Source organism: Macaca fascicularis, chromosome 9 (genome assembly GCF_037993035.2).
Source record: "Macaca fascicularis isolate 582-1 chromosome 9, T2T-MFA8v1.1".
Lineage (NCBI taxonomy): Eukaryota > Metazoa > Chordata > Mammalia > Primates > Cercopithecidae > Macaca > Macaca fascicularis.
In genome coordinates this window covers 131,931,144-132,050,000 of record NC_088383.1, presented here as the reverse complement: position 1 = coordinate 132,050,000, position 118,857 = coordinate 131,931,144, and the positions used below count along the sequence as shown (strand labels likewise).

General features: G+C 41.6%; 4 protein-coding genes across 19 annotated transcripts; 1 reads left to right on the top strand and 3 right to left on the bottom strand.

Moving 5' to 3' along the window:
• Window positions 1-36,254: 36,254 nt before the first annotated feature.
• ACADSB (acyl-CoA dehydrogenase short/branched chain) lies at window positions 36,255-77,909 on the bottom strand. 2 transcript variants are annotated; one of them, XM_065521563.1, is made up of 12 exons: window positions 77,828-77,909; window positions 60,138-60,433; window positions 56,999-57,158; window positions 53,633-53,733; window positions 50,750-50,956; window positions 50,044-50,214; window positions 48,251-48,376; window positions 46,934-47,026; window positions 44,084-44,173; window positions 40,214-40,351; window positions 38,237-38,336; window positions 36,255-37,707 (listed from the first exon to the last, which is right to left on the bottom strand). In XM_065521563.1, exons 3-12 carry the CDS (start codon window positions 57,015-57,017, stop codon window positions 37,637-37,639), a joined length of 1,116 nt encoding a protein of 371 aa, XP_065377635.1. In that variant the 5' UTR covers window positions 57,018-57,158; window positions 60,138-60,433; window positions 77,828-77,909; the 3' UTR covers window positions 36,255-37,636. The 2 variants fall into 2 exon arrangements, with proteins under 2 accessions (XP_065377635.1, XP_005566718.1); XM_005566661.4 differs by lacking the exon at window positions 60,138-60,433.
• On the bottom strand, window positions 75,389-78,875 carry LOC135965203 (uncharacterized). The gene has a single exon (XM_065521568.2). It carries the CDS (start codon window positions 78,048-78,050, stop codon window positions 77,685-77,687), a length of 366 nt encoding a protein of 121 aa, XP_065377640.1. The 5' UTR covers window positions 78,051-78,875; the 3' UTR covers window positions 75,389-77,684.
• Window positions 78,078-96,860, top strand: IKZF5 (IKAROS family zinc finger 5). Of its 13 annotated transcripts, none has more exons than XM_074003010.1 (6): window positions 78,078-78,205; window positions 79,721-79,871; window positions 89,002-89,180; window positions 89,297-89,651; window positions 91,474-91,656; window positions 92,938-96,860. In XM_074003010.1, the coding sequence occupies exons 4-6, from the start codon at window positions 89,567-89,569 to the stop codon at window positions 93,879-93,881; spliced, it is 1,212 nt and encodes a 403-aa protein (XP_073859111.1). In that variant the 5' UTR covers window positions 78,078-78,205; window positions 79,721-79,871; window positions 89,002-89,180; window positions 89,297-89,566; the 3' UTR covers window positions 93,882-96,860. The 13 variants fall into 13 exon arrangements, with proteins under 13 accessions (XP_073859111.1, XP_073859113.1, XP_073859112.1 ...); XM_074003012.1 differs by having other exon boundaries at window positions 89,297-91,082; XM_074003011.1 differs by lacking the exon at window positions 79,721-79,871.
• Window positions 96,861-97,274: 414 nt separating this feature from the next.
• PSTK (phosphoseryl-tRNA kinase) lies at window positions 97,275-107,089 on the bottom strand. 3 transcript variants are annotated; one of them, XM_045361711.3, is made up of 6 exons: window positions 106,812-107,089; window positions 104,422-104,713; window positions 103,977-104,175; window positions 101,295-101,370; window positions 100,714-100,807; window positions 97,275-97,491 (listed from the first exon to the last, which is right to left on the bottom strand). In XM_045361711.3, the coding sequence occupies exons 1-6, from the start codon at window positions 107,025-107,027 to the stop codon at window positions 97,292-97,294; spliced, it is 1,077 nt and encodes a 358-aa protein (XP_045217646.2). In that variant the 5' UTR covers window positions 107,028-107,089; the 3' UTR covers window positions 97,275-97,291. The 3 variants fall into 3 exon arrangements, with proteins under 3 accessions (XP_045217646.2, XP_073859119.1, XP_073859118.1); XM_074003018.1 differs by lacking the exon at window positions 106,812-107,089 and adding an exon at window positions 106,648-106,751; XM_074003017.1 differs by lacking the exon at window positions 100,714-100,807.
• Between the last annotated feature and the right edge of the window lie 11,768 nt (window positions 107,090-118,857).

The window sequence follows — 118,857 nt, the reverse complement described above, 5'->3', positions numbered from 1 at the left end:
ATTGATAGCACTGGTCTAGATGATCATGTCCATTGGTTTGCTGGGCTCTGGGGGTGGTTTGGTGGGGAAAATGAAGTACTGGTGTGCATGAAGGATTCAAGGTGGTTCCGCAAGTGCTGGGGACTTGATGTGAGGATGTCGGGACTGTCTCCACCTCCACTTCCTGCTGCTCGGTGACCACAAGTAAGTCATAGGACTCTCAGAGCACCAATTTCCTCACCAGTAAAATAGTCATAATAATTACAACTTACAAAATTACCATGAGGATAAAGTGTGATTAAAATAACTGCAAGTTATAACAAAATACATTGAACATTTAGTGTTTGCTGGGTAATTGACACAGATGATCCCATTTAATCTTGATGATGACCCTATGACATAATTACTACTGTAATTATCATTATTGCTGTTCCTGTTTTAGAGATGACAGTGATGTCCCCAATCTCCCCCAGCTAGAAGAAGGTGGCAGTGCTGTCCCTCGGGTCTGTGTGCTTTGCCACTATGCCAGATGACCTCAGGAGCAAAAAAACCCTTTAGATGTCAGGAGTGATTAATCACAACAATCATGTCTAGTTGCCATAGTGCCTTTTGTCTTGAGGGAGTTGGGAACCAACTCTGCCATGGGGGAAGGCTGCTGCTTCTGGAGCAGGAGGTCTGGCAATGTCATCCACTGGCCAAGTGCAGCAACCAGGGCAGGAAGCCCCTCAGCAGAACCTCCACCCCAGAGCCCACCCTGTCCATTCCATCTGCCCTCCTGACGGCAGAAGTAACTCTTGCTTTAAGCATCAAGGCTTCTCTTGGTGTGCCCTGGTCATATTCCAACAGCAGCATTTCCCCAGAGTGGCTCCCCAGAGTGTTCAGTAGGATGATGGCCTGTGTCCCCTCATTGTTCCAGAAGTCCCCAGGCCCATCTCATGGCATCTGAAGGGGTCTCTGGTGAGCTGTCTCACTCTCTGAAGAAAAGTTATCTTTATTCACACCAAAGAATAAACAAGTGGCAGATACTGTTGAAAGAAGGTAGAGGGACATGTGCTTCTACGATCTGTCAGTATGCCCACGTGACCACCGCTCCAGTATGACTCTAGATGGCGGGCAGGTGGGCACCCACAGATGGCAAAGATGGCCATGGCCTGTTCTGTGCCCTCCCCTTCTTTAAGGAAAGTGGCCCTGTCAATATGCATATGTATATTTAAACCCAAAACGCCCCTGTCTGAGGCTGAGGATAAATCTGCATGGGCTGAGAATTCCACGGCACATGGAGAAAGAGCCAATCGCGAGTCCCCACTCGGATATTCGAACTGCTTGCAGTGCAGACGCTGAGATCCTGCCTTCTTGCTTGAACAGGGATCAGGCTCAGGTTTAAGGAAGGAGGAGCCATTTGTAGAATTTGTAGTTTAAGATTTTCCAACCAAATCTCCATTGATACTCTCAAACTGTGTTTTTTAAATGCCTCTGGTCAATCATTTTATTTAAGAAATGTGGCCGGGCGCGGTGGCTCACGCCTGTAATCCCAGCACTTTGGGAGGCCGAGGCGGGCGGATCACAAGGTCAGGAGATCGAGACCACGGTGAAACCCCGTCTCTACTAAAAATACAAAAAATTAGCCGGGCGCGGTTGTGGGCGCCTGTAGTCCCAGCTACTCGGGAGGCTGAGGCAGGAGAATGGCGTGAACCCGGGAGGCGGAGCTTGCAGTGAGCCGAGATTGCGCCACTGCACTCCAGCCTGGGCGACAGAGCGAGACTCCGTCTCAAAAAAAAAAAAAAAAAAGAAATGTGGATTGAAGGCTTATGTGATTATTTCTTTTTTCTTTTTTTTTTTTTCCAAGACCCTGGGCAATCTGCTGAAGTTATGTGATTATTTCATAAAAGGGGTTCACCAAAAACATTGGTGGTGGATTTTAAAGAATCTCCCATTATGTGACTGACTAAATTTTACCTTTAAGTGAAATTAAAGAGGCTTGCAGATGCTGGTATCGGCCCCATGACCCACGCATTGGGCTTTCTGAAATATCCATTTTACAGCTCTCCAGTTCCTAACAGCAGAGAAAATAGAGGTGCCAGGTTGTTTGACCTTGGGACCCTGAGGGTAGTGGGGGCCCCCAAACAGCAGCAGGAATGTTAGGTTTGTTTAGGCCCAAGGGCGGGACAGAGTGCCTATGGTGGATGGAGCCATCTGGCTCAGCTGGCAGGCAGCAGTTTTGGGTAAGGAGGCTTCCATTCCTCCGATTCATTCTCCAGGAGAGGCTGGGCCTCTGAGTAGTATATCTGGCCCTTCAGAGTTTGTAAGGCATGTTTACATCTATTATCTCATTTGACTCTCACAGCTTGTATTGCTATTTTCTCCATTTTACGGGTAAGAAAACCAAAGCTCAGGGAGAAAAGAACTCACCCAAGGCCACAGTCCTGGTTAAAAAGCAGAGCCAGAACTCAAACATAGGTTTTCTGACTCCAACCCACTCACGTGCAGTCACAGGAGTTGCATTCTTCCGCTCCTTCTTGGGGACTGACTGAAGAGAAGGGATTGGTTGGATTCTAATAAAGGCAGTTCTGAAGATTCATCTGAAGCTGCTAATTTTGTTGCTTTTATGCAAGGTTTGTATTTTCTTGGTGCAGTTCTGGTTGTGCTGAATTTAATTATTTGTAACAAAGCATCTTCACAGCCCCTAGTAAAAATATGCATAGTTATGATGTATAACGATGTAGGAATCCCCGAAAACCCTCAGCAGCCCCTTCCTGGAGAAGGTGAAACTTCCTGAATGAAGCACCCCACTGCTTTACCAAAACATCCCCCGTAATTAGGGCACATTAAGGATGCAATGCCCGTAAAATTGGATTGTTTAAAAATAATGAAACTTTAAGCAGCAAAAAAAAAAAAAAAGGAATTTTAACAACTAAAGATTTTCAGAGGGTGATTAGCAAAGATTTCCTTCCAGTTTGAACAGATTAAAATGTCACTGAGAGAGTGGAATGCAGAGAAGAAATGAAAGGGACACCTTCCTGCCCCTGAGGTGGGTGGGCCGTGGGAGACCTGGCTCCACCAGAGAGGGGGGCAGCCACGTGTTGCTGAGAATAGGGTCTGCAGGCATCATCGGCTACGATGGGATTATGGGTTAAATAAGGCTCCCATTCTTTGAAAGAAGCCCAAGTCCTTGCCTTTGGTCTTTGATTTGAACACTGTGAGAAACCACTGAACCCCAGTCCCCCAGGTCCATCTCTCCCACCTCCACCTCAGTGACCCTGTCTGGCCCCCAGGCACGGCCATCACCATAACCTGCCCTGTGGTACGACAGCAGCTGATGGGTCTCCCTGGCCCTGGACTTCAGGCTCAAGATCAGAGAGAGGAGGACAGGAACCTCCCTCACTCCTCTGAGCTCCCAGAGGCTCTGTGGAGCTTCTGGAATGCTCTCTAGAGAGCCCTGGAAATCAGCCCTGTGAACGCAGAATGGTGGTGAGTAGGGGTGTGTGGCAGAGGGATGTCTGCACTTTCCTGCTGAGCTGTCATCCTGATTCTGAGGACCCCTCCTTGCCATCTGTGAATATCGGTGTGGGGCTTGAGTGCCCCTCTCATTCACTCATGCACTCATTTATCCATTCGCTCACTCATTCATTCATTTATTCACTGAAGCACTCATTCACCCGTTCACTCACTCACTCACCCACTCACTCACTCACCCGTGCACTCACTCACTCAGTCACGTATTCACTCATTCATCCATCCATTCACTAATTAATCCATTCCCATCCATTCACGAATTAATCCATTCACTCACTCAGTCATTCATCCATTCACTCATTCATCGATCACGCATTAATTCATTCATGCACTCATCCACTCACTCATTCATTTATTCATTCACTGATTAATTCATCCATGCACTCATTCATTCATCCATTCACTCAGTCATTCATTCACTCATTCATTCACTCATTCATTCACTCATTCATTCACTCATTCATTCATCCATTCGCTCATTAATTCATCCATTCCCTCACTCATTCTCCCATTCTCTCATTCATCCATGCATTCATTAATTCATCCATTCATTCACTCATTCATCCATTCACACATTCATTCATCACGCAGTCACTCATTCCTTCATTCACTCATTCATCCATCATGCACTCATTCATCCATTCACTCATCCATTCACTCATTCATGCATCACTCACTCATTTATTCATTCACTCATTCATTCACTCACTCATTCATCCACTCATTTACTCACTCATTCATCCACTCATTTACTCACTCATTCATCCATTCATTCAATATTTCCTGAGTGAGTTCTCTGTGGCAGAGAGGAGGCACTGAAGTCACAGCCTGGTATATCCAAGCACTTAAATTTTTTTTTTTTTTAGATGGAGTCTCGCTCTGTCACCCAGGCTGGAGTGCAGTGGCATGATCTTGGCTCACTGCAACCTCTGCCTTCCAGGTTCCAGTGATTTTCCTGCCTCAGCCTCCCAAGTAGCTGGGACTACGGGCGTGCACCACCATGCCCATCTAATTTTTGTATTTTCAGTAGAGACAGGGTTTCACCATGTTAGCTAGGATGATCTCGATCTCTTGACCTCATGATCTGCCTACCTTGGCCACCCAAAGTGCTGGGATTATAGGCATGAGCCGCCATGCCTGGCCCAGGCACTTAAATTCTTATGAGGAGAGACTGACAATAAATCAGGACAAAATACACAATTTCAGACTGGGTTAGGAGCAGTGAAGAAAGAGTGAGGATGATATCATAGAGGGTGACTTGGCAGTTAGTGAGATCAAGGAGGTGGGTGACTGCGAACCAGAAGAGGACCCCAAAAGGGTGCGCTGCCAGGCAGCACAGGTGTGTCTGCAGGAAGAGTTCCCTGCACCTGGTTGCAACAACTGCATGTTTTCTGGCCAGGACCCACTCCCGGACTTGGGGTGAGGGCTTCTGAGCAGCCTGCTCCCCTGAGCGGGTGGCATCTGGATGCTCCTCTCAAACATGAGGCCTCCCCATCTCCTGGCAAACCCACCCAGATGTACACGTTCCTTACCCCCAGTCCCACTTCCACTTTCCCTTTCTTTCTCAGTGACTTGGCCCCCATCACTGCTGCCCATTGCTGTGGGTGAAACCAGGGGCAATGACCTCTGGGATCACTGCTGGAGGACACCTTCCAGGTGCACACTGGGGCTCCCTGGCTATGGCTCATTCAAGAAGGCCCAGGCCTTTTGGAGGGAAAATGCCATTTCCTTTCTTTCCTCTTGCCTCAGCTACATCTCTCAGTTGTTAGGGCCTTTCCAGGCCAGTGTTCCTGAGGTCTCCATGTTTATCATCAGATTGGGTGCAACAAATGGGAACATCGAGGCGAACACCCATGATCTGGGCTGCTCAAACTCTCAGATAGCAAGGCCAAAGGTCATGATATTCTGCTGCGTGTGGGGCAACGCTGCGGTTCCCAGGCCTGGCTAGAGTGCTGTGGGTGCCCCTTGACCCAGGTGCATATGCGGGCAGGCCAGGATTGGCTGTCACAATGGCAACGATACATTATGCAATGGGAGTGCAGGGGAGGAAACTGAGATCGGAGAAAGCATAAAGTGCCTGGAACTATCAGGTGTCAGAGCTCCACCTGGATCCCTGGCCCGCCTCTCTGCATGAGCTTCCTGTGCTGCTGTAACAAATGACCAGGAATGTGGTGGCTTAAAACAGGATTATTCTCTCACCATTACCAAGGCCAGAAGTTTGAAATCAGTATCAAATCAAGGTGTGGGTAAGGCCTTGTTCCCTCGGAGACCCTGGGGAGAAGTCTTCCTTGCCATTCCCAGCTTCTTGTAGCTGCCGGCTTTCCTTGGTTTGTGGCTGCATCACACTATCTTCAAGGCCAGCATCTTCAAATCTCTTGGCTCTGTCTTCCCAGTGCCTTCTCCTCTGTGTGTATAAAATTTTCATCTCTCTCCCTTCTATAAGGATACATGTGATTGCATTTAGGGCCTACTGCCAGAATCCAGGATAATCTCGCATGTCAAGATCACCTATGCAAAGATTCTTTCTCTGTATGTGAACATTTTATAGGTTCCGGAGATTAGGGCCTGATATTTTTGAGGGGCTATGATTCAGCCTACCACATTCTCCCACACCACAGAGGCTGCAATGTCAGCTGAGAGTTTCTGAAACATCTTCCAGCTGGCCGTGGCTTTGAGTTGAGTGGTTTCCCCCAGCAGCCATCTACTGGGTGAGATCTGGGAAGCTCCTAGGGTGGAAAGCTAGCAAGCCAAGGGTGTTGGAGAGGAGCAGACAACCCTGAACTCACACACATATCTGTTGACTCTGCCCGCCACAAACATGTGGGAGACACATGGTTGCCACTGGGGAGACCCCAGGGAAGGAGCTGGATATTCTAAGCTGGGAGCTGCCTTTAAGTTTGCACTAAAGCAAAGCAAAGGGTATAAGTGCCCAGCTTCTCCTGGGAGACAGGAGTGGAGCAGGGCACAGCCAGGAAAGGCTGCCATGGCACTCCCATGAGGACAACGGTTGGTAATGAGGCAAGAACTCTGGCGTCCTGGTGCCTCCAGCAAGCACGTTCTGTCTCCTACTAGCCACCTGGACTCCTCAAAGCACCACCATGCTCTAAACACTCAGACACATTCCCACTCCCAGAACTGTGCCGGGCTCTTTGCTTTCCTGGTATATCAGTTTGCTAGGGCAGCTGTAAAACATAACCGCCAACTAGGTGTCCTAAATGACAGAAATCTATTTCCTCACAGTTCTGGAGGCTGGAACTCCGAGATCACGGTGTCTGCAGGGTTGTTCCCTCTGAGGCCTCCCTCCTTGGCTTGTAGGTGGCCGTCTTCTCTGGGTCTTCACAAGGTCTTTCCTATGTACCCATCTGTGTTCTAATCTCCTGTTTTGATAAGGACATCAGTCAGATTGACTTGGGGCCCACGCTAATGACCTCATTTTAATTTTATCGTCTCTTGAAAGACGATATCTCCCAATACAGTCATATTCTGAGGTTCTGGGGGCAAGGGCTTCAACACATGAATTTTGAGGGGACACAGCCTGTGGCACCTGACATGCTGTTTCCTTTCCCATATGGGATTTTCCCACGTTCCTTTCAAGCTTAGTTCTTTTGAGACACCTCCTCTGTGTTGCCTTCCTAGAATTCCTTTCCTGTGGTAGAGATCTTCATGGCAGAATGGTGTCGACACTACTGACAGAGTTCTCACAGTGCATCTCACAATTAGTGACATATTTGCCTGTCCTCCACCTGAAGCTCACTGGGGTCACTTCACTGTGTCCCCACTCTGGTGCTCCTGGTCTGGGGTCTGGCTTGGGGGACATACTCACCAGACATTTGATAAGCTGAATTGAATGGCAGAATCCTCTCTTTTAGACTCCGGCTCTGAAGTCTCCCTTCTTTCTTGCCTGTAGTTCTGAGCTCTGTACAGCTCCCAGTCTGTGTTGCACCCCTAAGACCCATGACTTTAATTGAGTCATGGAGAATCTAAGGACTAACAGAGGGCAGAATATATAGGAGAACTTACCATCCCGTCTATTGTCTGCTTTCTTATTGTGACATTCTGGCTTGTTGATGATTCTGCTTAACTGAGAATCAGTTACCATGAGTATTTCTATCTGATTGTCTTTTCTGAAGGATGAAACACAGTGAAATTTACTCCTCTATTTGGAATAAAGCACCACATCCTAATAATGTGATGATTCTGAAGGTTGTTTCCGACCTGACAGCCCTGCAGAGCTACCACAGTGCTCCCTGCTTGTCACTGAAGTGAGGACAAGTTAACTTTCACGCTAACACACATTCCTGGTGGGTAGAAAGCTGGCTACGTTTCATTTCTTTGCAGCCCTTGGACTTCCTACCGACTGCTTTCTTTCCCTTTCTTCTTCCTACATTTAGTGGACAGTGACCTGGTTCTGCTCCTACATGCAGAGTGACCTCAGACTAGCCTGACCTCTCTGTGCCCCGTATATCTTCCAAATGGAGATAATCAAATTTGCTCTGAGTCTCTCCTGGGCTTCTTGTCAGGGCCAAATGAGCTAACGGATGCAAAAGAACTTTGAAAAGAGTTGCTTAAATATATGATTAAAAATCATCACAATCACTGAAAAGGCCGACAGAGCAGGAGCCACTTCATTGAGAAAGTGGACTGGGATGGTCTGCACCAAAACCCCAAAGGCCTGTGGACTGTCGGGGAGAATCAGGGGCCCAAGCTGCAGGAAGACACACTTCCGGCTTCCAATCCCCCTGGCCAGTTTGCTCAGGCAGTCCATCTCGAGACAGCAAGAGCCAGCTGGGCAAGCTGGGGGACTGTCACTTGCCCACAGGCCTGGAGCCAAGCTCCCGGGGAACGGCATCTGCATGCAAGCCGGAGGACAGATGAGACATTTAAATTTTACCAGCTCTCAGTTATGGGTTTGACAAAGAGAAATGACTGCAATTCTTTTTATCAGCTGAGAGAACAGGCATTAAATGACAAAATATTAGCCAGGGCCTAGATTCACAAGATCTACAAGTTCTGAGTGTCTTCATGAAATCTAAACTTCAGGAGAAGCCGGAGGAAGACTGGGCTGGGCTCTGATTTCCAGGCCAGCTCTGGGAGCTCCGTGTCCACTTTTATATTTATTGTTTCACCCAATCACTTTATTCATCTGTCTGTTCATCTCTGTCAACCGATTTTTTTAAATTTTTAATTCTTATTTATAGACTGACCTTAATAAACTCTCCTCAAGTACTGCAGGTTTGTCATTGTCACAGATGCAAACGTTATTAATGGCAGCCTGGCTGACCAGGGATGATGGCTGCCCTTTAAACTCCTCTGCAGCTGCCTGGACAGCAGAACCTGGCTAGGGAGAGGGGCGGCGGTCGATGAGGTCGAGGGTCAGCCGCAGTGGCCCATTACTAACGCGCTTCCCGTCATCGTGGCTAGCCACACCCGCAGGTGGAGCGTTCTGCTCTCGCACTCATGAATTGTCCCCAGGTCTCAAATGCATGGAAAAATCCATAGCAGAGACCCTGGCCTATTTATTTAAAATAAAGACAAATCAACGGGAGAGGGAAGGAAGAGGCTCTGGGGTCGCCGCTGGGGGAGAACTGGCAAACACTGTGTGCTAAGTTGGGGAAGTGGGATGCCTTTTGACTGAGCCCCTCCATGAGGTGCCCCGGCCAGATTGTCCCGGCCTTGAAATAAACTCCCCAGGAAAGATTGGAAACTTGGACCCTGCAGCACAGGTCAGGACGGCCATAGCCATCAGGCACAGCAGGCACAGTGCCTACGGCCCACAGAAACGTTTTTATTTTCATTTCTTTTAAAATCAGAAAGAAAAAATAAATAGAATAGAATAGTAATGTCTATATAAGAAGAAGTCCAGCCTAGATCATATCTATCTTTTTGTTTTATTTTTATTTTTATATTTTTCATTTTTTCTGTTCTCCCACTTGGAAAAGTATCTCGTTTTTAAACAGTAATTTTATTTTTTTAAAGAGACATGGTCTGGCTATGTTGTCCAGACTGGTTTCAAACTCTCGACTTCAGGTGATCCTCCTGCCTTGACCTCCCAAATTGCTGGGATTATATGCATGAGCCACCATGCCCAGCTGATTATATTTGTCTTGATACCTGAGAAGTTGTAAAAATACATATATTTTTTCTTATGGAGCAAGGGGCCCACACAAGCAAAAGTGCCTAGGACCCATTAACCTCCTAGGGCAGCCGCTAGTCCAGGCTCCCAGGCTGGCTTAAACTACATTCCGTATTCTTCCTAGATGGCGAATCCATAATCTCACTACAAGATTCAACCTGGCTTTGTGGCTGTCTTGTTACCTAAAATAATAAACATTCCAAAGACACAGGCTTGGCAGGGTAGAAAAACATTGTGTCAAACTGTAAGTCAGAGCTGTTCCCATTAGCTTTAAAATGAGACATTTCTGCATTAAGTCTTGGGCGCATTCTTAACAGACAGTAGTCACCAGTCTAACCGGGAAACAAGTTATGAATCTGGTTTGTTGGTGGAAGACTAACCTGCTTGAAATTTGCAGTTTTCCCTTCGTGACTTGAAACAAGCTTAGCAATTATTTGGCAGAGAATCTCAAGTACCTCTTATTTTCATCTCTGGAAAGACCTGCCATGGTCAGTGACAGAGTTTGGGTACTGAAGGCAGAGTGGAAGGGCAGAGGTGGCCAGGGCTTCCCTTCGCATGTGGCCACGTGGCCGAAGGAGTCCTCGCTCACCACCGAACCCAGATCCCGAGAGGTAAATCACGCTACGTCCCCATTAACGCCTCATGTTGTTGCACGGTGGTAATTTTGACAGCAAAATAAGCCACAAAACTGCATATGCTATTGGGTGACACGTAATTTTAACTTCATTCGGGAGCAGGACTTTTGAGACATTGTTACCTGCGGGAGCAGGCAATAAAACAAGGATGTACAGGAATGTGTCAAATAGAGGGCCTTCCTAAATTACGCCGGGAGGCACAGATTAATACATTTAATATATTCTGGTCATGAGTGAGGTGCTCATAGCAGAACAACTGCTCCTTCAGCGATATCATTCATGGGAATGAACTACAGTCACACTGACAGGCTGGAAAAATGCCCCCACTTTTCAAACTGTACAAATGGTGGTTGGACACAGTAACTCAAAACTGGACACTTCATTTCAAGTTTAAAGCTAGTGGCCCAGCCACAAACTATTACTCCATCTTCTTTATTTGTGGTCCATGGTTTTGTACTCTTTAAGAATCAAATAAATACTGGTGTAATGGTTAGCAACTGCCAGTTCAACGAAAAATACTGCTAAATTCACCAATAAGTCTTTTTTCCACACACACAAATTTATGCCCGAAGAACAGAGCCCATTCCTGCCACAGGGTCTGGATAGTTTTTTAATGTAGAAGGAGACTCACTTTAGTGATAAGAGTTTAAACCTGAACTCCTTTTTCCTTTCTCCTTGCTCATAGATCTAGCGTGGGGAACAGAGGGAGGTAAACGATCAATACATGTAAGTGGAGGCACATTAGCTCGAGTCATTCACCGCTGGCAGGATCCACACAGGGCTCTTCCCCCAGCTCCCTACCCCATGGTTCTAGCTGGACTTGGCTTCTGGAATTCCAGCCGATGCTGGGAATCTTCCAGGTTGCTAGTGGCCAAGGGGCCTCCTGGGCGACATATTGTTGATATTGTTGCCATGGACACAAACATCTCCCATTTTTAAACTTTTATTATTTATTTATTTATTTATTTATTTATTTGAGACAGGCTCTTGCTCTGTTGTCCAGGCTGGAGTGCAGTGGTGTGACCATGGCTCAATGCAGCCTCCGCCTCCTGGGCTCTAGTGATCCTCCCACCTCAGCCTCCCAAGTACCTGAGACTGCAGGTGTGCACCACCACACCAGGCTAATTTTCATATTCTCTATAGAGACGGGGTTTCACCATGTTGCCCAGGCTGTCTCAAACTCCTGGGCTCAAGCAGTCTGTCCACCTCGGCCTTCCTAAAGTGTTGGGATTAGAGTGGTGAGCCACCATGCCAGGAGTTTTTCATTTCTAAAAACTGCTTTATTGACTGGGCTCACACCTGTAATCCCAGCACTTTGGGGGGCCGAGGAGGGTGGATCACTTGAGGTCAGGAGTTCAAGACCATCCTGGCCAACATGATGAAATCCTGTCTCTGCTAAAAATACAAAAATTAGCCCGATGTTGTGGGTGCATCTGTAGTCCCAGCTACTCGGGAAGCTGAGGCACGAGAATTGCTTGAACCCAGGAGGCGGAGATCACGGTGAGCCAGGATCGTACCACTGCACTCCAGCCTGGGCAACAGAGCAAGACTCTGTCCCAAAAAAAAAAAAAAAAAAAACTTTATTGAGCTCTAATTCCCATACCATACAATTCACCTATGCAAGGTGTACAATTGGTTTTAATATATTTGTGGATATGTGCAGTCAATTTCAGAATATTTTTATCACTCCAAAAAGAAACCCTGTACCCATTAATAATCACTCTCCATTTCCCCTCCATCCCACAACTGACTCTAAGCAAGCACTAATCTACTTTCTGACTTTCTGTCTCTATAGATTTGCCCATTCTGGACATTTCATCTAAATGGAATCAAACAATATGTGCTCCTTCATGACTGACTCCTTTCACTTACCATGCTGTTTTCAAGGTTCATCTTTGTGTAGCATGAATCAGTGCTTTATTCCTCTTTATGGCCAAATAATATACCATTGCATGGATGTGCCGCATTTTATGTATCCATTCATCAGTCAGTTGACAGACCAGAGGACCTGCTCTCCCCCCATATCTTCATAGCAGGCCTACTACGTGCCACATATGCAGAGTGCAATAACCCATGTATTTATCCATGGCTTCAAGGTCTTCTTCTATACGCTGAACACTACACCAGGTACTATCAGTTTCTGGTAGGTGACAACTAGGGCATCAAGGCAGAAAGGAAAGCAAGTGGCATACGCTGCCTCACATGACACAGTAGCTCAGGATCTCTGCTCAAGGATTTTTCTCCCCAACAGTAGCCCCAGATAGTGAGCTGGGAACTTCAACTCCATCTAATGAGGGAAGGAAGGGCCTGGACTGTGTATCCTTTAGAAAGGTGATCACAGGGCTCCAAGGAGGTTAAATTACCCTGGCAAAGATCATACAGGGTACCCGTATGACACAGAGATCATACAAGCTGTACCATGCACAGACTAGGGGCTCAACAGGTCTCCTCTCCATAGGGTGAGGAGTTGGTGGTGCCTTAGTCACCGTACTAAGGGAAGAAATTCTCTAGGAATTTGGGTGAGACCAGGAGGCACTTGTTCCAACAAGGAAGGCAAGGCAGCACTTCAGGCACCGCGGCCCCTGCTCCTCTGTGTGCTGTGCAGAGGGGTTGAGAAATTGAGCCCTGGGCTAAGGCTGTGAGCTCCTGCCTGACAACCATTCTCCCCTTCTTCCTCACTGACTGAATGTTGATTGTTCCAGGCACCAATATACCCAGCTCAAAGACTTCCCTTCCCAGCCTCCCATTCTGCAAGGGAATGAGAAGAAAGTAAATGTTGTTGGGCATTTTATGCGTAATCTGTCCTTTAAAAAACAAGAACAGGCTGGGCGAGGTGGCTCATCCCTGTAATCCCAGCACTTTGGGAGGCTGAGGTGGGCGGATCACCTGAGGACAGGAGTTTAAGACCAGCCTGACCAATATGGCGAAACCCCGTCTCTACTAAAAATACAAAAATTAGCTGGTTGTAGTGGCATGCACCTGTAATCCCAGCTACTCGGGAGGCTGAGGTGGGAGAACTGCTTGAACCCGGGAGGCGGAGGTTGCAGTGAGCTGAGATGGCACCACTGCACTCCAGATTGGGCGACAGAGCAAGACTCTGTCTCAAAACATAAATAAATTAAATAAATAAATAAAATAATTTTTAAAAAGAACAAAACGAAAACTTTTTTTTTTTTTTTAAGAGTTGGAGTCTTCTTTTGTCTCCTAGGCTGGAGTGCAGTGGTGCGATTATAGCTCACTGTAACTTCAAGTTCCTGGGCTCAAGCGATCCTCCCACCTTGGCCTCTCAAAGTGCAGGGATTACAGATGTGAGCCACTGTGCCCAGCTCAAAACTTTCTATTAGAGAATGTTTGGGAGGCTGAGGGGGGTGGATTGCCTGAGGTCAGGAGTTCGAGACCAGCCTGGCTAACATGGCAAAACCCTATCTCTACTAAAAAAAATACAAAAATTAGCCAGGCGTGGTGGTGGACGTCTGTAATCCCAGCTACTCCGGAGGCTGAGGAAGGAGGATCACTTGAACCAGGCGGCAGAGGTTTCAGTGAGCCGAGATCGCACCAGTGCACTCCAGCCTGGACAACAGAGTGAGATTACATCTCAAAAAACAAAGCAAAACAAAACAAAAAACCCACAAAGACAATTTTCGAACATAAAGAAAGGTCCAGAGACAAGGATAATGGGCATCATATATACCCCTCATCCAGATTTAATAGTTGTTAACATTTTGCCATATTTGCCTCCTTTTTCTCCTGAAAATTATTAAAAATACATTCACAGACATCATGATATCTTATCTTTAAATATTTTAGGATGCATCGCCAAAAAGGTAGGACATTTTCTCATAAATCCATAATACCTTTTACATCTAACAAAATAAACGATAATTTCTTATTATTATCAAAGAACAAATCTAGCACAAACCCATATTTAGTAGAGGAAATCTCTTACAGAGAGCTGACTCAGATGGGAGAGAGGTGTCCTTTCGTCCCTGCTCCTTTTATCCTTCTGCTTTCCTAAATCACAAGCATGAAGGCTGGCGCTCCAGCAGCCATCTTGTGACTCTGAGGTCACAGTTATACCGATGATAAAAGCCAGGGATGATTATGGCCCAGTGAAAAGAGGGAATGGTAGGTTGCCAGATTAGTAAAAACTAAGCAAAGAAACAAGCTTTAAAAATAAGATACAAAAAACAAATATGCAAATAAACAAATAAAAACACCAAAAACATGAGTTTGAGTTTTAGAACACAATGAATAATTTTTTAATAAATATGTCCTGTGCAATATTTGGGACACAGTTGTTCATTGTTGGTTGGATGCGGTGGCTCATGCCTGAATCCTAGCATTTTGGGTTGCTGAGGCGGGTGGATCACTTGAGCCCAGGAGTTCCAGACCAGTCTGGGCAACATGGTGAAACCCTGTCTTTACAAAAAAATACAAAAATTAGCCAGGAGTGGTGGCACATGCCTGTAGTCCCAGCTACTTGGGGGACTGAGGTGGGAGGATCGCTTGAACCTGGGAGGTAGAGGCTGCGGTGAGCCAAGATTGCACCACTGCAGTCCAGCCTGGGTGACAAAGCGAGACCCTGTCTCAGATAAATAAATAACAAAAACGTATTACTTGTCTGAAATTCTAGTTTAACTGAGCATCCTGCCTTTCTTATAGCAACCCTTTAAGAGGCCCATCTGCTCATCACACCTGCTCACCACATCTGCTTATCTCACTTCTTCCTCCCATTCATTAATTCATTCAGCAAACCTTGCTTAAGCACCTGCCATGCTGTGGGGTCTGTGATGGTTGTGGAGCTGCCATACAGGCCCTGTAGTGTCCACCTTTTTGTCCTCCTACCTTATCCAATTAATCCATTTAAGGATCACTTATTAAGCGCCTACTATGTGCTAGGTCACAGGCAAAGTCCTGTGAATAGTCAGTGGGCTTATGGGACTCACAGTCCAATGAATAATACAGATATTAAGGCAAATACCCAAGTACCTGTGAGATGAGGAACGAAATGGGGCATTAGGGTGCCCCCATGTTCATCAGTGCTGATTACTCCCAGGTCCCTGGACACTGGGCTGCTTCCTTCCACTGGCCTTTGCCTACACTGCCCCTCCCCCTGGAGTGTCATCCCCCATGCCTCCTCATGTCACTTCTTCCTCTCATTCGGTAACTCATTCAGCAAACCTTGATTAAGCACCTGCTATGCCAAGTGCTGGGGAACAGAAAGCCCTGCCTCCGGGGTTTACGGACTCATTGTCATTCGTGAGGCCTTCCAAGTGCCACTGTAAAGGAATGGCCTGTGTGACGATGGTGGTTCAGGCAGGGAGAGGTAGGCCTCATTATTCCTGGGGGTGGGCAAGGGGACAGCAGGGAAAAAAGAGTGGAGTCTTGAGGGACAAACAGGAGCTCCCTGAGCACTCAAGGTGTGAATGCAGCCGTGGATGGATGGACAAGTAGAAGAAATTAAGCAATGAGACTGCCCCTTCCTTGGCCTGCCTCAGCCATGGTCCCCCTTCTCCTCCCCATAGGGAGAGGGTCAGATGTTGGGAGCCTTCAGAGTCCCCACAGGGTGGACAGAGCTGCCTGGGAGCCAGATGGCATTTCCTGGCCTCTGGTCAGGCTGCAGTCACGCCCCCACTGTGACAGCCCCGAGTTGCTGGGCATTTGAATCACGTGGTCCAGTTTCTTTGGTCCAAAACTTACCACTCTGCACAACAAGGCTGGAAAGCCCCTGAGTTGGCACATTCTCCAGTCCCTTCCAGCATTTTTGGAGTCCTCTGGAAGGTCAGGGCTGGGAAGTTTCGTAGCCACTATCTGGTACAACCACCCATTTAACTGATGAATAAACTGAGTTTCGAATTCTAGAAAGAAGTCCAGCCCAGCTCTGTTTGAGCCCTGACCTTCCTGGCCCACCATGGGGCCTTTCTGTGCAATCTACAATAAAAAACTATACCCAGTAGATTTATAAAGAGCACCTTGCAACCAATTGTTTGGGGCACCCAGCAGCGGTCAAATGTCCTTTCGCACAGACCCCAGTCCTGTTCAGGATTGGAGCCGCAGGTGGCTCAGCTTGCATTGTCCACAAACTCCAGCCACCTTGCAGGATAGAGGCCATGGCTCCAGGAGTCAGCTGATGTCAGAAGGTGCCCTCTGGAAGACAGGGGACATCCTAGGGACCCTGCCTCCTCTCAGCCTTATCTCCCTTTCCTTCCCCTGGAGATTCTGTCCTCCAACTCAGACCTCTGCTGTGGCCAGAAGCAAATACAGGTAAGAAGCCAGCCTCACTTTCTCCCACTGAGTGAACGGGGGAAGCTGCTGAAACTAAGCCAGAGAATGCAGCCAAGGGCAGGGGAGCTGGGTCAGAGCCTGTGGGAGGCCAGTGGGGAGTTGATGGAGTCGTGGCTGGTTTTCCAGGACTGGGAGAAGTTGAGGACTGGGTTAAAAAAGGCTTCTTGGGAAGGCAGCCCTGGACTTAGGGCTCAGAAGACCTCTCAGACCTGCCAAGGTGACCCCTGATTTACTGATGAGGCCAGAGAGGACAAGCAACCAGCCCAAGTCCCCCACAAACGGTGCATGGAACCAGCAGAGGTCAGGGCTCCTCCCTCGACCCCTTGCTCTTTGTGGAGTCCACCTGTTTCCTGGGCCTCAGACACAGATGTGGCCTGCATGGGCCCGTGGAGGACATTCCAGAGTCCCACGACGTGGCCGTCACAGGGGAGTGCATCTACTCAGGAGTGTTTGGGGCATTACCCTTCATGGACTCAAAGGTTAGGTGCCGATTCCACCTTGCCGCTGGTAATGAGGAGCACAGAAGACAGATGGAGGCGGCTCCCATGCACAGTATGCTAATTCCCTGACCAGTGGACCAGGAAATGGCCAGTCATTTGTGAGGCCATCGAGACTCAGAGATGCTGCCTTAAAGCTGTCTTGTCTGTAATGCCGTGTCCCCATTGAGGCTCCTTAGAGCGATCACAGCAGCCATTTCCCAGAGTTCCAGGCAGCATGAGGAATGGGACGAGTGATGGATGTGTAGGGCTTTCCAGGGGGTGCTTTGAGGAGCCCTCCACCTGTGCTAAGGCTGCCCTGGTTCTCAGCACGCACTAGGTACCCTTGGGCTGGTCCCAGCACCTCCACTTCTGCTTCTGAGAAATCGAGATTGCTGTGCTCCAGGGCCTCCTCCAGGGTTGTGGCCGGGACCAGGTGGCAGGTACACAGCTTCGAGGGCCAGAAGGCTCCTGGAAGAGAACAGCAACATTTCTGGACTCTCTGCTGACTCTCAGCCCCATCACTCTATGACTCACGGGGCAGTGGGCGAGGGTGGTATTTGCGGAGTTTGGTCTTCATACTCTGTGATGTGCTCCTGGCCCCTTTCCTTCTGACCACCAGTCATAGAGTCCTTTGCTATGGGAAAGCCACCTGAACTGGGAAAGCCCTCCCTACCATGATAACACAGGCCTGGAGAGCCTGACTTCGCCTGGAATCTGCAGGTGAAGAGTGTGTGTGTGTGTGTGTGTGTGTGTGTGTGTGTGTGTGTGTGAGTGTGTGTGTGTGTGTGTGTCCTGCTCACACTGACCAAAGTATGTAAGGGACAGAGCTCTGCAGCATTGAGGCCTTAATGTAAAAGGGTGTGCACTGTCTCCTGTGGCTCCCAAGATATCGCCTACAGTACATGAGGTCCTTGCTGAACTAGCAAATTGGTGCAGGAAAAATTCCACTTTAAACAAATCTCTTTAAAATAGGGACCCGCTCCTAATAAATGGTGGAAACAAAAGAGGTTTGATGTAGAGTTTGATTCGAAACTTATAATTTGCCTTAAAATTTATGAAAATGGATATATCTCATTTTTAGATTAAGGCTATAATTGCACCTGTAATCTTAGACTGAACAAAGAATGAATTGAATGTTAATTTTGGGGAGGTATACGTTTTTCAGTACAAAATTGTATGATGGCTCACTCTGTGGGCCATTCTTTGTGGTTGATTTTCACAGCATGGTCTTAGAGTGTCATTTTTGCAAAATTATCCAAAGGCTTCATGCATTTTCACAAGGGCATATCTTCATCCACGGCACTCAAATCATTCTCTTTTGCGTGTCGACTGTGTCATCCCTCTTGCCCATTTTTTTCTTTAACTCAAGAATGGCCAGATCCTCATTTGTCAATGGCTTTTCATAGAATTCTAATGGCTCTCCAGCGTCATTTTCACAACTCCATGAACTCCTGCAACTGTGGCACAATTTGCAGTTTCATTTTGCCATCAATTTACATGGGCTTTGCAAAGTATTGTTGGAACATCTGACAATTAGTGAGACAGACAGTAAAGATGATCAGGGTTGAGGAAAGACAGCTAGAGTTCAGCAGAAGGGGACATTCCAGTGGGTGCAACTTTCATAGGTACTCAGTTCTTTAGTGAGCACAGCTTTATGATGGCTTTCACAGCCCTAAGGAAATGATCTGGATGCAGGCAATGAATCCTAAGATAATTAGGAGCCAGGAGTGTGGTGGTTCTCTTTTTATGTATCCAGAGCCTCCTTCCTATGAGAAAGAGCAGTGCCGGTAGCCTGCTTCATTTGGTGTTTGCTCTGCTGATTCTCTCTGGACCATATCCGGCAGGAGCCTCTGAAAAGAATCAAGTCACTTCTAATGTAGTAGAACTTTACCAAACAGCTCCAGACCTAACTGTGACCTCCTTAATTTGGGTTCTGGCACCCTTCCCATTACTGGATAGGCATAAGGTTCAATCCAAGATGACACTTCCCTTGCCATTTCCCCAGGACTCAAGGAGACAGTGGGCAGTCCTTTGGGAAATTCATTTCATCAAGCACCAGTGGTCTTCCAGGTCTTAAATAATAAGAGTAACAAGTAAAACTGATTGAATACTTACTTCCTTGAATACTTCCTATGTACCGGGTATTGTTGGAAGCATTTTACAAGTATGCTTTTATTTATTTCTCACTGTCCTTTTGGTGTTAATTTCATTTTAAAGTTGAGGAAATATGATCAAATTAACATGGGAACAGAAAACTGAACACCACATGTTTTCACTTACAAGTGGGAGCTAAATATTAGGTAAACATGGAGGTAAAGGTGATAACAATAGGCCGGGTGCAGTGACTCACACCTGTAATCCCAGCACTTTGGGAGGCTGAGGTGGGTGGATCATCAGGTCAGGAGTTCAAGACCAGCCTGGCCAGTATGGTGAAACCCCATCTCTACTGAAAATTAGCCAGGTGCGGTGGCTCACACCTGTAGTCCCAGCTACTCGGGAGGCTGAGGCAGAAGAATTGCTTGAACCTGGAAGGCAGAGGTTGCGCTGAGCCAAGATTGTATCACTGCACTCCAGCCTGAGCGACAGAGCAAGACTCCGTCTCAAAAAAAGAAGAAGAAAAAAAGATGATAACAATAGAAACTGAGGACTACTAGAGGGGAATGGGGGCAATGGAGCAAGGGCTGAAAAGCTAACTCTTGGATACTCTGCTCACTTCCTGGGTAACGGAATCAGTTGTACCCCAAATCTCAGCATCACACAACATACCCATGTAACAAACCTGCATATGTACGCCACGAATCTAACAAAAAGTTGAGATACATATAAATATATCCAAACTATAAAGCAAATACCAAAAATAAATAAATAAATAAAGTCGAGGAAATACAGACATAGAAAGATGATCGTCTTCCAGGTCACACAGGAAGTAAATTGTGAACTGAGATTGGAACCCAGGCAGTCTGACTCTAGACCTCATCCTCATAACTAATACTGTATTGGGGACTAAGTTGGCTTTTTCCTTCTGGGTTTGAATAATGCTGGGGTAGAATGGAGACACTGTGGTAGTCGCACATTCAGGATCGTCTCGCTTCCCTCTCACACTGGGTAAGCGAAAGAAATGAAGACCCCAGGAGATGGTGCCCACCTTGCCTAATAACTTGCTCAATGCAGTCTCCCAAATGAATAGCAAGGCGCAATTAAAACCCAGGGTCTCCTAAAACTTTAACAAGCATACTTGCTGTTTAATCATGAACCCATTTTAAAAATTCTATTCCTAAGTCAAAAAACTGTCTTTTAGGAAAGGGCATCCCAGAAAAGCTGTTGCCACTGTCTTAACAGGCACAGGTATTTTCTCAGAGACGCCTCATTTCTTGAAACTAATAAAATAATTGGGTTGAACAGGCTCAATGCCGACTTTCCCCTACCAGTGAGCTCTTTTATAGCCACTAAAAAGTCACTTTTTGGGGGGCTCATTATCCCTCAAGATCTTGTGCTGCTCATTTGCATATGAAAGAGGAAGTTCATAAAAGCCCTTTCTTATTTTCTAACACGGGTTCAAATCAGGGGCCATTATCATCCTATAGAAAGACCCAAATGGCATATGGATCATTCTGAAGAAGGGGCGAGCGCCTTTTAAGAGAATTGTTTTAGTTTTTGCAGGAAATTAATCAGAGGGATGGGCTTTGTGGAGCGGGGAGCAAATCTAATCTGTCCTTTGTTCGAATTTGCCTTGCTCCAATTCCTAGCAATTGTAGACAACATGCTCTTTTGTTTGGGAGACACTTGTTACATGCATAATTAGAGACTGCAGTAGCTGTGTTTAAAGAAAAACTGTTTTCCAATGTAATGTGTGATCTTGATAATAGTATTTTCATCAAAGGTAGCAATTACATTCATTAAGCTGGGACTGGCGTGGCGGCAAGGAAATTAAGTGGAAAGTGAATAAAAAGCTCCCCTCCCCCCCTTTATCTCCTTCTCTTTATAAGTTGAAATGCACCATGGTGAGCTGTAACTGGGAAATACATAGTGAATATAAAAAAATAAAGTCCTCCTTAACCTTTCTGAATAATGACCCTGCAGATATCCTAGGGATGGCAACTATAGATGCACTTTTCAAATTAAAGGGCTTTATTCTACCTTAATTTCCTATGCAAGTTTTAAACGAGCTCAACATATGATTCAGGTCTTTAAAGGCTGCAGGGCTCTTTAGGATTAATTCACTGTTCTTTTCACACATAAATTAATAGTTTTGTGTTCTCAAAAAAAAAAAAAAAAAAAAAAAAAACCACAACAAGGCATAAATCAACCAGTTTAGGAGAGAAACAAGGACAGTTGCCTATTTTTAATTATCCCTTTCACTATTCATTTAGGTTTCTTTATGCTTTAATTTTGAGGATTTTATAAATGAAGTTCACACATTGAGATGAAAAAATAGCCCAGGAAAAGAGTACCCACAGATTCCTAACTGTCACTGTGTTGCTGTGAGAAACTTATTCTGGAAAGACAAACCTATATGAATATGTATGCATATGTATGCATGTGTGTATGTGTGTGTGTGTATACGTGTGTGTGTACGTGTGTGTATGTGTATATGCGTGTGTGTGTATGTGTATGTATGCATGTATGTGTGTGTATGTGTGTTTGTGTGTGTGTATGTGTGTGTGTGTGTGTGTGTGTATCTCCTCCAGGCAGATGCTCTCTGCTTATTCTCCCAGATTAAAAGTCCTGCTTTAAAATGTCCTTGTAATTCCTCAAATGGCTTGATGATTCCAATTTTATTCCACAGAGCACAATGAGAGCCAGACATTCCTGGGCAAAAGTAGGTGGAGACACACCACCTCCTCTCAGCACCCTAGCTTCACCATTGACCTGAAATGCTTTCTGAGAAAATGAAACCAGTTCACAAAAATCAATTGGGAACCCTTATTTTTTTGGTGATTGGACACACACAGCTCTGAAGCAGGAATCATTACCTCTAGATTGATTGACTCAAATGTCATGCAGATCATCTTGGAGTGGAAGCCAAAATGCTTGGACAGTTTTGTGTTTTCTGCTGGCTGCACAGCTAGACACGGCAGTGGCCTTGATGGCAAACCTCTAACTAAGTGGGTCAGGGTATTTTACCCTTGGCTAAAGAAGCTGCTGTAATTTGAGAAAAAGTGGGACTTCAGAAGTTTTACAACTTTACTTTCTGATCTGCTCATTAGCAGTTGCTTTGACTTTATTACGAGACAGGAACATTGAATGAGGAGCTAGGGCAGCCAGCCTGTAGTCCCAGCTGGTAATTTATGGAATGGCTCAATAGTCTGCTGAGGCTCATACACACTGTGTAACTTATGCCTTACAGCAGCCTTTCAAAGTGGGCATTAGTGTCATAATCATGCCCTGTTCACCCTTAAGAAAAAAAACCTTAGAGAGGTCAAGTAACCACAACCTTGGTCATAATGTTTGTGTCCCCCCTCTCCCAAATCCATATGTTGAAACCTAATTCCCAAAGTGGTGGTAGTAAGAGGTGAGGCCTCAGTGAAGAATCCACCCTCATCAATGTGATTAGTATCTTTAGAAAAGAAGCCTGAGGGAGCTTGTGTGCCCCTTAGCCGTGGGAGGATGCAGTGAAAAGGTAGCATCTATGAAGAGGAGTGAGTCCCCACCGGATAGATTCTTGTCTCCCCGCACCTCGCACTTCCCAGCCTCTGTGACCAATACGTTTCTGTTGCTTGTAAGTTGCCCAGTATGAGATACTTGGTTATGGCAGCCATGAGACACCCACTGCAGGTTGGACACTTACGTGGTGGAGCAGGCAGCCAAACTCCAGCAGTCTGATGTCAGTGCCTACGCTCTCAGTCATCTGCTGTGGGAACTTGGGAGCAAGGACATTTGCCTCTCTGGGCTCAGATTCCTGCTACACAAAATAAGGGGCTAGCAAGCAAATCTTAAGGACAACAGGCTGGGACATCCAGGGATGCTAAGACTTATGGCCATCTGATCCATAAGCAGCTCTGGACTCTAGCTCTAGTTCTGTGAAAGAGTAAAAATCACACCCTACATCCTTTTACACCCTCAATCAGTGTGGCACCAATGCTGAGCCCTCGGCCCAATAATTCCATGGAGTATCTAACTCTGTGAGGGCTCTTTTCCCCAGCAGTTCTATCTGGGTTCTGGGGTCTTGCCCAGGGCCATGGTGTAAAGGAGCCTCTTAAGCCCCCATCACCTCCTGTGCTCCTTATCTCCTTGAGGGAGAGGTCCCTCCTCCTAGCTCAGGTGCTTCCCTCAGGCCAGCTTCTCTGCTTTCTTTGGGATGTGCCTGAGGTCCAGCATCTTTCGCGAGACTGGAGAGATCTGCCTAGGACCCAGCTTCCTGCTGTCCCCCATGCCATTCCCTCTTGATGCACTTCCTTGGGGTGCTAGTCTAGGCTACTTATGGGACGTGATCATCTCTCTCTCTCTTTCCCCAACCTAGGGAAATTTCTCTTTAATTTGGGGAAAATTCTTCTCTCCTCGAGCCTCATCCTTCACATTGGACTTAATTTCCCCCTTTCCTTTCAAACCTTGTCCTTCTCTATGGATTTAGACTTTTAGACAAAAGTCAGGGGATGCTGCCACCAACCTCGATGGAGGCAAGAATCGTAGGAGCCTGCTTGAATAGGGAGAAGAGAAAAGAGGAAAAAAAGTAATAGCTCCCCAAATTAAGCTTGCCATACTCCTTCAGAGCCCAAAGTTCTTAGAGACCATACAGTTTGCTTGGTCAAGAGCTCTGGGCACCACTTGCTACTCTGAGGGAGAAACTGCCGCATCTTCAAGAGCAGTACAGACGGACAGAACTTTCAGGTAAAACAAAAGTGTTAGATGTCTGTGCTGCCCAACGTGGTCGCCACTGGCCACATGTAACTAATGAGCACTTGAAACATGGCTAATATAATCAAGGAAATGGTTGCTCATTTTTTAAAATTATAACTCATTTAAATTTAGATAGATATTTGAAATCATAAAAATATAATTTCTCAAATCATTTTATAAAGAAATACAACACAAAACCAACATCTGATTAAAAGCATAAAGAACAATAGATGACTCTCATTATGAATATATATGCAATAATCCTCCAAATAAAATAGCAAAAGACCAAAAAAAAACGTAGATAGCCACACATGGCTGGCTAGTGGCCATCATATTGAACAGCACATTTCTAGAGAAATCATGGAAGAGGAGTGTAATCCAACTTACCTTTGAAAGAATGTCTCAGGCTGTTAGATAGAAAGTGGATCGAACACTGGGAATAGTGAAAGCTGGAAGCCAGTTAAGAGGCTTACTGTGCTGCTCTGAGTGAGAAATCATACCTTAGATTAGACTATGGTGTTAGTGGAGAAGAGACACTGGACAGATTTAAAAATTACTCTGGAGGTGGAACCAGTGGTGGTGGCCCACTGGTGACTGGGACCCAGGTGCTACACTCCACTCTGAAACCACATTTGCAGTCAAACAGATTCACCCTCCTTATGAATCGTTTTGGACCATTCATTGATCTTCAAGGATGCCCTTGATGGAGGACATGTCTTCTTCCAGTGTGGACACCGTTTCAAGCCACGCGAGGTACCTGAGACAAGGATGGCACCTCCTCTATCCAAGTGGTTTATCAAACTGCAAATCCACTAATATGAGCTGGCAAATACCAAAGGTTGATTTTCCAAATGATGTTTTAATATCCCCAAGCAAATCTTAGCTGCCCCCACTCGAATAAAGACAATGAGGAAACAAAGACAGAAATAGTTACTAAGCAGCTACTCTTTAAAGAAAAAGCACTAACCAAACAATGCTTCCTATCTGGCCACCCGTCTTACAGATATGTTTTCTCAATCCCCACTCTCAGCCTTTTTGGAGGCTGTTCCAGAAAGGGGCTGGGGGAAAGAGAAGTTTCTTTCTATTTTACCCCAAATTAGGTAATTCCACACCAAAGCTCTTCAGGGTTTTGGCTTCTCTTCCCGCCTTCTGTCTCTTTGTGTTCCAATAGTTAGTTTCAGAAGTTCCACGAATTGGCTTGTCTTTCTAACAGTTTCACATGGTACCTGAGCAACATTTGCAATATTAGTAATTCACAATTCCTCCTACCTTATATTAACTACATAGGTCTAGTTGTAACTTGCATGGCATATGATTGTAATTCTCCATATTAGCTGATGGACACTGAATGTAGAATTGTGAATAGTCTTATTTTTTACAAAAAACGTTTAATAACATTTAATTAAAATTTCAACTAGCCCATTGGTTAAGTGAAAGTTTGTTTCAGTCTCAAAATGCTCTTTATTACAAAATACACTTAAAATGCACTGAGTAACAATCAATAAGCATATCCTTAGCCTTTGTCTACTTGGAAAAATCAATAGGGTTGGTACAATGGAGTATTAATGCGTAAAGGAACTGTATGTACATTTTATAGTGATGGGTTTCTGTTATAGACAGAATATAAAATAAGGTAGGGCTCGAAGAACTGTCCACTCAGTCAGATGCTCTCCCTTCCTACTTCCTGACCCTCTAAAGGCACCAAAACTTACAACCCTGCTATGACTTCATCATTAGTTTCCATATTCAAAAGGAAAAAAAAATCCATTTCTAAGAGAAATTTTCAAAACACCGCACCTAAGGTGATTTATCTTATCAGCAGTTTCTTCATTAACTCTTGAACTAATAAAGTAAAATCTCATTAAAGCAAGTCCCACGGAGGCTCCTTTTTTGGGGTGGAGAATTGTGAACACATTGCCCTAAATTGCCTTTGGTTCCACTGAACTCGGAGAACAGTTGGTGCGTGGCTTCTCTGCCTCACACTGGGAGAGTGAATGGGGATCCGCAAGGACCTCTGACCTCAGGAGGACAGGGGGAAGGGGCCCGCCTGCTCCCCTTCTGCTTCTTCGCTAAGTAGGTGGGTCTCTAGGGAGCTTGGGGTTTACCTCGTTGGTCCTGTTGGACTGGGGTGCTGGGGAGAAGTTGGAAAGGAGCACGGACTTTGGGGATGGAATCATTTTGAGCAACTACTCAAGTCTTAATGTGCGATGAAAATCCCTTGGCAGGTTACTAAACATGCCGATTCCCAGGCCCCAGCCCCAAAGTTAAGACTCATAGGTCAGGAAATGTGCCTTTTTACAGACATCCCACGTGATCCAGGGGCAGAAAGCCCAGGAGATGGCCAGTCCTTCCTGAGTATTTCATCTGACTTTCATACCACCAGACTTATGTAAGACTTCCCGATCTCTGTCTCCTACTCTCATCCCTCACCTGCATTTTAGACATAAATTTCCAAAGCCGGCCAGGTGCAGTGGCTCACGCCTGTAATCTCAGCACTTTGGGAAGCTGAGGCGGGTGGATCACGAGGTCAGGAGTTCGAGACCATCCTGACCAACATGGTGAAACTCCATCTCTACTAAAAATACAAAAATTAGCCAGGTGTGGTGGCAGGCACCTGCAATCCCAGTGACTCAGAAGGCTGAGGCAGGATAACTGCTTGAACCTGGGAGGTGGAGGTTGCAGTGAGTCGAGATCGTGTCATTGCACTCCAGCCTGGGCGACAGAGTGAGACTCCGTCTCAAAAATAAATAAATGAAATGAAATAAAATAAAAATAAATTTCCAAAGCCTGCTGGACAGATCTAAAAATAAACACTATATCCAATGACTGGTACACTCTGGGAATGGCATTCCACAGTTTGCACTTTGAGGTCTCTTGGAGTTATTCTAAAAGTACAGTGAGGTTTAGAACCAATTGTACAGAGAATGAAGAGGCACAATAGCAGAGTCTTGATAAAAAAATTTCCATATAAGGCCAAAGAAGCCAAGGAAGAGTCAGTGAAAAAGAGGAGGTGCTTTGTCAGAGGAGCAAAGAGGCTTTAGGAAGATGAGGGGTGTCTGAAACTATATAAATTGGGACAAATATAATAGGTCACCAATTACAGGTAAAAAGATGGCTTTTGAGAACATTGTTTAAACTCACTGACAAAATGAACACCAGGTAAAAAGGGATCGAGGAGTAATGAGGATGAAGAACTGCTGTAGAGTGACCACTATCCATCTTTTCAGCACTGTGGAGCAGTGGCTCACAGAAAATTGATTTTTTAAGGGTGGGAAGACATGAACATATGGTTGTCCCCCCTTTATCCATTCATTGGTGATATGTTCCAAGATCCCCAGTGTATGCCTGACACTGCAGTTAGAGCTGAACCTTATATACACTGCATTTTTTTACTGTACATATGATAAAGTTTAATTTATAAGTTAGACACAGAAGGAGATTAACAATAATAATAAAATAGAGCAATCATAACAACACACTGTGAGAAAAGTTACATGAATGTGGTCTCTCACTGTCTCATTGTCGTACTCACCCTCCTTGTGATGGTGTGAGATGATAAAATGCATGTGGGATAGGATGAAGTTGTGTGAATGGCATAGGCACCGTGATGCAGCATTCGGCTACTATCGACCTTCCGACAACGTCTGAGAAGGTGGAGCCTCTGCTTTGTGCGATCCTAGATCACCAAGCATGACAATGAAGACGGCGGGATGTCAAGAGCAGACAATGTTGATGACCAAGAGGTGGGTAGGGCAGACAGCGTGGATACACTGGACAAAGGGATGATTCACGTTCTTGTTGAGACAGAGCAGAATTGTGCAAGATTTCATCATGCTAGTCAGAATGACGTGCAATTTAAAACTTATCTGTTGTTTATTTCTGGAGTTTTTTGCTTAATATTTTCGAATCACAGTTGATGCAGGTAACGGAAACTGTGGGTAAGGGAAGACAATCGTGTTTGTAGGTTGTAGGAGGGAGCCTATAGGGTTAGAAAGTCAACAAAGGAAATCAAGAGAGAATAATGGCTCAGGTTGCTAGGGGAAGTCTTCTCTCTTTCTCTTCTTTCGGTATGACATCAAGACAGATTGACCAACCTTTTCATTCAAAATTTGTTTCAGAGGCAATCGTTTAATCAGGGGTTGGCAAACTTTTTCCTAAAGGTGCCAGAGAGTACACATTTTAGGCTTTCTAGGCAAGAGGCAAAATTGAGGATACTGTACATACCTATATAACATTTAAAACATAAAAACACATTCTTAGCTTGTAGGCCATAACAAAAATAGGCAGTGGCTTGGATTTGGCCCTTGGGCCATACTTTGTCCATCCAATTTAAACACAGGACCTGTGCCCTTTGACTTGAGTAGAAGTTTTGAATTTTTCCTTTTTCCTTAATACAAATGTTTCGTGTTCAAGGAAATATTACATTTGAATACCCTGGGTCAAATCATAGAAAATCAAATCACAACTAAAGACAAGATCCTAATCCCAAGGCCAGTACACATGGCCCAATTTGTACCTGAGAACAAAAAGCCCTCTCTGTGAAGTTCTGCTTGGCAAAGCACGCCATACATTCCTTTGCTTAGGACAAGCATTTAAACCTGAACAGTGCTATTTACCTAGGGAGGTCAAACCTTCATAGGTTTCAGATCTCTTTTCTGTGCTCTCTGTGTCAGAGTCTGGTCTCCCATGAGGCTAAACAGAGCTGCCTATTTCACTGTGGCTATTTGAGAAAAGCAGAAAAATCAGTTAAAGGGAGAATGATGCACAAAAGTAAAAGATGTCAGTAGCCCACTATTACACAAGTAATATAAGAATATAGTCCTAATATAAAAATTCAAATAGTATAGATGATGCTAATGACCTCCAGTGCCAGCACAGGCCCCCAGAGTTAAATGCGGTTATTGGTGTGGCAGTATACTTTCTACTTTTTTCTTTATATTATTTTATTTTAAGAGATGGGGTCTCACTCTGTTGCCCAGGCTAGAGTGTAGTGTCATGATCATAGCTCACTGTAGCTTTGAATTCCTTGGCTCAAGTGATCCTCCCGCCTTAGCCTCTGGAGTAGCTAGGACTGCAGGTGTGCACCACTGTGCCTGGCTAATTTCCAGGTTTTTTTTTTTCTAAGAATTTATACACGTTTGTATTTACAGAAATATATGTAGCTTTGTATTGTTCTGCACAAATACTACGTGACTTACTATCTCCTTAAACAATATGACTTGATTTCATCTCCATACATGGATCTTCCTTTTTTTTTAAAACTACTTTTGTGTGCATTTTCGATGATTTACCTATTTATTCTCCTACTCAGCCATTTCTAACTTTTTGCTACTACAAACCATGCTGCCTTGGATGTCCCTGACATGCCTTCTTGTACTGCCTCCCCGAAGCTCTGAAGATTCGAGAACTGGGTTTGTCATATCATTGTTAACGTTCGTTTTTTGCTTTTTTTTTTTTTGCTCTTTCACTCAGGCTGGAGTGCAGTGGTGTGATCTCAACTCACTGCAACGTTGCCTCCTGGGTTCAAGCGGTCCTCCCGCCTCAGACTCCTGAGGAGCTTGGATTACTGGTGCGAGCCACCACACCTAATTTTTGTATTTTTAGTAGAGGCAGGGTTTCGCCACGTTGGCCAGGCTGGTCTCAAACTCATGACCTCAAATGATCCACCTGCGTTGGCCTCCCAAAGTGCTTGGATTACAGGCGTGAGCCACAGTGCTGGGACAACAATTTGTAATTTATATTTCTATTTATTAATTAATCCAGGTTATTTAAAGTCTAGGGTTAGTTTTTTGCTTGTTTTTGAGATGGACCCTCATTCAGTCGCCCAAGCTGGAATGCAGTGGCGCGATCTCGGCTCACTGGAACCTCTGCCTCCGGGTTCTCCTGCCTCAGCCTCCTGAGTAACTGGTGGGATTACAGGGGCGTGCCACCACGCCCAGCTACTTTTTGTATTTTTAGTAGAGACGGGGTTTCACAATGTTGATCAAGCTGGTCTCAAACTCCTGACGTCAGGCGATCCGCCTGCCTCTGCCTCCCTAAGTGCTGGGATTACAGGCATGAGCCACCATGCCCGGCATGGTTAGCTTTTCTATATTCTACCTTTTTTGTTTATATATTTACTTATCATTGTGTATAGTGAGTGCTGCCTGTAAAGTTTATCTTTTTGGAATTTGTGGAAATTTTCTTTGAGACAAAATTCTAATGATCGTTCATTTGCATTTGAAAGGAAACAAAAAGGTTCTCGCTCTTTATCAAACCTGTTAATTACGCCACCCAAATCCTCTACATCTGTTCTTACCTTCTATTTGACTTGGTGATTTCTAAGTCAGCAACTATGATAATGGCTTTGTCAATTTTTTTCATTCTATTTCTATTTGCTTTGCTCTATGTAGTTTCCAGTTATGTTGTTAGGGACATAAAGTTTGTGACTACTGGACTTTTTTGGTGAACTCTTCCTTTTTATGAGATATCCTTTAAAATTATTTTTGCCTTTAATTCCATTTTGTTAGATATCAACATTGCTATTCCTGCTTTCCTTTTTGTAGCATTTGTATGGTCTTTTTCCATCTCTTTATTTCAACTTTTCTGTGCTGTTTTGTTTTAGGTGTTTCTAACTTTATGTAGCTGGGATTTAAATTTTTCGTTTGCACCATCTGAACATCTGAGTTTAACCCATTTGCAACTACAAATACTACTATGTTGGCCTATCTTCCCGTCTTATTTTCCACTTACCATGATTTATGTTAAAAAATAAGGGTTTTTTCCTTATATTGTGAGCTGTCTGTACAAATAATTACGTGTCAGACACTGTAGCCACCACTCAGATTTTTATCATGGATTTTGTCATTCTCCCCACTCTCGGGTAACTTTGAGTCTTTACTTTTTTCTTTCTTTCTTTTTCTTTTTTTCTTGAGACAGGATCTCACTCTGTCCCCCAGGCTGGAGTGCAATTACAGCTAAATGTAACCTCAACTTCCCAGACTCAGGCAATCCTCTCACCTCAGCCTCCAAGTAGCTAGGGCTACACGTATGTGCTACCACGCCTGGCTAATTTTTGTGTTTTTGTGTAGAAAAGAGGCCTCGCCATGTTGCCCAGGCTGGTCTCAAACCTCCTGGGCTCAATAAATTACTTATTATTTTTTTTTTTTAAGATCAGGAGTCAAACATGGCACATAGCAAATCCCAGGCAAAATTCTAGAGTGAGATTATTTGCTCTTTCCTTAATTTTCTTTTCAGTGCTTTTCTCATCCTTCTAATTGCATCTTCCCATTGCTTTACCTACTCTCCCAGGCCTTCTCCCCAAACACACGTTTCCACCACACCCGTTTGTCTCAAAGGCTCCATTCTCAGCTAGTTTCTCTGCCTCAAAGTATCTGAAACTCATTCATGAAGAATTATTAATGAATAAAGGGCTAGTTGTTGGTAGTATTTTACTGGAAGGCTCCTGAAGATAAACAAGGCTTAGATGCAAAAGAATAAATCTAGGAGGGCCTTCATCAGCAAGACTGCTGGCGTTTGCGTTTCATTTCCGCCATCTACTAATAAGCATCTTCTCGAACCCCTCTACGCCTCAGTCTCTTGCCTATAAAATGAGATAACCAAGAGCACGTCCCTCATAGAGCTGTTGTGAGTTAATATGTGTCAAGAGTCTAGAATCATGGCTAGCACATGGTATCAGCACTTACTGTTATCATTCTAATGGATGTAAAGAAATATTTCTGCATAAGGGTGACCTTGGTAGCTTTCTACTCAATCTTTCTGTGATGAATAGAAAAGACACCTGAATGGGCACACATTTAAACAAGGAGCTAGTCTTATTCATCTTTGCATGGTGGCTCAGAGTCCACAGCACCTTGGACATAGCAACCACTCACTACATGTTGCTGAATGACAAAAAAAGGGGGGGGACTAATATGTAGATTTCTAAAATGATGTAGAGAATAATGGGGAGAAAATAAGTTGAAATTTCCTATAGCCTTAGGCTACAGTGTATCACTGAGTAAAAAGTGCAATAATATACATTTTCTAAAAGTAATACTATAAAGCACAGGTGTACATATCAGCCAGATAATATCTGTACAGCAAAGGTGTGCTCAAAAGAGGTGAACTCTCTACTGAAGAGCTGCTTATTTTGCCATTTAAAAAAAGGGGTCCTCTGGCAAAATTCTCTTTAGCATCATGAATTTAAACTTGGTCTACATTATAAGACCTCTTCTCTGAAAACAAACAAAATTGGCTTATATGAGAGGCAAGCTATTGGTTTGGTAAACAAAGATGTATCTATCTTACAGAAAGATTACATTATTTTCTTATTTCATCTGTATGTATAACAAACAATTTTGCTTTATAAGAGTACCAAAAATCTCGTTAATTTAGTCCTTTATTTTTTTCATTCTCCATAGAATATTGGTTTTGTAACATCGAATATAATCCAATATATACCATTAAAACAAAACTTCTGCTTTATGAAAGATCAGCAAAAATACAGAAACAAGGATATGACTAGTACATTTAAAAAATACATCATAACAATGAAACCAAAGGATCCCCCATTTGACATGCTGGTTACAGCTGAGGAGAGCTTGCTAAATGCCAGTGTCTTTGGCAAGTGATTCATATTGTAAGCAATGACACTGATTAGTCCTAACACTTCTGAAATGTTCATTCTTTATCAGTTAAACCTAAAATAAATCAACAAGAGTACTGAAATATAACAAGAATGAAATCCAAAATTTGTTGAAAGCGGCAATGTTTAATACTAGGAAGAACACTGAATTTGGGGACTAATTCTTGTCCCCAAGTACATTTGGATTCTTGTCTTTGTTCCTGGATGATCTTAGGCAAGTAATCTGTGCTATGAATCCTTCACTTTTAAAATGAGAGAGTTGGGTGGCTGGTTCTCTAAGGTCTTTCTAGGTTTAACTTTCCATAACTTAAAAATGTTTGACACGGGCTTATTTTTGTGTTGTAAAATGAAATCTCTAACAATACTAACTTGGCAGTTGGGTGGAATCCAGCGCTGCCCACACACATCTGCTCAAACAGTTCTTTACCTTCTGAGCCCCAAGACAGCCCAATCCTCAAATTAACCACAATGGCAGGCTTCAGAAGGCTAATGGCTAGTTCTCCACCAGACACAAACGCAAGATAGATAGTTTTAAAGCTCCTGAAGTCATGGTTATCAGAAGAAAAGCTATAATGCAAGAACTACAGGGAAAACCTACAACATTCTCTTTGGAAAAATGATAAAATAACACATTTTACCATTTACTGATTCACTAACGGAAGAAGGTAGGTGCATATATTAACTATAATACATAATTAATTTTAACTGTTATTTGTGAATATGCACAAAATATACATACAAATTAGAACTTGATCAATAAATATAAATTCAAGGTCCAGATGCAAATGGGAAGCTCTCTGATGCTGGTAATTGGAACAAGAGGTTTATTGTACTTTCACATGTTTCTAATTCTACAGGAAGAAGTTGGGATTCTTTTTACTAATGTTGGCTTCTGCTCCATTATCTGTAAAGTCCACCTCTTTCACGTAATCACAGAAATTAAAGATGTCCAAGGCCTCTGTAGGGCATTTCATCCATCTCCTACTCTTATCAGATTACGGTCTTTTTGTTCCGAAAGACTGAATGAGTGGGTTTTCATCATCTCTCCATTTGAAAGTCAAGTAGGCTTTATCTCTTTGGATTCAAGGTCTAAATTTGTCCTTGTTTCTTCCTAATATTTTAATATAATTCCTATGTCAATTGTATTTACACAATTTTTAATATTTAACTCTGATTTGCATTATAGAAATTAGTCCACGTCAATAAACATGAATGTGCAAAGCAAAATTACTCTGGAAATGTCAGGTTTTTTAAATAAACATTATCCTCTCATTAAAGTACTAAAATGTTTCTCATTTAACAGTAATGATTATTCTAAGCAACTGCATGAGCCTGGGAACATTTTTCATCTCTAACGCATGTTTCTCTTTCAGAAAATATCAAAACTCTCATTTCTCTGTTGTCCACCTTCCTCCTGAGGGGACTCAGGAAGTGTACCACAGACGGGGTCTCTTCTGACTGAGAATCCCTAATACTGAAGAAGTGGCGTCACCAGTGATATGGTTTGGCTGTGTCTGCACTGAAATTGCAACTTGAATTTATCTCCTGGAATTCCCACAGGTTGTGGGAGGGGCCCAGGGGGAGGTAACTGAATCATGGGGGCCAGTCTTTCCTGTGCTATTCTCGTGATAGTAAGTCTCATGATATCTGATGGGTTTATCAGGGGTTTCCACTTTTGCTGCTTCTTCATTTTCTCTTGCCACCACCATGTAAGAAGTGCTTTTCACCTCCCGCCATGATTCTGAGGCCTCCCTAGCAATGTGGAACTGTAAGTCCAATTAACCTCTTTTCCTTCCCAATCTTGGGGAATGTCTTTATCAGCAGTGTGAAAACAGACTAATACAGTAAACTGCTAACAGTAGAGTGGGGCATTGCTGAAAAGACAGCCAAAAATATGAAAGCAACTTTGGAACTGGGTAACAGGCAGAGGTTGGAACAGTTTGAAGGGCTCCGAAGAAGACAGGAAAATGTGGGAAAGTTTGGAACTTCCTAGATACTTGTTGAATGGCTTTGCCCAAAATGCTGATAGCGATATTGTCAATAAAATTCAGGCGAGATGGTCTCAGATGGAGATGAAAAATTTGTTGGGAACTGGAGCAAAGGTGACTCTTGTTATGTTGTAGCAAAGAGACTGGCAGCATTTTGCCCCTGCCTTAGAGATTTGTGGAACTTCGAACTTGAGAGAGATGATTTAGGGTATCTGGCAGAAGAAATGTTGAAGCAGCAAAGCATTCCAGAGACAACTTGGATGCTGTTAAAGGCATTCAGTTTTATAAGGGAAGCAGAGCATAAAAGTTTGGAAAATTTGCAGCCTGACTATGCAATAGAAAAGAAAAATCCATTTTCTGGGGAGAAATTCAAGCTGGTTGCAGAAATTTGCATAAGTAGCAAGGAGCCTAATGTTAATTCCCAAGACCCTGGGGAAAATGTCTCCAGGCTATGTCAGAGAACTTCCTGGCAGGCCTTCCCATCACAGGCCTGGGAGCTCAGGAGGAAAAAGTGGTTTTAAGGGCTGGGCCCAGGGTTCCCATGCTGTGTGCAGACTAGGGACTTGGTGCCCTGTGTCCCAGCTGCTCCAGCTGTGGCTGAAAGGGGCCAACGTACAGCTTGGGCTGTGGCTTCATGGGGCAGAAGCCTCAAGTCTTGACAGCTTCCACATGGTGTTGAGCATGTGGGTGCACAGAAAGCAAGAACTGGAGTTTAGGAACCTCTGCCTAGATTGCAGAAGATTTATGGAAATGCCTGGATGCTCAGGCAGAAGTTAGGTGCAGGGGCAGGTCCCTCATGGAGAACCTCTTCTACGGCAGTGTGGAAGGGAAATATGGGGTTGGAGCCCCCACACAGAGTCCCTACTGGGGCACCACCTAGTGGAGCTGTGAGAAGAGGGCCACTGTCCTCCAGACCCCAGGATGGTAGATCCACAGACAACTTGCACTGTGCGCCTGAAAAAGCCGCAGACACTCCACGCCAGCCCATGAAAGCAGCCAGGAGAGAGGCTGTACCCTGCAAAGTCACAGGGGCAGAGCTGCCCAAGACCATGGGAACCTACCTCTTGCATCAGCGTAATCTGGATGTGAGACATGGAGTCAAAGGTGATCATTTTGGAGCTTTAAAATTTGACTGCCCCACTGGACTTCAGACTTGCATGGGCCCTGTTCCCCTTTTGTTTCGGCCAATTTCTCCCATTTGGAATGGCTGTATTTACTCAATACCTGTACCCCCATTGTATCTAGGAAGTAACTAGTTTACTTTTGATCTTACAGGTTCATAAGTGGAAGGGACTTGCCTTGTCTCAGATGAAACTTTGGTCTGTGGACTTTTGGGTTAATGCTGAAATGAATTAAGACTTTGGGGACTGTTGGGAAGGCATGATTGGTTTTGAAACGTGAGGACATGAGATTTGGAGGGGCCACGGGTAGAATGATACGGGTTAGCTGTGTCCCCACTGAAATTTCAACTTAAATGGCATCTCTCAGAATTCCCACATGTTGTGGGAGGCACCCGGGGGAGGTAATTGAATCACGGGAGCCGGTCTTTCCCGTGCTATTCTTGTGATAGTAAATAAGCACGAGATCTGATGGGTTTATTAGGGGTTTCCACTTTTGCTTCTTTCTCATTTTCTCTTGCCGCCACCGTGTAAGAAGTGCTTTTCACCTCCCACCATGATTCTGAGGCCTCCCCACCCATGTGGAACTCTAAGTCCAATTAAACCTCTGTTTCTTCCTGGTCTTGGGCATGTCTTTATCAGCAGCATGAAAACAGACTAATACAACCAGGTATATATTTTATTGATTTTGCCTGTTTATAACCTGTATAGCAAAACAATAGATTCATTTTTGCCTTCCCAAATATAAAATTATTTTAATATTGAATATACTTTTTCAAACTCTACAGCCCTCTTCTTTCCCTCATTTCTTATGAGATTTTGATACACTTCTTAATGGAGATCTTTCTCAAGAGATCTTTCTCTTGAGAATCACTGAACCAAAACCCAATTTCTGAATTATTATTCAGGATAAAGTGCAATAACCATGACTGAAGAAACTGTATTCAATTAAAATACAGAAATTGTCAATGGAAAAATAGTGCATGACAGAATATTCCAACACTGTATTGAATATTTTCTGATTATTCAATCAAATTACTTAAACCTTATACTTGAAAATTAATGCACATTGGTTTTTAAAATGACCTACTGAAACCACCATGAAATGTATCTTTTATACAGGTTAATTATAGTAACAAATCATATTGCTTTACATTGTTAAAATAATATTTTCTTCAATTATATGACCTACAAAATTATACCCTTATTTTCCACTGATTCTCATATTTAAAACCAGAATTTTTAGATTTTTCTAAATAAATTTTCATGAGTTTTGACCTCACTTGCAACTTAGAGTTGAATCTATAAAGTATTGGATAAAAATTGCCTACTACATAACAAATATTCCTCTGATGCCACAAGATTAAGGAGTACAAAGTAACTATTTCTATAAGTAATGTTGTACTTCAGATATCTTTATTTTTCAAAATGATGGGATGAAATTTCTGTATACTCTGAAACTAGAATGATAATACAAATATCCGGCAAAGCACGGTGGCTCATCCCTGTAATCCCAGCACTTTGGGAGGCCAAAGTGGGTGATCCCTTGAAGCCAGGAGTTCGAGACCAGCCTGGGCAATATGGCAAAACCCCATCTCTACTAAAAACACAAAAATTAGTGACACATGGTGGTGCACACCTGTAGTTCCAGCTACCTGGGAGGATGAGGCATGAGAATCACTGGAACCCAGGAGGTCGAGATTGCAGTGAGCTGAGATCATGCCACTGCACTCTTGCCTGGGTGACAGAGTGAGACTCCGTCTCAAATTAAAAAATATATATATGTATAGAGCTTTAAAAACAGTTTTGGAAAAAAATACAGGTGCTTATTTCCCAAGTTTAAAAGTGGATCTCCTGTGCCTAAGTTAAACAGCCTGAAAAGAGAAAACCAAAAAGGCCAACCCCCAGGACCCTAAGGGCTTCAGTAAAATATTTGAATGCTGTGGAAGTTTATTCCCATGCAAGGCACTTACTCCTAACAAGACACAACAGTTTAAAATTTTACAGCAGTGACACCAGGGAGGGGTCCCACTCCTACAGACGTCAGTATTCTGCATCGATATGCTTTGCAATGGTGTTCAACTGGATGTTGGAAGCTCCTTCATATATCGTACCTTAAGCAAAAGGAAGCAGAAGGAACAATGAGGAGTTGGCACACAGTTAAGACAAGAAATAGCTCTATAAACATCACCTCTGCACTTGCTATAAAACAGTTACTAGTCACATCACTTGATGTCCCCTGAATATAGTACTATTTCACAGAGTAATTTTGACTAAGAGATGACAATTTTCCATTTGGTTTTTTGATGTCCAGGATCAGGATTAAACTGACTAAAGTTTAATCAAAAGTTGAAGATTTTGATTCTTCAACAATTGATGCATAAGCTCAGACTGTTACTTGTGGCAGTTTTACTAAATAACCTGTTGAGACATTTAAAAAGGCAATTTGATATCTAAAAAAAAAAAAGAACAATTTTTTTTGAAGGACAAGGTAAGAAAAAAATCCAGCCACATAAAGACAGCCAATAAACATATACTGAAGAAATTAAAATTGCCTTTGCCTAGGATAAAATTGACAAATAAAGCAGCCAAAATACCTACAGAGGCAAATAAAACAAAATAAAAATAAAAATAAATATTTACCAATCTTTGCATCTCGGAAGTATTTCTCCACAGGGTAATCTTTGGTGTAGCCTACTCCCCCCATCCACTCGATACATTTACTGGTTGTTTGTCCTGCAATCTACCAAAAGCAAGTGCAATTACACACTGAAATCACGTAACTTCTACATAATAAACACTTCTGGATAACATTTTCGGCAACATGGATTCACTGTTAGTGGCATTGGAAGGAATGAAGTTATCTTTTAAACTAGCACTGTCTCTTCAGTCCCATTCTCCATACCATTTCACTAAATCCCCATTTTCTTAAGAAATTAGAGCATTGTTCACGTGAATCTACCTGCTGAGGGATATCATTTATTCAGGAAATGTTTACTGGGGGCGTAACGGATGAGCTAGGGGACATTTCAAGCTGAGGCCCAACATGTGGAAAGCCTCCAAGGGGAGAATGAACTCTTCAATTTCCAGCCCCTGAGACAACCAGTGGGCTGGGACTGGGGTGAAGTGTGAACAGAGAATGGAGGAGCGAGAGACCCTGCAGAATGGCCCCTCAAGGACGTTCACATCCTATCCCTCAGAGCTGTGAATATGCTGCCTTCCATGGCAATAGGGACTCTGCAGATGTGGGTAGGGACATGAGGTGGAGAGATTACCCTGAATTATCTGGGTGGCTGTAATATAATCATAGGAGTCCTTATAAGGAAAAGGAGGAGGCAGGAGAGTTAGTCATGGAAGGTGACATGACCACGGAGGCAGGAAGCAGAGTCAGAGAGAGATCTGAACACGCCACATTGTTGGCTTTGAAGATGGAGGAAGGGGTTACAAGTCAAGGAATGTCAGCAGCCCCTAGAAGCTGGAAACAACTGTCCCCTAGAACCGCAGAAAGGCAGCCCCTGTATTCCAGTGAGACCCATTTCAGATTTCTGACCTCTAGAAGTGAGCGAAAATGAAATTGCGTTGTTTTAGGTCCCTGACTTTTTGGTAATTTGTTATAGCAGCAATTGAAATCTAGTACGGATAGAGTTCCATTTGTTGTGAGAAGCCACTGAAGGGTTTCAAGCAGGAAGGTGACATGGCCTCGCTGCCACTTTGAAAAACGAGAGAGGCTGGATGGGAGGAAGCACCAGGGACCAGGAGAGCAGCAAGGTGACTGCAGTACAGATGTGGCAGTGGAGAGGGAGACAAATACACCATTCAAGGAATCTTTTGGGGGTAGAATTCATCTGGGGGGTAGAATTCACAAGAGATGATGCTGGACTCAATGTGTGGGGTGAGGGAAAGCAGGGAGTCAAGATGACGCTCAGGTTCTGATGGTAAAGCAGAAGTTGGACATGTTAGTCTGGAATTCCGAAAGAAGTTGAGGCAGGAGATTTAAATTTATGGGCTGGAGAGGTTAAATGAGAATTTAAAGCCATGGAATGAGTAAGATACCGCTGAGGCTGCGAAACAGCTGCCCAATGATTTGGCTAAATTCTCTAGCGACAGTCTAATGTGTTAGCTATAGAAAGCCAACGTATGAGTACAAAGTTTTGGACAATCTTTTCTTGGTGTTTTAAATCTGATTTGTTCATATGATGGACCCATCATCTTCCACGGCAGTCACTTTGCCTGAACTTGACACCATAGGCATGACACCCTCATTCAGAGGAGGCTCAGCCATGGATTTGAGATGGGTGGTCTAGCTGAGCTGGGCTACTCACGAAACATTGAGACCTCACAGAACTGAAGGTTTTCCTACGGCAGTTTGAGATGGGTGGTCTAGCTGAGCTGGGCTACTCAACGAATCATTGAGACCTCACAGAATTCAAGCGTTTTCCTACAGCAGTTTTCCTTTTTTGCTTTTCTATTATAAGAAATAAGAGGCCATGTTATCTTAACTTGAAAAACAACCAAAGTACAATCAACAATCCCAAGAGAAAATGTTAATAAGTATATATCTGGAAAAAAAAAAAAAAGAAGGCTAAATTACTTTTTCTTTTCCTTTTTTTTTTTTCTTACCTCTGATGCATAGTATTTGGCCATTGATGCTTCTTTTATGAATGGCTTTCCAGCTTCTAAAAGCCTAGCAGCGTTGTATGTTAGTAATCTTGCAGCTTCCAGCTGGGTGGCCATGTGAGCCACTTGGTGTTGGAGGCCCTGTAACAGTCAGGCCCAAGTTAGAGAATTATGATTTTAAAAAAGCACCTCAACCTGAAAGTCCTGCCTAGATACACAACACTGACAGACTCAAAATATACCCCAAAGGAAATTCACATTCATGTCTTTTAAACACTTTAAAATTTGTAATCTAAAATGAAATGTGACATTATAAGTAACGTTAAATCCTCTTTTCCTAGAAAAACTTCAAATTCTTCATGATTATCAAGATTTAAATAGTAAAGTATCATAAAGTTAGGTTTAGACACTTGACTGTTACATTTAATAATTATTTCAACTCTCTTTTGATCAAAATTGAGCTTAAATTAAATCCTGGCACAGCAAAACTTTGAATATATTCTTTATTTGCTTGAATTAAGAAAATTTTGATTTTGCATATGGCTTCCAGGCATTAAAAGATGTTAGCTACAAAGCAATGAAGAATATATGAAGCACCAATTACTACCACCCTGAAATTTTAGAGGGTGATTAGGTCCACACTAAATGTTTGCCAATGAAAGAAACAACAGTTAACTTAGTGAGCCAGAATATAAACATTAACATTTGTAAACAATTTCCTGGAAATAACAGGCACAGATGTTTATTACGAACTGAAATGTTTCTCATGCCTAACCTATCCATCCACCCAGATAGTTACTGGGCACCTCTGAGATGGCAGGCACCGCCCTGAGTGTGACGGAGGCAGTGCACTGAACAGTACAGCCAGAGTTCCTTGTTCTCATGATTTATAATATATAGTCCAGCAGGGAGAACAGACAATTAAATAATTATAATAATGTGTGGTGAATATTAAGACAGTGAACCTTGATTAAGGCAATCACACACGAATCCCAGGAATGGCCTTTCCTAAACAAAAGGGAGGGACAAACTGGAGAAAAACAGCACTGTTCGTTAATACCCTACAGATTCTTCTTTCTCTTCCTGAAATATGTGATACACATGACAATTTCATATGTACAAAAAAAGACGATGTTCCATATATGTAGGCTATGAAGGATAATAGTAAGTTAAACACCCACAAACCTATGTGCAGAGTCAGTATCTTCTCCCCTGTGATTTATCTTTTCACTTTATAGCATCTTTCCAGGAAAAAAATTTACCAATCTTACCACCCATCTTATCTTTAGGATTAGTCCTTTTTGTGTCTGTTTACAAAAACCTTTACTACTATGAGGTTATAAAAATATTCTCTGTTTTCTCCTAAAATCTTTAAAGTTTTGCTTTTAACATTATGTCTTTACATGTGACATCTATTTTCGGTGTATGGTGTGAGGTAGGAATACAGTTTCATTATTTTCTCACACAGAAGGAATATTCCCACTCGGTGATCTGTAATGCCATCTCTATCATACATCAAATCTGCATATATGCATGGGTCTATTTCCGGCTTTTCTGTTTTGTTCCATCAGTGAATTTGTCTGTTTCTATACAAGTATCACTGTTCTAGGAGTTTGGCTTTTTATGTGGAACTCAGAGATTCTGATTATTTTTGCAAAATACATTCAGTTCAATTAAACTGACAGTCACCATCCATGCTGTCTATTCCATTTGCCACATTAAGTACTGAGAGAGGCAGGAAAGTGACTGAGGCATGTCTCCTGCTCTACAAGAACTCACCATTGCTGAATACTCGTTCCCTAACTACATTGTGAACACAAGGCCTGGCATGGAGAACATGCTAAATAAATTTATACTGAATAAACAATTGAAATTAATAAAGATGAATAGGCTGGTCTCTACCCTCAAGGACCATGTAGTCTCGAGGTCAGAAAGATATGAACAAATGCATGCAAAACAAACATGAGATGATGTGTTAGAAAAAACTCTACGAACTTTAATCAAAGCATTATACAGCTATAATAATGTTGCTTTTTAAGATCAAAATGTCTTCTCCTTGATGTGCTTATTTCACATAGCATGTCTCTATCAAAACATCTCATGTACCCCATAAATGTTTGTGGGTACCTGTGTACCCACAAAATTTTTAAAAACTAAATTAGCCTGGGCGTGGTGGCTCATGCCTGTAATCCCAGCACTTTGGGAGGCCGAGGCAGGCAGATCACAAGGTCAGGAGATCGAGACCACGGTGAAACCCCATCTCTACTAAAAATACAAAAAATTAGCCAGGCACAGTGGCAGGCGCCTGTAGTCCCAGCTACTCGGGAGGCTAAGGCAGGAGAATGGTGTGAACCCGGGAGGCGGAGCTTGCAGTGAGCCGAGATCACGCCACCGCATTCCAGCCTGGGTGACACAGCGAGACTCTGTCTCAAAAAAATAAAATAAAATAAAATAAATTAATTAATGAATTTAAAAAATCTAAGTGTTCTTTTAACTACCCCTACTAGGCATCTCTAAAGATGTCATTATGATTATACCTGTTAGTATACCTGACCCCTTCCATCTATCAATCTGTCTATCTATATGCACAAGAACACAGTTTCCTGTGCATAAAGAAGATCAAAAGCCTCCCTTCAAAACAACCTTTACATTCTGTCTCTTTCACTGCAATCTTTGTGGTAGCTGGCTCTGAGAAAGTGCTCTAGTATAATAAAAATTCGACTAGAGGCCAAGACCAAAAAATACCTCTACTTTTGGCACCATATTAGCTTTATGACCTTGGGAACTCAGCTTCCATGTGCTTCGGGTTCCTAGGCATAAGATGGGAATGACAGCATGGGCTGCGGTAGGCACTGGCCGGGCCTGCCATGCTCAGTCCTTCTGGGTCTTGAAATGACTGTGCATGTCCACAGCCTCGTATCTCTACACATGTGCAACCTGAGTGTGCTCATATGAGGCCTAGTCATTATTATAAACCTGAAGACAATACAATGTGACAGCTAGCAGTGCAATCAGAAATTGTACTTGGAGCCTAGAGCTGCTTAAGGGAGGTTTTGCTACCATGTAGAGTAATTATTCTGGAATTTTAGGTGACATGCCTTCAGGTTGCCTAAAAGGTTTGGTAAGCTGCCACTCCAGGCTGCCCCCACCCTGGCAAGACCTCAAGGAGGGCAGAAAGAATACCACTGCCACCAAGGAATCCCCAGGTTGCCTGGGGAACTCTGAGAAGCCACGGCACTGGACCAAACCAGTATTACCCAAGTGCTTGACTGAGAGCACCTCATTTGTATTTAATGCAGCAAACTGTGTCTTCCATGAGACGTAGGTGTCAAAGTACAGTCCTCTGAGGATTACCATATGGTTCTGGTCTGAATGGGGGCCCATAACAAGTGTTACCATTTACTGAGCACTTGTTATACCCATGCAATGTGTGAAACACTTTACACATACCTCATTTAAAACTGGGTAAGTAAGTAGTTTTATCGTTATTTTATAGATGAGGCAGTTTAAGACTAGAATGAGGTCACTTGCCTAAGGCCTAAAGCTAGTAAGTGAAAGAACCAGGATTTGAATCCAGGAAGTCTGACTCCAGACCCCTGCCCTGAGCTTCTGAAGCAGTGAGGAGACAGCTTCATAGTGCTCACCAGGATATCCTGAATCGCACCACAGCCTGGCCTCAAGGACTACTCCTCTGCCCTTGGCAAAGATCAAGGTATTCACAAGTACACTCCCTGAGACCTATTCCTTCCTCCCCTACCCATCTCCCATTAAAATCCCCCTGAGGGGATTCCCTCAATGGCTTTCAACACAGCCCTTCATTAACAGGAAGCTGGGGAAGTCCAGCGCAGCAGAAAGACCTTAATAATTATACACCTGAAAATCAAACAGTCGTTTGCCAAATTGCATCCTTTCTTTAATATATGGAATTGTATAGTCAAAACATCCTTGTGCCAGTCCCAGCATCTGTTAATAGATAAAAAAAGAAAGAAAGAAAAAGATCAGAATTTCTTACTTTGTTACAAGTTTAATTATCCAAGTTGTGAATTCCTTCTAAACATAAATGGAATGATTGGGGTAGGGGAAGAACTGGAGATGCTGAGGTGGTGAGGTGTGTGTTCATAACACATCTTCGCCCACTGCATTTGTAGAACTGAACTTCCAATAATTGGGAGAAAAGTCTGAGTGATTTCATGTGAACATGAGCATATTTAATTCTAGCAGAGGTAAATCTCCCAGCAAGGCTGTGTCCACACAACCTCACAACCTTTTCAGGTTAAGATTACTTTTTAGGAATCTTCTTTAAGCTTTGATTCTCCAGGTATAAAATGAGCCATACCAGTTTTGCTCAGAACTGGCCTTGAAGACTGTAGAGGAACTCCCTCCAGTTCTTCTAGAAGTGAAATGTGGAAGATCACGTCTTAACTTTGTACCTTCCCGTCTATTTTGTATATGATTAGGATTAATGAGAGCTTCAATGGGAAGGACATTAGAACATAAGAGAGCAGTGGTTCTGAACCCGAGCTGCACCACAGAATCATTTGGGGAACCTGATTTAAAACAATACTGACACCCAGGCCTAATGACTGGATCCAAATCTTGGGAGTAGAGTAGGTGGAGGAGTGACCTAAAGCTCAACTTTATAAAACTCCTTAGTGACTTAATATACAGCTAGGGTTGAAAGCAATGCATAGAAAGCATCTAGTAAAAAACATTAATTTACACAGGACATGGTGACAATTTTAGTTGAACTGTCTCACTGCTAACCAACTTTGATATCTATTATATGATTCAAGCTTAGAAATGGTTTCTAAGTGTCAACATTAGGTAGCCATTAAATCACTATCTAATTATGTCAAATTATGGTTTTAGAAAATCAACAGCAAAAGCTTTTGGGGGAAATGCCCAGCAAACTTATCAATTTATTTCATTAGTATTCATTCACATTTTCTTTTAGTCTTTTATTTTGAACTCCCTAGAAAACAGAATAATATGTTAAAAATTAAAGGCACAAGAAAACCACAAACCCCAAATTCACATGACGCAGCAGACTCACTGCACTCTTGGCTGTGAGATACGATGATGTCACTATACCCTTACAGCTAAAATTTGTACATAAATAATACCCTATATTGAAATGAAGGCTGAAATGATCAGTTATCCATCAAAATGGGCTTTTCTACCTTAGTAAAATGTTTCTACTACAAACACTTAAAAACTGAATTCTCTTTGCCTGCAAGGTTTCGAGGACAGATGCCTTCAGTTCACTGTTACACTCCATGTGCCTCTTCCTCTCAAAGGCATCCACTGACATAGTAACTACCTGACCTTAACTTTTAATTAGGTTATTAGATAACTTGGAGTAATTAGACTGAAGCCCAGGCCGTGTATTTTATTGCCAGAACATCTATATTATTCATATGTCTGAAAAAAATGAGATCTAGTATTGTAGTTTTTAATGTCATCTCTAACTAAGTTGAATCACAGAAAAACTTTTAAGAGAACTGATAAAACAATATTCTTTAGTGACGCACTGTCTAGCATTGTAGGAAAACTGGACTAAGTTATGGTCTAAAAATAGTTAGCAAAGTAACAGCAGCAGAAAAAAATCTAGAGTAATAATCTAATATTTATTCCAATAGCTAATATATATGTAACATCTTCAAAATTGAAAAGCTCTAAGTTCTTGAGTTTTGTATAATCACTGATTAAAAATATACTCTACAAAGGCCGGGTGCAGTGGCTCACACCTGCAATCCCAGCACTTTGGGAGGCAGAGGCAGGTGGATCACGAGGTCAGGAGATCGAGGCCATCCTGGCTAACACGATGAAACCCCATCTCTACTAAAAATACAAAAAATTAGCCGGGCCTGGTGGCGGGCACCTGTAGTCCCAGCTACTCCGGAGGCTGAGGCAGGAGAATGGCGTGAGCCCGGGAGGCAGAGCTTGCAGTGAGCCGAGATCGTGCCACTGCACTCCAGCCTGGGCAACAGAGCGAGACTCAGTCTCAAAAAAAAAAAAAAATTTTATATATATATGTGTGTATATATATACACACACACACACACACATACTCTACAAAAATGACACAATCTATAGTTAAGCCAAAGACCTTATTAATTTTGTTAATCTGGAAAATAACTAATATCACTTAATAGAAAAACACAATATGCATTATAAAAGCCAAATTTGGTAAAAAAATTTTTGAATAGTTCTCATTTTATATATCTATTTAACTGTGGCTATTTTATTTCATGTGCTGCCAAAAACATTGCCCAGTTTTCACATGCAAAACAGTAAGCAACAAATCTTTTATTAACTATAGATAAGAGATCTTTACTACACAGTGGAATGAATATTATTTATCCCTAATGTAAAACATTCCTTCCAGAATGAATTTCATGCTTTGAAAAGTAGATTTTTTTAAGTGCCATATTTAATTTACAATACATTTTAAAAGTTATTGGTTCAGGTATTAGATAATACTTTAATGTTCTCAAAGCAGAAACACTGTTACCACCAGGCCATTGTTTGGTTCTATAGACACTGACATAATTGACCAAAAGGGAATTTGAAAGAAATAATCAGAAGCCATTCTATGCCTCATGTAAGGGAATGATGCCATCTTGTGTCCACAAGCTTCCAAATTTTCACTGGTCTCATTGCATTTTTTTCTTTTCACATTTTAATTGACTAGCATCAAGGAAGAGTTTACATTGGACTTACCTGTGCAGCGATTCCTATTCTACCTTCATTAAGACTCCCTATGGCATACTTATAGCCATGCCCAACTTGTCCCAAGATCTTGGCTTCTGGAACCTGAAAATACAAATGTGCACTTATTTCTCAGTTTCATTTTACACGATTCATTTTGATTATGTATTTGTAAGTAGGCATAGCCTCCCAATTCGTGTGCCAGCTGTCTCACAGAACTTGCTGGCCTCTCTGTCTCCCTCTACACTGTTTTCCACAGCTCTCTGAGGAAAAGGACTCACGTTCGTGCTGTTCATGACCGCATCCTCCAGAGCCTTGCACAGGTATTGAATGGATGAGTGAATCCAGAGTAAGGGAATCTCATAGAATTCATCAATAACATAAATTAATACTCCCCCCCAATTCTTATCTGTAGGCTACAGTGTAAGATAACAGATTAGGAACTACAAAAATCTGCAAATACTTGCAAAAACAAGTGTAGTAAGCCTTTCTGCTGTTGAGACCATTCATCCTCATAAAAATCAACTGTGGGGCATGTGTGTGTGTGCGTGTGTACACAGGTGTATGCACAAGAAAGAGAAAGAGGAAGAGAGAAGAAACAGATGAAAATGCTTATTCACAGTCCAAAAAAAACACAAAGAATTAGGAATAATAAAAAACTATACTTAGTTTTACAAACATGGGTAGTTGGGGGAGTGAGCAGGGAAGAATGGAGAAAGAAATGGGAAAGTAAGAATGAGGAAAACAGTTGGGGTGAAGTAGTGAAGCCCGAATGACATCTGTAAAGACATCCTCCCCCTCGCTCCCCATAGCTATGCAAAAAAAAGATTAGGCTCTGTGATGAGTGGTGGAAAAGCCGACACCACCCGCCCCACCTACAGAGAGTTCTACAGCACCAGCACTAACATCCGCGATCTTCTGCTGCTCACGTTTAATAGCCTGGCTGTTTCCGCTCTCACTGAACAACACCCCCATCTTGTGGCCTTTAGTGCACTGACACCAGACTTCCTTCTCTGCAGCCCCGTTTGGTTCACAAGTCTCAAGCTCATCAAGTACACATGGTCAGAGTACGTAAGTTATGAAACATAAATGGGATGAATTCTTGACACTTGCTTCCCAGGACAGCTTCTGGGCAGAAAGGTTTCCACTTTTGTGAAAAGTACATTTGTCTGGTCATGACTAAAGAGCACTGTTCAGGGTTTTACAACATACTCTCCTGCGTGTGCTTATAGCCACTTAATATTTTGACACCTGTGTTGCACACCTCCTGTGGTTCCATGCAAGGCTTATTTCACATCAGTCTTTTACTGATTAGTCTAAGACACCCACCTTGACATTTTCGAATGTTAATGGGCAGGTGGAAGAAGCTCTGAGCCCCAATTTGTTTTCAGGTTTCCCGATATGAAGGCCCGGAGTATCACGATCTACTATGAAGGTGGTAATTCCCTTATATCCCTAAAAAGAAGATTTAAAACGCTATTACCACTTGGATTTATAAAACGCCTTGTTTCTAAAGAGTTTAAGTAAAAAGAAAACTACAAATGGACTTTAGTAATAAATACTAACGGACTCAGAATTGCAACATGGGCATTATGAAACGAGGGCAACTAGAGGACATGAGATCCAAGAACCTTACCATTTCTTTCACTTTTTCAGAGGCCATTATAAATATTAAAATTATTATTACACGATTATATAATCATGAGAATGCCATGTTCTCAATTTAATTTTACTATGTAAAGTTTTAGGCCGGGCATGGTGGCTCATGCCTATAACCCCAGCACTTTGGGAGGCCGAGTTGAGCGGATCACCTGAAGTGAGGGGTTTGAGACCAGTCTGGCCAACATGGTGAAACAACGTCTCTACTAAAAATACAAAAATTAGCTGGGCGTGGTGTCAGGTGCTTGTCAGGAGGCTGAAGCAGGAGAATGGCTTGAACCCAGGAGGCGGAGATTGCAGTGAGCCGGGATCATGGCCTTGCACTCCAGCCTGGGTGACAGAGAGAAATTCCGTCTCAAAAAAAAAAAAAGAAAAAAAGTTTTAACAATTTAATTCAATTGTTACATTAGTGAAAATACTGTAATTACCGATGAAAAAATGTATTTATCATTTTGCTATATGTCTATTTTCCAACTGAATAAAGTATTCTTAAAAATAAATGTACTAAATAGGTACTTAAATTCTTCATTACTAAACGGAAAATTGGAAATTCAACAAAATTAAAGATTAGGGCCGGGTGCAGTGGTTCACGCCTATAATCCCAGCAATTTGGGAGGCCGAGGCAGACAGATCACCCAATGTCAGGAGTTCGAGACCAACCTGGCCAACATGGAGAAACCCTGTCTCTACAAAAAATGCAAAAATTAGCTGTGCGTGGTGGTGCGCACCTGTAGTCTCACATACTTGGGAGGCTGAGGCAGCAGAATCTCATGAACTCAGGAGGAGGAGGTTGCAGTGAGGTGAGATCACACCACTGCACTCCCGCCTGGGGGATACAGCGAGACTCCACATCAAAAAAAAATAGGAAAAGAAAAAAAGATTAGCCTACTATATAACACATTGGGAGATAAGTAACAACTGGTCCTCCACAAACAGTCATCCCTCCATATCTGTGGGGGAGTGGTTCCAGGACCCCCCATGGATACCAAAATCTGACAGTGCTCAAGTACCTTATATAAAATGGTGTAATATTTGCATATAACCTATGCACATGCTCCGGTAGACTCTAAATCATCTCTAGATTATTTGATACCTAATATAATGCATGCACATCACTTTATTCACATGAATTCAACATGGTACTTGGCACAAAGCAAATTCAAGTTTTACTTTTTGGAACTTTGCAGAATTTTTTTTTTTTTTTACCAAATATTTTCAATCCGGAGTTGGCTGAATCCATGGATATGGTGGGCCGACTCTAATTAATAATTTTGTCAACAATATTTACTTTAGGAGATTAATAAATAAAGCAAAAAAAGGTCAGCTCAAGTCTGACATTTTCAGTACTGAGAAGACTAAAGAGTTCAAGATGAAGTCATAAAAAGGAAACAGAAGGAGGAAAAGATAAAGAAAGAGAAAAGAAGGGGTTTGGAAAAAGAAAGAAATTTCGTTTTCAAACTTACAATGGTAGGGTCTACATTCGCCATCACCAGAAAGAGCCCCGCGTACTCAGCACTGCTGACCCACATCTTTGATCCATTGAGAACATAATAATCTCCCTCTTTATCAGCTCTGGTCTTCAAAGCAAATGAGTCACTACCTGCTCCAGCCTCTGAGAGGCAGAAACTTCCTACCTACATATGGGATAAAAAAATGTCCAAATTAATAACTGTATTTATACTCTGTATAACAAATACTTATGGAAAAATGGACATTTGTAAATCAAATCTTTAGCTGCTTTTTTAAAAAGCCTATATTTATGAAAATAGCAATGGTGTTCTGAAAGTATTATTTTCCAAAAATATACCCTGTTTGTCCAAGACAAACTTAAAGACGTACGAACACATACTCATTGAAATTGATTTTAATAATCACAGTAGAAACACATCACAATGTAAATGAAACCATCAACAAAGGTATTAGAAAATATAATTAGGACAAAAAGAAATAATTTTATTATCTGATGATTATTTTCTAAATTTCCAAGTGGCAAATAAGAGGTAGAGTGTACTTTTCCAGCAGCATTAATTTATTGAGCATTGCTTGAATTAATGATACTGCACTGTGGTCTTGGATAGTAAGGTCAACATTGCAGCTACTTTTTTCCTGAAAATATTGTAAACTTATTAAAGATTAGATCCATTAGATCAACACTTTATCTCAACTCACTTTTTCTGTAGTGAGCTGAGGCAAATAGGTGGCCTTTTGTTCTTCTGTTCCATGTTTTCTAATCATTGTGTTAATGAGTGTGTTCTGGACCTCACAAAAGACAGCCACAGATGCATCAACTTTGGCTAATTCCTCTATCACGATCACAGTGGATAAAAATGAAGCTCCTGTACCTCCATATTTTGGGTCAACTTCAATACCCATCAACTAAAGAAAAAACAAGGCAACATAGATTAAGAAAGCTATTTTTATATGGGGAAATTTCTTGCAAGAACAAGTTAAAAAATCAAATGTAACCATATTTGCTTTTTTTTTTTTGGAGACAGAGTCTTGCTCTGTCTCCCAGGCTGGAGTGCAGTGGTGCGATCTCAGCTCACTGCAATCTCCACCTCCCGGGTTCAAGTGATTCTCGTGCCTCAGCCTCCCAAGTCATTGGGATTACAGGTGCCTACCATCACGCCCAGCTAATTTTATTATTATTATTATTAGTAGTAGTAGTAGTAGTAGTAGCAGTAGTAGTAGAGATGGGTTTTGCCATGTTGGCCAGTCTGGTCTCGAACCCCCGACCTCAGGTGATCCACCTGCCTCAACCTCTCAAAGTGCTGGGATTACAGGTGTGAGCCACTGCACCTGGCCACCATATTTATTCTTAATTTTAAAATTTTGTATGTATATTTTATTTTAATTTGGTATGGCAATTTTTCCATAGGTAACAAAAAAATCTGTAACAGAAACTGTATATTTGAAAAGGATAAAATTATATTCCATCATTTGCTTCCTTTTGGGATTCAAAAAATAATGTGAGGTAAAATGCTTTAAAGTGTAGCTTAATGGAATGAGAAAATATCTTATATAAAAATACTTAGATGACCTTTCTTGCTAAGAACTGTTGTTGCCTGCTTAAAGAAGGTAGGTGGAGTTTTGGTTTTTCAACATGCCCTACTCACCTTATGCTGATTTCAATGTAATAAGGAAACAGAAGAAAATAGCCTACTCCTCAATGGGAATGTCTACGGTTTCATTCGGCAAAGTTTCTTCCAGTCAGGTTCTTTCACCTTGACTTTTTCAACAGGTTAATAATTGAATGACCATTCCTTTTATGCCACCTTCAAAAGTTCAGGATGGTTAGCAGAGGTGGTGGTGTTTGCTAGAGTCACACTAGCCAAAGAACGGGTGCCTGTAAACATGACCAGTGCCAGCCAAGCCTTTCCAACAACCCCGTTCTGTCACTACTGAAGCTCACATAGTACTCTCAATTTCACAAAGAGAATGCGTGCCTGTGTAATTCAAGGCCCACTGCTGTTAATAGAAGGATAATTCTCTTAGTCTCTCTCTAGACATTCGTGGAGTCACACTATGCTGCAGTCAGGGCTGTGGCTGTTACATTTTGGGCTACAACAGGAAAACAACCAGAAATGGGAGTGACTGAATGGTGATAAAACCAGAAATGAGGAAGAACGGAAGGATCTGGGTTTGCCTGAGGACCGAGTAGGGCACTCTGGCTACCTCATTACAATGTCTTGAGCAGATGCCAGAGACATTGCTTCTCTAAAAAAGTCACTAATCTCTCCCAAAGTGGAAATATTGTTTTTGCAAGCCATTATGCCAAAAAGCCATGACAATGGGAGTAAGGAGGCAGGTGAGGCTGCATCTGCGCAGCAGCGGTTTGTGGAGATGAGTAGCAGGGTGCAGGCAATGCATCACTCTGCAGACAGCCCCGCTGCAGAAACCACCAGCACAGGGGAGATCTCACGCTGTGAAACTGTGAGACTGCTTCCAGAAGCCTAGAGGGTCTGCAAGCAATAGAAATAAAACCCGGCTGAGGAATGGACTCACAGAGTCCATCTCTTCTCCACATCGGCCTCCTGTTTGACCACTATGACTCCATATAAGATTCCATTTTCCCAAGAGTTTGACCGCTAAAAGAAAGATGGAAGAATCGTAACTACACACGGTATAAAAAAAGCTGGTTGCTTTAAAACAGAAATAAATAAAACTATCTAGCTAAGTGGCAATGGTTATTTTTCAAACTGGATGGCAGACAAGATTTAGGCCAATGGCTCTGAATCGCAGCCACCTTGTTCTGGGACATCTTTAGTATTAAAAATAAAAAAATAAATAATTTATACCTCTGGAGAAGTGAGAAATGATGAGTGTGGTGATTTAAAAAATGTTCTTCTAGAAGCCCCTATGCTAATAGCCTCTCCCCCTATCACAGTGAGAGCGGTTTTACTTGTATCTATTTCATATGTTGTATTTCCATTAAAGAGCTATGTGACTTGGAAAGATGGGAATCTGTTGCCTGCTTAATGTGGAATTCATGTATCACCTCTGCTTCTAAGTTTATCACTTACATAGAGATTCAGGTAGAATATAAACTATGCTATGAAGTGTTACTATCTAAAGTAGGGTTTCTTCACGGTGGCACTGGGTTGGATAATTCTTTGTTGTGGCAGTTGTCCTGTGCACTACAGGATGTTGAGCAGCATGCCTTGTCTCTATCCCACTAGAGGCCAGTAGCACACCTCAGCTGTGGCAACCAAAGATGTCTCCAGACGTTGCCCAATGTCCCCTGGAGGGCAAAACTGCCCCCAGTTGAGAACCACTGGTCTAAAGGTACAAATAAATTACCATCTTACTTCCAAACTTTTCCTTAAAATATATAGCATTTCCAATTCAAAATGTTAATTCCATGTTTAAAAACTTTTAAGTACATAAATATTAAGTAGGATTTCAACCAAAAAAAGAAAACAGATAATTTTGACTAGGAAATGAAGGGTTCATTGTGCTATCATTACAGTCCCTAAATTTAAAAATATGCCTATATTTTAACACCAAAATGTTTTTATAAAAGCTTGAAACTGGAAGAATTATAAAATATACCCCTTGTTGAAATAATCCTTGTATTATTGATTTCTCCATTTTCGAATTTTCATCCATGGTTGAAACCAAAGGTGCAATTTGTTCCTGAGCAAATTTTTTAACTGTAGGAAAAAGAATTACTGGTAAGTCTATGTTAAAGTTACAGTCACATTAATAGTTTGCTGACAAAATTTTATATTTTAACTAAGTTAAAATATACACAGGTACCCTTCTTATATTTTTAAAATAGAATTTATAAAGTTTTCTTTTTAACAGAGAAAGGTGTAGTTCCCTATATCCCTTTGTAACTCTTGATGACATCACAAAATAAATGATATGTGTAGATGGTGCAAAAACACAAGCACAAAATGAAACACGAAAGCCATGCTCCACTCTACCCAAAGGTCACTAATTTTAAATTTATTATGTATTCTTTCTGAAAACTTTTCTTTGAAAATCATCTATACTTACCTGTACACACGCACGTTCACACATAGGAATCAGGAGATACACATTGGTGTGTGCCTTGCTTCCCTCAACTATATCTTGATGATCTTTCTATGTCAGCATATCCCATCTAACCTGGTCCTTTTCATAGCTGCGTGGTCATACAGAACAGGGTTTCTCCACCTTGGCACTATGGACATTTTGGGGCAAGTGAGTCTTTGTTGTGAGGCTGTTCTGTGCATTGCAGGATGTTGAGCAGCATCCCGGCCTCTACCCCACTAGCTGCCAGGAGCATCCCCACTTCTAAGTTGTGGCAAATCAAAAATGTCCCTAAATATTGGTAAATGTCCTCTGGGGGCGGCCTGCCCCGGTTGAAAACCACTATTTCATTTTTTAATGTTTTTAAGACTTAGATGCATTTAGAATTCATTTTGATGAAAATACCTTCTTAGGGTTACTACCAACGTAATACCAAGTCGGTAGAGAAGGCAACAGGGTTAAACTGAGAGTTCAGTGCATGCGGCTTGCTTCAGTATTCTTTTGTTTCTGCACAGGCGACTCCCATTATGTAGAATCTCTTCCCTTCCCTTGTCCAACTGGCCAACTGCACTTTGTCCTTCATGGTACAGCTCAAGCTCCACACTCTCTGAGAAGCCTTTTCCTGACTGCTTCCTTAGCCCACTTCTGCCACACCTAGCAAATTCCAGGTATTCTCTGCTTTGCTCTCCAAATATCTCCATGACATTTACCATGTTACTTTGAAACTATTTCCTTTATTTGACTGTCTTTGCCACTAGACTCTGAGTTCCTTAAAAGCAGTGATTTTTTTTCTTGCCCATCTTTATTGCTTCTGTGCTTAGACTAGGTGGGTACTAAAGAAATAAATACGACTGAAGACAGAGAATCAAGATACTCTAAGCAAATTCTTTGATTTATGTAAAACTATTTGACGACTCACCCTGTTTTTCCTTAGCCATCCCAAACTCACTTCCCTGAGACCATATCTAAAAGGTGAGGGAGCAAAGGAAAAGAAATTTACTAGCTGGGCACAGTGGCTCACGCCTGTAATTCCAACACTCTGAGAGGCCGAGGTTGGTGGATCACCTGAGGTCAGGAGTTCGAGACCAGCCTGGCCAACATGGTGAAACCCCATCTCTACTAAAAATACAAAATTAGCCGGGTGTGGTGGGACGCACTTGTAACCCCAGCTACTTGGGAGGCTGAGGCAGAAGAATCGCTTGAACCCAGGAGGCAGAGGTTGTAGTGAGCCGAGATAGTGCCATTGCATTCCAGCCTGGGCAAAACGAGCAAAACTCCATTTCAAAAAATAAAGAAAGAAAAGAAATTTACTTATTGTGACAGAGTTCTAAGACAGTGCCAAGATTCCCAGCCGCTGGTGTATACATGTTCTCTCTCAGTTATTCAGACATAAATCTAAGTGCTGCTGTGAAGTTGATTTTACAGGTACAATCAAGCTCCCAAATCAGCTGACCTTAAAACAGGGAGATGACAGTTGGGGGGCCTGACCTAATCAGGTGAGCCCCGAAGAAAGATGGGGCTCTTTCTGGTCAAACATGTTTTAAGGATGAGAGAGACTTGATGCTGGGAGGGACAGTCACTGGTTTTGAAGATGGAGGGAGCCACATGGCAAGGAATACAGAGGCCTCCAGGAGTTTGGGGACAACCTCTGGCTAACAGCCAGCTGGGCAACAAGACCTCAGCCCTGCAACTGCAAAGCACTGCGTACTGATACAACCATGGGAGTTTGGAAGGACCTTGAGCTCCGGACAAAAACACAGCCCAATTGACACACTGATGTTGACCTTCTGAGACCCTGAGCCTGGACTTGCTCCAGCTGGACTTCTACCCTACAGACTGTGAGCCACTATATGGGCGCTGTTTTAACTTGTTAAGTTTGGAGTGATTCAATACCCAGCAATAGAAAACGAATACACTTACCATCCATATTCTCTAAGAACAACATTCTGATGTTCTGCTACGGATTTTTAAATAGATCATAATTTTACACCTACACCTATACCTATAAATAAATGAATGCAAACTGCTTTAAGGTTTAGTGGTATACAACTTCTGCTTCATTCGGGCACCCTGTTTCAACCACAGGTGTTTCATAGATAAAAGTAAAATTTAAATTCCACATAAAGTATGAAAACCCACTGTTTAGGCTGGGCATGGTGGCTCATGCCTGTAATCCCAGCACTTTGGGAGGCCAAGGTGGGCAGATCACGAGGTCAGGAGATCGAGACCATGCTGGCTAACACGGTGAAACCACATCTCTACTATTAAAAAAAAAAAAATACAAAAAGCTAGCCAGGCATGGTGGCACGTGCCTGTAGTCCCAGCTACTCAGGAGCCTGAGGCAGGAGAATTGCTTGAACCCAGGAGGCAGAGGTTGCTGTGAGCCGAGATTGCGCCACTGCACTCCAGTCTGGGTGACAGAGTGAGACTCCATCTCAAAAAAACAAACAACAACAACAAAAAACCCACTATCTAAAGAAAAGTGGAATATAAATGTACTTCTAACTCTGCAAGGCTATATAAGAAACTGGTAACAAGGTGGCAAGAACTGGGGAACTACAGAACATGGGCGGGAAAGCCTTCACTTTTAACTACATAGCCTTTTATTCTGTCATTTTAATCTTGGATATGCATTTCTTTTCTTCAAAAAGAATTTATGTCAAAAAAACTATATTCACAAATTTAGATGAACGTATCTTTCAATCCTGTCATATGTGACTTCATATTGTAGACCCAATTCATGACCAGACGAATAATAAGGTGACATTTGTCCAGCTATTCAGGAGACTGAAGCAGGATAGCTTGAGCCCAGAGGTGGGGCTGCAGGGAGCCATGATTGTGCCACTGTGCTCCAGAGATCCTGTCTGGGGAGAAAAAGGTGATACTCATACATTTACTTACCTGAACTCTTTATCATCATCTCCTCATCTGTAAGTGTTTGCAGGGGAGCCAAGTGTAATCCATTATTTGTTATATCGAGTAGAGCTTCTGACTGGGAAGATTTTGAGACATGAGGAGGAATCTTCCAAGAAGACAAACAAGTTGGGAAATTTCTTCTTAGCTGTAGGAACAGCCCCCATTAAATAGGGAACATATATATACACATACACTAAAAGGTACTTGAATATCATTTTCTTTGGGAATAACTTTATAACCCATTCTTATATTTCATGTCACCAAAACAAGGAAACTTAACCTAGCGCATTTTAAAATTCAGTCTTTTAAACATAACACAAATTAGTTTGTTAACATGACGTGATACCTTCTTTATCCAGCAATGAGCTATTTTAAATAAACAAATTTCCTAGATAATTAACTTTTACCAATCAAGGAGACAGAACTTTCTCAAAAGATTTCATTCTCCAACGTACTTCACATTTCACTGACTTTTTAGAAAGGGAAACTGGAACTATAACACCACTGATGTCTAAAACTGACCATTGTCAAGAGCCTTCTCTTGTGAGGGCACAGAGCTACCTGCCCTGCCCTGAGTGGGCCCAGGGAGCTGGTGAGGACATAGAGATACCTGCCCTGTGCTGAGTGAGCCCAGGCAGCCGGGCTTTTGTAATTTCCGCGGCTAATTTTTTTTCCAGCATCTTATAGGCAGCATAAAGATTAAGAAAATAAGCTCTGAAGTCTGAAAGAACTCGTTTCAAATCCTAGCTTCTGATATTTAAGTTACGTGATCTTGGGCAAGTGATTTTTAATCTCTTAGTTAAAACCTCTCAGAATCTCAGTTTCCTTACCTGTAAAATGCAGATACCACCCTCTTGGAGTTTTGTGAGGATTAGTAAGACCAGCCATAAAAGGGCTTAAAAATACAAAAAAAAACTAGCCGGGCGAGGTGGCGGGCGCCTGTAGTCCCAGCTACTCGGGAGGCTGAGGCAGGAGAATGGCGTAAACCCGGGAGGCGGAGCTTGCAGTGAGCCGAGATCTGGCCACTGCACTCCAGCCTGGGTGACAGAGCAAGACTCCGTCTCAAAAAAAAAAAAAAAAAAAAAAAAAAAAAAAGGGCTTAGCCTATAGTAAAAGCTCAATACACCGTAATAACTATTTCTACCACAGCTGCTAAGAACACCGAAGTGGAGGTGGTCATCAGAGAAATAGAAACAGTAACGATCTAGTTAACCTGCCAGCCATCATTGCTCGCCATGAGAGTGCCTTCCTGCTCCAAGTGTCCCAAATCCTTTAACAAACGCAGTAACATACTGAAATATGTTTTCTCAGTAGTTTTGATTACACACTGAAAAGTCAAGAAAAAGAAACTGTTCACGAGTCACTGCGTTTGAAACCACCGTCAATCTTGGATGCATGTTGGTCAATCTTTGCAACTATGTGCCTAGGAGCAGACATACTCTGCTCTGGATTCACCTGGGAACGAGAAACATCGGCCCAGTCAGAAGAAAAGTGGTATGCATCTCCATTTTCCTAGCTAATTGTTTTGTTTTGTTTTCAGAAGTAGGAGTTGGTTTAGAGCAAAGTTGCATGGAACATTTTTTCTCATTAAAGACAGAGTTGGGACAGGAAAACTTTGGGCTAGAAAGGAGGACAAAGGGGACATAAGGTATTTTCTTCTTGATGAGATGGACAGGAAGAGTTAAAAAGAAGGATAAAGGAGAAGTAAAGTAAGAATCGAGGTGCAAAGGGGCTCAAGAAGGGGAAGAATGCCGCTAGCAGCAGCGGGAGAGAATGGTCAGCGGCAGCTGGCACGAAGAAAGAAGGAAGAAAGCGGGGAAAGAATGGAAATTGGAGGCCAGGCATGGTGGCTCACGCCTGTAATCCCAGCACTTTGGGAGGCCGAGGTGGGCGGATCACCTGAGGTCGGGAGTTCGAGGCCTGCCTGACCAACATGGACAAATTCTGTCTCTACTAAAAATACAAAATTAGCCGAGCGTGGTGGTGCATGCCTGTAATCCCAGCTACTCGGGAGATGGAGGCAGGATAATCGCTTGAACCCAGGAGGTGGAGGTTGTGGTCAGCCAAGATTGCACCATTGCACTCCAGCCTGGACAACAAAAGCGAAATTCTGTCTCAAAAAACAAAACAAAACAACAACAACAAAAATTGGAAACTGGAGAAGGAAGAGAGGTAAGCATGGGGGCCAAGTCTGCTCACTGGCTGGTGGTGGAGTCTTGAATGGGGTTCTTGATATATATTTGAATGAATGAAAGAATGCATCAACTAGTCTTCTTCACAAAAGGCTCATGAAACTTACCTACTACATTTCAAAAACTATAATACATTGCCCACATTTCTTACTTCTAAGGGAGATTATTTACTTCACTAAATCCATGACAGAATTCTGTGTGTCTGTTAGTTAATATATCACCTTTGTACCTAAGTTTATCTTTAAAAGAAAGTTCACGGGGCCGGGTGCAGTGGCTCACACCTGTAGTCCCAGCACTTTCGGAGGCCGAGGCAGGTGGATCATGAGGTCAGGAGTTCAAGACCAGCCTGGCCAAGATGGTGAAACCCCATCTCTGCTAAAAACTACAAAAATTAGCCAGGTGCAGTGGCAGGCGCCTGTAATCCCAGCTACTCAGGAGGCTGAGGCAGGAGAATTGCTTGAACCCCGGTGGCAGAGGCTGCTGTGAGCTGAGATCACGCCACCATACTCCAGCCTGGGCGACAAAGTGAGACTCCATCTTAAAAAAAAAAAGAAAGCTCACTACTGAGAAACTTAAAAGTCAGTGAATCTTACATTAATACCTATTTTTCCCACTGACACAACTGCGAGCCTCTTCGTTTCAATACTGCTACTGACAAAGTATAGGACCATTCAAAACATAGCAGTGATTTTAGATTCATAGACATGATAACACAGACAATTATAATTTAAAAGGTAAGAAATGGTATAGGAACACAGGGTAAGATTATTAAAGATACTCTTCATAAAATACAGTGACAATATGCTAAGTGAATGGAATCCATTTTTGAGCAAAGCATTGAGAGATATAACCTAACATTTTTCGGCAGAAGAAATTTTCCATTTATTAATACTATGACAGTCTTTAATAAAAGAAACTTTTCTTTTCCTTGCCTTTGACTGCACAGCCTGATGTTTTGATGTTGATTTTCTAATGTCCCCTGGCCTTCAGTGTTGACCTCAGCCTTTGCAGCTTTGGTGTCCACTCCATCAAAATGATTTTCCACAGTTATAACCCATTGCACCACATCATCACATTTTTTTGTATAGAACAGCAATTGCTACTTGAATGGACTAATGGTTATTTATGCCTTGCCAAATACTTTCCAGAGCTTGAGTCTGATCTGTTTCTTACTCAATTGACCAGAGTTCTGTTGCACCTAGAAGTGTTGATGATCAAGTCTGGGCCTCTGTGGACAGAACAATAAAGTCCATGAACTTGGACGGGGGTAAAATTACATCCTTATTTCACTAACCTCTAACTAAAATATAGCATTTCCTTCTATTATGAATGTAAGCAACAAGTTACAGTAGTCTTAGCAGTATCTGTGACTCTGTCATCATAAGAAATTACAAATACTTTTATATCGCATTGATTTGGTACAAATATCTTGAAATATTATTTGTGCTCTTCGTTACTTCAAATTCACAGCAGTGAATTTGAATTTGTAAATAGAACTACTGCCGGATCTTATTTAATTAACAAACACACATTACTATATCACAATTAAAAAGTATTTTTTATATCCAGCATCTTTGGGGGAAAAAATAGAATTCCCTTGTAACCCTCTATATTTTATGCACTTTGAATCATTGAGAAAAGGTCTATAAACTTTACTACATTGTTGTTTATTCTTCATTCAAGACACAAAGAAGGTTAAGAACTCCTGACTGTGGAATGTTCTGGTAAAGGCTCTTTTGCCAGTTAGTAAAAGAATTGAGTTAGTTCCCTTCCTCCATTATGCTCCAGCATAATGAAGTATTGTTCTAAACATTCTTAAAGTGCTTTAAACCTAGAAGCTTTCACAATATATGAAAGGCAAAGGAAGATGTATCAGAGGTGTTGTGTTGTCTCCTGAAGCTTCTCCCCAACTACTCGACCCTTAAGAGTTAGGAAGGGTTGTGGGGAGAAAGGAGAAAAGATTTTTTTCTTTTTTTTTCTTTTTTTTTTGAGAGAGTCTCGCTCTGTCACCCAGGCTGGAGTGCAATGGTACGATCTCGACTCACTGCAAGCTCAGCCTCCTAGCTTCAAGTGATTCTCATGCCTCAGCCTCCTGAGTAGCTAGGATTACAGGTATGCACCACCACACCCAGCTAATTTTTTCTATTTTTAGTAGAGATGGGGTTTCACTGTGTTGGCCAGGCTGGTCTCGAACTCCTGGCCTCAAGTGATTCGCCCACCTCGGCCTCCCAAAGTGCTGGGATTACTGGCGTGAGCCACCATGCCCAGCTAGAAAGGAAAAATTCTTATACTCTGTGGGTTGAGTATATAAATCACTGTTGCAATCACTTTGGACAATTTAGTGACAGCAAAGATAAAAACATATGCCATGGTTTGCATGTGTCCCTTCTAAAATTCAGATGTTGAAATTTAATGTCATAGTATTGAGGGGGGTGCCTTTAAGAGGTGATTAGGTTATGAGAGCTCCTCCTTGGGAATGAGACTAAGGCCCTTATAAAAGAGGCTTCACACAGCATCAACCCAGCCCTTCCGTTCTGCCAAGTGAGGATGTGGGAAGAAAGCCTTCCTCGGACTACCGAACCTGCCTGTGAATGGATCTTGGAATTCCCATCCTCCAGAACTATGAGAAATAAATTTGTTTTCTTGATAAGTACCCAGTCTATTGTATTCTGTTACAGCAGCACAAAGTGAACTAAAACAACATATTTACACTAAGGCCCAGTAATTTTACTTCAGTTCATATGCACAAGGAGAGATGTGCAAAAAGATGCAGTGATTTTTGTAAAGGCAAAAAACTAAAAATCCAATTATCTGTCCAACAAAGCGATGCATAAATTGTCATATATTGACACAACAGAATATCTTATAGCAGTTAAAGGGAACTAGGGAGCTACGTGGATCAACATGCATAAATCTTGAAAATACAGTATAGAGTTAAAGATGCAGTTAGCGAGAGGATTTGCTCAGGATGACAGCATTTACGTACGCTTTAAAACACCAAATGATAGTATATATTCTTATGAGGACATAAAGATATAGCAAAATTTTAAAAACACCAACAGGAAGCATACAGATGAGCTTCAGGATGGAGGTTATATCTGAGGAGAGGGTGCAAGTGTGAGTTTTGTGTTAGCATTGTTTTATTTCTTTTTTTTTTTTCTCTCTCTCTCTCCTTTTTTTTTGAGACAGAATCTTGCTTTATCACCCCGGCTGGAGTGCGGTGGTGTGGTTTCAGCTCACTGCAAACTCCGCCTCCTGGGTTTAAGTGATTCTTGTGCCTCAGTCTCCAAGTAGCTGGGACTACAGGTATATGCCACCACGCCCAGCTAATTTTTGTATTTTTAGTAGAGACAGGGTTTCACCATGTTAGCTAGGCTGGTCTTGAACTCCTGGCCTCAAGCAATCCACCCACCTTGACCTCCCAAAGTGCTGGGATTACAGGCATGAGCCAGCATGCCTGGTCTGTTTTATTTCTTTTAAAAAAATATGTAGTATTGCTTCGCTTGACTAACCTTTAAAACAAATCTGTAGCAAAGGTGGGTTGTGTGGATATGGGTATCAGTTATATTCATTTTTGGATTTTTCTGTATATTAGAAATGTTTGATAAGAAAAAACTTTAAGAAACTTTACAGAGTTTTTTCTTTCTTTTCTAGAAATAGAGATGGGGTCTTACTATGTTGCCCAGGCTGGCCTTGAACTCCTGGCCTCAAGTGATCCTCCTGTCTTAGCCTCCCAAAGTGCTGATATTATACTTGTAAGTCATTATGCCCAGCAAAAATTGTAAGACTTAAAAGTATGTACAATTGCCTGAACCATGTATGCTTTGGGATTTCATTTTTATTTTATTATTTTATTTTTTTGAGATAGGGTCTTGCTCTGTCACTAAGGATGGAGAGCAGTGGCAGGACCATAGCTCACTGTGGCCTCTACCTCCTGGGTTCAAGCGATCCTCCCAGCTCAGCTTTCTGACTAGGTATGACTTCAGGTGTGCGACACCACACCCAGCTAATTTTTTAACTTTTTGTAGAGACAGGGTCTTGCTATGTTACCCAGGCTAGTTTCAAACTCTTGGCCTCAAGTGATCCTTCTGCCTTAGCCTCCTGAAGTGCTGGGATTACAGGCCTAAGCTACCATGCTCAGCCTGTTTTCAAAGGGATTCAAAGTAGGCTTGCTTTTAAAAGCTAGAAGTAGGTTTTAGATAATGTGCTCAGTATGACACAGAACAATTTTAAGGATAAGCTCCTAACTGCTGAATATTGTTACAATAATTAAACTAGTTTATTACAGTAGCATTTACCAACTAATCTATTAGTGTCTGAGAAAGAATGTCCCTGAGATTTAAATCAGTGTGTAGCCTCCCCAGACCAATCTGATTCAATTTTTACGTAACAAAGTGGTGAGTTGTTTTTCAGTTACCATAGATCTCAGGTCACATAAAACTGGGCATACCCAAATGAACCAAGCATGCAACCACAGAGGGAACATAAGCGCTCGGACTGAGGAGTAAGGACTTAATTATTCTAAGAAGTGGATAGTTTATGGCAGGATCAAGGATCTAATGAGATGAGCTCTCGGGTCACACCCTGGCAGGATCTGGTCAGATCATGCCTCCTGGCATCCCTTCACTGCAGCATCCAATCAGATCACACCTCATAACCCCATGCTAACAAAAACCTGATCCAGACCCCAGCTCAGGGAGACACTGTTGTGGGAATAATCCCAGTGTTCTCCTTACTTGTTACAAGTAGTAAAATCCCCTTGCTAAACCTCCTTAGTTGTGGACATTGGATTGATATCTGCCAAGGTATCATATACACCCGTTGTGTGGGAACAAGGGGTTACCACGTTGGCAGCCGTATTAGTCCATTTTCACACTGTTGATAAAGACATACCTGAGACTGGGAAGAGAAAGAGGTTTAATTGGACTTACAGTTCCATATGGCTGGGAGGGCCTCCAAACCATGGCAGGAGGCGAAAGGAACTTCTTATATGGTGACAGCAGAAAATGAGAAAGAAGCAAAAGTGGAAACCCCTGATAAACACATCAGATCTCGTGAGACTTATTCACCATCAAAAGAATAGAACGGGAAATACTGGCCCTCACAGTTAAATTACTTCCCCCTGGGTCCCTCCCACAACATGTGGGAATTCTAGCAGATACAATTCTAGCAGATACAATTCAAGATTTGGGTAGAGACACAGCCAAATCATATCAGCTGCATAGCTGTATCACTTGGAGAACTTAAAAAAGAGCTATCATAGCCACAACATTTAAGATTGTGATTCAAGAGTAGACTCTGCCGTGGGCATCCTTACTGCTAAAAAGCACCCCAGATCATTCTGTCGTGCAGCTTGGGCTGGAATTTGTGGTTTAACATGCATGACTTTGGAGACTGAAAACTCAACCCATCTTATGACTTTCAAAAACCAAACCATTCACTTAGGGCTTAGAGTTCAAGTAGTAATCTATGAACGTGCCCTACCCCATGACGTCCCTTCTCCAGTTGGCTTTAACATTTTCTCCTGGTTTTAATAGGCAACATACAAACAAGGCTCAAAAAACCTGTTATCACATCCCCATCCAGCCCACTTCTCTACCTCTCCCATAGGCAACCTCTTTCTTTTTTTTTAAATTAGCTTCTTATGTATCCTTCTAGTGTTCTCTTAAAACAAATATAAGCAAATAGGAATACACGTTCTTATTTTTCTCCCTGTCCTTTCAAAAATGTAGCATACTGTGTATCCTATTCTGTGTCTTCCCTTTTTTTTTTTTCATGTAGCAATATATTCAAGAGATATTTGCATATTAAGACATAGAGGGCCTTTTCACTCCTTTTTAAAATTTAAATAGTTGGCCGGGCGCGGTGGCTCAAGCCTGTAATCCCAGCACTTTGGGAGGCCGAGACGGGCGGATCACAAGGTCAGGAGATCGAGACCATCCTGGCTAACACGGTGAAACCCCGTCTCTACTAAGAAATACAAAAAACTAGCCGGGCGAGGTGGCAGGCGCCTGTAGTCCCAGCTACTCGGGAGGCTGAGGCCGGAGAATGGCGTGAACCCGGGAGGCGGAGCTTGCAGTGAGCTGAGATCCGGCCACTGCACTCCAGCCTGGGCTACAGAGCGAGACTCCGTCTCAAAAAAAAAAAAAAAAGAAAAAAGAAAAAAATTTAAATAGTTGGTAGGGTAGGCTGGGGAAGGTACAACAGAACTTTTGTTGTAAGTAAACTGAAATGAGGGAGATCTTTGTGAGCATCTAGATGGTGGTGGTGGTTATGCAAATCTACATGTGATAAAATACCATAGAATGATACATTTACATATATCTCTAACCAACCAGGTTAAATGGTGATGATAGAGGGGCTTTGAACTGACTATAGACAGATTAACAAGAGTAGAGACAAGGTTTATTTACACAGGCAGTTGTGTTTTCAGAAGACTTGGTTTAAGTTTACATAATGTTTTTCCCTGCGGCCTGATTGGATGTTTTCAGTTTAAAATTTTCATAATACTTTGGTGGACTATTATTAGTTCTGTTTAATCAGAGCCTTGGCCAAAACAGTATGCTGTTTTAATATTTAAATTTTTGTGCCAATCTGATAGGTGAAAATTTGTAACACAAGGTGTTCTTTTCTTTGTTTGTTTGTTTTGAGACGGAGTCTCACTCTGTCTCCCAGGCTGGAGTGCAGTGGTGCCATCTTGGCTCACTGCAACCTCCCCCCAAGAACTGCTTGGGTTCAAGCAATTCTCCTGATTCAGCCTCCTGCGTAGCTGGGATTACAGGTGCCCACCACCACGCCTGGCTAATTTTTGTATTTTTAGTAGAGACAGGGTTTCACCATGTTGGCCAGGCTGGTCTCCAACTCCTGACCTCAGGTGATCCACCCACCTCAGCCTCCCAAAGTGTTGGGATTACAGGCGTGAGCCACCACCATACTGGGCCAGGCATTCTTATATTTGTGCTTCTCTTCCTATGCGTTTGAGCATGTTTTCATATGTCTACAAACTATTTGTATTTCTTTTTCTGCATACAGCTTATTCATGTTCTTTGCCCATTTTTCTATTAAATGTCTTTTCTGTTCCCATTGATTTCTAGGAACTTTATACAAATTAGGGAAATTGGCTCTTTGGTGGCAGAAATTGCAACTTTTAAAAAAGCCAGGTTGTGATTTGTCTTTTGACTTCACTTATAGTTTTGGTTGTTTTGCCACGCAAATACATTATTTTATTTATTTATTTATTTTTGTGACAGGGTCTCACTTTGTCACCCAGGCTGGAGTGCAGTGATGTGATCACAGCTGACTGTAGTATTGACCTCCTGGACTCAGGTGATCCTCCCACCTCAGCCTTCCAAGTAGCTGGGACTATAGATGCACACCTTTCCCAGCTAATTTTTTGTCATTGTTGTTGTTGCGGAGACAAGGTCTTGCTATGTTGCCCAGGCTGATGTCAAACTCGTAGATTCAAGCGATCCTTGTGGCTTGGCCCCCACAAAGTGCAGTGATTGCAGGCATGAGCGACCGTGCCTGGCCTAAAAGCCTTTTATTTTTATTAATTGCTTTTTCTTCAGGGTGATCTGGTTTAACATTTGTTTTGTTTTGCTTTTGTTTTCAAGACAGTCCCACTCTGTCACCCAGACATGAGGGCAGTGGCATGAGCACTGCTCACTGGAACCTCAACTTTCCAGGGTCAAGTGATCCTACCACCTCAGTCCCCCGGATAGCTGGGACTGAGGCAGGAAATAGGGTCTGGAGGCAGGGAACCTAAGGACTTCCTAGAACTAAATTAAATGGAAAGCCCCCAACCTTCTAAAGCCAAGTAAATAATTTTGTAACTCTACTTCAGCTATGGCAGGAAACATCATACACCAAGTAACCAACGGGAAACTTCGAGAGTATATTTGAATCCCAGAAAATTCTGTAACTGGGCCCTTGAGCTGCTTACTTGGGCCCGCCCCTACCCCGTGGAGCGTGCTTTCATTTTCAATACATCTCTGCTTTTGTTGCTTCATTCTTTGCTTGCTGTGTTTGTGCATTTTGTCTAATTCTTTGTTCAAAATGCCAAGAACCTGGACACCCTACACTGGGAACATATTTTGGTTAGCCAGCCCAAAGTGTGCGGTTTATTTTTCACCTTTTCCTTTCTGCACCATCCAGGGGAATCTTCTCTCTCTCATTTCCTTTCCAACTCAGGATCCTTGGTGGGCAGCATCTAAACATGGAGGCAACTGCAGGCTTCTGGCCAGGGCCACTCTTCAGCGTTGCCTAAAGGCCAAGGAGTGAATAAGGATAGTTGCCCTCCCTGGAAGAGATAAGGACTCTTTTCTATCATTTCCGGTTGTGGTCCCTGATCCCTACATGTGGCGCAGCTAATCTGGAGTGAACTCGAACACATTCGACTTCTCTTCTTATGCTAAATTCTTCCCTTCCCCTATTTGACTGGCTAAGGACAAAAGAACCCACTCAGCCTCCAGTGCCTATCATTACAGTTCATGACTATCACTTTAGTGGAATGGGAAGCATGGGAAAGCAAGGCCTTATCAAATTATGAGGATGCTAAAAGTTGGGGATTACACCCAGGAACCAAAGGAAAGCTCATAGTAGGCCATTGCCTCTGGAGGGAAAACATGCAAAGTGGGATTGGTGCCCACCTAAGGTCAAAGACATCTGACACTCTAAGAGTGGATCCCAAAGGGGGATGCCTCAGGGGATCGAACTCCAGACTTCAACCTCTCCAAAGGGGACACCCTAGGCAGAGGTTCTGAGGTCCAGTACTAAGCCCTCCTTAGAATTTTCTCTCACAGATGACAATGGGAAATTCTGCAATACTGTTTGGTCCCAATATTGTTTGCAATCTGGAGTTTGCTGCTGAATGGGAAAGTGGGATGGAGTTGCATGTACCCAGGCAGGTTTTTGTGCTGCTGTTCTAAGCAGGGGGCCTGGTTAATGAGTGATGCTCTCCTTTGGTGCTGTTTGGCCCCAGTGTTCTTTGGAGCCTGGGGAGGTTTGCCCTTAAAAACCAAACTGCCATGGAAACTGCTTTACCCACAATTTTGGTTCACAGCCTTCATTGGATTATCTATTGGGGCATACAAAGTAAAACTGTTAAGCCTGTATTGCTATCTCACGGCTAGAGTTCCGAGGTAAAAGCTATTGGATCTTTGTGTGTGTGTGTGTGTGTGTGTGTGTGTGTGTGTGTGTGTACCTGTCTAGATGTGTTTATTTGTATATATACTTACTATTAAATGTTGTGTCTACCAAATTGGCTTATAACTAAAAGAGTGCTCATAAATTAAGTACACAAGTCTAAGAAAATTTCAAGTTCACATGACTTAAGTATAAACAAGCTGGTTTGAAAACTATTGATAAAACAAAACTAGAAATGCCTTCAGAATTGTCAACATACATTTTTTTCTGGATTTTATATTTGTCTCCGCTAGATATTTTGAGGTGTCAGGGTTTGGCATACAAGATTATAAAACTATAAACCCAGCCAAAACAAAATGATCTTGATTTGCATGTCTTTTTTGGGTGGGGGCAAATGAGAGTAATTTAATGTTGTTAGCCAAGTCTTCTGAGTTATCGGTAAAAATATCTGTGTATTTAACTTTGAGGCTCTTACTTAGGTTTAGGTGAGCACTGGATGTTCACTGGCTATTAAAACAATTATAGTGTCTAATATTTCAGTTTGCAGAAGTAATCCAGATAAACTGTTGAAAATGAAGGAATTGAGTACAGTAAAGGGGATAAATGTTTTAGGTAAACTTTTTTGGGTAAATTAAAATCTTAATTTTGATGCTCATTTACTATCTGGGTCATTTTCAATTAAGAAAGGGTTGTGAGCCGGGCGCGGTGGCTCACGCCTGTAATCCCAGCACTTTGGGAGGCTGAGGCGGGTGGATCACAAGGTCAGGAGATCGAGACCACGGTGAAACCCCGTCTCTACTAAAAATACAAAAAATTAGCCAGGCGAGGTGGCGGGTGCCTGTAGTCCCAGCTATTCGGGAGGCTGAGCCAGGAGAATGGCATAAACCCGGGAGGCGGAGCTTGCAGTGAGCCGAGATCGCGCCACTGCACTCCAGCCTGGGCGACAGAGCAAGACTCCGTCTCAAAAAAAAAAAAAAAAAAAAAAAAAGAAAGGGTTGTGATATGGGGAAATATGTTTCTAAAATTGTGCAAATGTTCTTATCTATAAATGTCCATATCTGATACTTCAGAATTTCTTGGTTTTTTTTTTTTTTTATGGTTTCATTAAAGTTTCAGGTTACTAAGGATATCCTTGGGTTACTAAGGATAAGAATTCTAATTAACACATAATTCTGAATACAAAATACGCCAGAAAGGGTTGTGTTATTAGTGAGAAAAAGTAGAATTTTGTGTAATTCAGAAGTTATCTAAAAGTTAGTTCAAATTACAGATTTGAAAAGGTTCCCTCATAACCATGTGCAGTACTTTCTCTCAGTCTCCACCACCCAGACCAGGAATTTTGGCGTTCATGTCATAGTTAGCTGTAAAATCATCTTAAGTAGTTGGAAGTCTTTGCAAACTCAAAATTAACTACTCTAGACTCCTTCTGGGAGGGGCAATGGAGATTGTCCAATGCTGTGGCTCAGTAGCTGTGGCTTCACCGTTTTACAGTGGTGTCACAGGTTCAATCCTGGCTTGGGGAATGAGTCGTTTCTGGTTTGATATCTGTGTGACATTTGCCATTTGCTGATTCTCTTCCCCTCCATGAACTAGCTCAAATGTTCCTTTCTCTGAGCACCTGGGAGGTTACCTTTGGTAAAGTTCAAAGCCAGAAATACTGGCCACTTGGCATGGCTAGAATTGGGTAATAGGAGATTTAAAAGGATTTTTTTTTAATAGAGCACTATGGTTAAAAGCCTAATTAAGACAGAGCAAGACTCGTCTCAAAAAAAAAAAAAAAAAAAAAGCCTAATTAAAAGTGGATATTTAAGCTATACGTATACTTAAAAGGCCTTTACGTATTTTTTTTCTCTTCTTGGATCTTGTTTTGCTGGAAAGAAGTTCTTTTTTTTTTTATTCTCTTCACAGTTGACTATTTTTCTCCATTTCATCTTGCCACTCTTAATGCACACATGAGAGGCCCTAAGATAACTTCGGAGAGCATGGGACTCCTTGGGAAAAACAGAAAAGTCATCAAGGACCCTATTTTGGGGGAAAAACCCTGTTTTCCTCAGAACCCCAAGAATTAAAAGTGCTATGATAGATCCCTCTCAAAATCTATTCTTGTCTTCCAGTTATACCTGCTTATTAAGCCGTAGAAACTGTGTGTTTTCCTGGCCCTGTTTTGTGAAGAGCTCCACCCTGAGGCCAGTAATCCAATTAGTAGATTGACAGACGAAAAATCTTACAACTACTGCATCTTTTGTCTATCTGTGTAGTTATATATGTGTTATGTGTGTGATGTTTATATAAAAAAGACATGCAAGTTGTGTAAAGAAAGTAAAATATGTTTTTGGTAAAAGATTATAAGAAGCCATGGGAACGTAAATTTTTGCCTAGTTTAGACGGTTAAAGGATTGTTTTCAGTTAAATAAGATAAAGCTAAAGGTTTGAATGAGTTGTGGAAGGTTTGTAAAAATTAATCTTGTAAAAGAAATTCTCTGTGTGAACATACTGACCACATTCAAAAGGGTATTATTTTATTTTTCCAAAAATTGAGCATTGGAATAAAAGCACAAGGTTTTCTTAAGGCACTGATCTGCTCTTTAACAAAAATGTATAAAGAGATTATGAGAATCCCATCTTATGGTCATTCTGATTAAGATTGAATGGATTTGTCTATAAGGTTTCATTTAAAAAATAAAATACTGGGGTTGATATTAACGGTGGACCAATGCAGGGGGTAAATTTGGCTTTCTCTCCCTTGAACAAAATTTTCATGTAATTGTAAAAGATAATGAAATACCCAAGCCAGGATTGAACCTGTGACACTATTATTGCCTTGCAAATAAACTACTGAATAGAAGAAGAAGACAGGAGACAGATTGTTTGGAAAGCTAAGTCTTCTTATTTATTTATTTATTTATTTATTTATTTATTTATTTATTGAGATAGAGTCTTGCTCTGTTGCGCAGGCTGGAGTGCAGTGGTACGATCTCGGCTCACTGCAACCTCCACCTCCCAGGTTCAAGCGATTCTCCTGCCTCAGCCTCCCAAGTAGCTGGGATTACAGGCACATGCCACCACACCCAGTTAATTTTTGTATTTTTAGTAGAGACGGGGTTTCACCATGTTGATCAGGCTGGTCTGCTGGCACTATGGCAACCATTTCAAAATATGTCGAAGTATATTTTGGGGTTAAATATTTTGATTTGCTGCACTGGCAAGGGAGATGAGAAAATGGATCTCTCATACATTGTTTTTGGGAATGTAAAATGGTACAGTCACTCTGGAAAACAGTTTAGCTGTTTCTTATGCAATTATCATATGACCCAGCAGTTGTACTCTTTTGTATTTATTCAAGAGAAGTAAGAACATAAGTTCAAAGACCTGTGCACAAATGTCCACAGCAGCTTTAGCCACAACAGTAAAAAACTGGAAACAGTCCAGATGTCCTTCAGTGGGTGAATGGCTAAACATCTGTGGTACATCCCTATCATGGTGCAGGGACCCATTTGGAATCCCAGAGTTGCCATAATGCTTCTTTTAAGCTGAAGACATCTGAGATTCAACAAGTGGAGGAAAAGCCTTCTAGGAGCTTCCCTTATCTGACTAAAAGCAGCGACCTCCAGGAAATGAGGCTATCAGAAATTCCCCCTACTGGGGAGTTTTTGGCCCTGAAGATGGATAGGCAAATGTTATTACACAATTTCTTACCACCTATTTGTTTTCCTAAAAATCTGTTTGTCTTTCCCAAGGGGACCTATTTGTTTGTCCTATAGAGGCCCTTTCTCCCCTTCCTTTATATACCTAAGGATATTATTAGGTACATAAAGGTTAGGATAATGTTACCACAGGGGCAAATCAGATAACAAGATGCAGGATCTCTCTGTATTTCTTTTTATAACTGCATGAAAAGATGTAAATATAGATATATAAACATGTAAATATAAGTATAAATATAAGTATATAAACCCTTTAACCATTTTATGAGCCAGGTACTTGCTCATTATGCATAGGAAATAAACCTTTTACTACTATTAATCTGTCTTTTGTTATTTAATTTCCAAGCCCCAGTCACTGAACCCAAGAGGGTGTATGAACATTTTTTCCTTCCCCTACAATAAATTCTATTCAGCAAAAAAACAAAAAAAAGACAGGATGATTCTATTTATCTAATATTCTTGAAATGACAAATTTATAGAGCTAGAGATTCGTGTTTACCGGGGATTAGAGACCAGGACAGGAGGTTAGGGGTAGCGAGGGGTTGTAAGAGGACAAACAACACAATCCTTACACTGTTGGAACTGTCTGTAGCTTGACTATAGCGGTGGATACACAAACATATGTGATAAAACTGCACAGTCCTACACACACATATACATGGAAAACGGAATATCTTGAAAAAGCTTGGTGTGTTGTATTGTAAAAGTTGTCAGAATCAAAATGGAGTCACTAATGTAAAACAAACAAACAAACAGACACAACAACCTTGACAAATAGAGTGAGGGAAGGCCATGAAAAAAGGGTTCTCATATTTGCAAGCCTGATAAAAAACTATCACCAAAGATTGCAAACACCAAAATATTGCACAAAGGCCATCACAACCTTACAGAAAAAATACTTCTGCAAGGCCTATCTGCCCCAGTAACTACCTGTCCAACCCCGGACCTGCATCATCCTTGTTATTGATCTTGTAGCCAACTATAATTATTTTAAAACAATTATGTAATCCTATGGCACGTGTATTTCCATTGCAATGCTCTATTCCCAAATAAGCATCTTTTCTTTCAGAGAGCCTCTTTCTGTTATTTAGGTTGACAGTATCAATGTCAATTTCTTGGTTGTGATATTGTACTATAGTTTGATAAAGTGTTACCACAGGGGCAAATCAGATAACAAGATGCAGGATCTCTCCATATTTCTTTTTATTACTGCATGAAAATCTACAATTATCTGAAATGAAGTTTAAACAAATTCTCTCACCACCCCCAAAGGAAAATTAAACTACTTTATGGGCTTTAAAATTACAGGAATTGATATGGCTTATGAGAATTGTGTCAGCAATTTATTAGAATTTAATGAAAAAACACTTAACACTATATTCAGTTTTGATTTTGATTTCCTATGCCAAATTGTTTATACCTGCTTGATATGGTTTGGCTGTGTCCCCACCCAAATCTCATCTTTAATTGTAGCTCCCATAATCCCTATGTGTCATGACAGGGACCCAGTGGAAGGTAACTGAATCATGGGGGTGGGGTGTTCCCATGTTGTTCTCATGATAGTGAGTAAGTCTCACAAGATCTGATTGTTTTATAAAGGGCAATTCCTCTGCACTTCTCTCTTGCCTGCCACTATGTAAGATGTGCCTTTGCTCCTCCTTCACCTTCCTCACCACAATTGTGTGGCCTTGCCAGCCATGTGGAACTGTGAATCCATCAAATCTCTTTTTCTTTATAAATTACCCAGTCTTGGGTATGCCTTTATTAGCAGTGTGTCAATGGATTAGATTTTAAGTTGATCCCAATTTCATATCCCCAAGCCAAAACTTCTACACCAGAATCTGTCCAACCTCTGCTTGCTTTCTCCAGAAATAATAGCTTCGGTTTTAGGTATTCTCCAAAACTGCTAAAAACACAACTTTTCCCATCTACCAGTCTCTGATTCTTCATTCTAGTCTTTAGGAATTCCTAACAATGCCTTGCTCTTTTAAGAATCAGGCACAGTGGCTCATGCCCGCAATCCCAACACTTTTGGAGGCCAAGGCAGGAGGATCACTTGAGTCCAGGAGTTTGAAGCTGCAGTGAGCCATGATCTGTATCACTGCACTCCAGCCTGGGTGACAGAACAAGATCCTGTCTCTAAAAAACTAACAAACTAACTTAATTAATTTTAAAAATAGCTAATGTTTACTGAGGATTTGTTATGAGTCAGCTGTTCTAACTATTTAAGAACATTTATGATGAGTCAGCTGTTCCAAGTTCTCAGGCTAAGAGGTGTGTCATTCCATAGAGAAAGGCAAGAGGGTGAGAGAGGGTAAGAGAGAGTGAGAAATGAGGGGAGAGAAAGAGAGAGCAAGAGAAGGCCAAAGTTGTCCTTTTATGAGGAACTCACTCTCTCGAAACCAGCATTAATAATTTACGAGGCCAGTTCCCCTATGACCCAAACACTTCCCATTAGGCCCCCCACTCAAAACCTCTGCACCGGGGGTCAAGCTTCCAACACATGAATTTTGGGGGACACGTTCAAACCATTTGTGCTCTCTCTACCTGGATGCCAAATACATGTCCAAAAAAAAATACTTCTGATTTTGTTGAAGAGCAAAAAGTTGAACAACAAGAATTATATCTATTTTGGCAGCTGCTGTCTAGCAGATGTTCAGAGAATTAACTGAACAAGAAATCACCTCAAGGATATTTTTCAAGAATCACTTCTTGGCTGGGTGCAGTGGCTCATGCCTGTAATCCCAGCATTTTGGAGAGTGAGGTGGGAGGATCGCTTGAGGCCAGGAGTTCCAGATAAGCCTGGCCAACACAGTGAGACTTCATCTCTACAAAACACTTTAAAAATTAGCCAGGTGTGGTGACACATGCCTGTGGTCCCAGCTCCCAGGAAGCTGAAGTCAGCGAATCACCTGAGCCAGGAGTTCAAGGTTATGGTAAGCTATGATCATGCCACTGCACTCTAGCCTGGGCAACACAGTGAGCCCTTGTTAAAAAAAAAAAAAAAAAAAAAGAATCATCTCTTAAAAGACATCAAGCGGCCTGGTGTGGTGGCTCACGCCTGTAATCCCAGCACTTTGGGAGGCTGTGGCAGGTGGATCACGAGGTTAAGAGTTCGAGACCAGCCTGGCCAAAATGGTGAAACCACATCTGTACTAAAACTACAAAAATTAGCCGGGCATGGTGGCAGGCACCTGTAATCCCAGCTACTTGGGCAGGAGAATCACTCGAACCTGGGTGGCATAGGTTGCAGTGAGCTGAGATCGTGCCACTGCACTCCAACCTGGGCGACAGAGTGAGACACCGTCTCAAAAAAAAAAAAAAAATGATATCAAGCTACATTAAAATGCTTTGGAACCACAGGTTAACTACAAGGTCCAATTCTCCACTAACTGGCTTGCTTAGACCAAATGGACAGGGCAGTTCTAATCCATCTGCAGGACTAGGAGAGACCTTCTGAGAAGGCCAGTGTTGCAATCTGATTGTTGTGTGACTCGGGAACACTGGTTATTGCCTCCGAGTTCATTTGCAAAATGAAGCCACTAATATACCTAATTCAGAAGTTTACAGGAAGAGTAAATAGGGTAGTGGGTGTAAAATGCTGTCCCTGGTCTACAATAAGTGAGTAAATGCTAGCTCTCTATTTGCCTCTGGATAGAAACCAAAATTAGCCCTACCTTGCATTTCTTCCCACTCCATGCCACCTGTGTCCACAGCAATCTACTTACCCTGTGGCACTAGGAAACTCCAAAGCTCTTGACCTTCAGTGGCTCTTCACAATCCAAAAGGATCAATCCCCAATTCCCTAAAATGGCCTCAGTCCCCTTTTGTTGCAGTTTTCCGACCATTCCTTTCCCCTCCTAAACTCTAACCCAGCTTCCAAAGAGCCTATCACTTCCCAATGGTCCTAGTCATTTCTATCTTCTGAATCTGCACGCAGATGGTAGCCCCTTAGGATTTGTTCCACACCTACGTGATATGAGGTTAGTTCCATATAGTTCTAACCTCTTCTCTAAAAGATAAACTTCTTGAAGGTAGAGTGTTTTACTCATTATTACATCTGCCGTAGCACACAATGCTTCGTGCGTGGCAGTAAGAGCTGATATTTATCGAGAGCTGACTATATGCCAAGCACTATTCTAAGTGCCTCACATGAACATATGAACTCATTTAATTTTCACACCAGTTTTGGAATAGGCACAATTATTCTCTCCATTTACAGATCGGAAAACCGAGACCCAAAGCATAACTTGTCCAAGCTTATACCACTAGGAAGTGAGAGGGCCTGGGTTCAGACCCAAGCAGCCTAGCTGCAGAACCCACGTTCTTAACCACTATGCTACAGTCGACGTTCAATAAATTTGGCTAATTTATGTAAAAGAGCTTAAAAAACTATAAAGGACTATAAGCCACAATAAACCAAAAGTCCAAACAAAATAGGCTTTTGGTATCTGTAAGGAAGGGGAGACAGTAGTATATGAAGGTTAAGTTTAGAATCAGACCAGAGTTCGAATACCAGCTCTATCACTTTCTATCTGTGGGCAAGTTATTCTTTTTCAGCATCAACCGCTGCATCTGCAAGATTAAACTACCTGTTGAGATGATTGTGAGAATTGAGATGACTCAGGTAGAATGAGAACGTGCCTACCACAGATTATGTGGTCAATAAATTTTGGCTCTAAAACAAAGTCAAATGGTAAAACCAAGGAAATTTTCTTTGCTAAGTTATTAACCAACAATTATAAACAGTATTAAACAATAATCACTTACTATTTTTTTATTGTATTTCAGGCCTGTAAAACAAATAACATTAATTATCTCTAATGAGTAAAAAGGTAAGAGTTCTGCCTCTGGGCATAAGACTGGAGCAGCAGTTGGAAAGCCCAACTCATTAAAGCAAATGCAAAGGAAACACGAAAAGCACACGTAAGCAGTGGGAAAATTCCTAGTGAAGTGTACTGACAAACACAAGTGTATCCAAATGTGTATGTTCTGGAAAGCATGCTATATAATAGGTCCAAGGGGTGAAGAGCATAGGATGTTTAACACAGGGGCTGTTAAAGAACCAACAGTTTGTGTAGGTGCAGAGATCAGAATTAAGCACAAAAGGCTGGTTTCAGCTTAAGTTCATGGAAGAGGGACCGGCACAGGCTCCCCTGGGCCGCGGTGAGTCTATCCACGGAAGAAACCCAGGCTCCAGACATAAGATAAGGGGCAGAGGGAACTCTATCCCTGGCCGGGAAGCCCGAACAACTCCGAAGTCCCTTACTACCTTTGAGCGGGGCCGCGGAAGGAAGAACAGGGAGACACCCTGCTCAGAATGAGACTGGGCCTATATTTTAACAATCTTTTTTGGGGGGAGGGGGTGTGAAATGTAATCACTGGGGAAAAGGTGGGTTAGGGCATCAGGGAGGTAACACCTGTGCAAAATGTATCCAGAGATCCAGAGATCAAGACTCAGTTGCTCTCAGGACGCAACGGCCTGCAAAGGACATCTTGTTGACGCGACCCTCCGACTCCACTGAAGGCGCTTGCTCCGCCAAAGCAGCTTCTAGACAGCCCCGACCCCCTTGCCACTAGCTGCCGCCCCCAGAGGCCTGAAGGGGGTCGGGGTCGTGGGCTGCCCGCGGGTCAAGGGTCTGGGGAGATGGGCCCACGACGTGGAGAGGGGCTCAGGCTGGCGCCCCGAGGCCCGTTAGAAGGCTCTGCCAGCTGTGATGCCAGGGGCCAAGGTCGCCCTGGGCCCCCAGGACGCCAGCCTCGAACGCACTCACCAGCCTGCTGCCGCGCAGCAGCCGCACTGCCAGGCTTTCCATCGTCGCCGCAGGCCTCTCGGTTCAGCGCCTCTGGGTAACTAGTCAGCCTGTGGGAGCTACGCGAGCTAGGCCCCGCCCACTCAGTACCCGCCCCGCACACACCCCCCCTTAATCCCTGCCCACTGCTGCCTACGGAACCCCGAGAGAGACAAACAGGCCCCTCCTCGTTTTCGCCCTCCATCCTGTTCACGCGAGACTTGAGCAAGGCAGGGGGGCGGGAAGGGAGTCGGAGACACAACAAAGATGGCGGCGGCGACTGCGACGGTGACGAAGACGGCGGCGGCGGCGACGGCGTTGAACAAGGCGGTGTGGTTTACTCGATGCAGTTGTCAGGAGGTAAGTAGCAGGCTGCCGGCTCGGACGGCGGCGACGCGGCGGGACAGGGCGGATAAGAAGGAGCGGCCGGAGGCGAGAGCTGGGTTCGCCGCGGGCCGGTTGATCCGGCGAGAGACTCAGTTCAGCGGAGGGTCGGGCGTGGTCGGTAGGCGGGCAGGTGATGGCCCGGGACCTCCTTAGCCGGAGTGCGGTGGACTGCGGCGCCTATGGCCACGAGAACCCTGAGGGAGCGGGGTCTCCTGCTGTCGGCGCCGTCGAGCAGGACGTCGGAGGCTCCGAGGTGGGGACTGCTGCTTGGCTCTGACAGGTGGTTCTGCGGGAGGCGTCCGGAGGTTTGCGTCTTCACGGGGTCCCAGGGGCGAAGGGAGTCAGGCGGGCGCGGGTCTCCTAGGTGTTTCGAATTCTGGCGAGGATGTCGCTCCGAATCCTGGTGAGGCTGCCGCCCCGACGCCGGTCCCAGGCTGCTCGTTGGGAGAAGGACGTTTAAAGCCTTCGTATTTTATCTAATGATCCTGCCCGGATCCGTCTCTACTGCATGGGCACCCTTATTTTGGGAACATGTGAGATTTGAGAAAGACATTGTAGCAAATAACTATTCGGGTTCATTCGGGGTTTAGATCTCTGGATAAACTGTGTGGAGTGCGAGTAGCCAAGCCTAGCATGCTCGATTACTGGATCTGAAGCTAAAAGAGTTCTAGCAAACACTAACCACGTGGCCTACTTAAAGTCCCCCTGATGTGCTCTTCAGAACCCGAAAGAGATGTGACAAGCGGGAGAAGAAATAAAGGCGTCTTAAATTATGTGATATGAGGAAATTCAGTTTTGAAAGAATAGAACTTATTTAAAACTACTTAAACGTCGGAACTAACAATTTCAAAAATTCAATTTAATTTTTATTTATGTCATGTTGTCACAACAGCTAGAGGTTATTATTATTGATGAGAGTTCGTTACAGTGAATTGAAATGTCTAGTGTTATTTTCCCCTAGCGGTCTAGGATGTTTCCCAGAAAACCGTAACTGTTTTGTGTTGTGATAGGATAAAAAGGATGGGATTCAGATATGCCCTTATCGGATGTGCATGTTTTTTTTGTTTTTTTTTAAAGCCCTTTCCCATTTCCCTACTTAGGACTAATGCATTGTTTTTATGCAACTATAGCTGTTCAGCAGTCCTAGGCTTGACCGTTTTAGAAGTGTACTGTCACTAAATGAAGTTAATTTTAATTTCGTTAAACTGAAGTTTAACTTAAATTTAGACATTAAAAATCTTGCCAAAAACGAATCCACCAGTGAGAAAACGATAGTCACACCAGTTATTCTTTGGTGATCCTATGGAGTTTTTGCTGAAGTGAAGCTACTGCTTTGTTCTTTGATTATCTGTCAGTTCGTTTTCTTTTCAGCTAATGTAATGATAAGATTGGCATAAGTTATTAGCTCATTCAACCTGTAGATGCTAATTGCGTTCTTATCTTAAAGGTTTTGATTTGTGGTGTGCTCTTTGTTTGTTTTTTATGCAGACCTCTGTATGGCTTTTCAATTTTAGTTGAAATTCTCTCTCCATGGCCTTTTGGAGTCGCTTGCTGTATCTCCAGAGTAAATTTCAATTACTCTACATTTCATCAATGTTGGAGTGGCAAGAAAAAGGAGGAACTGATTTGGGGTGAAAAGGTTAGATTGTATAATTTCTTTTCTGATTTCTTTCAGCATGGTTTTACTTATATTTTATTTTTATGTTTTGATTTCTGATTTCTCAGAGCCTCATAATTTCCTTTTTTGCCTTCAAGAGTTTTTGACAGTTCTGAAATCAGGAATTACGTTCTAATTATTTTTGAAGGCCCATGTTACTCCATAGAAACCAATCCTTATTTGTCAGCGTTGACTGTTTATATGTGTTCTATAGCAGAGTAAATCTCAGTGACCATAATTATTAGGCTATGGAGAGTAAACACATCTATTGAACTGTAATCACTTTATGTGTATAGGCCTGCCTAACCCATACATTATTATGTAAGTTAGTTGCTAATACTGTATTCTTCCTTATGGCTACCCATGAGAAGTAAGACTTCTCATGAATGCTAGGTGAAGGAAACATATCCTGCTGTTCCCTAATCATGGTCTCAAAATTCTCCCACAGTTTATAAAAAAGATAGAAGGAAGATAGGTCAAGAGAGCCTCTTCTCTGGTTGTTTCATAGTTGTGAATGCCTCCTAATTTGCATTTCAGTGCCTGTGTTTTAAATTATTAGCTACTGGTTAAGAGGTGGGGGGGGAGTGCACATATATACACATACATAATTGTGTGTGTGCATGTATATATGCTTGCATTGATCAACTGCTTTACATTTATGAGACTGAAGAAGAAAGATCAGAGGACTTCATACAAAATAAATCCTTTATCAGAAACCAAGGAAGATCGGAAATTAGCTTAAATTATCTACTTGAGGTAGAGGTTTTCCTGTCCTTTGGGATATCAAAGCTTAATTATCATACACCTCTTTTTCCCCTACTGGCTTGCGTAGCTTCTGGTTGTTTTCTAAAAGCATTAATTTTGAGCCTTAAATAATAATTTGGGGGACGCTACTGGCATGATAATACTTTAGGTATACCCTAGGCAGTTTCTATATAGATATCCACGTACACCCCATGGAATTTCATACTAAATTCAATGTAACTTTAATCAGAATAATCACAGGAAGGACTTGAGAATTTTGCTGTATCATAAGGAACGATCATCATAAAGTATGGGAATATTGTTCTCTTTGGTTGATATGATTAGATATCTTAGTTCAGGTTGCTATAACGAATTACCATAGACTGGGTGGTTTAAACAAACACTTATTTTTCACAGTTCTGGAGGCTGGGAAATCTTAATATCAAGGTGCCAAGAGATCAGGTATCTGGGGGAGGGCTTGCTTTCTGGTTGTATCCTCTCATGGCAAAGAGCAGACAGGAAGCAAGATCTCTGGGATCTCTTCACAAGGCACTAATCCCATTTAGAGGACTTCACATTTATAACCCTATTATCTCTCAAAGGCCCCACTCCAGATACCATCAAATTAGGGGTTAGAATTTCAACATATGAGCTTTTAGGGACATAAACATTCAGTCCATGACAGTACCAGCAGAAAGAGTACATCTGAGTTGTAATAACACCACCCACATCTATAATAATACTGGAGAATACTTAAGTATATTTCTTGTTTAGATGACGTGATATCACACATTGAAATTTTGTGTAAAGTAAGTTTGTTTTTGGCTAACTCCAAGGTATTGAGTTCATGTCCCGTATGGGAAAGATACCACTAAAAAAATTATAGTTTGTGGATTTTCTAAAGTATATTTTATTATGTTTGCAAAGGTTTTAAAATTTATCAGTGCCTTAGAGGCATCTCTGGGTATCAGTTAATTTGTGGAATTCCTAGATTAAACTTTGAGACCTGAGACTGATGATAATTACATTAAAGACAGGAAAATGACTCGGATAGAAAACCTTTATTTTCTTTCTATAAGAGGAAGTCTTTTGTAGTTGCAGAATTTTTTTTTTTTTTTTTCTTTTTAAAAAGTAGAGATGAGGTCTCGCTCTGTTGCCTGGACTGGTCTTGAACTCCTGAGCTCAGGCAGTCCTCCCACCTTAGCTTCTGAAAGTGCTGGCATTATAGGCATGAGCCACCATGTCCAGCCTAGTTTCAGAATTATTACTATTTTTCAATTTATTGTGCTTAGAAATACTGACTTGAGATGTAGAAAGCTGAGTTTTGAGCCCAAGACTCTACTTCGCTTTAGGCACCTTTCATTCGTATGTGTCTCTGCTGTAGACTCTGGGCTTTGCGAGCACCCGTCATACCCTGTCTATATGGTCTGCTGTAGACTTGGGCTCCGCGAGCACCTGTCATACCCTGTCTATATGGTCTACTATAGACTTGGGCTCCGCGAGCACCTGTCATACCCTGTGTATATGGTCTGCTATAGACTTGGGCTCCGCGAGCACCTGTCATACCCTGTGTATATGGTCTGCTATAGACTTGGGCTCCGCGAGCACCTGTCATACCCTGTCTATATGGTCTGCTATAGACTTGGGCTTCGCGAGCACCTGTCATACCCTGTGTATATGGTCTACTGTAGACTGGGGATTTGCGAGCACCTGTCATACCCTGTGTATATGGTCTGCTATAGACTTGGGCTTTGCGAGCACCCGTCATACCCTGTCTATATGGTCTACTATAGACTGGGGCTTTGCGAGCACCTGTCATACCCTGTGTATATTGTCTACCGTAGACTCGGGCTTTGTGAGCACCTGTCATACCCTGTGTATATGGTCTACTATAGACTGGGGCTTTGCGAGCAACTGTCATACCCTGTATATATGGTCTACTATAGACTGGGGCTTTGTGAGCACCTGTCATACCCTGTGTATATGGATATATGGGATAGAGGCCATACAGGTCAAGTGGGCACAAAAATGCTTAGGGATGAAATGACACTTAATTTTTAAATCATGACAGGACATTTAAGGTTATAAAGCATACTAATATATTTAAAATTCTACTTTAAGAAGAGTTTTTCTTCATGTTTGCAATGTTACAATGTTATCTTCTCATTTCAGAGTCATTCTTTTTTTTTTTTTAAGTTTATCATGCATTTTGGTTGAAAAGCGGCACACAATTTATGGCAGGGAACACAGTGAAGTTTATAATGTGACAATGTGATAATAGCCAAGACTGTCAAAATATGCCAGCCGTCCTCTGTAATTAGGCTCATTTGTGTTCTTAAACTTGAGATGCATGTATAAAAATATCATTTTCTTCTGCTGGCTTTCTGGCAGTCTTGTGTGTTTTTACTGCACTGTCACATGTTGTACTGTAGCAATGTTATGCTTTCTAATCAAGATTTGGTAAGGATTATCTTGCTTCCAGAAGCCTGTCAAAGTACATTCAGACATTTTCCAGGGGAAATGTATTAGTTTTCATGTGAACTGATTGGCAAGAAGTGATGCTAAGTTACAATGTAAATACTGGGATTTCTTTCTTAATTACAGCTTTTATAATTAGAACACAGACAATCTATAGGGCTACACAGCTTTTACAAGTTAAAAAAGTATTTTCCCAGATCTTATTCTTGATAGTCTTTTTCATTGGAGCTGACTAGCTTACATTTTCCCACCAAGAGCAAACTTAAAGGACAGATAATCAGCACAATCAACTGTAGTCACAAAACAAATAGTAACACAATGATAAAGAAACTGAGAACTAGTTCAAATAAACGTGATAAGATGGGGAAGAAAACAACTGAAACAAATGTGTTCAAAAGCCAACAATAATCCTTAAGATTCAGAAAATTGAGCCAGACTAAAGCAAGTGATTTAAAGAGGTGGCCTATAAGTAAAATAAGCAGAGATGAGTTTGAGAAATTGCAAAGTGATCTGAAAAATTGCAAATTGGCATTACTTGAGACTAAGGTGGAACATCTTTGTTTCATTGTAACTAAGAAACAAATAGATGTTCAGTATATTCTCCAACCACACTGATGAACCGATGGAAAAAGGCGAATAACTGAATCAGGGGTGGTGAGAATTTTAAAATCCAAGTTATAACCATTTTGTTTTTTTGCTACAAAAATAATTATTAGAAAAATGGCTACCATTTTCTGATAGCCTACCATATGCAATACATGTCACAATATACTTTATGTATACTTACCTATAAAACTTAAGATAGTACTGCAAGTTGGATTATGATTCCATTTTACGAAATAGGAAACTAAGGCTGAGAGAGGTCCCTCCCTGTTCAGTCTTAAAGCTAGTGAGTTTGACCTAATACCAAAATATGGTTCTACCTCCGTATCCAGTAGGTACTAGTTCCAGGACCCCTGTAGATAACAAATTTATGGGTGCTCCAGTTCTTTATATAAAATGGCTTAGTATTTGCATATAACTCACAGTCTCATCCTTTTGTGTACTTGAAGCTCTAGATTATTTAAAATACCTAATACAGTGTAAATGCTATGTAAATAGTTATACTGTATTGTTTAGGGAATTATGACCCCCCCAAAAGTCTGGTGAAACCCTGTCTCTACTAAAAATACAAAAAATCAGCCACGTGTGGTAGTGGGCACCTGTAATCCCAGCTACTCTGGAGGCTGAGGCAGGAGAATTGCTTGAACCTGGGAGGCAGAGGTTGCGGTGAGCCGAGATCGCGCCATTGCACTCCAGCCTGGGCAATAAGAATGAAACTCCATCTCAAAAAAAAAAAAAAAAAAAGAAAAAAAAAAAAGTCTGTACATGTTCACTATAGATGCAACCATCCAGTTTTTCCAAATAATTTTGTTTTGCAGTTGGTTGAATCAACAGATAACAGAACCTTTGGATATAGAGAGTTGTCTATATTCTATTTGTCCAGAGGATAAACTTTCAGTAGCCTCAACTTTCTAGACAGTTTTCTAAAAAATAGGCTTTTCTACCTGAAAAGGGGTAGTAATTTTTTTTTTTTTTTTTTTTTTTTTTTTTTTTGAGACGGAGTCGCGCTCTGTCTCCCAGGCTGGAGTGCAGTGGCACAATCTCAGCTCACTGCAGCCTCCGCCTCCTGGGTTCAAACAGTTCTCCTGCCTCAACCTCCCAAGTAGCTGGGATTTCAGGTGCCTGCCACTGTGTCTGGCTAATTTTTTTGTAGTTTTAATAGAGACGGGGTTTCACCATGCTGGCCAGGCTGGTCTCGAACTCTTGACCCTCTGATCTGCCCGCCTCGGCCTCCCAAAGTGCTGGGATTATGCTGGAATTATAGGCATGAGCCACCGTGCCTGGCAGTAATAATTTTTTCTTTTTTTTTTTTTTTGACAGAGTCTTGCTCTGTCGCCAGGCTGGAGTGCAGTGGTGCGATCTCAGCTTACCGCAACCTCTGCCTCCTGGGTTCAAGCGATTCTCCTACCTCAGCCTCCTGAGAAGCAGGGAATACAGGCGCCCGCCACTATGCCCGGCTAATTATTTTGGTATTTTTAGTATAGATGGGGTTTCACCATGTTGGCCAGGATGGTCTTGGTCTCTTGACCTTGTGATCCACCCGCCTCGGCCTCCCAAAGTGCTGGGATTACAGGCGTGAGTCACCGTGCCCGGCCACTGATAATTTTTAAAAGCTCCTGGAGCTACCATAGCTTCTAAAAAGGGAAGAAAGGAACGATTCACAAGTATTGAATTAAGAAAAGTGAGAATTCAGTTACCCGTAAGTCCTCATTTGGCTAAATTTGTTTGGAATAAAGAACAGACTAAATGTGAAGAGAGAAGAAGACAAGAGGTATGAAAATAAGATTTATCAGTCTGAAGCCAGAAAACAGGGAAAACAAAAACAGCCCTGTGTTACTGAGTGGTTGTAAAGTACAATAATCCATATTAGTGGTATGTCAAATCTTGGTCTATTTCCAGTAGATTTCTAGTTAAGTCAGAGTAGTTTTGATTCTTAAAAAGTTGGTCATATTTTTGTAAATTGGAAAATCTGCTTTTGTGGAACCCCTCATTCCTCAACCCTACAGTTCCACGGTTTAAAAACATGCTGAAAAGGACCAGTAACAGTCTATTCTTGAAGAAGAAAAACAAAGCTGGGGGACTTAAATTACTGTGATAGCAAGACTTATTATTAAGACTATCTGGTATGGCTGCAAGGACAGATAGGCTAGTGGAACAGAATAGAGAATCCAGAAGCAGAGCCACATACATATAACCATTTGATTTAAAAAGGAGACATTGGAGCTTAGTAGAGAAAGGCCGATCTGGTAGGTACACATTGCTGGGACAGTTGGATATCTCTTTGGAAAAAAGTATGCTTTGACTCTTACCTCCCACCATACACAAAACTCAAGTCCAGATAAAAATATGAAAGGTAAAATAAAAAGCATTTAGAAGGAGGTATAGGAGAACATCTTCAAGTAAGATGTAGGCAAGGATTTATTAATTAGGACACAAACAACTCTGAATGTAAAAGATAAAAATGGGTAAATTGTACTGTATTAAGAGCTTCTGTTCATCAAAAATTACCATTAAGAAAGTGAAGGCTGGGCGCGGTGGCTCACGTCTGTAATCCCAGCACTTCAGGAGGCTGAGGCGGGCGGATCACGAGGTCAGGAGATCAACACTCTCCTGGCTAACACACTGAAACCCCGTCTCTACTAAAAATACAAAAAAATCAGCCTGGCATGGTGGCGGGCGCCTGTAGTCCCAACCACTTGGGAGGGTGAGGCAGGAGAATGGTGTGAACCTGGGAGGCGGAGCTTGCAGTGAGCAGAGATCGCGCCACTGCACTCCAGCATGGGCAACAGAGCCAGACTCCGTCTCAAAAAAAAAAAAAAAGGAAAGAAAATGAAAAGGCAACCACAGTGGGAGAAGATACTTAAGATGCACATATCCTAATAAATAAGATGCACATATCCTAATAAAGGACTCATAAAGCGTTCTTCCATATTAGAAAAAGACAACACAATAGAAAAATAAGCAAAAGATATGAGCAGACATTATACAACAGAGGGTATCTAAGTGGTTAATTAGCATATATTAAAAAGTTTACATCTTCATTAGCCATCAAGGAATCTAAATTAAAACTAATGTGATACCACCACCCACCCACCAGAACGGCTAAAATGAAAAAGGCAAAAAATGCCCAAGTGTTGTCAAGGATGGGGAGCAGCAGAACTCTTGTTTACTGCTAGTGGGAGTGTAAATTGCTATAATCACTTTGAAAACCTATTTGGCATTATCTAAAACTGAATATATGCATGCCTTTGATCCAGCAGTTTCACTCCTATACAATGAACAGAAATATGTATGTAATCAAAAAACGTGTAGTAATATGTTCATGGAAACTTTATTCACAGCAGCCAATTACTGGAAATTACTCAGATGATCTAAAAACAGTATGAGAGATCAATTAGTTGTGGCACGGTCGTACAACAGACTCCAGCAGTAAATCTGAGCAAACTTCAGTTGCATGCAGCAGTATGGATGAATCTTACAATTATAATGTTGAGTGACAGAAATCAGACAAAGGTTCATAGTGTGTGATGCCATTTACATAAAGTTGAAGAACAGACAAAACTAATCTACAGAGTCAGAAGTCAGGATGGCTGTAACCCTTGTCAGGGCAGAGGGTCCTAGCTTTGGAAGGGTACACGAGGGGGCTTCTGGGATGCCGGCAGCCTTCTGTTTCTTGATTGTGTTGCTGATTTTATGAATGTGTTAATTTTGTGACAATTAATTGAGTTCTGCTCTTATAATTTATGTACTTTTCTGTATATGTATGAGACTTCAAGAAAAAGTTAAGCATATGTGTTGAAAGTGAGTAATTTTTTGATGCCTACCACTGGCTCCTAAAGACGGAAGCTTTTTTAGATGGAAAATTATTCGTTACATAGTTTGAGTTTAGAAAAAGAATATTTTATCATAAGGTATATTTACCAGAGAATTGTACTTATTTGCATAAAAATTGTTTTTACTGGAAGAAAAGACTTTTTGTCTCCCAGGTGCTAGGCTTCCTCATCTTATTCTTACTAGAAAACTTTTTGGCTATTTTATTGGTGAATTTGGGCCATAAACCTGGTGAAGACCAGCTTGTGATTGCAGAACCCACAAGAGACTTTCCCTTTCTACACTAGCGTCAGGGATTTTCTTTTTCTTTTTCTTTTTTTTCCTAGTCTTGGAGTGGATAGGACAATAGGTAGTAGAAGTGGTGATTTGGATATTTCTAGAGCGGGGGTTGGGAAGCTAAGACCTGTAGGTGAAATCTGGCTCAATGCCTGTTTTTATAAAGCCTAATCGGAACATAGCCCCACCCATTTGTTTACATATTGTCTGTGGCTGTTTGTTGTCCGTGGCTGCTTACAGTGACAGTTGAGTAATTGCAGCAAAGATGAGCATGGCTTGCAAAGCCTAAAATATTTACTATCTGGCCCTTCATAAAAACTCTGCAACCCCTAGTTCTAGACCACTTATTTGCAGACTACTCATTCATGTGAACACTATGTCTGAGAGCCTTTGCTGGTAGTCACTAGCAGCATGCAGCTATTTCTGTTTAAATTAATAAAATTAAAAACTCAGGTCATTTGTATTAGCCAAATTTCAAGTGCCTCAGTAGCTATATGTGGCTAGTAGCAACTGCATAGGAATAGCACAGATAAGCAACATGTCCATCATCCAGAAAATGGTCTCATTCTGTCCACCAGGATGGAGTCCAGTGGTGCGATCACGGCTCACGGCAGCCTCGACCACTCAGACCCAAGCAATTCTCCTACCTCAGCCTCCTCACTTCTAGTGAGGAGTGAGGAACCGGTGAAGCAGGGGGCTTGAATTGTGCGTGTCAGCACTGTTAGCCTCCTGAGATGGAGTAGACTTTTCCTTTGAAGCTGGAACCGTCGGCATGTGCCACCACACCCAGCTAATTAAAAACATTTTTTTTTTTGTAGGGACAAGTTCTCCCTATGTTGGTCTCTGGCCTGCTTGGTTTCTTTATTGTCTTCTTCATTGATGATTTCTGCTTGTGTTCTTATTTCTTTAATCTAATCTGAACTTGTGTTTTTTTTTTTCTGCCTTTGAAATTTCTTCCCATCCTCTATGACTGTTTGAATCCCTATTTATATTTAATTATTAAATATATTGATTTTTTGCCATTTTGTGTATGTCTTCTTTAGTTCACCAGGAAGATTATAAGATACTAAAAGGCAGGCACTGTGTTTTCTCTTGCTTTGTATAGTGTCTTGCACAAAATAGTCTTTGTCATTTGTTTACTATGTACTAGATCTCCCTAAATAGTGTAAAATTATTTCAGTTTTGTTTTCTAGGTATAACAGACTGTAAACGTTAAAAAAGCAAAGATGGGTGAAAAAAAACCAGAGCCTTTGGACTTCGTGAAAGATTTTCAGGAATACCTGACTCAGCAGACCCATCATGTGAACATGATTTCTGGATCAGTTAGTGGGGACAAAGAAGCAGAGGCTCTTCAGGGAGGTAGACTCATTTTAATACTACTAAATAATTCACTTTTTATACACTACTATGATTGTGTGTAGCTGTTACTGTGAAGGCCACTGCGCATTAATGTGAATCATTCTGTTTTTTTCTAGAAAGATACAGGGCATTTCCCCCCCTTTTTAAAACATATCAGACTTCTGCTGGAGAGTGCTTAACATGGTCTGGAGATGCATTATGGCCTTGTTGGAAGGTTAGGGGCTCCAAATACCCTTCCTGTCCTGCAGTTTTTATGAGCTAGCATTAGACACAAGGAACCCAAAGGGGACTGGAACATCAGCTTCACTATACAAACGATTAGGCCATCAGGAAATCTGGATTCAACCTGAGACCAAAATAGGGGTTTCAGTTTCTTCTCTCTTAAAATGAAGAAAGAGCTGACCATATTTACCTATCCAAGAAGAGAAAACGAAAATAGAGAAAGTGGTAACCTCCTTGAGCTTGCTAGAGGTAAATTTTGTCTAATTTGCTTGCCACAAAAAACTGGAATTTATTCCTAACCTAGCTCGGAGATCAGCAAACTATAGCCTGTGGGCCCCCATCTGGACTGCTGTTTTTGTAAGGCCTGCAAACTGAGAATGGTTTTTACTTTTAAAGATGGTTTTAAAAGTGTCAAAAGAAGAATAATGTAATGATATATTAAAATTCTGTGAATTTCAAACTTGAGTACACATAAAATTTAATTGGAACACAGATATGCTCATTTGTTTACATATTTTCTATAGCTTTTTTTGTTTGTTGTGCTAAAACAGCAGAGTTGAGTAGTTGTGTTAGAGACCATATGGCCCACAAAGCCTGAAATATTTACTATCTCATGCCTATAGAAAAAGTTTGCTGACCGCCTGACCTAGATAGTCTGGGTAGGGCCTTATAATCCAGGGACTGGCAGCAGGGACCAGGCATCACCTGGGAGCTTGTTAGAAATACCAAACACCAGACACCACCCCAGATCTACTGAATTATAATCTGTGTTTTCATAAGATCCCCCAAGTAATTCATATACACATTAAAATGTGATAGTGACTGGCTTGGGAAAGCAGTGGGAGAGAGGAAGACACTGAGCCTTGTCCCTCTAATGCAGTGTTGCCCTCTTGTATATTGGTCTTGTCTCAACCAGCAGAATTACTTCTCCTAGTGAGGAGTGAGGAACCAGTGAAGCAGGGGGCTTGAACTGTGCATGCCAGCACTGTTACCTCCTGAGATGTAGTAGACCTTTTCCTTTGAAGCTGTAGGAATGGAAATTTCCTTCCCAACACCCAGACTTCCAGACAGGATTCAAGAGACCAGGGTTGTAGTCCCAGCCATTTGCTGATTTTCCTGATTGTGAGCACCAGGTCTCTTCAGTTTCTTTCTACAAAAAAGTGGTCAGATTACCTTGAAAGCAAACAGCCAAACATCTTTTATCTCTGAGATTCTTAAAACCCTAACCTTCAGAGGTATCAGGGACGGTAGTTTCCTTTATGTGCTTAATTAGAATTTTAAGATCCTAGATGGAATGGAGATCTAGAATGCTCGTATAAACAGTGAGATGTGGTAAACTTATTCACCGCTTCAGACTAAAATAGAGTTAGGGTTTTGGAGATTCTTTGCCAGTTACAGTTGTAGAAATAGCCAGGGTGCTAAACACCTGTGTGTAACTGTGTCATCACTCTCCAGTGAATCTCTTTATTCCCCTTCCTCCTCACCTGTTCTCTTCAAAAACATGTTAAGGACCAGTACAATGTGTGTGTAAGTAATTTTGTTTTCTTTTTTTTGAGACAAAGAGTCTTGCTCTGTCGCCCAGACTGGAGTACAGTGGCGCAATCTTGGTTCACTGCAACCTCTGCCTCCTGGATTCCAGCGATTCTCATGTCTCAGCCTCCTGAGTAGCTGGGACTGCAGGTGCGCACCGCCATGCCCAGCTAATTTTTTTTTTTTTCTTTTAAGTAGAGACAGGGTTTTGCCATGTTGGCTAGGCTGGTCTGTAACTCCTGGCCTCAAGCTATCCCCCCACCTCTGCCTCCCAAAGTTCTGGGATTACAGGTATGAGCCACCGCACTGGCCTTGTGTAAATAATTTGAGATCCCCCAAAGGTTCTCAGAATATAATAACAGAATGTATTACTGTTTTTGTATAAAATTAGCCTTAGTTCAGAAAGTCTGTTATAAAATGGATTTAACTTTTGTGGGAAGTGAACTGTCAATTTATAAGATTTTTCAGCCACTTAAAACTGAAATGCTAAATTGAGTTGATTCTGAGATGCATAATTTCTTTTGCTGTACTTTGTTTATAGCTGGAACAGATGGTGATCAAAATGGACTTGATCACCCATCTGTTGAAGTTTCCCTGGATGAAAACTCAGGAATGTTAGTAGACGGGTTTGAAAGGACCTTTGATGGGAAGCTCAAGTGTCGGTACTGCAACTATGCCAGCAAAGGAACAGCCCGGCTTATTGAACACATCAGAATCCACACAGGTAATGGAAAGACAGCTGGAAAAAGCATTTCTGTGAGGGTAGGAGAGGGGCCAAGGGGGGCAGGTTGGTTTGTCATAGAAATAGTTTTAATATTCAAAAATGAAGGTTTACGTAAAGTTCGAATAAATGGGAAAGTTACTCCATTTTTACAAAGCAACAACATAACAACATACAAACAGGTCAGAAGTGAAGCCCTTTGTAGATCCTCTCCTTCCTTAGCCATGTTTCCCTCTTGATACAAATAATCTCTCAACATCTGTCTGCCTCTCAGATTGGGAAGGAATAATGCTAAAGCACTGCGATGTGATAAAATGTTTTAATCTTTATCCTATTACATTTCAGTTGCCCAGTTGCCGAAAGGGGGAAAAGTTTCAGAAAGCATACAGTTGCAGATGGTACTGCTAATCCCAGATCTCACTTTAGCTGTCCCTTCTGAGAAACTTTCCCAACTACATCTGCCCCTGCCCAAGACCAGGTCAGACATCCTTCCTGTGTGCTTCATGCATCCTGTGCTCATTCATCACATCATCGTGGCCTGAGAGCCTCTTGAGGACAGGGATTGTGACAAGACCATCTTTGTACCACCAGAACCTAGGAGGGCATGTGACACATACTTATTAGATGAATGACTCTACATCTCATATTCCAAATGTTTATTTCACATAATTGGGCAGTCTTCAGTTAACAACATTAACTATAATTATTCCTTCTGGCAGCTGAAGAGTAGGAAGGTGGAGGAGAAGCACTAGCAATTTTGAAGGGATGCTTTGCATAACTCAGACTAGCAAGCCCATTTCAATTCTGAGCTTTCTATTTCATATAAGGACTTTTAAAAAAACCTTTTTTTGTATTTTTTTTTTTCTGTGAGGAAAGGGTATGCATATGTGTGTATGTGTGTGACTATGAGTGTTTGTATATAAATGTATACATGAACATATAACTCAGACATACTTTTGATAAACTCATTATGTAAGACTATTACTAGAAATATTTCAGTTGTGCTGTATCTTCTCTCTAAATGCATTTGAAACCATAACAGTTTTTATACTGTATTGATACAACATCAATGCATATCTCAAGTTGTTGCTGATGAGTTCTTAAGTTTTATTTCAGTTTGTGGGTTTGTTTAGAAATTTTAACAATCTCATATGCTATGCAAATATGACTTTCTGAAAGCATTTTTCTTTTTGATCAATTTCCAGTTGTCCAATGAATGGACAAGCAAACTTTCCGTAAATGAACTACTCTTGTAGTCTCTCCATCATTTTTCTTTTGAAACAGGTGAAAAACCTCATCGATGTCATCTTTGTCCATTTGCATCTGCTTATGAGCGTCATCTGGAAGCCCATATGCGTTCCCATACTGGAGAAAAACCATACAAATGCGAATTATGTTCCTTCCGCTGCAGTGATCGAAGTAACTTGTCCCATCACCGAAGGCGCAAGCATAAAATGGTACCAATTAAAGGTACTAGGTCTTCCTTAAGCAGCAAGAAAATGTGGGGGGTTTTACAGAAGAAAACAAGCAATCTGGGCTATAGCAGAAGAGCACTAATCAACTTAAGTCCACCTTCCATGGTGGTTCAGAAACCAGACTACCTTAACGATTTTACCCACGAAATCCCAAATATCCAGACTGACTCCTATGAAAGTATGGCAAAAACCACACCAACTGGTGGCCTTCCAAGGGACCCCCAGGAACTCATGGTTGATAACCCTTTGAATCAGCTCTCTACTCTAGCAGGGCAGTTGTCCAGTTTGCCACCTGAAAATCAAAACCCTGCATCCCCTGATGTAGTTCCCTGCCCTGATGAAAAGCCTTTCATGATTCAGCAGCCCTCCACCCAAGCAGTAGTTTCTGCGGTATCAGCAAGTATTCCTCAGAGCTCCTCTCCCACAAGCCCAGAACCTCGGCCATCCCATAGTCAAAGGAACTATAGTCCAGTGGCAGGTCCAAGCAGTGAGCCAAGTGCCCACACGAGCACTCCCAGCATAGGAAACAGCCAGCCAAGCACCCCAGCCCCAGCCCTGCCGGTCCAGGACCCTCAGCTTCTGCACCACTGCCAGCACTGTGATATGTACTTTGCAGACAACATCCTTTACACTATTCATATGGGATGTCATGGGTATGAAAATCCTTTTCAGTGTAATATATGTGGATGCAAATGTAAAAACAAGTATGATTTTGCCTGTCATTTTGCAAGAGGGCAACATAACCAACATTGATTGAAAATAGTCATATTTTACTTAGTTTTGCTGTTTTATGGTTTGGTTTTTTTTGTTCTTTGTTTTGGTCATCCCTAATAAAGTGTCTGCTAATTCAAGGCTTATACATTATATTTATAGAATATAAATTTGACAGTGGAATAAAATTTTCCCTTTTTTTCATAAAAATCTGGTCAGGGTCATTTATATATTAGAACAGTTAGACACATTGGTGTCTCTTCTTTTCCTTTCGACATTGGATAATTGGAGTGCAGTCATAATCTTACAAGATGTTCATTTGAATTTCTCACATTTATGGTCCATAAAAACTTCAAAAGGCTTATCCATACTTTTGATGTTTCAGTATACATTGAACTGGATGTTATTTATACCATATTTCAAAATGGTAGATTAAATTACTTTCTTTAACGGAATTTATTACTACTCATTTCAGTGTTTAGTACAGAAATTGCCTTAAAAATTGCTGTTAATTGAAATACCATTTAGTTCACATTTCTTAAGTTGAATCGGTAGTTTCATTTCAACTGATAATAGTAAAGCTATTTCGGTTTAGCAAATTTTCCTTTTTCCACAAGGGGAAATGTAAAACAGTTAAGACTTGAAATTGAAAACTCTTTTAATATTTAAAATGACTTGTTTATTCAATGTCTAAACACACGTCAGTTTTCCACTGGATTTTTATTTTCACAGGTAAATACACTAGAGTGCTAGATGCCTTTTTCCCCTCTCAGTTTGACTTTCATTTAAATCCTTCATTCTGATATCATTACTGTTAGGTGAGGTGGATAACTGTAATGAGAATCTCTTATTCTTCCTATTCCGTTGATGACCAAAGAGGTAAAGTGAAGTCCTCCTTAAAATTAAAATGCAGCCTCCAAACAAATTTCTCAAGATTCCTTTTCCTTTCCTTCTATCCATTTATTGCCCATAATTTCCAAGAAAAGGTGGGTATAGAAACACATGAGAAAATGTGATAGTGAAGTCATATTTACAAAAATGAGAACATGTCCAAAATGGATTGTCTCCTCTTCAGAATTAGCTGTTTAAAATATTTTCTGTGAATTCAAATTGTAATTTTTATTTGCAGTTTTACCAGTCTTCATGTAGAGTGACGAAACTATGTAGAAACTAAATCATCGCTTTAGTGAGAAAGGATAAAAAGGTGTGGAAATGACTATAAAATGCATATAAATATGACATTTAATTTGTTTATAAAAATAAGACTTAATAAATATAGAGTAATTCATTTTGAATAGGAGGCTATTGTTTTTTATATTGTGTAATAACTCATACTCTGAAGAGAGCTTGGTCAAACAATAAAATATATTGTTACTAACTTGGTTTCTTTTCTGTGTACTTTGCAAAAATTCTATTTTTAATTTTGTTCATATGTTGAATGTGCTTCTAATTGGCATCTTAAAGAGAATATTAAGCACCTATTAACCAAAAAAGACCTCTAATAGTAAATGAAAGGGAAATATTGGTGGCATGTACCCACAAAAACCCCAGGTGCCAAGTTAATGGATCTTCTGCCTTCCCTTTCAGATGCTAAAAAGCCACTGTAATGAGTTCTTGCAGTTTAGCATCCAGTCTAAGCTACTGCATTGTTTAAAGAGCAGCATCAAGGACAGTTTCTCCAAACTGGAATCTTTGTCAAATCTTGTACTTTAAAATTCTACAATTCTGTTACATTGTTGCTTAAATCACTGCCTGCTCAGATCCCTTTTTACTGCGGTAGTTTCCAAGTGTATAACTTGGCTTTAGTATTTATCAGTTGCCAGAAAGAAACAGGTTGTCATTTGGAAGCTTTTGTGGTGATTTTTTCCCATTTTATTCCTCAGATAAAAGCAGTACCCCAAAACAGAAAATGAAAATTTTCATGAAACAAAGAGAAAGAACTCCCTTGTTAAAACCAGCTTATTAACTCTATATTCTCAGTCAAATGCATTTTTTTCTAACAACTGAACATGGATGTTGTGAAGGTGCATTTTAATTTAAACATGGAAAAGATTTTTTTCATAATTACATACTAGAATGTAAAATTATAATTTTGCTATGACTTAAAAAGCACAGTTGATATCCCAAAGGTGTCGATGCTTAGAAGCTACAGTTATTCTAAATGCACTAAAATTTTTGAGGCAAATCTACCTTAGAGGCTTTCTTGGTATTGTATTTTTAAAAATATTTAGATTTTATTTAAATTTCCTGTGAGTTAAATTCTGTATTTGGAAAGATGTTCATGTCTTCCCCTCTGTATTGAATGTTTCTCTCATTTTATTTTTAATCAAATATTTTATAGAAATGAGTTGCTGGGAAGAGTTTAACATGCACTATTTATAGTACTTTGCCGTTAACAGGCAATGTTCTGAAACTAAATTTATTTTTGTTCAGTGAACATATGTTTAGATTTTTAAAGTTGGTAGATAATTTATCTCCACTAATATTTTTTTAAGAAACTGTGAAGAGATTAACTGGGAATAATTTTATTTCAGATTTTACTAGTGTAGTATGTAGCTACAACTTCTTGAAATTCAAGTTAAGGCTAGACTTTTACTTTGAAAAAATTACGCTGGGTGTTTCCAGGGCTATTTCATTTTAGAAATAAGTGTTTGCCATTCTTCTGCAAAAACTGAACAAGGGGAATACTACAAAAAATAACTCAGAGATAAAATCCTCATTTCAAGTTCTACAAAATATTTATCAAATGAATGTTAATTTTTGTTAAAATTCCCTGCTAAAAACGTTTTCATTAGTCTTAGAGGATACATGCTTTCTAGAACTTGTTTTTGTTAACATGTGCTTTGATGTAAAGAACATATTTTGTATGCAAAACATAACTTGCATTATGGTTGTAAAATACACTATATTGTTTAGGGATTCTGGAAAGCAGTTTAATGCGGAAATAACTATATCTAGTATGCAGTTCATATTGTGAATGAAGCTTTGCTTTTGTAATAAATAAAAAATAAGACTTTCTAATGACCTTGATTTTTCTTTTTTGGAAAATAAGATCAAATTAGTGTTTTAGTAATTTTCTGCTAGTAAAATGTTAAGTTAATGAAAGAAATAGATTTTGTGGCTACACTGCTTTGAATTTCTAAAATACCTGAGAAGATTCATCACGAGCTAAAAACCAAAACAGCTCCATATATCTGCAACTTGTCCCCCTCCTAGTTTCTTCTCTTTATTCAAGATCCATTTAACTTGACTCCTGTCCCCCAAGCCCTACCCTAAGTGTTCTGGCACATGAGGAAGGCTGCCTCTGAGCTTAATTATCCACATCACGTTTGACAAGTGACTGACTCACTTTGGCATTACTAGCCTAGAAAACATCGTAATACAACACTGTTGTTTCAACAAATTTGCAAAAGCTTACCAAAATGAGACATTTGATTGGCAATTCAGAAATTTTAATGCTGCTTTGAAAAATACTTCTGTACAATATTATCTTTCTCATAATGAAAAAAAGAAATGACATCTGATATGTCAATGGTTTGCTGAAAGCACAGGTATTTTTTGTTTCCTTGTTTTAGGTCTTCCAAAAACTCTGCTTTGAGCTTGTTAAGTTCTTCTGCTAGAAGCTTCAAGTTGTGAGGAAGCACTTGTTCATCTAAAATAAAAAGATATTCTCAAATTACTTGTAAATTAAAGTAATCCGGGGTGTCTAATGACATGAGGAAATTGATTACTTTGAACAAACCAGTTAGATTCTACAAATAATTGCAATTGAGTTGGTGTAATATATAGAAAAAAGGTCACAATGTGATATTCAAAAATCATCTGAAACAAGTCAAAGAATATAAATAACTTGTTAGGAAACATGTGAGCAGAAAAGACCAACCTGAAAGGGACTTTTTGTTGTTGCCAAGAAAAATCAAGACAGCTGACTTACCACCTTACTAAATTAAACAGGCAAAAAAGCAGAAATAGATGACAATTTAGTTTTGAACCTGATAAATAATACCTAGAACAGTAGTTGTCCAATATAACTTTCTGCAATGATGGGCCTGTTCTATATCTGCTTTATTCAATACAGCAGCCACTAGCCACACGTGGGTAGTGTTACTGAGAAGCTGAACTTTATTTTTTTGTTAGCTTTATTAGGACATAATTCACATACAGTTTACCCATTTAATCTGTATAATACGGTGGTTTTTTTGTATATTTGCAGGTATGTGCAACCATCACCAGTTAACTTTAGAACATTTTCATCATCTCAAAAACCCATATCCTGGTGGCTTAAGCCTGTAATCCCAGCACTGTGGGAGGCCAAGGCAGGCAGATCACCTGAGGTCAGGCATTCGAGACCAGACTGGCCAACATGGCAAAACCCCTCCTCTATTAAAAATACAAAAATTAGCGAGGCATGGTGGCACATGCCTGTAATCCCAGCTACTCGGGAGGCTGAGGCAGGAGAATACTTGAACCCAGGAGGTGGAGGTTGCAGTGAGCCGAGATCATGCCATTGTACAACAGAGCAAGACTCCATCTCAAAAACAAAGCAAAACAAAACCCCATATCCATTAGCTATCATACTGCTTACCACCTTCCCTTCTGCCCACCCCCCAATCTCTAAGCAGCCACACAACCACTGTCTATCTCAAGATTTCCCTGTTCAGGACATTTCATATGACTGGAAATATACATATACTTGGTCTTTGGGACTGACTTCCTGCACTTTGCATCATGTTTTCAAGGTTATTCCACATTGTATAGCATATATCAGCATTTCACTCCTTTTTATGGCTGAATAATATTTTGGTATGGATACACCAAATTCTGTTTGTCAGCTGACAGACACGTGGGTTATTTTCATATTTTGGCTATTACAAATAATGTTGCCATAAACATATGTGCACAAGTTTTTATATGAACATGTTTTCATCTCTCTTGGGTATACACCTGAGAATGGAATTGCTGGCTTGCGTGCTAACGGAATGTTTGAGGGACTGCTAGCTGTTTTCCAAAGCGGCTGTACCGTCTGACATTCCTAACATATTTCTACACATTCTCAACAACACTTGGGTGTTTTAATTCTAGACCTCCTAGTGGGTGTGAAGTGCTATCTTACGGTTTTGATTTGTATTTCCCCAATGACTCATCATGTTGAGCATGTTTTCCTGTGGTTATTGGCCATTTGTATATCTTCCTTGGAAAAATGTCAACTCAGATCCTTTGCCCTTTTAAAACTTGGGTTATTTGTGTTTATTATTGAGTGGTAAGAGTTCTTTATATATTTTGGATACAAATCCCTTATGAGATATATGTCTGCAAATACTTTTTCCCATCTATGGCTTGTCTTTTCACTTTCCTGACGGTAGAGGAACTGAATTTTTAACTAAGCACAGATTAAAAACCACTACCTTCCCTCACCAAAAAAAAAAAAAAATATATATATATATATACACACACACACACACACACACACATATATATGGCTCTATATCTGTATGTTTTTAAATGGGTGTGATATGAGTGATTTGAGCATAACCGTACCTCCCACAACCCCCCAGGACCTTGCTTCATTTTATAGACAGAAAAGAAGAAAAGCAAATGGTTGAGTGAGAAGTCCTGGAACTTTTTTTTTGTTTTAATTATGATGCCATTTCTGTTCTGGTCCTCTGTTTCTCAAACTTTGCATTGTAACCCATTAGTAAGTGGCAATCGGTATTTTTCTAAAATGAAATCAAGTAGAACACAGAGTTCATTAAACATGTGGATGTGTTTTGTGAAACTTGTTTCCACACATGAGTTCGTGTACTGGGTTATACCCTGGGTTACAATAAAATCAACTTATAGATCATAGTTTTATAAAAGTTTGAAAACAGTATGGCTGGTATATTGTTTCCTTTTCCAATGTTCTAAGCTTTTGTAAAGGTAATAAATGATGGTGATGCAGGGGAGCAGAATGGGAAGCACAGACTGGAACTGGATGTAATTCTGGACCCCAGGTTACCCAAATATTTAGTAGCTGTTCAGCCTTGGACAAGTTACTTGTTCCTCTATGAACCTCCATTTCCCCATTTGTAAAATTATACCTTATAGGACTGTGAAGATTAGAAACAGTATTTGTAAAGCACTTAACATACAGAAAGGTGCTCAAAAAATGTTCGTTGCTGGTTTTAAAGGTACAATTTTAAAAATAGCCATACAGTATTCAAGACCTAATGGAATTGTGTAAAACTCTAGTTACCACATATTTTATCTATTACATAAATTCTGGTTTATAATACATTGACTTTATTCAAATTCCATGCTGATCTTACACCTGGCTCCTGACTACCTCTCCCGCTTTCTTACCTCACCCCATGCTCAATGGCCTCTTCTCGATTCCACAACAGTCCAACCAACCTCTGGGCTTCTGCACTTGATGTGTTCATTGCCTAGAATGATCCTCCAGATAGCTGCATGGTTCGCTCTTTCCCATCTTTGCTTAAATGTCATCTCTCAGAAGCCTTCCTGATTACCCTTTTAAAAATAAATCCTCCCATCACTACACTGCCTTACCCTACATTTTCTTCAGAGCATGGGCGCATACTCATGTAATTATGTTTTGTCTGTCTCCTCATTAGAATGTTCTGCTCCCTGCCAATTGCCCAGCATCTACAGTAAGGCCTAGTACAGGAAGGCGACTCAGTAAAAATTTGTTGGATGGATGAACACTCAGTTCCAGAGTCAGAATTTTTAGTTATATTTAGTCAAATTGCATAATTAAATTGAAAACATGATGTGAATTTTTATGACTGAAAACTAATAAACTGAGTGTCGGGAATACAAGTAGCAGTAGAAAGTCACAATCATACCAACTCAACACATAACTGACACATCATACCTTTTGCTCCCTTCATTGTCTGAGATACAATCCTTCGGAGTGTCTGATCAGCTTTATGAAGAATGTTAGTTGAACAAATAATTCTATCTGTCTCCTATGTAATACAGACATTGTTATTAGAAGTCACATAGTTTTATAAAATAAATGGCTAAAGCATAGGTCACATGTATTTGAAGGGACTAAAAGAAAAGTTTAACTGGCTTTTCTGTTATTCTTCCCTATAAGAGTCCAACCAAATCAGATCCAGTGGTAAACTGGGTTCCAGCTAGGGCGGTGATATGCTGGTGAATGTCTAATAACTGACTCTCCCAGAAAAAAAACCCAGACCTATGTGTAGTGTTTGCCAATTTCTGTGGTGTAAACATTCCTACCAACAAAACATCAACAGGCTCCAACACTTCTGAAAGTTTAACAATCGGCTTTGGCCAGCCGGCATGAGCTGCCAACAGTGAGTGCTGGTGAGAGGCCAAGCCAGTGACAACGCATCTCTCATTTCGCTCATATTTTATATTCAGCTCAAAAGATCTTCCTACAAAAAGTTGTTCCTTCTGATTTACATTAAATCTACACTGGAAGTTTACCTTTTGTTCCATATTGTCCTCAGCACCTTTTACTGGATTTTCCAAAGCAGTGAGCAATAAATCGGTCACCTCCAGGCTACAGAGAAAATGGGAAAAATACAATAGATCTGTATATCCAACATCTGACTTTCAAAGAACTTGTATTTATGAATATTAAACTGAATTCTAGAGGAATGAAACTGCTATAACCCAAGATCCTTAACAAAAGGAAAAAAACTAAATGATTTAGAAGCTAGCTTCCACGTAGAAAATCCAAATGCAGTAGCTCAAAACAAGCTAAGGACCCCTCATTAAAAAATACCAATTTCCCAAGACTCATGTCAATAAGCTTTGAAAAGTCATTCTCCCTTCCCCTCTTAAGGCTGAACTGGGGGCCACAAGAGCTCAATTTTATTCCCTACGGAAAGATGCTTGGTCTTTACTTTCTGGCTCCTGCTTATTTACTGGATATGGATGAACAAAGTTTCTCACTGAGCAAGGTCCAGGAAGGTTTCAGGTAGAATTCATTCACTGATTTAACAAATATTTATTGAACGTCTTATATGAAAAATACTGTACAACCACGTGCTGAGCTGGGGGTGTAGCAAGATCCTTGCCTTTGCCAAGTCTGATAATGTAATAGAGACAGATAAACAGTTACATAAAGCAAAAAGTAATTTCAGATGGTGTTAAGTAGATAAGTGAGCAAAGACAATGAACAAAGTGACAATGATAAGAGTGACAGGGCAGTCCAACTAATGTTCTTTGCTTTAGTTAGGATGGTCAGTGAAGGCAGCCAAGGATCAATATGTGGGAAGGGCAGGGGGGCAGCAAGTACAAGGGCCTGAGGGCAAGAACCAGCTCCTTGTGTTCATGCAGTAGAGAAAGGCTGAAAAGAAGCAAGGAGGGAGAGTGGCAGAATATGAAGCTGGAGAATTCATCTGGGTTAGAACATATAAGTTAGGGTAAGGAGTTTAAATTTTACTCAGATTATGGGAGTGGCACTAAAAAGTTTTAAGCGAGTGAGCTCATCGAGTTAAATCTCAGCCTCAAGATGATCTTCCTCACACTGAAAAGAACCCAGGTTCTGGAGTGAGTGAGATTCCACTGGGTCCAAATCTTGGCTCTGCCACTTCCTACCTGGGTATATTACTTTACTTACCTGGGCCCCAGTTATCCCGTCTATAAAATGGGGATGATAGTTTCTACCCTTAAAGGGTAGAAAACTACCCTTTCTTCCCATCAGGTGGATGGTCTCAGGAGGCAGTGCCTGTGGCCTCTGGCCATTCCTCTGTAAACAGGTCTCAAGAGGACAATCTAAAAAGAGCTGGTTGTGAGGACTGAATGAGACCATATATATAATTTGAGTTTTAGTGTCTATTTAGCCAGTGATCACTAGCTAATTTTCATATCCATGCCCTTTTGTTCTATTTAGTCTGTTTGTTTAGGGGCAGGGTTTCACTGTCACCCAGGCTAAAATGCAGTGGTGTTATCATAGCTCACTGCAACCTCAAACTCTTGGGTTCAAGTGATCCTCCCTTCTTGGCCTCCCAAGTGCTGGGATCACCGGTGTGAGCCACTTGTTTACAGTCTTAAAAGAGGTAAAGCATAGCAAATAGATTTTTAAGGGAACTATAACCTTAAGAGAAGATTCTTAAAAAGAATTGCAAAAGGAATTATAGACACTGTTCCCAATATAACCCAAAATTTAAGAAAATATTAGCCAGGGGTGGTAGCTCATGCTTGTAATCCCAGCAATTTGGGAGGCCAACTTGGAAGAATTGCTTGAGGCCACGAGTTTCAGACCAGCCTGGGAAACACAGTGAGACCCTGTTACTATAATAAATTAAAAAATTAGCTGGGCTTGGCAGTGTGGGCCTGTAGTTCCAGTTACTTAGGAGACTGAGACAGGAGAATTGCTTGAGCCCAGGAGGTCAAGGCTGCAGTGAGCTGATACCAATCCCTCGTGGACAATATGCAGGAACTAAGGGAATGTGGTCAATATACCTCTAGAACTGCACAGTCCAATACAATAGCCACTGGCCACATGAAGCTATTTAAGTTTAAATTAATAACTTAAACACAAAATTCAGGTCATCAGTTACACTAGCTACTTTTAAGGGCTCAACAGTCAAATGTGGCTAGCAGCTAGCATATTAGTGCAAATATAGAACATTTCCATCACCAGCAAAGTTTCTGCTAGAAATACGCTGCTCAAGAACTCTCACGACATATGTAATGAATGAAATGCATTAGACAGCACAGCCTATAAGCCTCACACACAAAAGCAATGTAACGATGGTGAGCTCTAAGGCAAATAGGACCCAATACCAGTCGCACTCTTTCACAGCTTTATTTCTAAAAGAAAACTACCAGGCGACCTATTTAGATTATGTATTTTAGCAAGAGAATCAGATGTGTTCTCTGAATTTCCTGCTCCAACTACCGAAAGACAGTATAATCCTAACAGTTATGAGCAGACATTTGCAAATAAACTTGGGTTCAAATCTCAGCTGTCATTTACAAGCTCAGTGATTCTGGACAAACTAAATTTTCCCATTACACTTTTGGCTTCCACACAAAGGGGGAAATAATGTCTCTCCAATGCCTGTGTGAGGACTAACTAAGCCAACACAGACAAAGCACTGACCATGAACCTGGCACAGGGGAGCATCCAGGGAGGGATGACTCTGAGTGGAATACCTGGCCTCCGAAGCACATGCTGGACTCGGAATTGTGAGGCTGTTGTGTTCCCAAGCATTTTTCTCAGGGTTGGGTTTTTCTAGCTTTCTTCCCATCAGGTGGATGGTCTCAGGAGGCAGTGCCTGTGGCCTCTGGCTATTCCTCTGTAAACAGGTCTCAAGAGGACAATCTAAAAAGAGCTGGCAAAAGCCCAATGAATCTGAAAACAGTTTAAAATGACAGAATTACTGGTATACTATTTTTCCAAAATATGGAATAAACATATATTAGACAAATTATGACAACTGTAGTAGGAAAAACTCCATTTGCAATACTGAACATCTAGCTTTTAAAATGAAGTCAAACTACATAACCTCCTAATCAAGTTAAATTCTCACTGAAGACAATAGTGTTTTTGATATGTGAATAAGAATCTCCATGTGTAAGAAAAAGAAGTTTTAATTACATTTCCGAGCCAGCTGGTAGACTTCATATCTCATACTCTGATAATAAAAATTGTCATCCAAAACCAAAAACAAAGGTCTAGAAACAGCAGTTTTTGTTAAGAGGTAGCAAGACTGGGCCGCATATGCTGCAGAAAATACCAGATCTTGATCCTTTAGGCAGGTTATAAAATCTTCCCACATGGCTTCAGTCCTGCTGGGTGGGACAGACATCTGACACCCATTAATGACAGCCATCAAGAAGTATTCCAGGTACTTCAACAGTTCCTGTCGAAGCAATTTCCACTGGGATGGCTACAAGAGACCAAAGAATTGCAATTCATATTAGGCCACTAGGGTGGTTGGTCATCTGGCCTCACTGCCACCCTGCCCCATATGAAAATTTCACCTCACAGTTGGAACCATCTGTAGTTCTCTAACACGCCTGGTTTCTCATGACTTTCTCATGGCCATTCCTTCTGCCTGGAAAACTAATGATACTAGTGCTGTGCAAAGTTTTCTCAGACTCAACCATGCAGAAGGCAGCTCAGCCTCTCCCTTGCCCATCATGACTCCCCATTCTATACATACATCTCCACTCTAGCAGTGCTTACAGAGTTTAAGCATTTGTTTACGCTTCTCTCTCTGCCAGATCACTGTCCACTGTATACTCAGCCTCCAGCAGAGGGTCTGGCACCTAATAGGTGCTCCAGAAATGTATATTAAATGGATGACTGACAGAATGAGTGAATAAATAATTTACTTATCATCCAAGAGAAAGGTGGAGTCAAAATCGGCATGCTACCAAAATAGTCTGGCTAAGATATAATAATGCAGGTTTTCCCTTGAAATGAGAAAAGCAGTAGACAGCAAAAAGATCAGGTGAAAAGTCCCTGGGTCAAGAAGAAAAGACCTCAGGCTAACAAATAAGTTGATATGGGATGGGGAAAGATGGAGGAAACAGACTGAGGGGAATAAACAGCTTGAGAATACAAGTAATCTTGTGCTGGTCAAGGGCTGTGGAGAATCCTGACATAGTTAAGAAATCTAAGCCGGAGGGAAAACGGGAGGACAGGAGAGTGAGAACTCTCACTTGCCTGCCCATGCCTTACCACCACTGAGATTACACTACATACAACAAACACATCAGCTAAACCCACTAAATTGGAAACACGTATCACTTCCTAAGAGGTGAGCAGATGAGTCCCACAGTTTTTGTCCATAGGAAAAGCGTGGAAAAAACAACATAATACAAGTGAAGGGAAAGCCAGCAAATACAACAATCCCTATCGACAACTTTCAGCTGTCTCCCAAGTGGTGAAAATACTATCATCCAGGTCAATCCTGTGCTATCCCGACACTGTACTTACTTCGCAATTAACCAAGAATGAGAAAGTAGATACACTTTGCTGGAGAGCCCATGCACCAAATGCACTGTATTTATATAGAGAGAGTGGAGTCACATAACGTTTGCATTTGATTTCTGTAAATTCATCTACATTAGGCATTAAACAACAAAATAATAATGTTAAAATTTCAGAATATTTCAAAGAGTATTTACTCTAGAGTGAGCACGAGATGAGAGAAACGAATGTAATCTACTCTTCCCCCACTGGTCTCAGTTTCCACATGCTTCTCCAAGAGGATGTATCTCCCTGTGCTGTGAGACGAGGAGGGCTTAAAGAGATGTACTTGGAACATACAACTTGTTCCGCAAATACAAACCCATTACTTCCTCTGGTGGTCAACTAAGAAACAGCCATCTTTCCCAAAGCTGGCAGAGGCAGACTGACTTTGAGATGAACAAATATTAAGCTTCATAGGTCTGATAATGCATTTGTACAGCCTCTTTCTATCGTTCTGAGGGACCCTAGCAATTCTGTTACTTATAATTTGTATTCTTTTTCTTAAAGAGGATTCCTCAAATTACAAAACCTGAGCCCACTCGTAGCTAGACGTTTAGAGCTTCTTTCCCTCTCCTAAGGAGAAACTTCCTAAGGGATTTTCAAGAGTGCATTTGACTACAGGGGCTGTCCACCTTGCACGCTGACTTGAGAACCTGACCCTGTCTTAAGTCTCAACTGTATAGAATATACAGTATATACATGCATCAAATATACAGATAAGCCTCTAAAATGCATCGCTCTAACCGTTGGCTTTGTAACTACTTTATGACACATTTCTACAGCCAACTCATTCACCCTCTGCAGTAACTATGTTAACCTAGCTCCACTTTTCTCGAACTTCACCTCCCACACCAAGCACGGTCTAGCGTGCAGTTGACGCTCATGGCAAATCACCCAGCACCGAGTGGACGCCAGTGGTCCGGCCCGACCCGGCCCCGCCCCGTCCCGCCCCGCCCCGTCCCGTCCCGTCCCGCGCCGAGGCCCAGGCCCCGCCCCTCCGTGCTGACCGCCGGTCGAGCTCTTGGCCCTGCGAGAAACGCGTCGGGCATGACATCATCATACGCGACGACACCAACGGCCCAACCCTGCTCCTGCCGCAGCCGGTGGGCGAGGGCGCGCGCGAAAGTCGATTTTCCTGCCGCGGGGAGGCCGCAGAGGACGCAGAGAACTTGTTTCCGCGGCCCGTCGCTGCCGGTTCCTCTGGTGTTCTCGGCGGTCTTCATGCTGCCCGGGGAGACCGGAGGAGGCTGGGAGAGTCGTCTCCGGGCCACCGTCTGCCCAGTGCGCACGCGCAGCGTCTCCGCCGCCTGCCGGCGCAGTGGAGGAACTGGCGTGGCTGGGTTTCCGTGCGGCCCCAGAGGCACCTGCTCCACTGGCGCCCTGCTGCTCCCGAGGACCAGAGGCTGGAGAGACCGCGGCGCTGCGTTCCTAGCTCCTGGACATTCCCAAGGGGTCCCAGAGTTAGGATTAATCTTCAGATAGAATCACCTTCCCTGCCGCAAGTTGCCAGCCAGCAGGATTGGCGCCTCAGTTTTATTAGGATGAGGTCTTTCTGCTCAGGAAAATCCCAAAAGAGACGTTGAGCCTTTCCCTCCAGCAATCTTTAGAAAATAAGTTGCTGGAAATCAAAGAATAGGAGGCGAGGCTGACAGTCCTACCACCGCACTCCTTTGCGGTTCCCAGATGTGAACAGTGCAAGGGCAAAGTAAACATTCGTTATTGTGCCCTCACGCCACCAGTGAGTGGGCAGCAAGCGTGAAGAAATATGGTCAGGAAAGGCATCCATAGACCTCAATTCCAGTGCATGCAGGCAGAGAACAATAGGTGTTTGTGTTAAAAAGTAATACTAAGCTATGGAGAAGTATAAAACAAGTTTTTTTGTTTGGGGGTGTGTTGTAGAAAAATTGAATTCAGATAATAGTTTTTGTTTTTTGAGACAGGATCTCACTCTGTCGCCCAGACTGGAGTGCAGTGGCCCCATCTCAGCTCACCGCAACCTTCACCTCTCAGGCTCGAGGGATTCTCCTGCCTCAGCCTCCCGAGTAGCTGGGATTACAGGCGCACGCCACTACAGCCTAACTAATTTTTGTATTTTCCGTAAGAACAGGGTTTCATCATGTTGGCCAGGCTGGTCTCGAACTCCTGACCTCAAATGATCCACCCGCCTCGGCTTCCCAAAGTTCTGGTATTACAGGCGTGAGCCACCGCGCCCGGCCCAGATTCTAGTTTTAACCTTATATTTTAGGGGATAATTCCTTCTTACCTGTAAAGGGTATGTTCAAAATGTGAAGACGTGAGGACAGAATCAGTGTATACTGGGTCAAAATATGACCAGTAACCTGCTAAAGCTGATACAATTTGTGATTATAAAGCACATACAAATAATCTCATTTTCCTTTTGGATTGAAAGAGCAATGAGTTAAACTCTTCATTTCATGACATTTTATCATTATTGGTCCAGTATAAGGTCCCTCTCCTTAATTTGCCCCTCCCCTACTTTTTTAAGAGACAGGGTTTTGCTTTGTCACCCAAGCTGCACTGGAACCATAGCTCACTGTAACTTCGAATTTCTAGGCTCAAGCAATCCTCCTACCTCAGCCTCCTGAGTAGCTGGGACTATAGGCATGTGCCACTGAGCCTGGCTCCACTGTCTTTTATCTCCCATCCTCCACATCCACATCCATTTAACCCCTGCAGGCAACCGTGTTTTTTTGTTTTTTCTTTTTATCATAGTTATTTTTGTTTTGGTTATTTTTTTTTTAATAGGCTTAATTTTTTAGAGCAGTTTTAGGTTCACAGCGAAACTGAGCAGAAAGTATAGTTCTCATATACTCCTTCCCCTCCTCATTCATAACCTCCCCTACTATCAACATCCTTCACCAGAGTGATACATTTGTTACAATCAATAATCAATGAACCTACATTGACACACCATTATCACCTAAAGGCCATAGTTTACTATTGGTATTGGGGTTTACTCTTGGTGTACATTCTGTAGGTTTTGGCTATGTATAATGACACATCCATCATTACGGAATAGTTTCACAGCCCTAAACATCCTCTGTGCTCCGCCTGTTCATTCTCCCTCTCCTCTAACCTGACACCATTGATTTTTTGGGTGTGTCTCTGTAGTTTTACCTTGTCTGGAATAATATACAATTATATAATTGTAATCACACAGTCTTTTTAATTTGCTTCTTTCACTTAGTAATATGCATTTAAGGCTCCTCTGTCTTTTTATGGCTTGACAGTGCATTTCTTTTTAGCCATAAATAGTATTCCAATGTCTGGAGGTACCAGAGTTTAGTTTTCCACTCGCCTACTGAAGGAAATCCTGGTTGCTTCCAAGATTTGGCAATTATGAATAAAGCTGCTATAAACATTCATGTGCAGGTTTTTGTGTGGACGTAAGTTTTCAACTCATTTGGGCAAATATCATACCAAAGAGTGTGATTGCTATATCATACAGTAGGAGTGTTTAGTTTTCTAAGAAACTGCCAAACTGTCTTCCAAAGTGGCTGTACCATTTTGCATTCCAATCAGCAATGAATGAGACTTCTTACTGCTCCACATCCTCCCTCATATTTGGTGTTGTCAGTGTTTTGGATTTTCGTCATTCTAGTAAGTGCGTAGTGGTATCTCATTGTTCTTTTAGTTTGCATTTCCTTACTGACATATGATGTTAAACATCTTTTTTCTTTTTCTTTTTTTTCTTGTGAGACAGATCTTGCTCTGTCACCCAGGCTGGAGGCAGATCATGGTTCACTGCAGCCTCAACCTCCCAGGCTCAAGCAATCCTCCTGCTTCAGCCCCATGAGCAGCTGGGACTACAGGCATGACCATCATGTCTGGCTAATTTTTATTTTTATTTTTGTAGAGATGAGGTCTCCCCATGTTGCCCAGGCTGGTCTCGAACTCCTGGGCTCAAACAAACCTCTGCACCACCATGCCTGGCTAATTTTTATTTTTGTAGAGATGAGGTCTCCCTATGTTGCCCAGGCTGGTCTCAAACTCCTGGGCTCAAACCAACCTCATGCCTTGGCCTTCCAAAGTGCTAGGATTGCAGGCATGAGCCACCATGCACAGCTGAACATCTTTTCATATGCTTATTTGCCATCCGTACATCTTCTTTGGTGAGGTGCCTGTTCAGATCTCTTTGCCTATTTTATTTACCATTTTTGAGATGGGGTCTCACTCTGTTGCCCATGCTGGTCTCAAACTTTTGGGCTTAAGCAATCCCCCACCTGAGTAACTGGGGTTACAGGCATGCACCATTATGCCTAGCTTCTTTTTGCCCATATTTAAATTGGGTTGTTTTCTTGTTGTTCAGTTTTAAGCGTTCTTTGTATATTTTGGATAACAGTCCTTTACAAAGTCCCTCTGGCAAACATTTTCTCCCAGTCTGTGGCTTATCTTTTCTTTCTTGTCACAGTGTCTTTTGGAGAGAAGTTTTTAATTTTAAAGAAGCCCAGTTTACCAATTACTTCTTTCATGCATCATACCTTTGGTGTTTTATCAAAAATATCATCACCAAGCCCAGTCTTCTAGATTCTCTGTTATCTTCTAGTCTTATAGTTTTGGTATTTACATTTTGTTCTATGATCCATTTTGAGTTAATTCTTGTGAAGGAGGTAAAGTCTGTGTGTAGATTTTTTTTTTTTTTAATGTGGATATCTAGTTTCAGCACCAGTTGTTGAAAAGACTATTTTTTTGTCCATTGCATTGCCTTTGCTCCTTTGTCAAAGATCAGTTGACTGTATTTATGTGGGCTCTCTATTCTGTTCATTGATCTATTTGTCTATTCTTTTGCAATATGACACTTATCTTTATTATTATAACTTTATAGTGAGTCTTGCAGTCGGCTACCATCAGTCTTCTAGTTTTGCTCCTTCTCCTTTAATATTGTGTTGGCTAGCCTAGATCTTTTGCCTTGCCACATAAACTTTAGAATCACTTTGTTGATATCCACAAAACAGCTTGCTGGGGTTGAGACTGTGTTGGATCTGTAGATCAAGTTGGGAAGGAATGACATCTTGACAATATTATTTCTATTCATGAACATGAAATATCTTTTAGTTTCAACAGAGTTTTGTAGTTTTCGTCATATAGATTTCATGTATATTTTAAAAATTTTATAACTAATAAGTTTTAAATTTAAGTATTTCATTTTGGGGGGTGTTCATGTAATGGTATTGTGTTTCTAATTTCAGATTTCACTTGTTCATTGCTGGAATTAAGAAAGTGGTTGATTTTTACGTCTTGACCTTGTATCCTGCAACTTTGCAATAATCATGTATTAGTTCCAGATTTTTTGTTATGGATTCTTTTGGATTTCTACAATCATGTCATCTGCAGACAAAGTTTTATTTCTTCCTTTCCAACATGTATACCTCTTATTTTGTCTTATTAGCTAGGACTTCCAGTATAATGTGGAAACAGTGGTGACAGAGGACATTCTTGCCTTGTTACTGATCTTAATGGAAAAGTCTCTAGTTGGTCACCATTAAGTATAATGTAAGCTACAGGTGTTTTGTAGATAGTTATCAGGTTGAGGAAGCACTCCTCTATTCCTAGTTTGCTGAGGGTTTTTATCATGAATGTCTGTGGTATTTTGTCAAATGCTTTTTTTGTATCAATTGATATGATTATGTGATTTAATTATTTAATCTCTTGATGTGATGAATTACATTAACTGGTTTTCAAACATTGAACCAGCTTTCTGTAGTCTACTCACTTGTCCCTGCATGCAGTGGGGTCAAGGCTAGGTGTTCTGCGTAGTTTAGTATGAGAAAATAGTTACGTGGGAAAAATTATTCTGTATCATGTAAAATGGTCATCCCCATTATAGTTTGGATATTTGTTCTTTCCAGATCTCATGTTGAAATTTGATACCCAGTGTTGGAGATGTGGCCTAGTGGGAGGTATTTGAGTCATGGGTATTGTGTTAGGCCATTCTTTCATTGCTACAAAGAAATACCAGAGAATGGGTAATTTATAAAGAAAAGAGGTTTAATTGGCTCACGGTTCTGCAGGCTGTACAGGAAGCATGGCACTGGCATCTGTTCAGTTTCTGGGAGTTTTTACTTATGGCAGACAGCCAAGCAGGAGCAAGCATGTCACATGGTGAAAGCAGGAGTAAGAGAGAGTTGAGAGGGAAGTGAAACATACTTACACAACTAGATCTTGTGAGAACTCACTCATTATAATGAGGACAGCACCAAGCCATGAGTGATCTGCACCCATGACCCAAACACCCCCCACCAGGCCCCACATCCAACATTGAGGATTACAATTCAACATGAGACTTAGTGGGGACATATATTCAAACTATATCAAGGATAGATCCTTTAGGAATAGACTAATTCCCTCCCTGGGGAGGGAGAAGTGAGTTCTTGCTCTGTTAGTTCCTATGAGAGCTGGTTGTTAAAAGGGCCTGGCATCTCCCCTCTTGCTTCCTCTCTCACCATATGATCTCTGCATATGCAGGCTCTCCACTTTCCATGACAAGTAGAAGCAGCCTGAGGCCATTAACAGAAGCAAATGCTGGCTCCATGCTTCTTGCACAATCCACTGAATCATGAGCCAAATAAGCCTCTCTGTAAACTAACCAGCCTCAGGTATTTTCTATAGTAACATTAAATGGATCAAGACATCTCCATCACCCCTTGTTACCAGAGGGCTTTTTCGCAGGCCAGCAACTGTCGCAGCTCCCACTGTTCTCTCTGAGCTCAGTATATGTTTGGTGGACTGACATTTACAAAAAACCTTTATGTCAGAAGAAACCTGGGTGGCAAATTAAGTGGAAACAATAGAAACTGAGTGACTGTGGAAGAGGCTAGTGACAGCCCACTCCCTACCAAGAAAGCCTGCATGGAACAGAAGAATCAACTGAACCAGGAATTAGAAACTCTATTTATCCACAGAGGGAAAACGGACCAGAGATTGATAGCCATCTCCTAGAGTCAGGGCAGCTGAGAAGGAATGCACAGGGAAATAGTATTTGAAAATTACATCAAGGTCAGTCCAACAGCAGCTGTTACAGATTTAAGCATTTATTAATACCAGATCAATGTGATTACCCTTCCAGATCTATGTAGTCCACATTCCCATTCCCCATTTCAAGAAAGGACACTACCTTTAGCCCTGCTAATCTAGTAGTCATCCTCGATTCTTCCCTCTTCTTCACCCCCAAATCAAGTTTATCTGCAAGTCTCCTCCATTTTATCTTCAAAATATATCTCCATTGCTGCCTTTCATTCCAGGCCTCTACAGATTCACAAGCTCTTAACTGAAACCACTGTATCCAGATGTACTTTGAAATTAGTAATATTTTAGAGTTTGGTAGGCAATACGTATAATACATTACATGCTCAGTGGGTGTCTAATACATATTCAAATACATTAATACATATATTAATAATCAAATGCATTAATATTTCTGCAATGAAATTGGCACATTTTCATCCACCCCAAATAACCATCATTTGAAATCCCATGTTCATCCTCTTCTTGTACTTATAATCCTGAAACACTTTTTCATGTTTAAAAAAATTACAAAAATGGTATGCTATTTGTAATCTTTTATGATGTAACTTTTTTCACTTTTATTACTGGGAGTCATCCATCCATAGTACTGAATATTGATGTAGTTCATTAATTTTGACTGAATATTTCATTATGTAACTATATCATAATTTATTCATTTTGTTGGTGGGCATTATGGTTTCAAGATTTTGCTATTGTGAATGGTGCTACAATAAACATTCTTGTATATGTCCCCAGTTGTATGTATGCAACAATTACTATTGTGTACATGTTTAGGTGTAAAACTGCTAGACTTGAAATTTTGGAGATAATGCCAAACTATTTTTCAAAATGATTCCATCAATCTACATTCCTGTTAATATTTTATTTTAAAAACCCAGTAGACCTACATCTTCTTCAACATTTGATTTTTACTTTTACCAATCTAATGGACATAAAATATCATTGTGCCCTTGATTTGCATTTCCCTAATCACTAACAACGTTGAACACCTCTTCACTTGTTCCTTCAGTTTTTTGGCTGTGTGTATTTACTCTCCTGTGAAACGCCTGATGTATTTCAACGTATTTTGCACACTCCCACTGTAACTAACCCACCTCCATGACAAAAGCATTCATCATTCCTAATACTGTTACATCGAAGATTAATTTTTCAACATATGAACTTCTGGGGTATACATACAAACCACAGCATTTTGCCCCAGCCCCCAAAATTTATGTCTTCACAATGCAAAATACAGTGATTACATCCCAATAGCTCCAGAGTCTTAACCTGTTCCAGCATCAACTCAAAAGTCTAAAGTCTCATCTAAATCAGATATGGGTGAGACTCAAGCCCTGATTCACCTGGGGCAAACTCCCTCCAGCTCTAAGTTTGTGAAATCAAAACAAGTTATCTACTTCCAAAATACAACAGTGGGACAGACGCTGGATAGACATCCCCATTCCAAAACAGAGATATAAGCAAAAAGAAAAGGGTAACTGGTCCTAAGTTCAAAACCCAACAGTAAAAACAGCATTAAATCTTAAAACCAGAGAGTAATCTCCTTTGACTCTATGTCCTGTATACTAGACACAGCTTATAACTTGTTGGGGGTGAGGGGTTGGGCCCCTCAAACCTTGGGCAGGTCTGCTCCTATGGCTTTGCAGGGCTCAGTCCATGTTTCAGTTCTCTTGGGCTGGAGTTGCAGACTGGTGTCCCTGAAGTTCTGGGATCTTGGGGGTGGCCTCACTTCCACAGCTCCACTAGGCACTGCCCTGGTGAGCCTCTCTGAGTGGCTCCACTCTGGTGATACATCTCTGCCTGGGCACCCAGGCTGTCCATGACTTCGAGGTCTTGGTGAAGGAAGACATGTCTCCACAGTTCTTGCATTCTGTGTACCTGCAGAATTAGTACCATGTAGATGCCACCAAAGTTTACAGTTTGTAACCTCCAGAATGGTATGCTGAGCCACACCTGGGCCTGCTTGAGCCACAGCTGGGGTGGCCAAGAGGTACTGCAGTGAAATGTGGGAAGCGGGGCCCAAGTCAGCTCTGAAGAGTGAGCCTGTGGAGAATGTCCCAGGTCTGCCCCCAGACACATCCTTCCCTCCTAGAGCTCTGGGCCTGTGGTAGAAGGGGAAGCCTCAAAGATCTTTGAAATACCTTTGAATCTTTTCTCCCATTATCTTGATGAATAATATCTGGCTCCCTTATAGCAGTAAACTCTTTAGCAAACAGCACTTGGCCCACATGCGTAGCAATCTCTCCCAAACAGTTTTTCACTCTGTAAAGTTCACTCTACGATAGCTTGACTCTGAGTTTTCCAAATCTTTCTGCTTTACTTTCAATTATAAATTGTCTTTAATCATTGCTTTGCTCTCACATCTCATTGAATGCAGTTAAAAGTAGCCACACAGCAGCCTGAGTGCTTTGCTGTTTAGATGTTTCTTCTGCCAGATATCCTAGTTCATCGCTTTTAAATTCTCCATTTCATAAAGCCCTAGGGCATGGACATAACCTAGTCAAGGTCTTTACAACTTTGTAACAGGATGGCCTTTACTCCAGTTTTCAATACCTTATTCCTCATTTCTGTCTGAGACCTCATCAGAATGGTCTTTACGGTCCACTTTTTTTTTTTTTTTTTTTTTTTTTTTTTGAGGCGGAGTTTCACTCTTGTTGCCCAGGCTGGAGTGCAATGGCACGATCTCGGCTCACCGCAACCTCCGCCTCCCAGGTTCAAGCAATTCTCCTGCCTCAGCCTCCCTAGTAGCTGGGATTATAGGCATGTGCCACCAGGCCCAGCTAATTTTTGTATTTTTAGTAGAGACGGGGTTTCTCCATGTTGGTCAGGCTGGTCTCGAACTCCCGACCTCAGGTGATCCACCCGCCTCGGCCTCCCAAAGTGCTGGGATTACAGGCGTGAGCCACTGCGCCTGGCCAACGGTCCGCATTTCTACCAACATTCCAGTCACAACCATGTAAGTAATTTAAAAGAAGATTCAGACTTCCCCTATAGCTTGCCTCTTTTAAACAATCATTACAATTGCCCCTAATGTTCCATTCATGGCAATACAGTCATTTTTCTAGCCTGCTCTTCCAAACTCTTCCAGCCTCTGCCTACTACTCAGTTTCAAAGTCACTTCCACATATTCAGGTATTTGTTACGGCAAGAGCCCCATTTCTAGGTACTATTTTTTTTTCCACAAAAAATTATTTATTTAAATGGAGATGAGGTCTTGCTACATTGCCCAAGCTGAAGTACAGTGGTTTTTCACAGGCAATATCATGACACACTAGAGCCTCGAATTCCAGGGCCTCAAGCCAACTGAGCCTCCCAAGTAGCTGGGACTACAGGCTTGACCAATGGTGCCCAGTTCTTTGTGTCAATTTTCTTAGTTTATTTTTTAGTTTAAAACCACTGACTCGGTAACTTTTTACTTTTTTATTTTTTTGAGGAGGAGTTTCTCTGTTGCCCAGACAGGAGGGCAGTGGCACGATCTCTGCTCGCTGTAACCTCCGCCCCTTGGCTTCAAGTGATTCTCCTGCCTCAGCCTCCCAAGTAGCTGGGACTACAGGCGCCTGCCACCACACCCGACTAATATTTTTTTGTATTTTTAGTAGAGATGGGGTTTCACTATATTGGCCAGGCTGGTCTTGAACTCCTGACCTTGTGATCCACCTGCCTTAGACTCCCAAAGTGCTGGGATTACAGGCGTGAGCCACTTGTACCCAGCCAACCTTTTAAATTTTTAAAAAATCTTTTAAGTTCAGAGGTATGTGTGCAGGTTTGTACATAGGTAAATCTGTGTTGTGGAGGTTGTAGATTATTTCATCAGCTAGGTATTAAGTCTACTACCTAGTAGTTATTTTTCCTGATCCTCTTCTTCCTCCCACCTTCCACCTTCTGATAGGCCCCAGTGTGTGTTGTTCTTCTCTATGTGTCCATGTGTTCTCACTTAGCTCCCACTTAAAGTGAGAATAAGTAGTATTTGGTTTTCTATTCATGCATTAGTTTGCTAAGGATAATGGCTTCCAGCTCCATCCATGTCCTGCAAGAAAAAGAATGATCTTGTTCTTTTTTATGGCTGCATATGCTGTACATGTACATTTTCTTTATTCAATATATAATTAAAGGGCCTTTAAGTTGATTCCATGTGTTTGCTATTGTGAATAGTGCTGCAACAAATATACGCATGCATGTTTCTCTAGAGTAGAACAATTTATATTCCTTTGGCTATATACCCAGTAATGAGATTGCTGGGTCAAATGGTATTTCTGTCTTTAGGTCTTTGAGGAATTGTCACACTGTCTACCACAATGGTTGAACTAATTACACTCCCATTAACAGTGTATAAACGTTCCTTTCTCTCTGCAGCCTCAGAAGCATGTTATTTTTTAATAGTAGCCTCTCTGGTGTGAGATGGTATTTCACTATGGTTTTGATTTGCATTTCTCTAATGATCAGTGATGCTGACCCTGTTTTCATGTGGTTGTTGGCTGCATGTATATCTTTTTTTGAAAAGTGTTCATGTCTGATATGGTTTGGCTCTGTGTCCCAACCCAAATCTCATGTCCAGTTGTAATCCTCAATGTTGGAGGAGGGGCCTCATGACAGGTGACTGGATCATGGAGGTGGACTTTCCCCTTGCTGTACTCATGACAGTGACTTCTCACGAGATCTGGTTGTTTAAAAGTGTGTAGCACTCCCTTTTCTCCCATTTTGTAGGTTGTCTGTTTACTCCGTTGATAGTTTCTTTTGCTGTGAAGAAGCTCTTTTAGTTTAATTAGATCCCATTTGTCAATTTTTGCCTTTGTTGCAATTGCCTTTGGAGCCTTTGTTGTGCCTATGTCCTGAATGGTATTGCCTAGGTTGTCTTCCAGAATCTTTATAGCTTCGGGTTTTACACTTAAATCTTTACTCCACATTAATTTTTGTATATGGTATAAGAAAGGGGTCCAGTATTGATCTTCTGCGTATGGCCAGCCAGTTATCCCAGCACCATTTATTGAATAGGGGATCCTTTTCCCATTGCTTGTTTTTGTCAGGTTTGTTGAGGATCAGATAGTTGTAAGCGTGCAGTCTTATTGCTGGGATCTCTATTCTGTTCCATTGGTCTGCGTGTCTGTTTTTGTACCAGAACCATTCTGTTTTGGTTACTGTAGCCCTGTAGTATAGTTTAAAGTAAGGTAGTGTGATGCCTCCAGCTTTGTTCTTTTTGCTTAGAACTGCATTGGCTATTGGAGCTTTTTGGTTCCATATGAATTTTAAAATAGTTTTTGTCTAGTTCTGTGAAGAATCTCAATGGTAATTTAATAGGAATAGCATTGAATGTGTAAATTGCTTTGGGCAGTATGGCCATTTTCATGACACTGATTCTTTGTATACATAAACATGGAATGTTTTTTGATTTGTTTGTGTCATCTCTGATTTCTTTGAGCAGCAGTTTGCAGTTCTTGTAGAGCTCTTTTACCTCCCTAGTTGGTTGTATTCCTATATATTTTATTCTTTTCGTGGCAGTTGTGAATGGGAGTTTATTTCTGATTTGGCTCTCAGCTTGACTGTTATTGGTGTATAGAAATGCTAGTTATTTTTGCACATCAATTTTGTATCCTGAGACTGAGCTTGAGTTATTTATCAGCTTAAGAAGCTTTTGGGCTGAGACTATGGGGTTTTCTAGATATAGGACCAAGTTGTCTGCAAACAGGGATAATTTTACTTTCTCTCTTCCTGCCTTTTCTTTCTTTCTTTTACCTGACTGCCCTGGCCAGGAATTCCAATACAATTTCATTATTCACCCAAAGGTCATTCAAGTGCAGGTTATTCAATTTCCACATAATTGTATGGTTTTGAGTGAATTTCCTAGTCCTGATTTCTCATTTGACTGCACTGTGGTCTAAGAGATTGTTATGATTTCAGTTCTTTGCATTTGCTGAGGAGTGTTTTGCTAATGTTTATGTGATCAATTTTAGAGTATGTGCCACGCAGCAATGAGAAGAATGTATATTCTATTGTTTTGGTATGGAGAGT

Excerpts from the sequence above, each read along its gene's own strand:
- ACADSB (XM_005566661.4), bottom strand. The coding sequence starts at position 77,869 with ATGGAAAGCCTGGCAGTGCGGCTGCTGCGCGGCAGCAGGCTG. Across the intron at positions 57,159-77,827 it reads TGCTGCGCGGCAGCAGGCTG|CTAAGAAGAAATTTCCCAAC; the intron begins GTGAGTGCGTTC and ends CTGTTCCTACAG. Across the intron at positions 47,027-48,250 it reads TAACATTCGAAAATGTCAAG|GTTCCAGAAGCCAAGATCTT; the intron begins GTGGGTGTCTTA and ends TTGTATTTTCAG.
- LOC135965203 (XM_065521568.2), bottom strand. The coding sequence starts at position 78,050 with ATGGAGGGCGAAAACGAGGAGGGGCCTGTTTGTCTCTCTCGGGGTTCC.
- IKZF5 (XM_005566666.4), top strand. The coding sequence starts at position 89,048 with ATGGGTGAAAAAAAACCAGAGCCTTTGGACTTCGTGAAAGATTTTCAG. Across the intron at positions 89,181-91,473 it reads AGCAGAGGCTCTTCAGGGAG|CTGGAACAGATGGTGATCAA; the intron begins GTAGACTCATTT and ends CTTTGTTTATAG. Across the intron at positions 91,657-92,937 it reads ACACATCAGAATCCACACAG|GTGAAAAACCTCATCGATGT; the intron begins GTAATGGAAAGA and ends CTTTTGAAACAG.
- PSTK (XM_045361711.3), bottom strand. The coding sequence starts at position 107,027 with ATGAAGACCGCCGAGAACACCAGAGGAACCGGCAGCGACGGGCCGCGG. Across the intron at positions 101,371-103,976 it reads GCATGTGCTTCGGAGGCCAG|CCTGGAGGTGACCGATTTAT; the intron begins GTATTCCACTCA and ends TTTTCTCTGTAG. Across the intron at positions 97,492-100,713 it reads GACAATGAAGGGAGCAAAAG|ATGAACAAGTGCTTCCTCAC; the intron begins GTATGATGTGTC and ends TTTTTATTTTAG.